General features: G+C 36.1%; 1 protein-coding gene across 1 annotated transcript; it reads left to right on the top strand.

Annotated features, from left to right (window-relative positions):
- Nucleotides 1-41,369: 41,369 nt before the first annotated feature.
- LOC140170345 (uncharacterized) lies at nt 41,370-119,755 on the top strand. Its single transcript, XM_072193712.1, has 12 exons — nt 41,370-41,748; nt 52,481-52,495; nt 70,640-70,767; nt 72,297-72,475; nt 82,139-82,250; nt 85,605-85,793; nt 87,947-88,153; nt 93,024-93,380; nt 97,827-98,249; nt 115,444-115,794; nt 116,274-116,687; nt 119,456-119,755. Exons 4-12 carry the CDS (start codon nt 72,350-72,352, stop codon nt 119,536-119,538), a joined length of 2,262 nt encoding a protein of 753 aa, XP_072049813.1. The 5' UTR covers nt 41,370-41,748; nt 52,481-52,495; nt 70,640-70,767; nt 72,297-72,349; the 3' UTR covers nt 119,539-119,755.
- The last annotated feature ends 24,424 nt before the right edge of the window (nt 119,756-144,179 follow it).

The raw sequence follows: 144,179 nt of genomic DNA, 5'->3' as shown, positions 1-144,179 counted from the left end.
TCTCCTTTGTTCAACATAGTGCTGGGCACTACTTTTTCAATCGCTTTTTGCCGAATTTTTCATTTCAAAAATACCTTTTTAATGCCTTCAATCATTCACTTTTAAGCAATTTATACGTTATTTAAACTTTTTTGCACTTTCATTGGGATCGCTGAATGGGCCTTCAATAAACTAACTGTTTTGACTAAGAAGTAAATCAAAGATTGTTGTTCTTTTCTTTATACAGGTAATCCTTGTGTGAACTTTCTAGGATCGATTCCTTGTCTGGATTGTACAGAACACGACATACCTACTCTATACAGTTATACAAATAATGAAATTAGCGAGTGTTTGATGCACTACTATATTGGCCATTCGACTACTGGTATCTCAGTTTCATCACAATCATTGTCTGCCACTGCCACTGTGATGATAAATGGCAATCCTTGCACTTACTGTGTTACAACTATTCTTGGTAAATAATTTCAAAGTTGTAAGCTGTGGTAGCTCCGTATTATACAAGATGTAGCAATTCGCTGTAGAAATGACGTCATAATCGGTTTAACTACCATAGCAATAGATTAATACAATTTTTGACTATATCACCCTGCACTACAAGCAGATTGCACTTATCACCTGTGTATGTCTGCAATCATAGATTGAATACAATACCGCTCTTTTCAAAGATACTAATCTTACAGGTGCGAGTAATCAGCATGGTATGGTTCAATGCATAGGTACTGCGTGAACACTGTAGTGAAGGGTGATATAGTGAAAGATTGTATTCACCTATTGCTATAGTAGCCTTACGTCACCTCTACAGCGAATTTGGCGTAGAAGTGATGATGTAACATGATTAATTACCATAGCAATATGTTAATTTTGTTTTTAAATATATCGCACTCAAGTAACCATCATCATTCTGATCACTCGCACCCCTGTGAGATTAGTATCTTTGAATAGAGCGGTATTGTATTCAATCTATGATTGCATTATATAGTAGGTGATGAAAGCAACCTGCTTGTAGTGCAGGGCGATATATTCAACAATTGTTCTAACCTAGTTAATCCTGTTACACACTACGAGAAGAACAATTCGAGGTATATTACAGCATTATAGAACAGATATTAACTTTCGGCCCCATTATGACCCCGGCCCTCGTGAGAAGTATAGAGGGCACAGGAAAAATGGAACAAATTCTAGTGTTATCATTTGAGGTGTAAAGATGCCAAAAAACATTAGTTCCGCTGTAGGAAAACTAACTCAAAATCACCCAATAGCGCCCTGTTAGGCCTACTATGATTTTTCACACAGTCATGTAAGTAAGAAGAATTTCGGCTTTACTGATACCAAACTTTTTTATTTTGAGGCACTCTCAGAAATACATAAAAGTGCCATTACTTTTTGATTATTTACACAGGACACACTAAATTATTATATGCCTACATTTGCTAGAGCCAATGAATCTAAATAAGCACAGATTTGGTGAAAAAACATCACACTTTTGGAGAAAATCTTTAAAAAAATACATTTTGGTACATTTTCTGTGACAACATAAGGCAAAATTTACCATTCAAAAATTAGATTTTGTATTTTTATTCTCAATCTTGAGACTATACATTTCCGGGAATGTTTTTGTTATTGTTATTATTATTATTATTATTATTATTATTATTATTATTATTATTATTATTATTATTATTATTATTATTATTATTATTATTATTATTATTATTATTATTATTATTATTATTATTATTATTATTATTATTATTATTATTATTATTATTATTATTATTATTATTATTATTATTATTATTATTATTATTATTATTATTATTATTATATTATTATTATTACTACTACTACTATTTTGTTGATACCGGGCTTAATTTCTGCAATATTTACCAAATAAGGCAACAAGATGATGGGCATGTACGATTTATCCCCGTGCACACCCACACCAACTTTTTTAGGGTCCTTAAAACATTCCGGATGTTAACATTGAAAAAAAAAACCCGATGCTCTCGAGATATTCAAGATGGCTGCCAAGATGGCCGCCAAAAATGGTCGAATTTCAAAAAAGTCACATATCAGCCAAAAATATGACAAATAAAATAAATTAGCCATTAGCAATTATTTTCGGACATTTTTCATTTGTTGCTGTACATCAAATTTACGATGGCCGCCAAAAGAGATCAAAATTTGACAAATTTCTATTGCCTTACGTATTGGATAAACGTTCAGATAAAATGATCAGATAGTGTTTCTGATCATTGCAAAATCATTTGTGGGATTCCTAGCTTGTTAGTATACGTCAAACTCAAGATGGAAGCCAAAATGGCCGTCAAACGTCAAAAGTGGTTGCTAGAAATTTTCGAGAAGGTCATAGATCATTACCGTAAAAACATATGAATTGCTCATAAGAGAATATCAGTTTTACCCTCAAGAATATTTCTTCCCGTTTAGAGTTTATTTTCACTTCTATGCTTCGACATGGCATCCAATGTGGCCAGCTGGGGCTATAAAACTGCAACATATCCCTATCACATCATTACATGTTTTAAGGGGGTACTACACCCATTGCATTTTTTTACATTTTGTGAAGAAATGAGAAAAAGAAATTGGACAAAGTGTTATGCAAAATGAAGGGGCAAATCTTCTCGTTCAATTGGTAGCATAAGTATCAATGACACGTACATGCTTAAAAAAAAAAAAAAAAAGTGGTACATCACTGATGTTTTAAATTCACTTCATTTTGGAAAGCTTACTATCAACGGATTTCGTTAAAATTTTGGATATGTGTTGCTAACACATTAGGGAAATAATGTTGATATGTAAAATGGGAATAATTGGTCCCTGATTTCTTTTATGACTTCATGAACTTGGTGTTCCACAACTATCAAAGAACGAACCGGTTAAAATGCTTCTATTTTCAATGTTGAGCTATATTTTGTATTTTGAACTTGCGACACTATGTCACTGAAACTTAATTAAGCCATAGGTAACAGGTTACCACAACCACACTACAGCAATGTCTTTTTTGGCACCTATACCACCATATTAGGTAGTTTTCCGTAAGCTTCATTTTTGTGATTTTGGTAACTATTTTATATTTATTTGCCCAATCCATCTCAACTAGGCAATCTAAATTGTACTCACCATTTACATCACAAGGTACTTTAGTTAGTATAGTGCCTTAGGGTCGAAATCGTTACACGAGTGACAAAAGTGCCAAATTTGGTACACAGGTTTGTATGACCCTGAAGTTCATGAAAAGAAGCGGCTCCAAAAATATGGACTTTATTTTGGCCTTTTTGGGCTAAAAAACCCAATTTTTGGTCAAAAATACAACTTTTTTGATATTAATGTATCTAACCTATAGTCTAGGGGTGGGCACTGACCCAAATTTTTTTCAGGAAGCAGTTTTTCTATGGCCAAATTTCATCAGGAAAAAGAATCTGTCAAAAAAATTTTCACCAGATGAAGTCTTCGGTCGGGTTTTGGCGAAAATTCAAAATGGCCGCCAAAATAGGTGTTTTTTAGGGATTTTACCACTATTAGTATAGTTTTAGTCCAAAAGCACCAAGTAATATGTCTTTCTATATGTTTTTGAGGCCGCTTATTCCATATCTGCCATTAATATAATGGCCATATGAATATCTAGATGGCTAAAATTCAAAATGGCCGCCAAAATAGGTGTTTTTTCAAGATTTTGCCACTTTTTGTATAGGTTTAGGCCAAAATCACCAAGTAATATGTCTTCCTATTTGTTTTTGAGGCTGCTAATTCCAAATCTTACATTTCTATAATGGCCAAATGAATATTAGGTTAGATAATGGTAACAATTCAAAATGGCCGCCAAAATCACTTTTTAAAAAAAAGACTTTCTGCGGACAGTGAGCCATTTATATTGATATATTGAGTAATGTGTCTTTTTAGGTGTTTTCATTTCGCGACTATGAATCTCTACTCTAGTAAAAGGGCATTTCGTGATCCACAGCCTCATCCCCCACTTTTCTCAAAAAAAGTTGAGATTTTTATATCACTGGAAACCTCTGGCTACATAATGTTTATGTACAAAATATTTCTTGCAGATTAATTCGTTTAGCAAAGATATCGTGAAATTTGAATTTCGTTCTGGTAATCTAAGAAATGGATCCTTTGTGATCGGTAGAATGATATTTCAGTGTCTAAGGGCTAAAGAAGACAATGAACAATAGAAGCAAATGGTGCCAGCCAAATTGAGGCAAGTGAAATGACAGAGGACTGGATCAAGAAGAGTGTCTGATGACAACATAATCTCTGGGCAAAAGAATCCTCGCTGACTATGACCAATTCAAATCTCTAATCAAAAATCTGAAGATTGGTTTGATAAAGTCAGGCAATTCAATTGGGATATGAACGAAAATACTTAGGACATACATGCAAAAACAGATACCTACTAAAAGAAACAGAAGCAGAATTTGATGTCAAAAATGACTATAGAGGACGAAATCTACATGGAAAATTGCATCGGGGAATACTTTTTACAAAGCTACTTTCAATGCTACTGTTTCCAACTCATGGATCCGAAAGAATAAACAAGGAGCATCCAAAACCGAATCGGCTGAAAGGGCTAGAGAAAAATGTGAGAATCGGAAAGAGAGAGACAGAGAGAGAGGAAGGTGTTGTTAAGAGACTGCAGATGTAAGCCTTGAATTTTCGATAAAGTGTCACTTGGAAAATCAACATTTTCTTGTTCCCAACTCCTGACCAAAGACAATGTTTACTGTGTGAAATATGATGCCTGCTAGATCATCCAGACTGACTTCATAGTCTGGTAGGCATGACCATCTATCTGGATTTGATTTACCATTTGAAGTTAACAGAGCTTGGAGTACTTAATGGCATGCTTCTTGTAGTCTAATTGCTAGTGTATAGGCATTCAAAGTGCTCAACTCTGACAAAATATTGAAGTCAGGGTATACCAACTTGTTTATTGGATTCAAGGCATCCTGCATCTGCAGGCTCTTAGCAACACTTTCTTCTTGAATCAGTCCTCTGTTAGTTCACTTGTCACAATTTGGCTGACATTATTTGCGAATATTGCATGGCTACTGTATCTTTGACACTGAAATATCACTCTACCGAACAAATTCAAGCATCCATTTCTTAAATTAGCGATAGACTTGAACTTGCATTCCTCATTGTAGGGCTGATCTACCCGCTGACCCAGCAAGACTTTAGCAATATTGTGGCTTCGTGTTTGTTTTTGAGCTGCTATGGTTAACCTGAAATTACACAATTGACATACAGTTGTGCGTACTAAAAAAACCTTGGTGCAGTACATTTGTCATAATGGTGGCTCTTGTACCATTATGAATATATTATCAGATATTGCCACAATGATTAATCAAATTTGATTATTATCGAGTAGAGATTCATGGTCTGCGACATGAAAACACCTAAAAGACACATTTTATTACTCAATATGGGTCCCTGTCAGCAAATTCTTTAAAAAAAGGTGATCTTGGCGGCCATTTTAAATTTTTGCCATATTTTGATCTAGATATTCATATGACCATTATATTAATGGCAGATATGGAATCAGCGGCGTCAAAAACATATAGAAAGACATATTACTTGGTGCTTTTGGCCTAAAACTATACAAAAAGTGGTATAATCTTGAAAAACACCTATTTTGGCGGCCATTTTGAATTTTAGCCATCTAGATATTCATATGGCCATTATATTAATGGCAGATTTGGAATCAGCGTCCTCAAAGACATATATAAAGACATATTACTTGGTGCATTTGGCCTAAAACTATACAGAAAGTGGCAAAATCTTGAAAAAACACCTATTTTGGCGGCCATTTTGAATTTTCGCCAAAACCCGACCTAAGACTTCATCTGGTGAAATATCTTTTGACAGATTCTTTTTCCTGATACAATTTGGCCATAGAAAAACTGGTTCCTGTGTAAGTTTGCAGAAAAAGTCCTTGTCAAATACATTAATATCAAAAAGATGTATTTTTGACCAAAAATTGGGGTTTTTAGGCCAAAAATGGCCAAAATGAGGTCCATATTTTTGGAGCCGCTTATTTTCTTAAACTTTAGGGTCATACAAACCTGTGTACCAAATTTGACACTTTTGTCACTCGTGTAACGATTTTCGCCTTATTTGACCTTAAGGCACTAAGTATACCCACCTCATACATTTCCATTATATGTGACTGGACGCGGCGAATCAGCCGTAAAGTCGGCCCAGGTCAATTTTGTTTTATTTCGTGTTTAGAAAATATATACCATAAGCTTTAAAATGGTATATCATTTGACTTCAAACGATATCCAAAAGCGGCGTTATGATTTGTTGAACTCTGTTCCTTCGACAAAATTGTATTTTTTATCGGTTCTACGTGTGTCTCTTTTTCTACATTTCTGGTAATAAATATCCAACAGTCATAGTTGGCGGTCATTTCAAATCATCCCCAAGTCAACGAGGATCAGAAATATCCTCTCATTGTTCATTGTTGATTATACATACCTAGACAAAATATAATGCTTTGTTATCTACCACTTGAACAGGATTTAGCCAAAGCAAACAAAGACAAGAACTATTCTATAGAAATAGGTAGAAGCTTATTATCCTCTTCAGCAGTAGTATTATTGATTGATTTAAACAGCGTTTGATAAGATACTTGTCGCAACGAATTGATACACCTATGAATACGACCTTCACATACATTTTACACTTTAACTCAGAATACAATTTGCCGAGTTTACGGCTGATTCGCCGCGTCCACTCACATATATCCAGTAACAGACAAAATATCAAAATTGATGCCTCATTATGACATGTATGATATCACAGACTATCACATGTATTCAAAATTGATGCCTGAATTTGACCTGAACCAATTGACCTATAACCTGACCTTTGATGACCTTATAGCCTTTTTTAATCTCTTTTCATAACAACACATTATAGAAGATACATACATTGAGTAGTATTAAATTGTCTATGTGGAAGAGATTAGGCCTATTTAATTTATTCAGTGTTATAATCAGTGAGTACATTTCTATAGATAGTATAACAAAGGATTTAATGTATTCTATTCATGTATTCTACTTGGACATGTTCAATAGAATAAATTATGGTTTGTTATGAAACACACATCTCAGTTACCAGGATACAGTAAACAAAAAAATATATATGGCTAAAATGATTTTCTAAAATGGTTTAAAACCACTTTGTATGTAGAGATATTTTATAAGTTCAGGACATGAGATGATGAACATATTAATATACTTCATAAATTTGCAACAACAAAAAAGAAGATGGGTACTGATGAAAATCAGGGTATTATATCGCCTTAACCTGTGAGATATATACTCTTAAGGCGTGGGGTATTAGCGACCTTGAAGTACAGGTATCTGGAGAAGGGAGGCAACGAGTTACCCCAAATCACAGCGACAGGTAGTGACTCGGCCGCCGAGTGTTAATATATATTTATTTTGGAAGGTTCGTGTTTGTTTTAAATTTTGGGGCGTTTTTCCAAAATTTGATATTTTTGGTGATATTTCAAAAAAGCGACATGCCAAAGACAAATCTTGTTTGCACATACTTTGTTATTGCTAATACAACTCTTTTCAGCATACCTACGTTACAATTCGTTTTGGTGATTTAGTAATATTATAAATTTTGTGACTGCATTGTGGCGTTTTCGATGCGATTTTAGGCTTACCGTGATTTAACGTTGATATCTGGTCTTGCTCCTTTTATAATTTCACTTTGATCGTCGGCTTTTGTAAATAACAGAATGTAAATTGGCTCTGAATAAGTATCGTAGTCCTCTTGGTGGGTTTTTTTCATGATATATTTAGTTTGTATTTGCATGTAACAACCCAAAACCGACCTCTGATTTCAGAGTTGAAGGCTGTTTTTGGAATGTCCGTGCAGTGGCGTAACTTTGGTTCAGGGTGCCCGGGGGCGAAAGTAGATCGGTGCCCCTAACCAATGAAGTGCATGGTGCAAAGCCCCCCCCAACCCGGACAAAAAAATGAAAGAGAAAAGTGCTCTTCCGACAAAAATTGAAAGAGAAAATCGGGAACGCAAAGGAAAAGAAAAGGGACAAGAAGCCCGTTTTCCACCAAAATTCATCCCGATCGTGGGCCAAAATAGTGCAAAATACAAAAGATTTGCGCGCTGCTCGCGCGCACAATGTCCCTATTATACTTTGATCAGCTCGTAATAGGCGGGGCTTGTTAGGCTTTTACCACTACGCCAAAAGTAGACCCACGTTAAGAGAGCCATTATTTGACCTGTCCGGCCTATATTTTGTGTGTTAAAGAAAGTAGACAAAGTATAGGATTTGCATAAGTAATTTGTGATGCTTCTGGAGAGGTGTGACAAAACAATTCTCAAAGTAAAATATTTTGATATTAATCCGCGATGTTATAAGGCCCGCCGATCAGGAGCTGATCAAAGTATAAGCCCTTTCCACCCAGATCATGGGCCCAAATAGCGTAAAATACAAACATTTTGCTCGCTACGCCCGCACATTGTCTCAATAAAGCCTTTTTGGGAAGATCAAAGACTTAAATGTACATACTCTCTCTAAGAAAACCGGTATATGTGTAATTCCCTCTGAAAATACCGGGTCAAAATTATGCAAGCGCAAAATTGCTTTCGTTTTTGCCCTCAAATATTCCCCCCCCCCCCCCACCCGACCAAGAAAGCTTGCTATATATGCCCTTGATTGAGAGCCATATATACCTACCGAATAACTTTTAAAAAAATAGTGTTTCCGATCAAATTAATTTCATCTTTCAATGAACTTCATGCTAACAAAAAATGTTTTCATCTTCTCCAATGGCTTTACTTTTCAAGATTAATCACTAGCTGCAGTGACGTAGCTAGAGGTTGTGGCGCCCGGGAGCAAGAGTACAAAATACCCCTTCTTCCTAAAACAATTGCGCGCGTGCGCGCGAAATGTCAGGCTTAAATACCACTAATTTGGTATAATCAAGTTGAATTTCGGTCTTTCAAATGACAAGTTAAGTTGCACCGCGCGCGAAGCGCGCGAAAATTTTGTGTTGAGGGGGCACCCAAATGAAGATTAATTCTCTCCATGGTAGGTAAAGGTGTCCACTTCGTTCCTATAACAAAGTATTATCGTGTCGAAATGCATGTGTATCCAGGCCTGGCCAGGGTGCCCCTTAGCCCGGGTGCCCGGGGGCGCGGCCCCCCAGAGCCCATAGGAGTTACGCCACTGTGTCCGTGAACTCAAACAAGTGCACGAGTGGCGACTATGGTTTTATACTTCCCGTATTGATGATTGCGTCTACGCCTAACAATATACTTCTTTTTATATGTTGACTGTAGCTGGTATATCACTGGTATACAAAGAATTGGTTACATGTCAATGACCATTAACTTCAGGGATAGACCCTTCGATTATTTATGCGCCTTTCTATCATGCAGTATCTTTACCCGCAGACATGTGCCCGTGTCATGTGACAATATTGCGTAACGTTAAAGGTTAATACATTTCTTTGACTTCGAAGAAACTCTGTGATTCTATGGCCTAGCGGTCTAAGGCGTTGAGGTTTCTAAGTTGTTATTCTTGGCGTCGCTTGTTCGAAACCGTGCGTCTGTTACTTTTCTTATGCTGCTTTATTTTTCCAACGTTAGGGCCTAGAAAAACTTATTTATAATTTCTTTTTGTATTATTTGTTTGTTTATTTATTTGTTTATTTATTTATTTATTTATTTATTTATTTATTTATTTATTTTATTTATTTATTTAATGACGTTTTGGGGCTCGAGAGAACGGACACATTTATTTATTTATTTATTTATTTATTTATTTATTTATTTATTTATTTATTTATTTATTTATTTATTTATTTATTTATTTATTTATTTATTTATTTTTCGATTGATTATTTGATGATTGAGTGAGCAGATTTATCGATTGCTACTTTAGTTGTGGGATTTCTATTTGATTTTGAATGACATCGTACATTAGTATTGATTTTTTCCGTTAAGCATTATCAAGAATTAATATCACAGGTTTTAGGGTAGATAGAAAGTTGGCTTATTCAGAACCTGAAGGTGCCGGGCTCGATTCGCACCTATGCCTATTTTTTTAAAGACTTGGAAAATTTCTGCAGTAAGTTTATTTGGCGCGCGATCTCAGTTATTCATTTTCTGGTGGCTGTGCCTCTTACAGACACCCTCCCTCTGGAATCCAAACCACGGTTCGCTCATTACACCTCCCTTAATAGTCTTATATATTTCAGGCCCAGTTCTACTCAGAGTGACAAATCCTACGAAACCATGCAAACTAAACGCACAGGTTCGAGTCCCTCGGACCTTAGACCAGCAACAAAGAGACAAGAACTGTGAATTCTTGAACAAATTCATCAGGACTGTTCATAGTAGAATTGTTAGTTGTGATTTCTTACGACTAGTCCAATAAAATATCCACTTACTTGCAGACGTTTCGGAAACTGTCAGGAAACTGACAGTTTCCGTAAGAAATCACAACTAACAAGAACTGTGAATATACTTATAGTGCCCGTTTCTATTCATCGTTATGTATTCTTCTCCCGTGCATTATTTTCGCGAACTACTTCGCGTGCAGGTTTATATAAACCTGCACGCTAAACAATACATTATCTAAAACCCGCACGCTAAACAATAGATTTTAGATAATACGTGCACACTCAAATACTAGAAATACTACTTTCACTATATAACTTATATGTGATGCGATCAAGCCAAATCAGTCGGAACTCGGAAATATTGATTGTGAGATATAGCCAAACAAAGGAAATTTTTCCTTTTGTTTCCTATTGTTTTGGAAACTCTTTAATTGCTCATATCTTTGGAACTGGTTGTTCAATTTCAATGGAGTTTTCTGCAAAATGCAGCTTTGTAAATGCGTTTTACTATCATATAAGAAACTGAAAATTAAATTTTTCCGAGTTCCGACTGATTTTGCTTGATCGCATCACATATAACCATGTTCGATATATATACCACCAAAAAAGTACGAGTATACATTCTGTGGTGTTAATAGTTATAGGGTATGGTATTTTTTCATGCGCACTTTGTAAATCATAGGTTACAAACTGTTCTATTTTGCAACTCTCATTGCCATAAATTATGATTAATAAACTCAAATAAATCAAATATCAAATGAAAATAATCCAGCTTCTATTAATTAAAAAGGGCTAAAAACAGGTGGACCATAATTATACAAGATGACACCATTACAAAATATTCAGCATTTTACAAATGAATTACATGTAGGCCTATATCTAAGATAACATAAACAGGCCCAGGAAACACACGCTAGCGCATAATATCATGATCATGCTTTATAATACTGAACAAATTCAAAAATTCCACTGTCGTGTGTTTTAACAATATTAGTCGATTTTAAAGTTCAAATTGTAGAACTATAAAGTCCAGTTGATATTGATATATAAGTTTATTCTCTCATCTCCATTCACCGTAGTACTACATGTAGTGGGACGTCAAAATCGATTGTTTCTAGGTCAACTGCTTCAGTGCTCGCTGTGTTCGGAACCACGATATTAAATGATCACAACATAAAGTCAATTGGTTACAAACCATGCGTGAATAAGTTACTAAAGTATGACGTATGGCGCAATCGATACCATTGATAGCTAACTTCTACAGTGATTGATTTTCTTGACCAGTTACTAGTAAATGCTACCTGGTCAATGACCTGACGGTGTTTTTAAAATTTAAGATATTTTACCTAATATTCAAACTAATATAATGAATGCAGCCATTAATATTGCCTATTAATTTTAATACACTCAAAGTATATGACGGATAATGTACTCGTGCAAATGCATTCGTCAAGATAATCGCACTTGCCATGGAGTTATTGCATTTAGCTCTCGAGCCTATCGGCTCTCGAGCTAAATGCAATAACTCCACAGCGCGTGCGATTATCTTGACTAATGCATTGCACTCAGTTCATTATCCTTATCATAATTCATGCACCCAATATCAATGAAGGCACTTTTACATTTTTCGGTGATTTAACAAATCCTGGAAGCGGCCACGGTAGCTCCTTATGTCTGAAACAGGACTCATGTGCGTCTATATACTGCCTGCCCACTTTGGATGATACTTTGCTTCACGTGCAAACAAATCTTATTCCCTGATTCTCCGTAATAGCAAATCCTGACTGCCATCATGATTGTTCTGTTCAGGTGCCTGCAGAAGATGTTGCCGACCATCTTTCTCAAATGATATGGTACTCCTTGTTGTGTCAGCCCCACCTTTCTTAAAGGAGTATTTCGTGATCCTAGCATCCTCTTTTTATCAGTGGCGTAACTCCTATGGGCTCTGGGGGCCGCGCCCCGGGCCCCCGGGCTAAGGGGCACCCTGGCCAGGCCTGGATACACATGCATTTCGACACGATAATACTTTGTTATAGGAACGAAGTGGACACCTTTACCTACCATGGAGAGAATTAATCTTCATTTGGGTGCCCCCCTCAACACAAAATTTTCGCGCGCGGTGCACCTTAACTTGTCATTTGAAAGACCGAAATTCAACTTGATTATACCAAATTAGTGGTATTTAAGCCTGACATTTCGCGTGCCCGCGCGCAATTGTTTTAGGAAGAAGGGGTATTTTGTACTCTTTGCTCCCGGGCGCCACAACCTCTAGCTACGTCACTGCAGCTAGTGATAAATCTTGAAAAGTAAAGCCATTGGAGGAGATGAAAACATTTTTTTGTTAACATGAAGTTCATTGAAAGATGAAATTAATTTGATCGGAAACACTACTTTTTTAAAAGTTATTCGGTAGGTATACATGGCTTTCAATCAAGGGCATATATAGCAAGCTTTCTTGGTCGGGGTGGGATAATATTTGAGGGCAAAAACGAAAGCAATTTTGCGCTTGCATAATTTTGACCCGGTATTTTCAGAGGAATTACACATATACCGGTTTTCTTAGAGAGAGTATGTACATTTATGTCTAAGAAAAAAAAAAAAAGGCTTTATTGAGACAATGTGCGGGCGTAGCGAGCAAAATGTTTGTATTTTACGCTATTTGGGCCCATGATCTGGGTGGAAAGGGCTTGTACTTTGATCAGCTCCTAATCGGCGGGCCTTATAACATCGCGGATTAATATCAAAATATTTTACTTTGAGAATTGTTTTGTCACACCTCTCCAGAAGCATCACAAATTACTAATGCAAGTCCTATACTTTGTCTACTTTCTTTAACACACAAAATATAGGCCGGACAGGTCAAATAATGGCTCTCTTAACGTGGGCCTACTTTTGGCGTAGTGGTAAAAGCCTAACAAGTCCCGCCTATTACGAGCTGATCAAAGTATAATAGGGACATTGTGCGAGCGAGCAGCGCGCAAATCTTTGTATTTTGCACTATTTTGGCCCATGATCAGGATGAATTTTGGTGGAAAACGGGCTTCTTGTCCCTTTTCTTTTCCTTTGCGTTCCCGATTTTCTCTTTCAATTTTTGTCGGAAGAGCACTTTTCTCTTTCATTTTTTGTCCGGGTTGGGGGAGGGGCTTTGCACCATGCACACCATTGGTTAGGGGCACCCGATCTACTTTCGCCCCCGGGCACCCTGAACCAAAGTTACGCCACTGCTTTTTATGACATTGGATGCCATGTTGAAGTATAGAAGTGAAAATTAATTCTAAATGGGAAGAAATTCTTAAGGGTAGAATACCGGTGTATGAACCTGTTCTGTCACATGACATCGGGTGCTTGTATATCATGTAAGAACTCAGATCAATAAACCAATAGCTACCAATCCCCATCAGTTTGATAAAGACAAAGATATGGAGTCTTCGTGTCGAAAGCTCATGTATAAGTGAACAAAATAGTTGTGTATCGGTTTAAACTCTATCAATAATACTCTTTTTGCTTAATTTATAAATACGCTCGTAATTATTACTCATAAATAAATATTATGTTTATCGTAATCATTTTAATGATCTATGACCTTCTCGAAATTTTGCCACTTCTAGCAACCACTTTTGGCGGCCATTTTGGCTTCCATCTTGAGTTTGATGTACACTAGTAACCTAGGAATCCCACAAATGATTTTGCAAAGATCAGAAACATCTGTTCATTTTATCTGAACGTTTATCCAATACGTAAGGCAATATAGAAATTTGGCAAATTTGGCCTGTTTTGATGGCCTTTTTGTTCTCCGTCTTGAATTTGAGATGTAAAACAGCAAATTAAAAATCCAAGAAATTTATGCTTTTATGGTATATTTCGGCTGATATATGACTTGCATCGAGGGTTTTTCACTGTTAACGTTCGGAATGTTTTTAGGAAGGCTTCTGAAAAATTTGGTATGGTTAAGTACTGTGGGGGTGCACGGGGGTAAATCGTACATGCCCAACTGGTTTTTAAAATTCAATATGCAGATAATCGTCCATGAAGCTATTGATTTGAAAAGTGTAAAACAGAGAAAATATGTTTATTAATGCTGTATAAATATTTTATAATTATATTGGACAGTCTTTTGGCAGGGTTGTAATACCAGAAGAAAGCGACAGGCAGGAGACATCGATGAAATAAACGGATGCCCAAATCTAGGAAGCACAACCTGCAGTGTCAGTGAAGATACTGATGTAGCCGTGTTCAGAATTGTGAAAACTGGATTAAATAATGTTCCAATCCGTAAGTACTCAGAACGCTATATCACCCTCTATTGTTATGCACAGTGGCGTATTGGTTGGTAGCGCCCGGGGCAAGAAACAAAATTGGCGCCCCTACCCCCCCCCACCCGAGAATATCTTAGACGCGGGTGTGTGGGAATGGCATCTTTTTAAGTGAGGGAGATTTGGCGCCCCTCCCATGTGGTAGCGCCCGGGGCACGTTGCACCCCTTTCCCCTCTAGTTACGCCACTGGTTATGCATAGTTTTACTATAGACGAATCCAACGAGCCAAGTCATGGTCAGGATTTGGTCGGCCATCTTTGGTTTCCCGCCAGCACCAACCTGGGGTTTTGAGCGCCCGATTGTGCAAATAAAAGCCGCCTAACACCTAGAGAAGATGCAAAGACGAGGAGGGTTAATAGTATACAAATATTGACTGCTATGAGGGGCATGGTTAAAATTATAGGCCCAAGGTGATCTCAAAACCATGACTATGCCCCGAGGAGTAGCCGAGGGGCATAGTCATGGTTTTGAGATCACCGCGGGCCAATAATTTTAACCATGCCCCGAATAAAAAGCAGTCAATATTTGTTTTATATACCAAATCTTAAGATTCTTGTCCTCTGTTTGGTTAAAAGCATCGATTTTGGGAAGAGAAATTAATAGTTTCAATGCGAACGGCACACAGATTACAATCTGCGATTTCTGCGTAATTATAACGCGTGAAAACATTAACGCGTGCGTAATATCATTTTACGCTGGGAAAAACGCGCAGTTTGATCGTGACGCACGTGACCGGTCCATAGTTCATTTCCATGGACCGGTCCATAGTTCATTTTGCGGGCATAGTTAATTCAATGACTGCACTTTCAACCAATCAGATGACAGGAATCTATATATGAGGTATATAAAATAATATATACAATAGAGGTAATCCTGTCGCATCTATTACATAGTCCTTTTGTTCATCCATTTGTACATCTATGAATAGATGCGACGGGATTACCTGCGGAATTATCTCTATTGTATTATTTTATTAACCCTCCTCGACCTTCCGTATGTGTAAGGGGCTTTTATTTGCACAACTGTTGGAACTGTATTGTGTTGTTAAATCATTCTTTTGTCTACCTGTGTTTTCGCGGAATGTGTAAAACGGGTGATGGAATGCAGTTTAAAATTTCCGCCAAGGCCGAATCATTTCACATTTTGGATGCATTGTAGCTGACGGGGACCCAACTAAAGGCTGCTAGTCAGGTGTAGAAATGCGTGTATTTGGATTCGTCTATAAGTCGATCGATACAAATCAGCACAATTCCGAGATACATCTTTTTGCGTTGAAATTAATTTTCTTGGTCAAATAAAAACACATCTTTTTTTCAATGTCGGATAAAAACATGGTGCTTGGATAAAACATTTTTTTTAAATCCTGGTGTTAAAATTAGGCATGAAATTGTGTATCTTAATGTAAGATTGTTGATTTTTATATGCATCAATTTCACCCGTGAGCTTTTTGTTAATAATAATAATAATAATAATAATAATAATAATAATAATAATAATGAATAAAATTACTTGAAAATTATAATTATTTTTTAAATTATATTTCAGATGTAAATATAAGTTCATTAGACGGGACTGCCGAAGCTGGGTTAGATTTCCAGGCTGTTGATACGGTTGTTACATTTCCAACGTGGGCATCTCCAGCCGATGACTGCGTGGTCCTGGATATTGAAGTCCGTATACTATTTGGACAACTCGACTGAAGACAATGAGTTATTCTACCTAACACAGTCTGTTCCCGACCAAACTGCGGCAATCAATGGACCAACACAACTAGAAATAGTTGTTGTTGACGGTAAGATGTGATGATTTGACGGTATTACGGACCTGCATTCAATGAAATTAATGTTGGCACACTCTGGCATAATAAATAATAATCTCCCCCAATTCAATATTGATGAAAGCAATTTTGACATTGGGTTCTCCAGTCTCCCCAACATTGGTTGAGTGGGAATATGGAAGGAAAGGGGAAGGGGAAAGGTTTGTACTTCTTATTAAACATAGTTATACTAATATAATTTCACTGAACTCTCAGAGCAAATACTACAGTTGCAAATACTGTTAAAGTGTGCCAACTATTTTTTTCTTTGATTGTGGCTTTAATATTTAACTTTTAAACTTTGTATTGAGCATTTTGTTTGGGTCTGGTCCCATCAGGACCCAAGTGTGTGTCCTCGGACCGACTGGTTAAACAAGAAACAAATTAACGGTCATTACAGGCCCGGGTCCGCCACAGCTATAAAATATCGTCTTCGGACCTGCTGATATTTTGCAACTTTTAATAACATGATATATACAGGGTGTCCCAAAAGTCCCTTTGCCATTTGAAAAATGCTACATCTTTTCTATGATATAATCTTATGAACATGATGAACTTGACCAGTTTCTTGTCAATGTTAGATGCAATTCATCCATAAGCATAAGTAAACTTCACAGCCGTATCAGTTTGTAAGCGCTCTTTAGCAAAGTCATAGTTCATTGAATTTACAACCGAATGACAAAACAGGCGAAATCAGTAAATTTTTGCACAAGATTTGCAATTTAAAGAGAATTGGCCATTGCTCATTCTAATGTAGCTAGTTTATGGCCAATATAAGTGTGCTCTTTCATTTAATGACATAAAATTTGAAAAAAAAAATATTGTAAGGAACACTTGAGGTTTTGACTTTTAAAACCTACATGTTGGTCAAAAAATGTGCTTGGATAGGTAGTTTTCAACAGATTTACCACATTCGCCTTGCTATAACATTGAATTGCGTTATCTGTTGACCTAATGTAAAAAAAGAGTTTTTAGGGCGCAGTGTTAGCCTAGCTTTCGTTCGATACAAAAAAAATTCTGATTGGATGAAGGGAACACTTGAGGTGTTGGCAAAAACCAACCACAATTGTCTATTTTCCACTAGATCTCACACAGCTCTTATGATGCTATGCACTCAACGACTAGACTCGCTGTGCTGGAAATATCTATTTACTCGGGTGTATCGACCCCGGGGTATCGACCTCGCGTAGATGCATTTATAAGAGAATCGTTTCTGTAGTCAAACCTTTTCATATGATGCCATATGCACGTTTTTACTGGTTCCCTCTAAAACATAATCGCACATGCACTTTGGCCTACTATCGCTCTCTTCCCTTGGCGCCATTTAAAAAAAAAAATTATGTTAGGGTTTATATAGGTCTAGGCCCTACTTCTAGAATATCGCGTATGGACTGGCAGGGCAGCTTTCCATTGCATCGAAAACAGATCTTTAAAGGGAAAATACATCATATGCTGAGTAAAATGGAATCATTTACTTTGATTATTATAGATGATTTTTTATTTTCCTTAGCATACATGTAAAATAAAATTTCGTAAAATATGCATGCTTAATGCAGTACCAAAACTTTGAAGTGTATACAGAATGTGGGTCCGACATGAAAGCCTGCAGAGCCTCTGCCATCGAAGCATATACAGTCATTAGTGTTATCCCTGAATGTTAACAGTGCATGAAAAAAATTAAATAATCTATACTAATAAAATAATGAGCTCTGTCTGTCTGTCTATCCGGCTATGCGTTTCGCCGCGCTTCGACGCATCGTTCCGATATTTCGGATATAGATAGGTATCGGGCATTCCACGTTTATGTGGTAGTTTTAAAGGTCATCGGAGGTCAAGGTCAAAGGTCAAAATTTCAAACTTTGTTCGATCGGGCCCAAACTTGGTGGGTGGGATCCTTGATACGAGGCGAATATATGCCCAAAATAAAATCGAGGTCAAGCGAGGTCAAAGGTCATTACGGAGGGGTCAAATTTCAAACATTGTCCGATCGGGCTCAAACTTGGTGGGTGGGATCCTTGATATGAGGGGAATACATGCCAGAGATACAATTGAGGTCAACCGAGGTCAAATGTCATTACGGAGGGGTCAAATTTCCAACTTTGTCCGATCGGGCCCAAACTTGGTGGGTGGAATCCTTGATACGAGGGGAATACATGCCCAAAATAAAATTGAGGTCAACCAAGGTCAAAGGTCATCACAGAGGGTTCAAATTTCAATTGTCCGATCGGGGTCAAACTTGGTGAGTGTAATCCTTTATATGAGGGGAATACGTAAAACTTAAAATCGAGGTCATCCAAGGTCAAAGGTCATCCAGGAGCTACATTTTAAACATCGTCTGATTTGGCTTAAACTTGGTGAAAGTAATTCTCCATGGGAGCACTATCACGGCTACAGGTGCTCTTACAGCTACAGGTACACTAGTAATAACAAAAACTTGAGCCACCCTATATGGCTATGTATATGTTTAGGTTCGTGTAACAAAATAAGAAAAACCTTTCGTACCATAGCGAAAAATAAGGCGCCCAAACGATCGCCGATCGCAACCTAAACCAGTGGTCTACTACTATACCAATGTCAAGGATAAGTCACGTGGCCACGTAGACAAGTTGCCTTGTCTCAACAAAGGCCGATACTTTTATTAAACTCTGGATAAAACAATATTACTGATAGGGGCCTACTATTATGTTATATAATACCACCTTTTAAATTGGTTAGTGTTTTAGTTGACGAAGATAATTGTTCTGCTGGTTAATGTTGAAAGTGCAATTTTTTCTGTACAAAAACAACAACATTTTGTACAATTTGATTTGAAAAGGACAACTTAGGGTATACAGTCATAATCTTTATCTCTTTATTATTTGGATTGAAAAGTGCTTTACATGAACATTTTGTTAGCTAAAGTTCATGTATACACAATATTAAATCAGTCTATACCTATGTAGAATTAAAAATAATGCATCCAAATACACGGTCATTATAAAGTAATAATGAAGAAGAATAAATTTTGATAAAGCATGGGAAATGTTGAAATTTTATTCAACACTTGAATAACTGAAAATCAATTTTTTTAGCAAACCTTGTAATTTGCCAATGTAATTTTGTATTCTCATTGTATCTCTCTCATTTGTCTTTCTCACTCTATCTTGGTAGATGGCACCCATAGGTGCTTTTACTACCGCAGCAACCAACCACATTTTCGACATTATTCGCAAAAGGTTGCCAAAACATTTTCATATAATAATAATATTCAAAAACATTTCTAGAAAACCTATTACAAAATATTCTAACATAGTTTGTTGGCGAAATATTTGGCAAAAAATGTTTGCACAAAATATTTTACAATAACATTTTGACAACATTTGAAAAATGTTGTTGTGTATTTTTATAACGTTTTAAAACGTCGTGTCCTTAATACAACCCAATAGTTAATGTTATTTAAACGTTTCATCAAAGCCAAACCCCATATAACTCGTTTAAAACGTTTTAAAAACGTTTTGTGTTTGTTGGGTATGGTTTTCACAAGAGCTCACCATCCATTCCTATCTCTAGCCATGTATGTACGTGGCAACTGCCATTATTATACTTCCTCGTGTCTCTGCCTTTACGCCATCTGTTCTGTTCATGTTGTTGTTGGACGCCCTCTATCTCCTATGCTACCTTCTACCGATCCCTGAATAATATGCATTTCGGTGCCTGACCTATCACGTCGAAACACGGCAGCTGTCAGAAACCCTCATTATTTTAAAGATAATGGAGAAGATAGGTATGAAGAATAAGGAAATTGAACCTTATTTATCACATAAAATTACCATTCTACATGCGACAATGAGGTGTCATGGTGATGCAATCCATTTTTGACGACAACTGCCGTGTTTTGATATGACGGGTCACCATATTGTTCGGTCTATTGCCATTTGGTCTAATACCGTTTCGTCTAATTCCCGTTTAGTCTATATTCAATTGGTCTATTACCAGAAAGGCTAATTGCCACTTAGTCTAATAATCATAATATAGTCTAATGTCCATTTAGTCTAATATTGTTTGGTCTAATAACCGGTATGTCTACTAACCATATAGTCTAATAACCATTTGGTCTAATATTTCTTTAACGGTTAGGTAGTACTCGTATGGTCTAATAACCAGTTCGTCTAATACCATTTCGTGTATTAATAAACCAAATGCTTGTAAGACCAAATGGTGTGTAGACCAATGGGTATTAGACCAAGTGGTTATTAGATCTATTGGTTATAGACCAAATGAGTATTAGACTAAATGGTTGTTAGACTAAATGGTTTTAGACTTATTGGTTATCGGACCAAATGGTTAAAGGACCAAATGATTATTGGACGTAGTGAATATAGACCTAATGGGTTTAGACGAAATGGATGTAGACGAAATGAATATTAGACCAAATGGTATTAGACCAAATGGCAAATCCCCTATTGTTCTAATTCCTCATGACCAAAATACTGAAGCTTTCTAGCTCTGATGCCATCTCTCAGTACCAGTGCAGAGCCAGTTTTCTCCAAAACCATTGTCAAGAGTTCTCTTGTCAGGATACTCTCATCAGAAGTCGACTGAAACAGCGCATTTTAAATGCATTGATTCATTCTTGATTGGTACCCATTGCCCCCAAATCACATCCGTATATAGCAATGTTGAAAGCTGTTCCGGTGGACAGACCTCTAGACCTACTCTTCCAGATGTTGAGCATATTTTGAATTATTCTACTTGATGTCGCTAAATCTATAGCCTACATTTGATGTCAGTGGTGATTTTACTTTTGGTATGGAGCGACCCCAAGTAGTCACAATTTCTGCGCCTATAATATATCTTCTGATCATCCAAACAGAACTCATCCCCACTGCTCTCTCTATGAAGAACCATTATCGTGGATTTCTTGGTGTTAAGAAGCAGTCCTTACTTGTCACTAGCTTACTTAACAGCTCTTAACACAAATCAGCCACATAATATGAGTGTAGTATCGTCCGAGATTCGTGATTCTCATTCCTCCAAAACTAACTCTTCTATCAAAAATCTTTCATGACTTCTTCTGAGTATATATTGCAGTGGCGTACCGTGGCCGCCCCAACCCCGGGGGCTGAAGAAAATTCAATTTTGCCGCCCCTTCCTCAAAATCCCGAAAAGGTTGACCCAATTTTTTTCTCGGTCGTTTGAAAAAGTGAAGAGTAAAAAAAAAAAAAAAAAAAAGGTTTCAGGCGCAAGCGCCCTAAAAGCAGCGCATTTTGATGCATAGTACCATTTTTTCATATTTTATGCTTTATCAAATTTTGCCGCCCTTTTTTATTTACTAATTCTTTTTGCCGCCCCTTCGTTTTTGCCGCCCCTGTTTTTGCTTGTTTGTTTCTGCTTCCGCCGCCCCTTCATTTTGGCCGCCCCCTGCTTTTACCCCGGGGGGCTGGCGCCCCCAAAGCCCCCCCCCCAAATACGCGCATGTATTGAAAAGACTAGGCGATAGTATAAACCCCGACGAAGACCTATTCCTGTTTCAAAACATTCTGTGTTGCCACCGCTTGTCCGTACTGATGAGATTCCTGGTCCTCATATAGCTTGCTGACCAGATCAATTTTTTTTACAAATTCGGCTAAAATACATTGAAAAGCAGAGTCAAATTCAAATAGACCCAATGGGCTAGCCTGCAAGAGTCAGAAGCATCAAGCCACTGTCACCAAGAAGTATGACTCCTCCAACCCATTAAGGCAATTACAAAAGCTACTTCTGTCAAGTTTACAATTTCTTTAAAGCAAACTTGATGAGGAATTCAAATATGCCATTGGTTCTTGTGCTTTGAAACTTATACTGAAAACCCATTAAATGCATGGTTTTCCACACTTCATACATTGACCTTATTCCTAAATTTACTTGATAGATGTAGAAAATATTGAAGGGTTTTGTAAACAGTCTATTTACTTCTTAAATACATTGTTATCAATTATTAAGCAATAATTTGGACACCTATAAATCTATTTAAAAATATAGTGGTGATGAGATCACTTAACATGCCCATTTACATAAATTGCCACACTTCTATACTAAAAACCCACTCAAATAGATTAAATTCCCACGCTTAAAAAAACAACTGTCATGCTTTCCGTTGTTGTTACACGAAAACCTTTTAGCTATTATTTACTTCTAAAATGCATTGTTATCAATTATTGAGCAATAAATAGGACTATAAACCTGTAAAAATTAAGTGATGATGAGAGCACTAAACCTGCCCATTTACATTGCCACACTTAGATATACTAAAACCCCACTTTTATACCCCAAAACAATGTCCATTATTTCCGTTGTAACATGGAAAACCTTTTAGCTCGAATTTTGTTCTTTAAAAATAACGATGTATATATCGTTGTAATGCCGCTAAAGGCGTCACGTCCATTAAATACTACAAACGCCATTCATCAATTGTTTATAAACATGTTTACACGTTTGTTTCTTTACGTGTCAAATTTGTAAAAACGTTTAAACATTGTGGATGTATAGATAACGATCATTGGTGTTGTTAAACGTTTTGTTTTAAAGGCACCATATCAGTCATCCCAAGCGAAAGCGTAAGATGCTGTCTTCAGTAGATAGCACTATATCAGATGGCTAGCAGGGAGTTCAATTCACGATACGATGCTATCTTCAGTAGACAGCACTATATCAGATGGCTATCAGGGAGTTCAATTCATGATAAGATGCTATCTTCAGTAGATAACACTATATCTGATGGGTAGCAGGGAGTTCAATTCATGATAAGATGCTATCTTCAGTAGATAACACTATATCAGATAGCTAGCAGGGAGTTCAATTCATGATAAGATGCTATCTTTAGTAGATAACACTATATCTGATGGCTAGCAGGGAGTTCAATTCATGATAAGATGCTGTCTTCAGTAGATAGCTCTATGTCAGTTGGATATCAACAAGTTCAATTCATGATAAGATGCTATCTTCAGTAGATAACACTATATCAGATGGCTAGCAGGGAGTTCAATTCATGATAAGATGCTGTCTTCAGTAGATAGCTCTATGTCAGTTGGATATCAACAAGTTCAATTCATGATACGATGCTATCTTCAGTAGATAACACTATATCAGATGGCTAGCAGGGAGTTCAATTCATGATAAGATGCTGTCTTCAGTAGATAGCTCTATGTCAGTTGGATATCAACAAGTTCAATTCATGATATGATGCTATCTTCAGTAGATAACACTATATCAGATGGCTAGCAGAGACTTCAATTCGTGATAAGATGCTATCTTCAGTAGATAACACTATATCAGATGGCTAGCAGGGAGTTCAATTCATGATAAGATGCTGTCTTCAGTAGATAGCTCTATGTCAGTTGGATATCAACAAGTTCAATTCATGATACGATGCTATCTTCAGTAGATAACACTATATCAGATGGCTAGCAGGGAGTTCAATTCATGATAAGAGATGCTGTCTTCAGTAGATAGCTCTATGTCAGTTGGATATCAACAAGTTCAATTCATGATACGATGCTATCTTCAGTAGATAACACTATATCAGATGGCTAGCAGGGAGTTCAATTCATGATAAGATGCTGTCTTCAGTAGATAACACTATGTCAGTTGGATATCAACAAGTTCAATTCATGATACGATGCTATCTTCAGTAGATAACACTATATCAGATGGCTAGCAGGGAGTTCAATTCATGATAAGATGCTATCTTCAGTAGATAACACTCTATCAGATGGCTAGCAGGGAGTTCAATTCATGATAAGATCCTATCTTCAGTAGATAACACTATATCTGATGGCTAGCAGGAGTTCAATTCATGATAGGATGCTGTCTTCAGTAGACAGCACTATATCTAATGGCTAGCAGGGAGTTCAATTCATAATAAGATGCTATCTTCAGTAGATAACACTATATCAGATGGCTAGCAGGTAGTTCAATTCATGATACGATGCTATCTTCAGTAGATAACACTATATCAGATGGCTAGCAGGGAGTTCAATTCATGATAAGATACTATCTTCAGTAGATAACACTATATCAGATGGGTAGCAGGGAGTTCAATTCGTGATAAGATGCTATCTTCAGTAGATAACACTATATCAGATGGGTAGCAGAGAGTTCAATTCGTGATAAGATGCTATCTTCAGTAGATAACACTATATCAGGTGGCTAGCAGGGAGTTCAATTCATGATAAGATGCTGTCTTCAGTAGATAACACTATATCAGATGGGTAGCAGGGAGTTCAAGTCGTGATAAGATGCTATCTTCAGTAGATAACACTATATCAGATGGCTAGCAGGGAGTTCAATTCATGATAAGATGCTGTCTTCAGTAGATAACACTATGTCAGTTGGATATCAACAAGTTCAATTCATGATACGATGCTATCTTCAGTAGATAACACTATATCAGATGGCTAGCAGGGAGTTCAATTCATGATACGATGCTATCTTCAGTAGATAACACTATATCAGATGGCTAGCAGGGAGTTCAATTCATGATAAGATGCTGTCTTCAGTAGATAACACTATGTCAGTTGGATATCAACAAGTTCAATTCATGATACGATGCTATCTTCAGTAGATAACACTATATCAGATGGCTAGCAGGGAGTTCAATTCATGATAAGATGCTATCTTCAGTAGATAACACTCTATCAGATGGCTAGCAGGGAGTTCAATTCATGATAAGATCCTATCTTCAGTAGATAACACTCTATCAGATGGCTAGCAGGGAGTTCAATTCATGATAAGATGCTATCTTCAGTAGATAACACTCTATCAGATGGCTAGCAGGGAGTTCAATTCATGATAAGATCCTATCTTCAGTAGATAACACTATATCTGATGGCTAGCAGGGAGTTCAATTCATGATAGGATGCTGTCTTCAGTAGACAGCACTATATCTGATGGCTAGCAGGGAGTTCAATTCATAATAAGATGCTATCCTCAGTAGATAACACTATATCAGATGGCTAGCAGGTAGTTCAATTCATGATACGATGCTATCTTCAGTAGATAACACTATATCAGATGGCTAGCAGGGAGTTAAATTCATGATAAGATACTATCTTCAGTAGATAACACTATATCAGATGGGTAGCAGGGAGTTCAATTCGTGATAAGATGCTATCTTCAGTAGATAACACTATATCAGATGGCTAGCAGGGAGTTCAATTCATGATAAGATGCTGTCTTCAGTAGATAGCTCTATGTCAGTTGGATATCAACAAGTTCAATTCATGATATGATGCTATCTTCAGTAGATAACACTATATCAGATGGCTAGCAGAGACTTCAATTCGTGATAAGATGCTATCTTCAGTAGATAACACTATATCAGATGGCTAGCAGGGAGTTCAATTCATGATAAGATGCTGTCTTCAGTAGATAGCTCTATGTCAGTTGGATATCAACAAGTTCAATTCATGATACGATGCTATCTTCAGTAGATAACACTATATCAGATGGCTAGCAGGGAGTTCAATTCATGATAAGATGCTGTCTTCAGTAGATAGCTCTATGTCAGTTGGATATCAACAAGTTCAATTCATGATACGATGCTATCTTCAGTAGATAACACTATATCAGATGGCTAGCAGGGAGTTCAATTCATGATAAGATGCTGTCTTCAGTAGATAACACTATGTCAGTTGGATATCAACAAGTTCAATTCATGATACGATGCTATCTTCAGTAGATAACACTATATCAGATGGCTAGCAGGGAGTTCAATTCATGATAAGATGCTATCTTCAGTAGATAACACTCTATCAGATGGCTAGCAGGGAGTTCAATTCATGATAAGATCCTATCTTCAGTAGATAACACTATATCTGATGGCTAGCAGGGAGTTCAATTCATGATAGGATGCTGTCTTCAGTAGACAGCACTATATCTGATGGCTAGCAGGGAGTTCAATTCATAATAAGATGCTATCTTCAGTAGATAACACTATATCAGATGGCTAGCAGGTAGTTCAATTCATGATACGATGCTATCTTCAGTAGATAACACTATATCAGATGGCTAGCAGGGAGTTCAATTCATGATAAGATACTATCTTCAGTAGATAACACTATATCAGATGGGTAGCAGGGAGTTCAATTCGTGATAAGATGCTATCTTCAGTAGATAACACTATATCAGATGGGTAGCAGAGAGTTCAATTCGTGATAAGATGCTATCTTCAGTAGATAACACTATATCAGTGGCTAGCAGGGAGTTCAATTCATGATAAGATGCTGTCTTCAGTAGATAACACTATATCAGATGGCTAGCAGGGAGTTCAATTCATGATAAGATGCTATCTTCAGTAGATAACACTATATCAGATGGGTAGCAGGGAGTTTAAGTCGTGATAAGATGCTATCTTCAGTAGATAACACTATATCAGATGGCTAGCAGGGAGTTCAATTCATGATAAGATACTATCTTCAGTAGATAACACTATATCAGATGGGTAGCAGGGAGTTCAATTCGTGATAAGATGCTATCTTCAGTAGATAACACTATATCAGATGGGTAGCAGAGAGTTCAATTCGTGATAAGATGCTATCTTCAGTAGATAACACTATATCAGGTGGCTAGCAGGGAGTTCAATTCATGATAGGATGCTGTCTTCAGTAGACAGCACTATATCTGATGGCTAGCAGGGAGTTCAATTCATAATAAGATGCTATCTTCAGTAGATAACACTATATCAGATGGCTAGCAGGTAGTTCAATTCATGATACGATGCTATCTTCAGTAGATAACACTATATCAGATGGCTAGCAGGGAGTTCAATTCATGATAAGATACTATCTTCAGTAGATAACACTATATCAGATGGGTAGCAGGGAGTTCAATTCGTGATAAGATGCTATCTTCAGTAGATAACACTATATCAGATGGCTAGCAGGGAGTTCAATTCATGATAAGATGCTGTCTTCAGTAGATAGCTCTATGTCAGTTGGATATCAACAAGTTCAATTCATGATATGATGCTATCTTCAGTAGATAACACTATATCAGATGGCTAGCAGAGACTTCAATTCGTGATAAGATGCTATCTTCAGTAGATAACACTATATCAGATGGCTAGCAGGGAGTTCAATTCATGATAAGATGCTGTCTTCAGTAGATAGCTCTATGTCAGTTGGATATCAACAAGTTCAATTCATGATACGATGCTATCTTCAGTAGATAACACTATATCAGATGGCTAGCAGGGAGTTCAATTCATGATAAGATGCTGTCTTCAGTAGATAGCTCTATGTCAGTTGGATATCAACAAGTTCAATTCATGATACGATGCTATCTTCAGTAGATAACACTATATCAGATGGCTAGCAGGGTGTTCAATTCATGATAAGATGCTGTCTTCAGTAGATAACACTATGTCTGTTGGATATCAACAAGTTCAATTCATGATACGATGCTATCTTCAGTAGATAACACTATATCAGATGGCTAGCAGGGAGTTCAATTCATGATAAGATGCTATCTTCAGTAGATAACACTCTATCAGATGGCTAGCAGGGAGTTCAATTCATGATAAGATCCTATCTTCAGTAGATAACACTATATCTGATGGCTAGCAGGAGTTCAATTCATGATAGGATGCTGTCTTCAGTAGACAGCACTATATCTAATGGCTAGCAGGGAGTTCAATTCATAATAAGATGCTATCTTCAGTAGATAACACTATATCAGATGGCTAGCAGGTAGTTCAATTCATGATACGATGCTATCTTCAGTAGATAACACTATATCAGATGGCTAGCAGGGAGTTCAATTCATGATAAGATACTATCTTCAGTAGATAACACTATATCAGATGGGTAGCAGGAGTTCAATTCGTGATAAGATGCTATCTTCAGTAGATAACACTATATCAGATGGGTAGCAGAGAGTTCAATTCGTGATAAGATGCTATCTTCAGTAGATAACACTATATCAGGTGGCTAGCAGGGAGTTCAATTCATGATAAGATGCTGTCTTCAGTAGATAACACTATATCAGATGGGTAGCAGGGAGTTCAAGTCGTGATAAGATGCTATCTTCAGTAGATAACACTATATCAGATGGCTAGCAGGGAGTTCAATTCATGATAAGATGCTGTCTTCAGTAGATAACACTATGTCAGTTGGATATCAACAAGTTCAATTCATGATACGATGCTATCTTCAGTAGATAACACTATATCAGATGGCTAGCAGGGAGTTCAATTCATGATACGATGCTATCTTCAGTAGATAACACTATATCAGATGGCTAGCAGGGAGTTCAATTCATGATAAGATGCTGTCTTCAGTAGATAACACTATGTCAGTTGGATATCAACAAGTTCAATTCATGATACGATGCTATCTTCAGTAGATAACACTATATCAGATGGCTAGCAGGGAGTTCAATTCATGATAAGATGCTATCTTCAGTAGATAACACTCTATCAGATGGCTAGCAGGGAGTTCAATTCATGATAAGATCCTATCTTCAGTAGATAACACTCTATCAGATGGCTAGCAGGAGTTCAATTCATGATAAGATGCTATCTTCAGTAGATAACACTCTATCAGATGGCTAGCAGGGAGTTCAATTCATGATAAGATCCTATCTTCAGTAGATAACACTATATCTGATGGCTAGCAGGAGTTCAATTCATGATAGGATGCTGTCTTCAGTAGACAGCACTATATCTGATGGCTAGCAGGGAGTTCAATTCATAATAAGATGCTATCCTCAGTAGATAACACTATATCAGATGGCTAGCAGGTAGTTCAATTCATGATACGATGCTATCTTCAGTAGATAACACTATATCAGATGGCTAGCAGGGAGTTCAATTCATGATAAGATACTATCTTCAGTAGATAACACTATATCAGATGGGTAGCAGGGAGTTCAATTCGTGATAAGATGCTATCTTCAGTAGATAACACTATATCAGATGGCTAGCAGGGAGTTCAATTCATGATAAGATGCTGTCTTCAGTAGATAGCTCTATGTCAGTTGGATATCAACAAGTTCAATTCATGATATGATGCTATCTTCAGTAGATAACACTATATCAGATGGCTAGCAGAGACTTCAATTCGTGATAAGATGCTATCTTCAGTAGATAACACTATATCAGATGGCTAGCAGGGAGTTCAATTCATGATAAGATGCTGTCTTCAGTAGATAGCTCTATGTCAGTTGGATATCAACAAGTTCAATTCATGATAAGATGCTATCTTCAGTAGATAACACTATATCAGATGGCTAGCAGGGAGTTCAATTCATGATAAGATGCTGTCTTCAGTAGATAGCTCTATGTCAGTTGGATATCAACAAGTTCAATTCATGATACGATGCTATCTTCAGTAGATAACACTATATCAGATGGCTAGCAGGGAGTTCAATTCATGATAAGATGCTGTCTTCAGTAGATAGCTCTATGTCAGTTGGATATCAACAAGTTCAATTCATGATATGATGCTATCTTCAGTATATAACACTATATCAGATGGCTAGCAGAGACTTCAATTCGTGATAAGATGCTATCTTCAGTAGATAACACTATATCAGATGGCTAGCAGGGAGTTCAATTCATGATAAGATGCTGTCTTCAGTAGATAGCTCTATGTCAGTTGGATATCAACAAGTTCAATTCATGATACGATGCTATCTTCAGTAGATAACACTATATCAGATGGCTAGCAGGGAGTTCAATTCATGATAAGATGCTGTCTTCAGTAGATAGCTCTATGTCAGTTGGATATCAACAAGTTCAATTCATGATACGATGCTATCTTCAGTAGATAACACTATATCAGATGGCTAGCAGGGAGTTCAATTCATGATAAGATGCTGTCTTCAGTAGATAACACTATGTCAGTTGGATATCAACAAGTTCAATTCATGATACGATGCTATCTTCAGTAGATAACACTATATCAGATGGCTAGCAGGGAGTTCAATTCATGATAAGATGCTATCTTCAGTAGATAACACTCTATCAGATGGCTAGCAGGAGTTCAATTCATGATAAGATCCTATCTTCAGTAGATAACACTATATCTGATGGCTAGCAGGGAGTTCAATTCATGATAGGATGCTGTCTTCAGTAGACAGCACTATATCTAATGGCTAGCAGGGAGTTCAATTCATAATAAGATGCTATCTTCAGTAGATAACACTATATCAGATGGCTAGCAGGTAGTTCAATTCATGATACGATGCTATCTTCAGTAGATAACACTATATCAGATGGCTAGCAGGGAGTTCAATTCATGATAAGATACTATCTTCAGTAGATAACACTATATCAGATGGGTAGCAGGGAGTTCAATTCGTGATAAGATGCTATCTTCAGTAGATAACACTATATCAGATGGGTAGCAGAGAGTTCAATTCGTGATAAGATGCTATCTTCAGTAGATAACACTATATCAGGTGGCTAGCGGGGAGTTCAATTCATGATAAGATGCTGTCTTCAGTAGATAACACTATATCAGATGGGTAGCAGGGAGTTCAAGTCGTGATAAGATGCTATCTTCAGTAGATAACACTATATCAGATGGCTAGCAGGGAGTTCAATTCATGATAAGATGCTGTCTTCAGTAGATAACACTATGTCAGTTGGATATCAACAAGTTCAATTCATGATACGATGCTATCTTCAGTAGATAACACTATATCAGATGGCTAGCAGGGAGTTCAATTCATGATACGATGCTATCTTCAGTAGATAACACTATATCAGATGGCTAGCAGGGAGTTCAATTCATGATAAGATGCTGTCTTCAGTAGATAACACTATGTCAGTTGGATATCAACAAGTTCAATTCATGATACGATGCTATCTTCAGTAGATAACACTATATCAGATGGCTAGCAGGGAGTTCAATTCATGATAAGATGCTATCTTCAGTAGATAACACTCTATCAGATGGCTAGCAGGGAGTTCAATTCATGATAAGATCCTATCTTCAGTAGATAACACTCTATCAGATGGCTAGCAGGGAGTTCAATTCATGATAAGATGCTATCTTCAGTAGATAACACTCTATCAGATGGCTAGCAGGGAGTTCAATTCATGATAAGATCCTATCTTCAGTAGATAACACTATATCTGATGGCTAGCAGGAGTTCAATTCATGATAGGATGCTGTCTTCAGTAGACAGCACTATATCTGATGGCTAGCAGGGAGTTCAATTCATAATAAGATGCTATCCTCAGTAGATAACACTATATCAGATGGCTAGCAGGTAGTTCAATTCATGATACGATGCTATCTTCAGTAGATAACACTATATCAGATGGCTAGCAGGGAGTTAAATTCATGATAAGATACTATCTTCAGTAGATAACACTATATCAGATGGGTAGCAGGGAGTTCAATTCGTGATAAGATGCTATCTTCAGTAGATAACACTATATCAGATGGCTAGCAGGGAGTTCAATTCATGATAAGATGCTGTCTTCAGTAGATAGCTCTATGTCAGTTGGATATCAACAAGTTCAATTCATGATATGATGCTATCTTCAGTAGATAACACTATATCAGATGGCTAGCAGAGACTTCAATTCGTGATAAGATGCTATCTTCAGTAGATAACACTATATCAGATGGCTAGCAGGGAGTTCAATTCATGATAAGATGCTGTCTTCAGTAGATAGCTCTATGTCAGTTGGATATCAACAAGTTCAATTCATGATACGATGCTATCTTCAGTAGATAACACTATATCAGATGGCTAGCAGGGAGTTCAATTCATGATAAGATGCTGTCTTCAGTAGATAGCTCTATGTCAGTTGGATATCAACAAGTTCAATTCATGATACGATGCTATCTTCAGTAGATAACACTATATCAGATGGCTAGCAGGGAGTTCAATTCATGATAAGATGCTGTCTTCAGTAGATAACACTATGTCAGTTGGATATCAACAAGTTCAATTCATGATACGATGCTATCTTCAGTAGATAACACTATATCAGATGGCTAGCAGGGAGTTCAATTCATGATAAGATGCTATCTTCAGTAGATAACACTCTATCAGATGGCTAGCAGGGAGTTCAATTCATGATAAGATCCTATCTTCAGTAGATAACACTATATCTGATGGCTAGCAGGCGTTCAATTCATGATAGGATGCTGTCTTCAGTAGACAGCACTATATCTGATGGCTAGCAGGGAGTTCAATTCATAATAAGATGCTATCTTCAGTAGATAACACTATATCAGATGGCTAGCAGGTAGTTCAATTCATGATACGATGCTATCTTCAGTAGATAACACTATATCAGATGGCTAGCAGGGAGTTCAATTCATGATAAGATACTATCTTCAGTAGATAACACTATATCAGATGGGTAGCAGAGAATTCGTGATAAGATGCTATCTTCAGTAGATAACACTATATCAGATGGGTAGCAGAGAGTTCAATTCGTGATAAGATGCTATCTTCAGTAGATAACACTATATCAGTGGCTAGCAGGGAGTTCAATTCATGATAAGATGCTGTCTTCAGTAGATAACACTATATCAGATGGCTAGCAGGGAGTTCAATTCATGATAAGATGCTATCTTCAGTAGATAACACTATATCAGATGGGTAGCAGGGAGTTTAAGTCGTGATAAGATGCTATCTTCAGTAGATAACACTATATCAGATGGCTAGCAGGGAGTTCAATTCATGATAAGATACTATCTTCAGTAGATAACACTATATCAGATGGGTAGCAGGGAGTTCAATTCGTGATAAGATGCTATCTTCAGTAGATAACACTATATCAGATGGGTAGCAGAGAGTTCAATTCGTGATAAGATGCTATCTTCAGTAGATAACACTATATCAGGTGGCTAGCAGGGAGTTCAATTCATGATAGGATGCTGTCTTCAGTAGACAGCACTATATCTGATGGCTAGCAGGGAGTTCAATTCATAATAAGATGCTATCTTCAGTAGATAACACTATATCAGATGGCTAGCAGGTAGTTCAATTCATGATACGATGCTATCTTCAGTAGATAACACTATATCAGATGGCTAGCAGGGAGTTCAATTCATGATAAGATACTATCTTCAGTAGATAACACTATATCAGATGGGTAGCAGGGAGTTCAATTCGTGATAAGATGCTATCTTCAGTAGATAACACTATATCAGATGGCTAGCAGGGAGTTCAATTCATGATAAGATGCTGTCTTCAGTAGATAGCTCTATGTCAGTTGGATATCAACAAGTTCAATTCATGATATGATGCTATCTTCAGTAGATAACACTATATCAGATGGCTAGCAGAGACTTCAATTCGTGATAAGATGCTATCTTCAGTAGATAACACTATATCAGATGGCTAGCAGGGAGTTCAATTCATGATAAGATGCTGTCTTCAGTAGATAGCTCTATGTCAGTTGGATATCAACAAGTTCAATTCATGATACGATGCTATCTTCAGTAGATAACACTATATCAGATGGCTAGCAGGGAGTTCAATTCATGATAAGATGCTGTCTTCAGTAGATAGCTCTATGTCAGTTGGATATCAACAAGTTCAATTCATGATACGATGCTATCTTCAGTAGATAACACTATATCAGATGGCTAGCAGGGTGTTCAATTCATGATAAGATGCTGTCTTCAGTAGATAACACTATGTCTGTTGGATATCAACAAGTTCAATTCATGATACGATGCTATCTTCAGTAGATAACACTATATCAGATGGCTAGCAGGGAGTTCAATTCATGATAAGATGCTATCTTCAGTAGATAACACTCTATCAGATGGCTAGCAGGGAGTTCAATTCATGATAAGATCCTATCTTCAGTAGATAACACTATATCTGATGGCTAGCAGGGAGTTCAATTCATGATAGGATGCTGTCTTCAGTAGACAGCACTATATCTGATGGCTAGCAGGGAGTTCAATTCATAATAAGATGCTATTTTCAGTAGATAACACTATATCAGATGGCTAGCAGGTAGTTCAATTCATGATACGATGCTATCTTCAGTAGATAACACTATATCAGATGGCTAGCAGGGAGTTCAATTCATGATAAGATACTATCTTCAGTAGATAACACTATATCAGATGGGTAGCAGGAGTTCAATTCGTGATAAGATGCTATCTTCAGTAGATAACACTATATCAGATGGGTAGCAGAGAGTTCAATTCGTGATAAGATGCTATCTTCAGTAGATAACACTATATCAGGTGGCTAGCAGGGAGTTCAATTCATGATAAGATGCTGTCTTCAGTAGATAACACTATATCAGATGGGTAGCAGGGAGTTCAAGTCGTGATAAGATGCTATCTTCAGTAGATAACACTATATCAGATGGCTAGCAGGGAGTTCAATTCATGATAAGATGCTGTCTTCAGTAGATAACACTATGTCAGTTAGATATCAACAAGTTCAATTCATGATACGATGCTATCTTCAGTAGATAACACTATATCAGATGGCTAGCAGGAGTTCAATTCATGATACGATGCTATCTTCAGTAGATAACACTATATCAGATGGCTAGGAGGAGTTCAATTCATGATAAGATGCTGTCTTCAGTAGATAACACTATGTCAGTTGGATATCAACAAGTTCAATTCATGATACGATGCTATCTTCAGTAGATAACACTATATCAGATGGCTAGCAGGGAGTTCAATTCATGATAAGATGCTGTCTTCAGTAGATAACACTATATCAGATGGGTAGCAGGGAGTTCAAGTCGTGATAAGATGCTATCTTCAGTAGATAACACTATATCAGATGGGTAGCAGGAGTTCAATTCATGATAAGATGCTGTCTTCAGTAGATAACACTATGTCAGTTAGATATCAACAAGTTCAATTCATGATACGATGCTATCTTCAGTAGATAACACTATATCAGATGGCTAGCAGGGAGTTCAATTCATGATACGATGCTATCTTCAGTAGATAACACTATATCAGATGGCTAGCAGGGAGTTCAATTCATGATAAGATGCTGTCTTCAGTAGATAACACTATGTCAGTTGGATATCAACAAGTTCAATTCATGATACGATGCTATCTTCAGTAGATAACACTATATCAGATGGCTAGCAGGGAGTTCAATTCATGATAAGATGCTATCTTCAGTAGATAACACTCTATCAGATGGCTAGCAGGGAGTTCAATTCATGATAAGATCCTATCTTCAGTAGATAACACTATATCTGATGGCTAGCAGGGAGTTCAATTCATGATAGGATGCTGTCTTCAGTAGACAGCACTATATCTGATGGCTAGCAGGGAGTTCAATTCATAATAAGATGCTATCTTCAGTAGATAACACTATATCAGATGGCTAGCAGGGAGTTCAATTCATGATAAGATACTATCTTCAGTAGATAACACTATATCAGATGGGTAGCAGGGAGTTCAATTCGTGATAAGATGCTATCTTCAGTAGATAACACTATATCAGATGGCTAGCAGCGAGTTCAATTCATGATAAGATGCTGTCTTCAGTAGATAACACTATATCAGATGGGTAGCAGGGAGTTCAAGTCGTGATAAGATGCTATCTTCAGTAGATAACACTATATCAGATGGCTAGCAGGGAGTTCAATTCATGATAAGATGCTATCTTCAGTAGATAACACTATATCAGATGGGTAGCAGGGAGTTTAAGTCGTGATAAGATGCTATCTTCAGTAGATAACACTATATCAGATGGCTAGCAGGGAGTTCAATTCATGATAAGATGCTATCTTCAGTAGATAACACTATATCTGATGGCTAGCAGGGAGTTCAATTCATGATAGGATGCTGTCTTCAGTAGACAGCACTATATCTGATGGCTAGCAGGGAGTTCAATTCATAATAGGATGCTATCTTCAGTAGATAACACTATATCAGATGGCTAGCAGGTAGTTCAATTCATGATACGATGCTATCTTCAGTAGATAACACTATATCAGATGGCTAGCAGGGAGTTCAATTCATGATAAGATGCTATCTTCAGTAGATAACACTATATCAGATGGGTAGCAGAGAGTTCAATTCGTGATAAGATGCTATCTTCAGTAGATAACACTATATCAGATGGCTAGCAGGGAGTTCAATTCATGATAAGATGCTGTCTTCAGTAGATAACACTATATCAGATGGGTAGCAGGGAGTTCAAGTCGTGATAAGATGCTATCTTCAGTAGATAACACTATATCAGATGGCTAGCATGGAGTTCAATTCATGATAAGATGCTATCTTCAGTAGATAACACTATATCAGATGGGTAGCAGGGAGTTCAATTCGTCATAAGATGCTATCTTCAGTAGATAACACTATATCAGATGGCTAGCAGGGAGTTCAATTCATGATAAGATGATATCTTCAGTAGATAGCACTGTATCAGATGGCTACCAGGGAGTTCAATTCATGATAAGATGCTGTCTTCAGTAGATAACACTATATCAGATGGCTAGCAGGGAGTTCAATTCATGATAAGATGCTATCTTCAGTAGATAACACTATATCAGATGGCTAGCAGGGAGTTCAATTCATGATAAGATGCTGTCTTCAGTAGATAACACTATATCAGATGGCTAGCAGGGAGTTCAATTCATGATAAGATGCTATCTTCAGTAGATAGCACTATATCAGATGGCTAGCAGGGAGTTCAATTCATGATAAGCTGCTATCTTCAGTAGATAACACTATATCAGATGGCTAGCAGGGAGTTCAATTCATGATCAGATGCTATCTTCAGTAGATAACACTATGCCAGATGGCTAGCAGGGAGTTCAATTCATGATAAGATGCTGTCTTCAGTAGATAACACTATATCAGATGGCTAGCAGGGAGTTCAATTCATGATAAGATGCTGTCTTCAGTAGATAGCTCTATGTCAGTTGGATATCAACAAGTTCAATTCATGATAAGATGCTATCTTCAGTAGATAACACTATATCAGATGGCTAGCAGGAAGTTCAATTCATGATAAGATGCTATCTTCAGTAGGTAGCACTATGTCTGTAGGATATCAGCAATTTCAATCCATAATACGATGCTATCTTCAGTAGATAGCACTACATCAGGTGGCTAGCAGGGAGTTTAATTCATGATACATTCTCTGCTAAAACCTATAGCGCATAAAGTCTCGTAGCACTATGACCCGAATCACTATATATGCTATAAACAGTATAGAAAATAACGTTATTAATATTATTTTGATTTTCTACTGTATGTGGGTAATTACGCAGCCATTCAAACATTTTGGAGCCCAAACTTTAAGGACATATTGGGCAGTCAATGACATTGGGCGTCTTCTTTCAAGCCAAGGCAACCATCGTGAATTCGTAAATTAATGGTTCAACAGGTATAAGCAAGGTCAAAAATTTGACATCTTTTCTTTTATTGAAACGTTTTCAATGGGAAATAATTTTCAACAATAACTGGTGTATACACCTGATTGCGCGTAAGTTGACCTTGCTAGTTTTAATGTAATAGATATAGTGAGTGAAAGATTCACTTAAAATGCCTAAATATTACATGAAACATTTGAGCAATAACCACTTATAGATATACTATAGTATTTGTACTCTGTATTTTAAATGCGTTTTTATGAAGATTTTAAAAACGTCATTGAAAATTAACAATATTTTAATAAATTAATAAAAATGTATGTATTTTCTCACAAGGATTGATTAAGCGATGATACACGACACATATTATGTGAATTTATATAATGTCATGATGTTGTGAGAAATCATATACCACAACAAGGCATACGGCAACAAGGTCAATTTGTATAAGGCCGTATAAAAAGTAATGATATACAACACATATTATGTGAATTTATATAATACCATGATGTTGTGAGAAATCATATACCACAACAAGGCATACGGCAACAAGGTCAATTTGTATAAGGCCGTATAAAAAGTAATGTTTTGGTTCTCGTCCAGAAGATTTTCATGAACTGATGAGGGGAAGGTTTTTCCAATGTAAAATTAGCATTGTTAGTAGATTTTGGTCTTTTCCAACAGTGCTCGAGGAAAGGAGGAGGCCCTTTTTCGATTTTTTTTTCAAATGTTACATTCTGGAAGTGATCTTTGTTCTCAAATTAACTTATTTATATGAATAAAGTTTTCATAAACAATTCCAAAATCTAAAAAGTTTGGAAAAATCTAAAAAAAAAAAAAAAAAAAAAAAATCCCAGAAATTGAGGAGGGAGGGGACGAGAACTAAAACATTAATTTTTTTCGGTCTAATGTATTTCATATACAAACACAAACAAACTAACTAACAAACAATTGAATTTGGCGCATATTATCTGCACAATGAGTACTACAAACAAGGTAGAAAATAAGTGAGTGAATAAAATAAAGATGAACCTCAGTTGTACTTCATGAGCATAATTTGCTATTGGTCTTCTAGAAAACAACTTGGTTTCTATTTTTGTAATGCTGAGATGTTATTGATATTTATTCTAAAACAGGCTACAGTTATAAAACAGAAATGTAATATATCTGGTATCATTTCGTTTATTTAATTTCAATAAGTAAATCATGAATACAAAAACGTACATTAATTACGCATCACATTGAACTAATCACTATTCTCTATATTTACGTCATTATGTCATTACCATTCAAATTAACAAAATTTAGAAATGATTATCAAACCTTTATTACAAATTATTTTAAAGCGAGTAAAATGTCAACTTTTCCATTAACAATAATACACCACAAAGCACCCTATATTCAACTTTCTCTAGGTCGAATCTATTCACCCAAATCCAATTTTTAACTGTTTTATGTTAAATCAGTCGGCATAACTAAACATACAATGGGAACGCATATATCGTGACCTTAACGTTCATAACAAGGTAAATAAAGATATAGCACTGACATGGAACCAAATCTGATATTATTTGCGTTATTTACTGTCTGTTTGTCAATAGCCTAGTGTAATATTTGCTATTTTTTACCTACCGAAATAACGCTTGTACTTTCCGAATACTGCCCCTGTCTAGTTTTCATATCCATAATACTGTTATGTGTCGAGTATTTTAAAAACGCCAAGTTTTAACTGTTTTTTAATATACATTTACATATTTAGTCGCTATTTGAAGTTTTATGGTGCTTCAAATATATTATATAAGATTAGTTGTTAAATGAAACATGTTTTACTTCAACTTGCACATAGCACATATTCATATTTTGTTACTTTTGACATACATAATAGGTACTTTAATAAATTATCATTAATTATCTAAAAATCATCATTAATTTGTTCGACTTGAAAAAAAGTGTGAAATTAAAAACTAATTTTATATAACTGTTCAGCAGTGCATTTGATTATTGTTTGGTTAAACTTAGCAGTTGGTGTTTTTTTGTTCCATGCACACGTATAATATACCTGCTTCAAGTATTTTTGGTACTGCTATATAACATTGCGGAGACATCGCATATTCGTTTAACATGTATTAATTTTGGGTTTTTTTATTCAATATTATTTCAATTCATTTTTTAACATCTAACTAATGTTTGTCGATGACGGAAAATAAATTATATTTAATATCGAATATGGTAGATGTCAAATGAATTGCAACAATCATCTGTTTTCTTTATTGTGTAGTTGTTAGGGTAAAATATCCCTAAATGGTAAACCATAATATTTGTAACTTTAGAAAAGATTAGTCGAATACACCAGCACTAACAAAAGCACATCGTGTTCTTTAATCACACAATTTAAAGAATAAAACGCATTTTCTTTTTGTTACATTTGGGCAAATAAAAAGAAAATACTCTCATCTCCATTATGTTGTGCATTTAAAAATACCGAAAAAAAACCCACAGTTTTCATGCAAGTAGTTCCCCATGAGAATTCTTTTATAAAAATAATGAAAAAATATATTAAAATAGCTCATGTTTTATGTTCATGGTGTTTGAAAGTTGATATTTTGATACACACTAAAACAAACAGACAAACAAACAAAATAAATAACAGACAAACTAAAATGTAAAGTCAACCTTCAACCGCCAGGTAGTTTGAAGATTTAACCAAAATAAAACACTTGGTATTGCTATTCTGCAGAATGAATTAAATATTATATTATTATATTTCAACCAAAGCTCAAACCAGGACCACAAATCCACATTGTATTTAACTATTCATTAGTTGACAACGAATAGGTTCAACTTGTGCACTATCAACTACCTTGTCTAAACTTTTTATCCTTAAGAAGGAACAGTAACATGAAAAATAAAAATGATCAAAGATATACCAAAAAGTTGAATGTTATGGTCATAACTGAATTTCCATGCGAAATACACCCAAATGAGTACAAACATGCGTAGTATTGGTTCAGTGGTTCCATAGACACCTTGAGTTGACTTTAAATTGTTTTATTTTTTGTATGATGAAGCATATTACCTGTACACTCTAACCTAACCTGGAAAAACAGTGACATTTTACACAACAAAAGACGTCGGTCTTGAAGTTGACTGAACAGGGACAATGCTAAACGACCTGGACCACCTCGGGTAAGGGCGGCACGCCCTATCAATACCATATATTCTATATATTGGTTCGTATAGATATGGCAGATACCATTTTGTTATTAGGTATAATTGAAACTTCGAAATGAACTTATGTTCTAAAAAAATGTTATTTTCAAATATAGGAGTAAAATTTTAAGTTTGATTCGATTAAAGTGGTAAGGTACAACATTGGACGTAGTTTGCATTTAATAGTTCAAGTTGATTTACTACAAATATTTTTTTTAAATTTAAAATACGATACATTTTGCACCCCTTTTGAAAAATAGTACCTGTCTTTCCTTAATGAAAAAAATAATATCTGAACCAGGTAAGAGATAGAGCCCATGGGTACGTAAGGTGCGGCTTATTGGCAGCCATGTAACCTGTGAAATATTCAACTCCAAAAAAGCATCAAAATCAGCCGTTTTCACTGGGTTCTACGCACCAATATCACGCTTGTGGGTCTGTTTTCTTCAATTAGAAAACGTACATGATGAATTTTACCACCTGGAGTGTGTAAAAAGAACAAAATCAGTGGAATAGTTGGAAAGCGAACAAGTTTGTGTGTTGGTTTAGCCCGTCGGAGTGTTCCAGCGACTCCAAGACAGGGTTTTTTGATCTTTGGCTGGATTACATATTGGAATATTGGACTTAACTTAACATGGCGAATTATGAGATATTATCGTGCGTGGTTCTTGTAACCATTGCTTTATTAGGTAGGTTATCATATCTTAAAATTATGTTATGTAAAATATATATGAGAAAACATCGATTTATTAAGTCATTCTTATGTACCGAATGGTGTGCCATTCTGGATTTTACGTCATAACTGTTCATATCTTCTCAAGAAAAAATACTCATTAAAGTAGAAAATTGTAAAATAGTGCGTTGATGTGATTTAAAGAGTTTTCTGTTTTTCGAATCAAACCCGATCTCTTACAATTAAAAATATGCTTTAACATGACTTAAGACGCCATTTTGGGGTACTTAAATGCACTCCATAAAACTCTATTTTATTACTTAAACCTAAATCTTAGACCGAATACACATTTTGTTAGTTGTTCTAGTAGAGAATGTGGTAAAATAAGTAAAATATACCTACTGTGCATGTCTCATAAAATGAATTTTTTAAAAATGGTATTAATTTTGACATTTTAAATGCTCATGGTATTTACCATGGTGCGCGTTTAGATTACATTTCCCAATTCAAGATGAAATATTTTTGTTGAAACTTACACTTATTAATGTTTCAGAAGACCGTTCCTTTATTTATCGGTTTATTTTCTCAGAGCGTTATTTCTAGGAAACTTTGATCAGTTTATAAGACAAGACCAGCTTTGGTACAGGTTGGTATGCCGCCATTTTGTTCATAATAATTTAGAACAATATGTCCGGAAAAGCGTCAAGATAAGTGTAAAAATAGGTTCAAATGCAATTCAAAATCACGTCATATAAAAATAATGGGGTTCTGCTTAATGTTTTGAAAGCATAATGTTCTTGTTTCAAAGTACAGGCTTTCGACACAGACCACTTTAAAGGGACTGTATTGTGATATATCCGGTATAAAGTTCTACGATCACTATTTTATACAAGCAATTCTTCTATCCAAAACGTTCCAGATGATAGTCAAGGCACTTTGTCTCCAGAAACTATAAAAATATCTTTGAGATATTCGAATGACAAAAGTTTATTACCATGCAATAATTATTATCAGCAATTTATATACTTATACTAGACTAATAGGTATAGTAATGCACTAATTTATAGGATAAAAAGTTTTGCAGCGTTTATTTAAACTGTTTCTTTTATCCTTCCTTCTCCTTCATCTTGGTTTTTTCTTCTTCTTCTTCTTCTTCTTCTTCTTCTTCTTCTTCTTCTTCTTCTTCTTCTTCTTCTTCTTCTTCTTCTTCTTCTTCTTCTTCTTCTTCTTCTTCTTCTTCTTCTTCTTCTTCTTCTTCTTCTTCTTCTTCTTCTTCTTCTTCTTCTTCTTCTTCTTCTTCTTCTTCTTCTTCTTCTTCTTCTTCTTCTTCTTCTTCTTCTTCTTCTTCTTCTTGCCAAATTATAAGGGACATATTGGATACATCAAGATAAAAATGCTGTCATAAAATCACAGTTAAAACACACCAGCTGAATATGAACATAATGAGATGCACTAAGTAGATGAGTCCTTCTTAGTTTTCTTCCACCTCACCAACTGATTCTTTCTGTTTGCCGTCACATGTTTTATTTAACTTTTCAATGTAAACAACAAAACAACAAGGACAAAATACAAAACAAAGCAAAACAGATGAAACAAATCAAAAACAAGGCTCGCACTCACGCGCTCACTCAGAAAATGCCTTCACATATTTTATTTAACTTTTCAATGTAAACAACAAAACAACAAGGACAAAATACAAACAAAGCAAAACAGACGAAACAAATCAAAAACAAGGCTCGCACTCACGCGCTCACTCAGAAAATGCCTTCACATATTTTATTTAACTTTTCAATGTAAACAACAAAACAAAAAAGGACAAAATAACGCAAACAAAGCAAAACAGACGAAACAAATAAAAAAACAAGGATCGCACTCACGTGCTCACTCAGAAAATGCCTTCACATGTTTTATTTAACTTTTCAATGTAAACAACAAAACAAAAAAGGACAAAATAACACAACAAAGCAAAACAGACGAAACAAATAAAAAACAAGGCTCGCACTCACGCGCTCACTCAGAAAATGCCTTCACATGTTTTATTTAACTTTTGAATGTAAACAACAAAACAACAAGGACAAAATACAAACAAAGCAAAACAGACGAAACAAATAAAAAACAAGGCTCGCACTCACGCGCTCACTCAGAAAATGCCTTCACATGTTTTATTTAACTTTTCAATGTAAACAACAAAACAAAAAAGGACAAAATAACACAAACAAAGCAAAACAGACGAAACAAATAAAAAACAAGGCTCGCACTCACGCGCTCACCGTCAGAAAATGCCTTCACATGTTTTATTTAACTTTTCAATGTAGACAACAAAACAAAAAAGGACAAAACACAAACCAAGCAAAACAGACGAAACAAATAAAAAACAAGGCTCGCACTCACGCGCTCACTCAGAAAATGCCTTCACATGTTTTATTTAACTTTTCAATTTAACAACAAAACAAAAAAGGACAAAACACAAACAAAGCAAAACAGACGAAACAAATAAAAAACAAGGCTCGCACTAACACGATCACTCAGAAAATGTCTTCAAATGTTTAAACAACAAAACAAGAAAGGACAAAACACAAACAAAGCAAAATAGACGAAAAATCAAAAACAAGGCTCGCACTCACGCGCTCACTCAGAAAATGCCTTCATATTATGTTCTAATTAACTTTTAATGTAAACAACAAAACAAAAAAGGACAAAACACAAACAAAGAAAAACAGATGAAAAATCAAAAACAAACTTGGCACTCACGCGCTCACTCAGAAAATGCCTTCATATTATGTTTTATTTAACTTTTTAATTTAAACAACCAAACAAAAAAGGACAAAACACAAACAACGAAAAACAGATGAAAAATCAAAAACAAAGCTCGCATTCACACGCTTACTCAGAAAAGAAAAATCTTTCTTTCTTTCTTTCTTCCTATAAATCTATATTTTACTCCATGTGAGAATCTTGGTCAAACAAGAACTAAACTTTCATTTAAAGGCCTATATCGACTACTGCAACTTTTTCTACATCTTCTTTCTTTCTTTCTTTCTTTCTTTCTTTCTTTCTTTCTTTCTGTCTTTCTTTTTTCTTTCTTTCTTTCTTTCTTTCTTTCTTTCTTTTCTTTCTTTCTTTCTTTCTTTCTTTCTTTCTTTCTTTCTTTCTTTCTTTCTTTCTTTCTTTCTTTCTGTATGTATGTAAATATATATTTTACTCCATGTGAGAATATTGATCAAACAAGAACTGAACTTTCATTTAAAGCGATTCAAAAAACATAAAAACCATACAATGAATATACCAGTTAATTTGCCATTTGCTCAACTTTCAACAACATTCAGTTGTAATGACAATCTGACGAAATTTTCCTTTTCTTTTAAAGAATAGAATGCAGCATGACTTAGCGGTGTTTGCACTCAAATATTGAGATAAATAAAGCTGACACACAAGAGGAACTGTATGGGTTCTATAAAAGAAATCCCAATTTTCGCCCCATATGCATGCTTTTTCTTAGGAGGAGGACACGCCAAAAACTTTCGTCTATATAATATTATTAGCCTTACCTCAAGAACCACTAGATCTATGGAAATATAAGATAAAAAAAACACACAAAAAAACAACAAAAAAACAAAACAAGCAAATACAATAATTCGGGTTTTTAAAAAAAAATGTAGACGTTTAGAATCGGCTCTTTTCTATGATATTTTCATTTGCAGCATTCCTGATATAATTTCGTAGAAAAAGCACCACAAACACGAATTTACTTCTTTTTTAGGGTGATTCAAAAAGAAGTAAACCCAGGTTTGTGGTGCTTTTTCTCCCAAACTGAGCATTTTACCCACATTTGACCTCACAGATATGTTCATCAAAGTCGTTGTCATTCTAAATACTTTTATATACTTTAGACTAACAATTTAGAAGTTGTGAGGCCCAAAAGTGTCCTAGGGTTAAGACTACCCTAAAATGGCTAAAACTAGACAAATGTGGCTCCTGCCGAGGGCTGCTTGAATTCTAGTCATTGAAAACCACAAAAAGTGGTATTGCCCCTAATTTCGTCCTTCATTTGGCATAAAAAGAGGAGTAATGTGATGAAAAATCATTCCAAAGGGGTCTTGAAGAACACGTGTTGATTACCATTTTTTGTTGAACCAGGGCCGGGAAAATATGAAACATATTATGATAGGTGATTTAAATGTACCCAACACAAATAAAAATGTTTTAAAACGTTTTTAGTAGGGACGTCCTTTTGAGGAGAGTGAGAGCAATCGCTCTCTACTCTCTCCTTAAATCTGATATGGGAGAGTGATTTTAGCTCTCCTTAATAGCTGACCATTCTCTCCTTACATTCTATTGTAAATGCTCTAAACAGCTCTCTTTGAAGGCTCCAGAAGAGCTATTTAATGCTCTCCTGCAAATTCCAAAAGACAGTCCCAGTTTTAGCACGTTTTTATAACATTTAAATATTGCATCATAAAATGATCATAAAAACGTTAAAAACATTTTATATAACAAAACATGGTTTTCATAATATTGATAAAATTTGATTGCAAAATATTTGTTCACAACATTTGGTCAATATTTACACTAGTTGCAAAGTTTGAGGCAACATTAATTTTGAATGTTTTTAATTATGTTAACCCAGCATAAATTTACAAATTTTAGTTGGCCTTTTGTGTGCTCATTAATTTGAACATATTTTGAACGTGTTGCATTTGCTTGGTAATTTCGTTGTTGTATAAATTACGGTCATGGTTAATTGGTTCGAGACATTGAAATCTGTACACCCCTATGGAAGACATGAACTTAATCTTCCACACAGGGAGTGCAAGTTACAAATGATGTTACCTGAATGGATGACTCCACCCCCTGTGTGAGAGATTAATATCATGACTTCTGTAGGGGTTGTATCACACTGGGGTTGTATTATTTCAACTGGAATCGCTTAAGGGTACTACACCCCGTGCCAATTTTTGTGCCTATTTTGCATTTTTCTCAAAATTATAGCGCATTGGGGACAAGTAAGATATGTATATTATAGGGCAAGGACTACAACTACTGCACTGGAAATTTTATTTCAGCACAGACAACAGTTGTGGAGTTACAGTCAAAAATGAGGGAAAACCAATATTTGGTCAATAAATCAATAACTAATTGCTTTGAGTTGCTGAATTTTCAGTACAGTAGTTGTATAGTCCTTGCCCCTATAATATATATCTTACTTATCACCAATGTGCTATATTTTTTGAGAAAAATGCAAAAATAGGCACAAAATTGGCACGGGGTGTAGTATCCCCTTAATGTCATGATTAGTTCGAGACATAAGTATACACCCCATATCATTTGCAGGTTTAATGATGTTCTATCATGCATGCATAAACTTGACACGGCAACACTGCCAAGCTTTGATTCTATTATGAAAAACTGTTCAGTGTATATCGGGTCTGTATACAGAAATACAAGCAAGCAAACAAAACGATTTAATTTTAACAACAGGTTAAGGGCGAGGGGCCCGGGCGAGGGGTTCATGCAGTTAAAGAAAAGTGGTTTGTTCCAGATCAGTCAGCAGTTTTCGTCTATATAAGTATTTACATTGTAAATACACGAAGATGTATTGCTAAAAGAATCTATATGTGTACAATAACTAGTTCTCAAAATTAGTAAAAAAAAACTGCAAGAAAAAAACCTTTTTGAGATTCGGGCAAAACTTTCAAATTTGATAGTTCATAATAGTAAGACACAATCCCTAGCAAACACAAACGTTTTACGGAAAACGTTTAAAATCTCGGGTTATAGAAAGGGTATAAAGTTTTGACAAATTTAGAAAACATATATTCTATAACATATAATGTTATTAAGGGATCTGGAATGAGCGTTTTGAGCGTTTCGACAGTATTTTTTGTGGGACATGAGAGCACATAAGAATAATGTCTTTCTGATATCAAATAATTTTCATCTTTTGAAATTCACGATATAATACAAATTTTCTGACAAATTATTAAAATTTGATATTTTTCACATTTTTGATATATAACAGTCCTCAAAGTAAATTTTACAAATCTAATGATATATTCTTAAAGTATGTGTAGCTGGGAGGAAAAGCCGACGATCAATTGAAAATGTTGACCTTTCATATTGAAGATATGGATTTTTTTCCCAAAAAGACCTAATTTTTGTTGGTGTTTTGGGAAAAAAATCCATATCTTCAATACGAAAGGTCAAACTTTTCAATTGATCGTCGGCTTTTCATTCCACCTACATACACTTTAAGTATAAATCATCAGATTTATAAAGTTTACTTCGAGTACTGTTAAATATCAAAAATATCAATTTTTAATCATTTGCCATAAAATGTGTATTACATTGCTAATTTCAAAACATCAAAATTATTTGATATCAGAAGGACATTCTTCGTATTCAGAATGCAATTCGATATGTCTGATGTGCTCTAATGTCCCACAATAAATACTGTCCAAACGTTCATGCCCCAGCCCTTAAGAGTTAACAAAATCTGCAAGAATGTTTGCCAGAAAATATTTTGCGTGCAATATCATTTTGCCAACATTTTTAACCGTTGTTGTTGTGTTTTTTCACATTTAAATGTTATTAAAACGCTTTGACCAAAACCAAAACACGTTTATAACACGTTTATAATATTTAAAAACATTTTTGTTTTTAAAGGGTCCGATCGGGGTCAACACGGTATTTCATATGCAAATGCTCTTACCGACTTTTGTGGCATTTCTTCTTTAAAAAATTGTTGTAACAAGAGCTTTTCAGGCCTCACCTTAAATATAACCTATTCTGAAAAAAAGAAGAAGACAAATCAGTTCAAATCCATGCCCAGCAAATTTGACCGAATCTGCACGCTTCAGTAATCTGCATATGCACTGCGTAGGCCTATTGCACCGATGGTTTTAGTTTGTCAGGAACTTCAACAATTGCAATTGGTACGGTAACTCGTATTATGTGTACAATCTTTGTATCGGCTACTGTGCATAAATTTAGGCTATAGTGCCCAGACTTCATCACGAATAAATCAATCTTTTTGGTGAAATAGAAATCCCAATCGCATGTACCGGATTTCTGTATCATTTCCATTGGTTAACCGACGTTATAATGATTTGTTGCACCAGGAAAGTTGAGTTTCTCAATTTTCCTGGTTGCAAGATCAGCCGTGGTTATTTCAATTCTGGAAGTTTTTTAAGCTTTCAAAATAATAACATTTTGTTTTTGCCTGACTATCTTGACTATTTAATATCTGGAAACAGCAATCTAAAAGTAAAATCTAAAAAAAATCTAAAAGTAAAATCTAAAAAAATCTAAAAGTAAAATCTAAAAGAAAATCTTGACATACACCATTTTAATAACGTCTTTAAACCACCGTCTTCCAAAGGATGCCAGCGAACAGTATATTAGGGATCAAACATCATCAGCTTTCAAATATCATTCGAATAACAGCAACAACAAAACATCATAGCCGTTTTCGCCAAACGTTTGACAAACATTTAGCGATCAAAACGTTTGCCAAACGTTTGCGGGCGTTTACGAAAATGTTTGACAAACGTTTGTGCTCGGCAATTGTTTGACAAACGTTTGGCGAAAACGGCTGTGATATATCTCTCCAAAATGGCTGCCCGTGCCGTTACAATTTCTACTGGTACCGTTCCGGAACGGTTGGTTCAATTGCATCAGGAGAGACCGTTGCATATAAGGTTTATTGGGACATGCACAGTATTATAATTTATTATCAGGTGTGGGAATTTAAGTCAGGGTGTACGATTAGGCAACCTTTGGGGTGAGATTTTTGTTGAGATCCGATAGGGATTATTATAAAGTTGCTCCCATATTTCAAATTCTTTGAAGAAAAATATGTAAGTGGTATTGAGCGTTTTGCTTTAGGAGCAGTTCAATAAATATGAGCCCCACCCCCACTAGAGGGTAATTGTTTAGGTCGAAAGGGGGACTTTTTGGCATACTTTTCGAAAATGTTAAATTCATAATAATTATTTTATCTAGCCCCTTATCTTTGCCCCTTATATTTATGCGTTAGTTCGTTTTTTTAAATTCCATTGCATAGGCCTAAATCACTAAAACCAATGATATGAAAAAAATTGCTTTTCAAATAATGTGCCTTACTTACTTTCACAGAACGGGTTATCGCACTATGGGCTCATCAATAGAGCCAGTAAATCTGAGGGACTTAGCAATAATTGTGACATAGTAACGAAAGGAGACGCTTTTGGAAAGGCTCGTAAATTGAGAAATAGCAAAAAAATCTGCCCTGGTGAAATTTTTCACAATTTGAGTTTGTTGCAAATTTGTGGTTAATAATGTTTAAAATATTGTCTGATAGTTTCAGTCTGGAATATAACTGGCATCTTGTATTTTTTTCAGACATTTTCAAGGTCATTCCTACTCTCAACATTGTCAATAGTATTAATTTTTTAAAGGCCGATATCTCAGTTTCCAATTTTATAATACCATAACTTACGAACTCAATATCTTCGCTTAGGAATGTCCGATTGGGGAAAACGGCGTTGTGGAGCAAAATATCTCTATAAAGATATGTAATACACTCAAAATTAATAACCTGCCCAAAAGTGTCTCTTTTTGATACACCACGTCACAATTATGAGATTCGAAAACAGAAAGCGAATAGCCTTTTCGAAGTATGGCGTACACAAAAGGAGGGCAGTCTTCAATATGGGTAAAACCCGGCAAATTCAAAAAGACTTTACCCACTTCGCGCGTGCAGCGTCATCCTATTGTGTCCGCCATATCTCGAAAAGGTTAATTGCGTTATTATGACAAATGTAACTGCGTACTCATTGGTAGCGTATAGCGTATTCATCTATAGTGTATCTTTTAGTTCTGTTTTTTTTTTTGTTGTTGTCATCGTCGTTGTCCTCTTTGTGTTTTAACACCCCGAAACATACATACATTTTATCCTCTTCCCAGGGCTCATAGTTATAATTATTGCACAGACCTTAATAGTTTAATCATCCTATCATCTGATAAGGCCAAAATATAGTTTGTCTCAAAGTTTGTGAAGATTTTAAAATCCAATGCGGGTGCGATTTGTTTCCTGTGTTTTGTTTGTTTTTTTTTTTTTCTGACCCAAACTCAGCTAAAATATAAGCTTGATATGCTCGGACCTTCCAAAAGTTACATTAGGGCCTATATAGCCTACATTTTATTTAAATATTTTCACTAATTTAATCGCACAATTCTACCAACAAATGCTTTTAAGAACTTTTGCCTAAGCTGCAGTCATCATTTCATCCTCAGCATGCAAGTAGTCCAGTGGCGTGCCGTGGCAGCTCCTACCCGGGGCTGCAGAAAAGGTACATTTTGCCGCCCCTTCATCAACAGCCCGAAAAGTGAAGAGCAAAGAAAAAAGAAAAGAAAAAAGGAGTATAGGCGTTGGCGACTTAAAAGCAATTAATAATTATTTTAGGCCTAGTTCCAATTTTTTAAACACTTTTCCATCATTTTTACACCCTTTTTTTAATTATTCTTTTTGCCGCCCCTTCTTCTTTCGCCGCCCATTCTTTTTGGCCGCCTCCTACTTTTATCCGGGGAACTCGCCCCCCCCCAAAAAAAATACTCGTGTATATTTGGCATCTTTCCCATAATCCTTTGTGTTCCTCCCTTTTATCACTGATTTTGTAGGCCTATGTGATACCCTCACTTGTCAATTCAATGACCCGATCGACAGCGTCATCCCCATATTTCTTCATAAAACTGAGATTTTGGTATCATTGAAAGAAGAAAACTCATCTCATTACCCTAGACTCTCAAGTAAAATTTAACGCCCACGATATGTTTCGATCAGATTGTGTGAACAAATACATGGTGAATTGTGGTAACCACAACCGGAAGTATGTATATAGGCATTGTTAAACACGTTTATGCTTCTCATATCAAAATCTCTAAAGTAATTAATACATGTACAACTCAAAATTTGGAAGCATATTGTTTTATAAATTATAGACCCGCCCTCGGATCTGTGGATAAGGACTGTAATGTAGACTATACCATTATTAATCAATCGAAGCAATATAAATTTTCGCGTTTAATTAAACGAGTAGATTAATTCAGTCATCGTCTGCATACATGTGCTCCAGGCGCATTGGGGCCCGGCATTGGGGTTGAGAGGAAGGCCGTGATTTAGCTCTGAGTATTTCGGATTTTGGAGAGAACTGAGGGAGTCACATCACTTAAGGCTGTGAGACAGACTGACTAAATGTTTTAAAGGTTGGCCTCAATGTAAGAAAGAAAAGAGAACTTGAAAAATCTTACATCGCCCGCCCTTTAAAGACAATACTTCAAATTCTCACCTAAAGTTGTAGAATATTATAGTTCATGAATCACTGTGTCTGTCTGTTTCATGTCCTGTTGTCTATGTTTTCATTTCCAGTTTGTTCTTCCCTTGTTTGGCCTATACTAATATAATTGTCATCCTTGTATCAAAAGTGCTGTGATGTCATCTTGTGTTTGTCGTTTTCCGTTTAAATTATGATCGCTACCGTCCATCGGCTTCTTGACGTCTCTTCTGGTGTAATCCGACACTCGTCTGCATGTCCTTCCATTTCTGTCCGTTGTCATATCCTATATATTTGCGTGTCTGTGCCCCTCTAGCTCTACGACTATTCTATTTCATTGTTTTACCCATCAGGCCGTCTTATACGTTTAGGTTATCGTAAGATATGCAAGATTTTTATGCTCTATTTTGTTTGTCTGTTTGATTTTCTTAAACACAGTTCCGTCGATACACGGTAAGTAGTTGTACTAAGATGCAGCATGCTGTGCATCTGGTGTGGTGGTTATTTTGCATGAGGCATGAAAAATATATTAAAGGGAATGTGGTACAGTATTGCATGAATAATGGGAAAGTAGAGTTGCATGTGTCTACTTTGATGTAAAAAATACTAAATAAGCTAATGATAACCACAAACTTGTGAGCTGGGGAAGGGAGTAATTTTTTCGAGCGCACGCATTGCGGTGTGATTATCAGACTCTTGATCTTCCCAACATTACAAACAACGAGCACCCGGTAATAGTTGTGCCAAACAGTTGGCAAACACACAAAATTTGCAATGCACAATTATGAAACATTAACATGATCGTCATCCACGGCGTTGTCTTTTTAAAGATATTTTTGTTTGTAATGTCAAGCATATCTAGGCATTAGAAGCTGAAATCTAGGAGATAACGCTGATGATCGGCCAGGCGTAAGTGACCTGGCGATGCATGGTGGTCGCCATATAGGTGGTCGGGCATTTTTACAGGACAGGCAAGTGATTACCTTGATCTGCCTCGCCTTTACCAGATGAGCCACGAGGAGAGGGGAATTAAGATTTTGTTGGTTCTGCGGGGAACTGAACCGGGACCTCTCGCACCAAAGGCAAAGACCTTAACCATTGTGCCACGCTGTTGCATACCCTCCCATCGGTACCTGCAATTACCCCAGATGGAGACTGATTAGCAGGAATAGCAGTAAGCTATTCCAGTTGAAATACATAAACCCTATGATGGAAGACATCTTACCTTAGTGTAAATTTCATGAGGGTTACCTGGGTAACGCCATTTGAAATTTACACCCTTGTGTGGGATATTATATGGTCATATCTTCCATAGGGGTGTATTGATTTCAACTGGAATATCCTAATTTTACGTTGCGCAACCCGATGACAATGCCTCATTTCAAATGTTTAGTTTTAGTTTTGGTTTTGGTCACGTGGTTTCCTATTGTCCTGCCTAACCACTTGAATCATAAGATATCGAACTCATTCTTTCTACCCTTTGTTAAAAACTGAACATTTGTGTCAGTCAGTTTCGGTTTTGGTTTCAGTTTCTTATAAGTGGTGTGAAGAAAGAAATTATTCGGTTTGAAGTTACCTACTCTAAGTATACAAAAGAAATGTTTAAATTTCGCAGTGCAATATTCACGAAGAGAGAAATCGAGCATGGTAATCTACATTGAAAGACGTGGTTTACAAAATCGAATAAGCCTAGGCTATTTCACCTGTGAAAAAATATAGACCATCGAAATATTTGCATTCGACATTACAAAAGGGCCACTATTGTAATTGTATAGGTGCTATAAACAAAATCGATTCATGTCCTTAATCCCATGTACCAGAATCGATGGAAGGCCATTATATGACCTCTAATAACCTAATGACTTTTACTGAAGCAATTTTTACTGCAAAAAGCAGAAGATAGAGGGGAGAAGATATTGTGTGGTGTGTGTGGGGGGGGGCAAGGGGTATGGGCCGGGAGAAAGAGAAACAGATGGGAGAGAGCATTGGAAGTGAAAGAGAAGGGGAGGAGAGCTCGAGATGAAGATATCGAATGTAGGGGAGGAGAAGGGGGAGAAGGAGTCACTTAGGGAAGAGGTGGTTATATAGGGAGGGCGCCCCCTCTTAAAGAGGTATGGGTTGTGCTTCCCGGGGATAATAAACTAATTCATAATCAAATCATCTCCATGCATCGTTTATGTTTCATACAAACAAACAAAGCCCCACCCCACCCCATCCTTCAATATACGCGCATGTATATGATTTCTAGGCATAGAACTCGTGAGTGTAATGCCACATTCGACAGAGAGCATCAACTGTCGTCCGCAGGATAGATTTCCGATATCAATCATGATAATAATTATGTTAGCACAATAGGCTATTGTATACTTCTGGTTATATACCCTATACTGTGTCCTCCCAGCATAATAGTGTTATGATTGCAGACCAGATCTGCTCTACTTTTTAATCCCTTGATTTTTGGTTTCTGAACAAAAGAGAAACCAAAACTAAAGATTTGAAATGAGGGAATTATTCGTCGCCAGCGAAGTGGTTACATAACTCCCTGGTAACTGGATCACGCACCTTTTGGAATTGGTAGTACATGCCATAGACTTTGTGTTGCGATCATTTCGATCGTGGTGCAGAACTCAAAAGCGTGATCCAGTTGACATAGTGATAATCGGATTACACGTAACACTTCGCTGGCGAATTGTTCTATGGGTGTTACGAAATAAGATTCTGAGGATGTAAAATAATTGACACTCCTGGGCAATTAATTCGAGATATCAAGGTCAACTTCATACAGGGGGACAAAATTTTAAAAAACTGGTCCAATTTTGTTGAAACCTAGGCCCTATATGCCATTACTCCTCTCGTCAATAAGGATTCAGAAAAAAAATGTCGAGAAAACGAAATTTTTTCCAATTTTGATGAAAATGGTCTCAAATTGTTCTTTTTGAGATAACTCCAATAAAGAATAGTTTGAACCACCGAGAATGACTTCTTACCTGTAACACAGCAAAATAGGTAACTGAGTCCTATTGATGCCGACCTACCGGTATTGCCATGAACGAGTCCTTACATGTATTTATTCATTATTAGCATGAGATAACAGTACCACAAATTTGAGACCATTTTCATCAAAATTGGAGCATTTTATCTATTTTAACCCATGTGGATCTTCAAATTCAACCGTTGACCTTTTGGCTTATAACTCCGGAACCAAAAGTCGGAAGTAGGTCAAACTATTATTTTCTGAATGATCATAGAACATTTTGGTATATGGGTTTGGAAAAAAATGAGCAGTTTTGTATTTTGACCCTTGTATAAACTTTGACCTTGGATGGAACTCTTGAATTGCCCATGGGTGACAATTCTACACCCCGATAATCTAATTTTGTACCACTTATAGAATAATAATCGGCAAAGAAAAACACTTAAACTGACAAAACCATAACCTGATAAAACAATAGTTTAAACTTTACGGCCGGACAAACCATTAATGTTATAGCTCCAAATGAATACACTTAATTTATGTTATCCCTATACCAAACCATGGGAGGGCGCATGTGTTAAATACTTTTGGGACTGACGTGTCTTCCCGACATGTTTTAGTATAATTATTAATCCTGCGAAGGGTGCATGTTGGTGTTGACTATGAAATTGTTATATATTGTTAATATAAATTATTGTTAATATACAAAAATACATTTTCAATATTGGAGAATTTTTCTTAACGATCGTGATGATCGGATAAACATGGTCATGGTGATGGTGCTTGCATGCTAATGCTTTGAAATAAGGCCCCAAAAAATGTTTGCTTGCCCTCCACCAACCGACCCAAAATTGGCTAAAATCAGAGTGGGCCCTTTTTATTATTTATTATTATTTTATTATTATTATTATTATTATTATTATTTTTTTTTTTTTTAGTTTATAATTTTGATGTTTTTTATATTCTTATTCTTGCGCTGCTAGCAAGTTGGAAATATACGGCCCCTTTTTACGATGATAGTAGGCCTATGTACTACTTAGCTCTTCCATGCGCTACATAATTATATCTGATGATGATAGCGATACCGCAAATACCGCCTACATGTAGTTTGAATCTTTTGGAACTAAAAAAGGCAGGACTACTGACTGAACTTGTGTTAGTGACTACACTCTCTACATTGAGTACATTCAGTACAAAACAAATTAAAATGTTAAGGTTTGTTTGACTTTAAGGGCTCGGATAGTGATGTTTCCACATATTTTTGTTGCACCTGAGAGCACATCAGACATATCGAATTGCATTTTGAAAACAAGGAATATCAAATAATTTTGATGTTTTGATATTTGCGATATGATACACATTGTATGATGACAAATGAAAATGATTAAAAATTGGTATAGATTTTCCCCCAAAGTACCGACAAAAAAGTTGGGGTTTTATTTTTTCCAGTAGAACATATTGAAAAAGCTGGGCCAGTAAATTTATTGCAGGGCCACTAGATTTGCCATTTCACTGGCCCGGAGGGCCAGTAGAAAACTGAAACCTAAGTCTGTCCCTGCCAATGTCTATTGCTTAGTCCTTTAGGCAGGGCTGTCAACTTTTTGGAATTGCTTGGCGTGAGACAGAAGCGTACCGGGATATCGGATTTGCTGACTCCAATGTTCATTTTGTACCATGATTATTTGAGCCACGGTGCTCGAGAATGTGAAAAGCGGGGTGGGGTGGGGGTGGGGTGGGGGGGGGGGGGGGTAGGAACAACAAATTATTCATGATGCGTGAGATTTTACTCATTTTTCAGCTTTTTGCGTGAGATTTACTACCTGAGCGTGAGATTATACTACCTTGGCGTGAGACCGTGACCCAATGCGTGAGACTCACGGCCAATGCGTGAGAGTTGACAGCCCTGCCTTTAGGCCTACAGTAGTGTGTCATTAAAAAAAGGAAAATTCTTTTTTTCCGACCTACCGACCCACCCCAAAAATCCCACTGGAGGAAAGCAAGCAAACATTTTTTTTTGCCTACATGTAAATGATGTAATTGCATGAAAGCGTGTACCGGTATTTTGTTTTAATTTTATACGGAAATAAGAAATAAATAAAGAAACGAATGAAAAAATAATAGTAGGCCTAATATAAATAATAATAATAATAATAATAATAATAATAATAATAATAATAATAATAATAATAATAATAATAATAATAATAATAACTAGTGGCAAATGGTGGTCATAGACCACAAACCTAGCTGGGGCATGTTGGTGTTGTGGAGGTATTTGACCCCTACAAAATGTTCCAAAAATGCTCCCCTGGTCATGGGGTTTGTTTTCACCGAGTTTGAGTCCCGTACTCCTAACAGATGTCCAAAAAATTCAATTATAAGAGTTGACCCCAGATGACCTTTGACCTGACCTATGCATGATGTTCCATAATGTTCCCCTGGTCTTGAGGTTTGAGTGTCACCATGTTTGAGCCCCGTACCTCTTACAGATATCCAGAAAATGAAATTCTACGATTTGACCCCAGATGACCTTTGACATGACCCTTGCACAGTGTTCCAAAATATTCCCCAGGTCAGTAAGTTTGTTGTTGTGGAGTTTGAGCCCCGTACCCCTAACAGATGTCCAGAAAATGCATTTAGAAAATTTGACCTCTACATGACCTTTGACCTGACCCCTGCAAAATGTTCCCCTGGTGATGAGATTTGTTGTCACTGAGTTTGAGCCCCATACCCCTTGCAGATATCCAGAAAATGAAGTTATAAAGATTTGACCCCAGATAACCTTTGACCTGACCCCTGCAAAGTGTTCCAACATGTTCCCCTGATCATTAAGTTTGTTGTCACCAAGTTTGAGCCCTGTACCCCTTACAGATGTCCAGGAAATGCGTTTCTAAAATTTGACCCCTGCATGACCTTTGACCTGACCCCCGCAAAATGTTCCCCTGGTCATGAGATTTATTGTATCGAGTTTGAGCCCCATACTCCTTACAGATGTCCAGATAATGCAATTGTAAGATTTTACCCCCTTAATGACCTTTGACCCCAATTCTGTGTGCAAGGTATGGGCACTGGGTAAAGCCGATGCACATGTGTAAGTGACGTCATTGTGCTATGTAATATGTGGCAGAAGAAGCATTTTGAAGATATTTGGTTATATACCGAAAATGCCCCTTTAATGACCTTTGATTCCAATTCTGTTTGCACCATATGGGCACTGGATATAGGCGATACATATGTGCAAGTTACGTAATTGTAGGGTGTAACATGTAGGAGGAGAAGCATTTTGAAGTTTGTTGCCAGAAGAAGAAGAAGAAGAAGAAGAAAGAAAGAAGAATCGGAGAGCATTACAGTACCTAGCTGGGGGTGTAAACCCCCCCAGCTAGGTAATAATAATAATAATAATAATAATTGAAATTTACAATCTACAGTCACTGACTAACTCAGTTCGGGGGCACTGCTAATTCAAAGACGTCTCTGATATCAAAGACGGGTCAGTGATTTCACATACGGGGGTCTGTGATATCACATACGTCGTGCTTTTTTTACATTTTGGCGCTAGATGCAGCACATCGGAACGAGGTGACTGTATCGGAATATGCTTTCCTATGTTTAGCAAATATCTGCCTGTGCAAATATCATATCCATCTGTGCAAATTCTGACAAATGGTCCCAGAAAACATTTAGGGGAAAGTGGGGTAATCCCGGGCATCTTTCGTTAAGGCTACACAGGTACAAGATTAAATAAAGTTCATCAGTGAAAATCATATCAATGCAAAGTAGGAGTAATGTTCTAACTAGTAACCAGTTTTTAATAACTCAACATCTATAGTTAATAAGTTATAATTAAAAACAAAATGGAAAAAAATGATGGGGTAATGCCGGACACGGGGTAATCCCGGACACATGATTGTTGCTAAGAGGGAAAGTGGAGTAGGATGATAATCCCCTGAATGTATTAGGTACTTCTGTTACCTCAAGCAGTACAACTATGGGGGCTGTTGTTGTTGTCTATATTCTCGAAATAACAAGTGTCCGGCATTACCCCATCTGTATAGAGACGCACGTGTGTCCGGGATTACCCTCACGGTCTCGATTTATTTTTTCAGTGCTTGTTCTACTAATCCATTTTAAGATACCAGAATTCATACATCCAGCTAACAATCAAGTATCAAACATAATTTTCATCCATACTTAATCTATGTCCCTTGTCGCATTAACTGTCACCCAGCTAATAAATCACTTTTCAGATAAAAAGTCAAAAATGACAATTTCTGTTTTTTCGTAATTTTCACAAAGAAAGGCAAATCCCAAAGCGCTGGTAGTAGTACACGTGAGGTACATCTTGAGGTAGCTAATACCCTAAGGTAGTAAAATAGTGCCACCCTTCTCCGTTTAGCTGCAATCGACGTGTCCGGGATTCCCCACAGTCCGGCATTACCCCACTTTCCCCTAGATTGGCAAAATCGAGCCATTTATGGCCCAAATCCAACGTTTTGAAGTAACAAAAATCCCAAGTCATGGGGAGTGAATATTTTGGCAAGGCAAAAAAGGAGGGAAGAATGAATTTTTGGCCAGTCAACGAGGGGGGAGGGGAGCGATTTTTGGCACGCATTGTGGCGGCACCTTTTCAAAAATATATTCAAAATGACTTGAAAAATGGTAGGCCCTACGGAAACGTTCAGTTCAGTTCGTGGCTTGACTCTTGCACACGTGCATGGGATGAATTCGGAGAAATATGGACACTAGTTGTATTTTATTGATAGGGGTAGGGTTAGGCCTATGTTATGATTAGGTGGCTCAAAGATCAACAAATTACGGTAAACCAGGCGCGTGCCCACTGCCCAGGGAGTAGGGCTTTGGGGCATGCAGCCCCGGGTCTTAAAGAAATGAGGGAGACAGAGAGAGAAAGAGAGAAGGGAGAGGGAGGGAGCGGAAGGGAGTGACAGAGCAGTGGCATAGCCAGGCCCGTTTTTTTGGGGGGCGCTGATTTTGAACAAGTGGTTCTTTTTTTTTTCCAGGGGGCGATTTTGTAAAAAGTGGACCTTCTTCACAAAATTTGGACCTTTTTTTGACTAAAAAAGCATAAAAAACATATTTTTTTGCTCGCTACGGTCGCAAATTAGGATTTTTTGGGACTTTTGCCCGCCCCACTCTGCGTACGGGCCTGGGCATAGCCAGTGGGGCAGTATAGTGCCCCCTAAACAATTGAAGGGCGGAAAAGATAATTGGTGGATGTTACAATCTAAGTGCGGATAGGTCTGCGCCTGAGGTTCGGCTGCAACTGGCCTAGATGATGCGATCTGATTGTGATGATTCACCATGGCAGCGAAATTACAGCGCTTTGAATCCTTCAAGATCTAGCTGGAAAAAGGCGCTATATAAATCCGAAATTTATTTTATTTTATTTTATTAAAAGGGAGGGAAAAGGAAAAGGTCTACTTTTTCGGTCTGATTTCCCAAAAATTGAAAGAAATATCCCGACAACTGAAAACATATAATAAAATAACTGCCAATACCGGGACGAAAATGTTACAAAAATCAGGACAAAATATTAGCAAAACTGGGTTGAAAATTTTGTTTTGCCACAGCCACGCAGGCTCATTTCAATATCCGGGGATTTTTAAACAAACAAGGGGGGGAATGGGAAAGAAAACAAGAAAAAAAAAACAAGGAGAAACGAGGAAGAGTACGTTCTGAGTGAGTCATTGCGCATCATAATTATGTTCATGCTTGAAATTTGTGACACGGTAGTCGCATCCACTGGAAATCCGTTCTAAAATACATATCATGCATTATCATGACATGGTTATATGGCCTATAGGCTATGCTTAATCATGCTGGTCGGAAAAATAAGTTAATACAAAATGATGCACCAATTGGCTTTTAGTTTGAGGATAATATCTCCCTCACAAGTTATGCCCAAAATAATACGAATAATAAGTGTAAACTTTTACACCAAATGACTTTATTGTGCCTTTCATAACTTTTTAAAATAATCCTCCAACTTCTGAGGGAGCACATCTCCCTCAGGCACCCTTCTCCGTGAAAAAAGAAAAGGGCTAACTTGCAAGTATCCATATAGGCCTAATTGAGCAGGTTCACATACCCATGCAGAAGTCAGGTCCGCAGGAAATTTGTTAGGAATTATAGGCCTATCTTTCATAGATATAATGACTATAGGCCTATTGTAGCACATCCCCTCAAGCACCCCTTGCGTCAAAACAGAAAAGCCTAAACTTAGGCTGAATTGGAGGAATTGTTGAGCACGAGTGTTCATATAGGCCTAGGCCTAAAACTAAAATTCGCGGCTCAGTTGGAAATCTGTAAAAAAATATATGCTCCGCAAATAACCAATAAACATGTTACACCAAAAGGCTCCATTGGGGCTTTCACATTGAAAAAATTACTAATTCCGAGGGGTAAGGGCACATCGCCCCTCAGACACCCCTAGCGGGGCTGCCGCGCCGATGTTCATCCTTTTGAAATTTGCAGTTCAGCCCCCCTACGGTCCCGGATTCTGGAAACGCCTAGTAATTCTAGTAATAACGATGATAATAATTTTCAGAAATAAAAATGTTTTAATGAAACAGTGACAAAAAATGTTTCTAGTTTCGTCTTGGTATTGGTTGAAATTATTTCCATGAGTCGGGCCTGAACAATTAATTTTCTACTCCCCCTATAATGTTCCAGTTCAAGTATGTGAGTAGGCTACTCTATGAAATATTAATGTAAAAGTTTGGTGCATTCATCACCACGTGTTGAGTTTTGATGTGTCCGGAGAATTGAAAGTCTGCAAAATGTCGTCGAGGGAGCAAAGTTATTCTGCAGCATTTAAGCTCAAAGTTATGAAAAAGAGCAACAATTGTTTTTAGCATTCTCCGATTTCTCACGTCCACTAGAAAGAGTGTATCCCGAGCCCGATTTAATTCATAAATTGGATAGTAAAATTAGCAGGAGCTAGCAGGCACTTGGACTAGCTACAACCCTGATCTGCACGCTGATTAGGCCTACTCGCAAAATTATTCCCGTTGCGCCAGTTCATGTTCACAATATCGTTTGCGGCTGGGTTTTGAGACTAGGGAGTATGTGATTTATGAGACGTCTTTGAATTATGATACTGTCAGGTGACTCGGTACTGAAGAGTCTTTGATATCAGAGACGTCTTTGAATTAGCAGTGCCCCCGAACTGAACTGGGCAGCGTGTGCAGAACAACAAAAAGTTAACATTTATTACTGGAGTCAATATCTCATCACACGAACACACGTTGTGCGAATGAAAAGTTATAAACTTATAAACCAATCAAGTAGGTCGTTACATTAATGCCCCCAGCATACTTTCCTCCCGCTTGCCGCTGCGGCAAGCGGCAGGGCGTTTCAACCAATGACAAGCCTTGATTGTGTCCGTTTGTCTGCAATGCGCGTGCGCCACGCCGCCGCTCAGCGGCAAGCGGCAGGGTAGTATGAAACCAGCTTAACGCTCGTTGGTGACCTCTAAAGTAAAACTTTACAAATTGTAAGTAGTACGCTAAATGAGAGCAGCAGGAGAGCGTCAAAAGAGCTATGCTAGATGACCATTGATCGATTGATCTCGACATTATCGATCCGATCCGGTGCAATGCACCGCATATGAAGCATGGGAAGTGTAATTCTGGTAATTGCGACCGGTCGTACCGAGGTTTTAATCATGCTAATTTTATCTTGTTTGGGGAAGCAAAATGTGACGAATAGGCATGATGCAGGTGTTAATTTGTGTGCGGGAGTTGGTCTTTTCTTGTTTTCTCCATCAGTGACAGTGGTGCGTAAAACTTTCAGCAGATTAGCTCACACAAACCAGATTTTAAGCTTATTCACGAATTTATAAATCGGGAAGTCGGCTCCTCTACCTCTACGACGTAAATCATGAAATATTTGGTAAGGTCCATATAGGCTAATACTATAGTGGGAATTCCAATTGAATGAACGCAGCTTTCAATAGCGTGACGAATTTTTGCGTACACTGCGCGATGTACGCCAGCGTGTGCGACTGTTTGATCGAGAAATCCATCTACTATCCACGACAACACGATTGTTACTGTGCTGTGTGAATCACAAGCTATCGGTTGTTCATACGAAAGTTAGAAATTTTCGAACAAGCGACTGTGCGTGAGTAACGAGGAAGTGAATCCAACCATGCCAACAACGCACTCGTGATTGGATAGCATTGTATCCAAGGTCGTGCGTTCGCATTGTAGTTTGAAATACGCAATATACGATCGCGGTTGTATCGAGTGCAGCTGTTAAAAGCTGCGTTCATTCAATTGGAATTCTTACTATAGTCCGAGGTGACGCCAGTGCAGTGGGACAACGGAACCGGTACGTGACAAGGCGGTAGAGGAAACACATAGAGCGTGTTTATAGTGGTGTACGGTATTTATACGGTATCCTTAAACGGATATGGGATTAGGGTAGAATGTGACTTATCCGTTATCTCGGCTGTTTATAGTGGCAATCAATAGCGCTATTCTGAATCCGAGGTGATTGAACTCAGCGTGTTTGAGGTCACCGCAATGCAATGTGGGAGACACAAATATGGAGCCAGTTTCAAATAGTTTGCCGTCGAAACGATACTGGCCATTTGTTAAAACATTACTGCTACAGTACCGTACAATATTTTTAGGTGATGTGTTATTGCAGTGACAAATTTGAGCTCGCAGAGTTATATTACCTGCTCCACTTCCTTGAATAACGGTATTGTTAATCCCTGTCTGTTTATAGTGGCCGTATACGGAATGAATATACTGCAATATCCATCGATATCGAAGGATATCAGTTCCGTATAATATGTGCGGCAAATAGCGCTATTGGTCTGTTTATAGTGGCGACCAATACCGTATAAGATGTACTTATACCCTAAAATACCGGATAATCTGGCTCACTATAAACAGGCTCCTAGTCGCACTTGTTCTCGCTGGGATAGAGGGATTATAAATTCCCAATCACTCTATATTGATGTTTAGATTGCCTGACCGACAACTAATCAATAGATCGGCAATCGACGACCGTGACGTCATTGACTTATAATACAGTGACTTGCCGCGCTGTCTTGATGGCTTTACACATGCGTAGTGTTTAACTTTATTATTTTGATAGTATGTACTTTATTTTAAAAACACTTCATTATTTTTATATAAACTGAGTAGAGAGTACCTATAAATCATAATTGATATTAATTATTATTTATAGGCCTAAAAAAACGTTTGTTTGGCGTATTAAACATGAAAAAAAAAATAGTAGGGATTTTATTATTTTTTTTAGTATACCGGTATCCAAGGGCATTCTTTGTGATAAAAAGTTACCAGTGCAACTTTTAAAGCTGTAAATTGCGTCTGATAAAAACCTTGGATCTTTTCTTTTTTTTTCTCTCATTTTTTAAAATTAAATTTTTCTTCTTTTTTTTTTCTTCATTTTTATTTTCGTTTTTTGCAAAAAAAAAAAAAAAGGAGACAAAGTCTAGGGTCGGGCCTAATTTTAGGGTAGGTCCTCTTATTTCTAACGTTGATGCTCATATACATTCATACTACTTGTCATCATAGGCCGGGGTCATAGCACATCGTCAGTGCATGCTAGGGTGATTCAGAAATACAAAAGTTTTTATTTTTTGGTGGGCCAACATCTAATTTTGTTCATTTTGGTGTAAAAATGCATTATGCAAAATTTCATAAAATTTAAATCAACTTTGGAGGGTGCGCCCGGGCTTTGAAGTTTTGTATGCAAAGTCAATAGGGTTTTGGTGCAAAATTTTTCTCCAACAGTTTTTTCACACAGAGACTCAACTTATGTAGATGAATTTCTCAGGTGTGTTAGATACACATGTATCCTATGTAAACCCATCGGAAATTTGAATCACCAAGTTCAAGATTGTCTATAATAATGAAAAAAGTACATTCACTGAAGAGGGAGTGAATCCTCTCAGTAGCACTGCTGATAGTTCAACTTCTTGTTGTAATAATTAATGCAAAGGCAGATGAATAAACTCATGTATATTAACAAAGGCATATCCACTATCTATTACAGGATGTATATAACCTAATTATCTAGTACGGTAGTATGAAAGAAGAAGACCTCCCACCACCAGACATCAAGTTGATATTGCAGGCTCCCATAATGCTTTCCTGCATAATGCTAGGATTTACCAGTGTCTTTCTGGCCATTGTGACAATTATAAATAGAGCCACTTAACCATTCAACTCAATAGATACAATGCACCATGAGGAGAGATGGGCATTTTGTATTCTCTATATTTTATTTTATTTATTTATTTATTGGAACATACACTTTTGTATCAGTGGCACACGCCTAACCAGCAAAAACAACAAATTACAAAAAAAGTACCATTTTCAGCCTAATATTGGAAAAAATGACAAAAACATGCTATTTTAGTCCATATGTGAATTTGAAAGGGCCATAGATCAAAAACCATAGGTCACAGACATTCACCATCATTAACTTTTTTGTTCAGAATAACTAGAGGTTGATATAATGACATATTTTTTTAAATCAAGAAAATATATATTTATTTTTTCCCATGCAAAAATTACATTTTTAGGTCAAAAATGGCCAAAATAGCACAAAAATATGATTTTTGCCATTTTTGTTATATTTTAGAGTTGTGCTGTGACATTTTTATTCACCAGTGTTGGAAATCCATGTGACATGTAACATCTACAATAGAAATGAAATGTCTACTCAATTTATTTTTAAAGTTACAGCTATTTTAATATTTGACATAGTCTGAAAGCGTGTAAAAAAACAAAAAAAATGAAGTCCCCTTTTAGTCAGGAAGCCATATGGAAGGGAGAAAATAAATCATTGAACTTTTTAACAATAATTTATTATCTTCTTGATAATACAATAAGAAAATACTGCTTGATGATTTAGTTCTTTTAAGCACAGTAAGAAATACTTTTGCAGGAGTAGCGCCTTAAAAGGATTACATGTAGTACCAGTTTCTCTTGCGAGAAATACTTCTGTAGGAGCAGTGCCTAAATAGGAGTAGTACTAGTTGTTTCTCTTATGTGAGAAGGAAGGTTCCTTTAAGTACAGTAGAAATTGTGATTTAAGTCCCTGAAAGTCCAGTAACATTCTATGATTCTATCATTTTCATTTATGATCGTTAAACTTACAAGGTTGGTTATGTTACGAGTCTATAGAAAATCCTCTTTTTTCTGATATTTTCAGGGGGGTGGGCACCGCCCATCTGCCCCCACCCCCCAGCAGCTACGCCACTGGTCTTAAACAAAGTTATATTCACCGTACTTTCTGTCTAGTAGAAATCAAAACCAAAACTGCTGTTAAAATTTTGTACACAGACAGACAGAATTGATTTTATGAGGCTTGAAACTTTCAGATTTATGTTAGGATTTTGTGATAGTTTACTATGAAATTTATATCAGCCTTCCGAGTCAGTGGTGCAATAAAATTTGCGTATCGCATAGTGTCTTTAACATACCCGGATGATTTTAATTTAAACATGAGCGGATGTGCGTGAGCACACATTTGGCTTATCGGCATCTCTGAGCTTGGTCAAATAAGTCAAATTTAATTTATTTTTACCTTGAATTCAGTGAGTGCGATAAAAACAGAGCTGTAATGTGATGCGTTCAAGCAAAATCAGTCGGAACTCGGCAATTACTAGTTTTGAGATATGGGCCATATAATGTGTGTATAGGGGTGCAAAAATCAAAATTAATTTTTTTGCAAAAATGGAAGGGAAAAACATTCTTCTTTCACATGAAAATATTTTTTGGATGAAATCCGAAGGGAAAATGTTAAAGTGACTTTTTTTACCCCCATCCAACAGACACAGAACTTTTCTAGCTCCTCTTTTGATGTTCACTGATGTATGTAGAGTGCGACCTTTAACACACAAAATTGGGAAGGCTATTTAGCATAACAAAAGGTTACTTCCCGATAGGTGCACAAGTTCTGTGTGACATGGAAATATGTTATTTGCATAGTATTAGTAAAATTTATTAAATCCTTAAAATGACTCAATTAAAGTACTCTAACTTTAAAGTTGATTTTCTCTGTTTCTTTCTTTTTAATGCACCAGTGTTCAAATTGTTGTAACTTTGTAACCAAAGGTTGTACTGACATAGGGTTTTCACTAGTAGAGCTTTGAATACGGTATGCTGAAAATGAAAATGCAAGTCCCAAAATTGACCTGGGCCTACTTCAGACTGATTTTGCTTAATAGCATCACATATCATACAGCTCTGTGGATAAAAATAATATTGAATGGCATTTTTTCCTGTGATGCAAGAATACATTACATTCAATACAATATATATATTCTTGTCCAATATATTCTTGTATCATATTCAAATCCTTTCAAAATTATATAATTCCTTTATCAATAAATTATATACTTTATTTATTATACATGTAGTACCGGTAATAGTATACAAATATTGACTGCTATGAAGGGCATGGTTAAAATTATAGGCCAAATGTGATGGCCATGTGTTTTGAACTCGCCACCCAAAAAAAGGTGGTGGTGTTACATATTTCCAAATTCTGTTTTATTCAATATATGATATCTCCGTCAAACAAAAGTATTGTCATGGAATTGGTTTCATTTAAGAGCTAAATAAAGGCTCTGTCAGACCTGTAAATATTAAGATCTTGGCATTTAAAATGGCGACAATATTCTTTTAGAATTCAGTATGGTCAGGGTGGTGGAGGGGGGAGGCGGTACACACAAACTCTATGGGAGCGAAATGCTTATCGTGTTAAACAGTGTCCGAAATAAGGAAAATATGGAGGTTGTCCCGAGGACAACTAAAGCATAAATTCTGCTTGTCCTCAAAACATTTTGGTTGTCCCCAAATTGTGTCATATTTAAGAGGTAAAATATAGTGGTTGTCCAGAGGATAAGTACATATATCTCAATATGGTTGTCCCCAGTGATTTTTGGACAAGGATAAGTGCTTATTTCGGACACTGGTGTTAAACATGTGCAACTTTGCTCCTGTAGGGCTACAAACATGATTTTGGTCTAATTATTTTACAGATGAACAATTCTGTTAATTGTTTTTAATCATTTTGAACTCTTTATGATTAGTTTAGTCTATAAAATACAAACTTTTACATACTAAACTACCCGTTTTCATATCAAACACTGTAGTAATTATAAGTAATGCGGACGTCTCCAAAATCTATAAGTTGCTGTAAAATTTTTATTACTATATCCTATCAATTTTTAATCATAATAGTCAAAGTATACATTTTCTGAGAGGAAATTCGATGAGGAATCTAAATCGTTCAAAATATGTTGAATTATAAAAAAATTCTAACATAATTTGGGACACCCTGTATTCCGAGATTACCAAACAGCTGTGATTTTTTTTCTTCCAAAGTCAGTAGGCTCCCCCTATCCTGTAACCAAATAAATGTTGTTTACTTTCAATTTATTACTGGAAGTTAGTAACATGCAATGCATAAAAGTAACCCTCTTTTTTTCTGGAATTTTTTTTTATTCCACCATGTATAACTTCAAGGTCACCCTGTACAATGAGTTGAAATGTGCATAGTTAAATTGCTTATATCTTCAGCTTTCCAAAAATGTATACTTTTGCTAGTTTAGGGTTGATAACTGTGGAGATATTCTAATTTGAAACTTGATGGGTGTAAAAATTCATGATGTTTGTGATGTAACGCTGAAGGTGGCGAGTTCAGAACACATGGCCTGATCTCAAAACCGTGCTATGACCCGAGGCGCATATCATGGTTTTGAGATCACCGCGGGGGTGTAATTTTAACCATGACCTGAATAAAGCAGTCAATATTTATTTTATATCCCGAATAAAGTCGATTTTTGTCATGATTGGTTTTAAAGTAGGCCTAGGGATGACCAATGAACCATCAACTTGATTAGAACACTCCCATAGACATGCAGGGAGCTCAATTGTGCACTGCTTGCACAGACATTTCTAAATTGATCCCATTCTTTTATTTTTCAATATTTTTCTGTAAAAATTGGGGAAGTTAATGCCAATTATATTTTGTAACTATCTTGCAAATTACAGCAACATAACTTATTTCATGTTCCTGTAAGTGCGAGTCAAAATTGGTCCATCGCCACAGTGCGCTTAATTGCCAGTGGCTGAGTTCAGCACTGCTCAAGAATGGCACAAAATATTCATGTCAATAATTTCAGGTAAAAAACGTGGCCTACTGAGCTGTAATTTGGCAGAGTTGCCAGTAATACCTCTATCATACCCTCTGTAAAAGGTTAAAAAATTGAACAAGTAGATCTCGAGTTACAAATTAAATCACCAACTTCCCTTTGGAATTTCCATACTCCTTTCGAATCATGCTAAGAAGACACCTTTCTGAACATAAATGTGAAGTTTCGTGCCCATTCGATGTATTTTGCACCTGATTTCAACCCTAAACGTTTTCTTATATTTAGGCCTATACCATATACAACTTGCTGCTGGCTATACGTTGTTTAGAACTTTCAAAAGAAGTACCTGAATGTGCAACCATAACTGTTTCAAAATAGCCCGCGAAAGTCATGCAGGTAACTCCGAGGTCATGTATTGAAATGTTTTGAATGAGGAATACTACCAGCACCTTTTGTTAGAAGTCACACATGAGCATGATGAGTGAAGTGGATAACCTCTATTGTTGTGAATGCGTCAATGACCTTCAATGACACTTAAGATTTAATTTGCATACACCTACTAATTGGTCATATTAAACCCAATAACATTGAAATTTTTGGTTGTGAAAAAAAGAAGTTTACCTGGACTTTGATTTTGCAATTTTGATTTTGTGCCATATCGGCCATCTTGGATGATTTTTGGCAAAATGTTCCCTAAATGCATGATTTCAATGCCTCGGTTTGAAAAAATAATCTATGCCATTGACTAGTAAAGTGCCATTTCATAAGAAACCCTTTGATACTTTCACAATATGCTTGTTTCATGTTTGCATATATGTTAAAATAAAGAAATATGTAAAGGTAAATATATGCTTATGCCAATTTTGCTCCCATTGCTATTTTTGGACCTTGTCATTTTATTTCGTTCCAATGACAGGTCAGAATGGGAAACTTTGAAAATTCATAATTCGAAAGGTTTTTGACCGATTTTGACAATTTAACCACCAAAATACTTCTATTGATGAGTTCTATCCAGAAAACAATCTTTTGTAGCAATAGGGGCAACATGAAATTTTGATGGTTATCCCTATTTAAAGGCATACATTGGAATAACAGATGTGGAAATAGGAGTATAAACTGACCAGTAGATACAAGTTGTAGTCCTACTGACTTCCAATGTATGCCTTTAAGAGGCCTATTGCTCTTTTAAAGGCATCATTGTTTTCTGGCTGATGCTAAAAACTGAACTTGGATCACTCCACAATCACGTGCAATGCGTTTTACAACTTGTTTTATATCGAAACAAGGATAATTGGGAAATTTCAACTACTGAACTTCATTGTTCTAGGTACAGATACAGGTATACATATAATATCATGTCTAATAAAAGGTGGTGGTATACTAGTCACCCTACCCTTTAGCCATACAGCTAATCATGTCATTTGTTAATTTATATTAATTTTTTTTAAATCAACAGCACAAGCTCCATCGGCACAGTATGTTGGAACTATAAATGATGACGAGGTAATTGCTTCTTGTAGGATACCTCTACCAAATACTAACCCTGATGAACAGGCAATTATCGATCTATTTGATCACATAGAGGTATGTACAATGAGAACTCAGGCCTTTTTTGTGTGTTGTCATCTGCAACCGACCCTAATTTTGACATTTAAACAGTGGCGGCACCAGGAATTTTTTTTTTTTTTTTTTTGGGGGGGCATTGAGGGGCAAAATGAATTTCGGGGGGGGCAAAATTGCAGCAAAATATAGAAATTTTCGTAATTTTGGGTTTTTACAGGGGGGTGGGGCAACAGGGGTGCAAGATTTCTGACTAGGGGGATATTTACCCACTCATGCCCCCCCCTGGCGCCTCCACTGCATTTAAAAGAAAGTTTGTTGACTGTGCAGAAAAATTCCAGGGATTATCAGTGATTCACAGAACTACCTGTACCTAACATTCATCCAAAAGGTGTTTGCTGCCGTAGTGCACGTTAGTAACCATTGGCTGGTTTAAGCCTGGGCTCATACACCTGTTCCGAATTTTCTAACGTGCACAAACAAAGGATATCTGATAAAGACAAGATCTGACATCAAAGTGTATACTTAGTACAAGTTAGTACCTTCAGCTCCATACTATACTTTTATTATCTATGGCGCAAGTGATGCTATGGACGAATCCAAATTCACGCATTCCTACACCTCAATGGCAGCCATAGCTGGGTCCCCGGCGAGTCTGTCCCACCTTAATGTGAAATGACACGGACTTGGCAGGGATTTTAAACTGCATTCCATCACCCGTGTTATATGTAGACAATAGAATGATGAAACTTTATACAACACAATTCAATATAACATCGATTTTTAAAGGGCTTTAATCCATCCAAGTTTGGTGCGGCGGGGACCCAGTAATGGCCGAATGAATTCCAACCATGACATGGCTCTTTGGACTCGTCTATACCCGTGCCACGCTAGCATTTACAATTGCCAATAAAGGGCCTTGGATTCATTGAAGCTCAATCAGGTCACTCAATTCTGCAAAAATCAATTGATTCTTCCAAATGATGAGAATTCCATGCGACCAGGGGTTCTAGATGCTTTCTGGTGCAATCTGAGCCTTATTTGGAGCTTCTTTTTCATAAAATTTATGACCAATATTTTCAGAATATCAGGCCTTGAAAATGACCAAAAAAATTCCGAAAATGACAAAAATGTTAATTTTTCCTTCTGGGTAAGAATTTTTTCTTGCATGCAACAAACTTTTTTTCTTGCAGGTTAGAATATAAAGGCAAGTAAATAAAGGAATTAAAGAAAATATCGGTTAAAGGTGGGGTTTGCTTGGGCCTTTTGCTGAATGTACTTTCAAAATAGCCAATATTTTAGGTGGAAATACATGTAAGCTTAATTTTGCAATTATGTTTGATATCCCCAATCCCCATTATCCATGCTTTCCGTTTCCTACTCCAATTCTGTGATATTTTGTTTTGTTTTTCAGTAATTTAATAGAAAACTTGCCACTTTTCACTGTACCTTCCAGCAGATTTGTTTTAGGAACTGTTAAATCTTGTAAAAGACAAAATGAGAATTGATATTTTATATTGCTAACTGTAACAAATGGTTCACTTTTTACACAGGTATTCAGGGATGGTAAAGCAGTGCGACTTACAATGCAGGAACAGCAGACCAGATGTATATAAAAGACGAAGGAGTGGATGTAAACACCCTTCCTGCACCCTTACCTTTTGTTAACCCTTTTACTTCAACTAAATATGAGATTGCTGTTGATTTCGTCCAACTGACAATTTCAATAACGGTATGTGAAGGACTTTTATTATGTGACTATCCACCACAACTGAGCCCGGATGTCGCCAGTGCCACTATTGAGATATGCTCCATTGAACTTAACAATAAACAATAGGAAACAAAGGATTTATTGACTGTTTTATTGATTTTTCACTACTTAAATGTCAAGTACTATAGACATGATATACATCATTTTAAAGCTATAAATTGGTTGAATATCTCAAAAATGATGATTGGCGACTTCAGGGCTCAGTTGTGCTGGATGGTCACATATTATACTTGGTTGGGTCATTAAAGGGGTATTTTGTGATCCACAGCTTCATCCACCCACTTTTCTCAAATAAAAAGGTTGAGATTTTTATAGCACTGGGAACCTCAGGCTACATAATGTTTATATGCAAAAAATTTCTTGCAGATTAATTTGTTTAGCAAAAATATCCTCAAATTTGTATTACGTTCTGGTTAAGGGCTCAGGTATAAACGTTTGGACAGTATTTTTTGTGGGACATGAGAGCACATCAGACATATCAAATTGATTTCTGAATACGAGGAATGTCCTGATATCAAATAATTTTGATATTTTGAAATTAGCGATATAATATAAATTTTATGACAAATTTTAAAATTTGATATTTTTAAACTTTTTGATTACCCATTCAGTGATCCCAGTGCAAGTCTGAAAAAATTAAAATTGTTTATAAATTGCTTAAAAGTGAAGGATAAGTCATTAAAATTGTCATTTGGTATTTTTGAAATGAAACGTTTAGCAAAAAACGAAGAAAATGGCAGTATTGACAAAGTTGAAGTCCCACTCAAATACATGTAGCTAATTTATATACTGACAGTATATAAATTACAGATTACATGTAAATGCCTAATTTAGTCTTAAATACATGGCTTTCAGCTGAACCACTAGCAGGCTATGTTAGCACATCTATGACAATGACGAAGGTACCAAAATCTGAATTTAGATGATTTTTACGATCGTCCGAATGAGCAAATCACTGAATAACAGTCCTCGAAGTAAACTTTCTAAATCTAATGGTATGTACTTAAAGTGTGTGTATTAATAGCTGGGATGAAAAGCTGACGATCAATTGAAAATTTTGACCTTTCATATTGTAGATAACAATTTTTTACTAAAAAGACCTAATTTTATTTTGGTATTTTTGGAAAAAAAATCCATGAGATTTAATGTCAGGTTGAGTTAAAGCCCATCGCCGAAGTTCGGCAGACTTAGCAGGCCATAAATATTGTGTTGGGACTTGATTGAACATGAAATCAGACAATGTATAGAAAATGGATTTATATCATGCACTTTAAAATATTCAACTTGAAACAGGTCATTGTCACACAACATATGATCAATTACAATTCACCAGCGAAGTGGTTACATAACTCCTTGGCAACTGGATCACGCACCTTTTGGAATTGGTAGTACATGCCATAGACTTTTTGTTGCGATCATTTCTATCGTGGTGCAGAACTCAAAAGCGAGATCCAGTTGACATAGTGAAATAGTGATAATCGGATTACACGTAACACTTCGCTGGCGAATAGGATTGTCTCTGTGGCTAAAACATATGCAGTCACCACAAACATCACCCAATATCGACCATTAATAATCCTTAATCCACTACCCTTACACAATTCCAATAAAAGTTTACCATGAGCATCTGTGTCTTTAGGGTCAATATTTCCTCTCTGAATAGGTGTATCAATCAGGGTTCGGTTTTTGCCGGCAGAAACCTGTTTTTGCCGGAAAAGGGCCTATTTTTGCCAGTTTTTGCCTGGTTTAAACCGGCAAAAACTGGCAAAACTCATATTTAATCACTAAAATATTAAAAAAGTAACACAGAAAGCTCATAAACAGTAACATAAAACTTTTGATGACTCATTCAATAATTTTTTTGTCTCATCATGTCCTTAAAATAAAAAAGTTTTGAATTTGATTTTTGCCACATTTCGGTCAAATGCACTTGAACAATGAAAACGCAGGCCTTTAATTTCTTAATATATGTTACTTGTAATTTACAAATCTGGCCTTGGAAATAATTTATGTAACTTAATAATTTGTTTTGAGATGAAAAAACTGAACTATAAATCACTTTTTTAGTTTTTGCCATTTTTGCCGGCAAAAACTGGCAAAAACTGTTTTTGCCAAGCGGTTTTAACCGCGGTTAAAACCGCAGTTTTTTCCACCTGCGGCAAAAACCTGCGAACCCTGGTATCAATGGTGTAAGTATAGAAAATACATTTAGCAAATTGAATCAAATTGAATATACACCTGTTGTTCATGAATGAAATAAGGAAAATATCTACAGACTGGTGCCGTATTCCATGAAGCCGAACAAACAGGGGGTAACGATTTTATCCTTTAGTGAACATGAATTCTATTATCTTCTGACTTTGTAAACGTTGCTGAAAAGTAGGCCAGTTTTTTCCTTGCTTCATAATGCTATGCCATGTGTGAAGTTTGTGCGCGAGTATTAGGATATCGCGCTAGTCATGTTACGCAGATATGTGCATGTTACAGGTAATATGGGAAATATTATCTGCCTGTATATTTAGAGAATAAACGATAGGAATTTTTATTTTGCCTATCCTCTACCGTGTGATAGACGACGGGACTTCTGAAACGGTACTGAAAGGGTGAGAAAAAGAGCTAAAAATGCACTTTGGAAATATAGCTTTTTTGGGGAAACTTGTTTATAAAGCTTTCTATCCTAGTTTTTAAGGTTACACGAAGAAAGCGTATAAAAAGCGTATAAAAGGCGTATAAAGTTGTTCTCTAAAACCGCGTTTTCTCAGCAATCAAATATCGCAGTGAGTCAAATGTTGGTGCATGGATGTATCTTTACATTATTTTTGTGTGTTTATACAAATTTTTAGAATCCGTTTGAAAATCCTTCGTTTAAATCATTTTTACGCACCATGTTCACAAGATCAAAAACGCGTTCCATGCAGTTTTTTTCAAATTTTCGCTCCGTATAAAACCACGTCGAGTGATTGTTTTCTCCTTTTTTGTATTGTACTACAATCGACCAAATAAATAATGTTGCCATGGGGAAGAACCAATTACAGTACCGATTAAATTTTATTAGCCCGTTTTTGGGAACAATTTTCGAGAATCTTGTACCACAAAACACTGTTATGTAACATTATCGATATCTGGATTGTGGAACGTTAATTTTGATTGTTCTGCCTACATTATTTCTCAAAAGTCTGTCGCTTACTTTACCATTTGAATTTCACTCCAAATTTAAGCCACTTTTGCAAAAAACGAGGTTTTTCGCCATCGATACCTCCGACATTTACAACGGTAATGAGCTTGTTTATCATAAGAGCCTGTTATGCACTATTCCATTATAGTCAGTTTGAGATCAATCATTCACATGTCTCTTCAGTGGCTCAATCGGTTAGCGCGCCGGATCACGTTAGACTTTATAATACTATACTTTTGAGCTGGAAAATTTGGTACGTGTTCGAGTCCCTACGTGGTCCATTTTTATTATTTTATTTTTCTCTCACTTTTTCCTTTTTCTTGTTCGTTTCTTTCTTTCTGACTGCAGCGATTGATTGTTTTTGCCTGTTTTTTCCCCATTATATAATTCAGGAATTTTTAGGCTATAGGCCTACTAGTCTAATAGCCTAAGGCGCGGCCTATGAATATATTTTTACAAATTAGATTAATAACAAAATATTGGTTGTTGGTTTTGTTATTGTTGTTGTAGTTATTGTTGTAGGCCTATATATTGCATAATCAGGGTATAAATAGGCCTAGTATTATAGCCTACTATAGGAAGCATTGATTTATTTCACGACAGATATCATCCAGGATCATTTTTAAAATTGAAAATTTAGAAAATCCAAAGGAAAATTGCCGAAAACGCATGCCCACAATCAAACCCCCCATCAGTCCATATGGTCCTATCATGGTCGCCCCTCCTTATACCTGCAACAATAGGATGACTCACGAGCAGCGGTTTGTCCGTGGCCCTAGTTCAGATTGATACACTATATTGAAGCGCGTGAGTTCATTCTTTTCTGCATGGCTGTTTCCATTATTAACTTACGCCCCTCTGGAATCAAGCCTTGAAAATCAATTGTATTTAACCTTAATGTGTTTTCTATTAAAGTAGTAACTGCTTCCCATTGCACCCAGTCTTACATATTTTTAGTGATACATATTTCATAAAATACCCTCATCATCTATATCTGACTGGTACAAAAATAGTAAAAATGTTCAAGACAAATGGTGATGAAATTAACATTGTTCGTAGAGTCTCTTGGGATGCAAATGCTTCCGTAGGCATTTGAGGTCACAACGTTCCTTATTCAGTGAATATTATAAACTGTCTTTGCTGGAAAATTATCCATAAATGAGATAAAGTCATCATACCTGAAGGTGTAGAACTAGAGCGATTACCGCACCATAGCTGAACCATGGACTTTTGGCAGTATATTGTGGTAGATGTGAGATGTGGGAAGGAGGTATACCTTCTTGGGATTTCGAGATATAAAAAGGACCCAAAATAGGAATATTGACCTGTGTCTTATGAGGAGTGCCCCCCCCACATCTCACATCTACTACAATATACTGCCAAAAGTCCATGGTTCAGCTATGGTGCGGTAATCGCTCTTCGATGGCGTGCGTTCGGATCCCACCACTGCCATCATGTTGGGAAGTTGGTTGGTAGGGTAGCGTGGTTAGTTACACATTTAACACATCCAAGCTTCACACATTTTGTATTTCTACATCTACTGGTTTATTCTAGTAGTTATAGTGTCAATACAATAAGTTATATATCGCTATCTAGAAGCGGAGCTTGACCATTTCTTCTTCTGTTCAACATCACGAGTCTAACTAAATCAAATCATATGATTTTCTTCATATACATACAATATTGGAATTAAGATATCACATAGGATAATAAGTATTGTCCAATTGGAAGCTTCCTAGTGTGATTGTACCAAAGTATTCTAACCAATCACAAGCTTCCAGGTACAATGTAGGCTTAACATAAGAGTCAGTCTCAGGACTAGCAGGATCTAGATTACCAACGAAGTGGGTGGGTCCCTAGAGATGATCTGAATCTTGGAAAAGGGATGGTTTGGCCAAGGTATGATAACTAATTAATAATATTGTGACATGTAATTTCCTTGGTCAAACCACATTGAAATGGGTTTATAATTATTTAGCTGACCATTACTTATAGGCATATATCAAACTGTGGTCATCAAGGAATTTTATCTGTCTTATAAAATGTGTGGAGTTTCACTTACTCACACCAGGATTTTAACTTTGCATTTAAAGAGTTAAACCTTCAACTTTCTCTTTATACACTCTCATGATCCACTTCATGCATATTATTTACTATATATCTCACAACAAAATATTCAGAAAGTTGGACATATTGGGCAGGGTTGGCGCGATTTAAATAAATCGATTTAAATCAAATGATTTTTTTTTTAAATCACTGATTTAAAACAACTTGTTCAATTTTTTCCTTTTGTGATAAATTTAAGTTAATTTCTTCCTTTAAATGACTGTTTTACTTAATTTGTAATGCTTATCTACACCTTTTGGGTACAATTAAATACCTCTATGATGTAATTTTATCTATTGCTAAAAAATCATTTTCAAGGTGCAGAATTCAACAGGTTTTCCCATGATTTTACCAAATTTTTCTGTGAAATTTTCACATCTGAAAATGCGTTTTGACTTGTTGTAAATACATGATAGGATTGTGCATATGTCTAGCATTCCACTGGTCTCTTTTGACTTTATCATGGGGTATAGTAATTCTTGGAATAAAACATTTAAAAAAAAATCAATTTAAAAGGGCATTTCGTGATCCACAGCATCATCCCCCCACTTTTCTCAAAAAAAGTTGAGATTTTTATATCACTGGAAACCTCTTGCTACATACTGTTTATGTACAAAATATTTCTTGCAGATTAATTCGTTTAGCAAAGATATCGTGAAATTTGAATTTCGTTCTGGTGCACCAGAACGAAATTACAACACATTGTCTATGGAGCAGTGCAATATACATAATCATGCATAACTCGCAAACGCACGATCGGAAGCAACTGAAATGTTGGGAATAAGCTTTTTTCGTGGATATCTACTGAAATATGTCATAAAAAGAAGATGCTAGGATCACGAAATACTCCTTTAAATAAAAAAAATCTGATTTAAATCAATAAATCAATTTTTTTAATTTTTTTAATAAAAAAATTGCCAACCCTGATATTGGGAATAAACTGGAGTTGGAGTGATGTGTGGTATGAAGGACTTTTAAGTAATGTTAGAAAACTTGTTTGAACCCAAGAAAGGAATTGAAAGAACACAAAAATCAACCTTGATTTTTAAAAGTTTAAAAGTCAGTTTCAGATCTGGTGTCTTAAATTGTGCATTGTGTGCTCTCACTCAAAATACATGGTGCCTCTTGGACAAAAACTGAAATTTCAGTTGACCTTGTGTTGGACCCCAGATGTCATCATTTGAGGTCATGCTGACTTACAATTTGCAGTAACGATGTTGGCTAAACAATGTGCGCATCGGCGTGGACGTCAAAATGATGTCATCTGGGGTCTAACCACAAGGAATTATGGGATATACGAAACTTAAGAGAGAAACAGAATGGTGGCTCTTTTCCTCATTGTGTAATCTCTCAGTGCGCGCATCGATGACCGATCATCGCTGGGCAATGGAGCAGTACAACGGTATCGCTGCATAGGAGTTTGTCTGAAAACGAGGACGTGCACACAAGATTTTTAGCTCAATTGCAAGCAATTGGAGCTATTGTCATAGACCAGATTTGTCTCGGTTTTGTACTTTCTCTTGCTACATCGTTTGAGTAATGGAGCTGGTAATTTGAGGTGGCGATCTTTGCATGATCGTTCATGATTGTTACTTATTTAGCTAGGAAAATTCCGACAGGAAGTGTGATTTTTGATCTGGCAATTCCCTTGCGTTTTGTAAAAGACATGTTTGCTTTTCAGTGTTGCCTTGCCGCGCCGATACTGACATTCGGCAAGATATATTGCACCAATTTGTGCTCATGCTGTCTATACTTCTGTGCACGAGCCATGAGCAAGCAGTGTCTTATATATTATCAAATCCTTCCAATTATTGCATATTCAGAACTATTCTAGCAAAACTTTGTTTATATCATTGGCACTGAGGTCTGACCTCGAATCATGATTAGCTGAAAAGATAGCAGCCATTATGTAAACAAAGCTAGATATGATTCCCAGCTCTGCCTATTTTTTCAAGGCTGAGAAAAAAAGAAATTTCTGGACTGCAAAGCGATTTGGCGGCGCGATCTGAGCTGGTCCTGGCTGTGTCTGTTACAGGCACACTCCCTCTGGAATCCAAACCAGCTTCACGCTCATTACACCTCCCTTAAATGGGGCTTTAAAATGGTGGAGCTTTTCCTACCGACAGTTCCTTAAAAATGACTGTCAGATGGCGGAGCTCTGTCAAATTCTCTTCAGGAAAGCTGTTTTTCAAATAGCTCTACCTCATACTTCCAATTCCAATTTTTATTCATTGTTTCTACAGGTAAATTCACAGTCCATAATAATAATACTGAAACAATGGTAACCGACAATAAGTTGTGATATTATGCACCTATACCATGAAGCCAATAACATACCGTACTGACGCGAGTATATAGCCCCACCTTCGAGTAATGTCCCATCCCCAATTTTTTTTCCAGTTTTGGAGAGTGTCCCTGGACTGGACCTAGAGCTAAATGCTAGGATCAATCATGGTTGACTTCCAAAAAAAAAAAAAAATTGTAGGCCTATGTGTTTTGAATAAATTTGTACTCATATGTCATACTCTATTAATGATTTCAAAATGCATCGAATTTGTATCCATTTTGAAATCATTAATAGAGCCAAGCTGGGTAAGTCCCTTGTGATGTAATCAGTGTAAACAAACCCCAGAAACAAACTGAGTGAGTTGCTGAATATTATAGGAAGCCACAAAAGTTTCACAAAAGTGAAATCCGGGAGTAAATTGAGCAATAAATGTTAAGATTTCTTGGGATTTCAACATTCTCATAATTCACAAAAATATACCCTATTTTTTAATTGCGAGTGCACCGTCATCAAAAACAACACAAACATTTTCTGTTTGCGAACTTAGTTTAACCCCTTTTTCACGAAATTGGGAGCGATCATGCGTACACATAGTCCATGTTAAGTGATAACACCGGGATGCCAATTATCATGAAATATTTATCAGCTATGTCACGAGCGAGCCATGTTTTGCCCTAAACATGCTCTACTACATCCCTTGCTTTTAACAATTTAAAATCATTACATCTCCCTCTGGTAAAGGATCCTACTGCTGGCAATATGCATGAGGTTTCCAAAATTTGGAATAGATAATAAACTGGGCCAGGGCAACACTTGTAAATTATATATTAAATATTGTAAATATATTAGGTATCCCGGCCAGAAATTCCAACCCGGGGAACCTTGGGGACGGGCGGGTACTGGAGAGCCCGCCTGCATATCCTAGCATCAACATGTGTTACATGTATTACAGGTTTAGAGGGCAGAATATACATTTTTTAATGGTGACCAGCGTGAAGTAAATGAAAGAAAGCGACATGTACAGGGTTAGCTAATGTGTGGTCGACACTGCATGATCACAGTACAAACTTGATATGCTGCCTTCTGGAGCTAAAGTGCTGATCCCTAATATACTAATTCATGCGCAACATGAATTAACAAGAGACAAATCCAGATTCAGCTGTCTGTCAAACTCAAAACAATATGCTTCATCAGCAATATTAATATCTTTGGTCAATATTTTCTCCACTATTAAAAAAAAGCATGCTACTATTTTTATGTCATTACAATATGTGACGTGTCATGTCAAAAGGAGACACTTTTGGGCAGGATCGTAAATGGAGAAATAGCCAAAAATCTGCCCGGGGGTGATTTTTTCACAATTTGTGTTTGTTGCGAATTTGTGATGCTTTTTATGTTAAAAATATTGCCTGATTGTTTCAGCCCGGAATATAACTGGCATTTTGTATTTTTGAGACATTTTTCAAGGTAATTCCTACTCTCAACATTGTCAATAATATTTTTAAAGGCTGATATCTCAATTTCCAATTTTATAATACTATAACTTGCGAACTCAATATCTTCGCTTAGGAATGTCCGATTTCATTGGGGAAAGCGGTGTTGTGGAGCAAAATATCTGTATATTTAAAATATGTAAAAACCTCAAAATTGATAACCTGCCCAAAAGTGTCTCCTTTTGACATGACACGTCCACAGAATTAGAGAAGGAGAACCGGGACTCCCTATACCGCCACGTACAATCGCGCCGTCAGCTATGGGGACAAAATTGGGGGTATTCGGGTCCTTGCCGACGGTGCGTGTAGACGAACAAAAACAATTACGCGTCTCATCTGAAGCGTTGTCGTACTGCGCGTGCTGGTCGCATCAAGTGCGTCTCTCAAATCGCCCATCATCCATGTCGCTTGCATGACAACGAATGCCTCGAGCGCATTCCGAAGGAAACCGAATACCCCCAATTTTTGCCCCATGCCTGTATCAAGATGGCGGTCGAGTCCTGGTTCTCTGGTTTTAATTCTGTGGACACGTCACATATGTTTGAGACTTTTTCCTTTCACAGATCAAGAATTTGGATCTAACTGACCATGCTAGTTACTGGTGTCTATTTCAAGATAACGTGGGTGGAACTAATCAAGGTGAAGAAATGGACAGAGTGGATGTCTGCATTACGAGTAAGTTTCTTCTTCTTCTTCTTCTTCTTCTTCCTTATAAGTGCCTCCCTCATATGTATGAGTATTATCGCACTGCGTACAGACAAGCTGTACTTATTTTTTACTCTGGAACCTAGAGTAGATGAGTGTATTTTGAAGTACAGTCAACATGACCGGGATGATCCCCTGCTCTTTTCGAATAGCCTGTGGACGTTCTTTAACGTGCACACTACATTAATGTGAGAAAATATGCATGTACACGGGACCGACAGCTTAAAGTGCCCTCCGAAGCACTAAGCAAGTAGAGTGAAGTGTCTTGCTCAAGGACACAAAGAGCCTGACCTGGGATTCGAACCCTTGACCCTTGGGTTCACAGTCCTATGCATTAACCGCTAGGCCACGCTCTCCTTGCATGATTTTGTGGTGAAGTTGGATGCTTTGTAGAAAATGTTTAAATTACTGCGGAGGGGACTCAAGCCCCATTCAGGGGGCTCAGATGAAATTTGTTATGACATTTTATTGTTATTAAAATGTTTCTTTAAATTGTGAATAATTTTGTCAATAAAACCTCTGCATAAGACATTTTTTCATTGATGTCAGTGTGTACTGTTTTATTGGTAAGTGGAGCATTTTGAAGATGTTTATAATGTTGTAATGAATAAAATGAATAAAATGAATAAATATATTATAATTCTCAAAATACAGGTAAAGTAACATAAGCATCATTTCTTCCACTTATCGTATTACTCTCTAATAAATGCCCCTTTCCCAGCCATTTTTTCCAACCAAACTGCTCCATAAATGCCGAAAATACCATTCGGTATCAAAAATTTCGAAACATGCAATCGCTGAGTTCATGATATCCATACATGTGCGAGCATCCATTATATTGTTAGGCCTAATATAAATGTGCGTTTCAGGAATGCCGGCCGTCCGTAATAAAAACCGCCAACCGCACAAATTTTATCAGTATTCTGAATTTTTTTGGTTTTTTTAATTTAAAATTACTTTGCCAAACAACCAATTGCAAAAAACCAAACTATATTGGGAGTTCCAAAATAAGTCAACAATAGATGAAATCAAGGCTGAATCCTTTTAAAACAATTTTGAATTATATAAGAAAAGTGGACACAAAATTCAAATAGTTGACGCACAATTTTCACCAATCAATCCGTACTTTATTGTTTTAAAATTATAGTGAATGGAAACAGTCCCAGTATTCATAACGGTAACACACCATTTGTTACGGTCAGCCATAACACATAAGAGAATTCAAAATGAGGCTGAGGTCAAACTAGGGTCAAATCTGGAAATGTTATGGTTAACGGCAACAAATATTTGTTATGGATATCCGTAACACAATAAAAGTGTTACTGCCAACCGTAACATTTTACATAAGAAAGGTAAAAACACTCCACAGTCGGCAGTATAAAACGTCCCCATTGTTAAATAAATGCCCCCCCCCCAACAAAATCTATATGAATAAATACTTCGACAAATACCCTAATATCTTATGTCAATTCAATTAAGATATTTTGATTCCTTCATTACTAAACCAGTCAAATTAAAGCTGAAGGACAATATGGGTGAATCCCCATCAACCCATTTTACTCCCCTATCCAGCTAAATAAAGCTGTGGCCTTGTACATAACCTCCAGTTTATCACTAGTAGTATATCTCTTCACCAGAATCCAACTTATCACTCTAAAGGTGCATATAAATACGGACTTATTTATCAGAATGGGTCAAAAAATCAGAGATTGGTAATATGTTACGGTTAGTCATAACAGAGATGTGATTTGTTATGGCTGACGGTAACAAACTAATGTGTTTACCGTTACGAGTACTGGGACAGACTGGTTATATCCTGTGGTGAATTCAATGCATACATGTATAATGAACCATTAAGCCAAAAGAAATATTGTGCTTGCCCTCCAGTGGGATTTTTTGAGGTGGGTCGGTAGGTCGGAAAAATATATATATTTTTTTAATGACTCGCTATACTGTATTATGTGCCTCGGCAATGAGCAATGGACATGTGGAAAGATAATTCAATACTTCAGAACGTCGAATAAGGCTAAAAAATAAATTGTTTGCTTGTCCATCTCTAGATTACTTTCATAAGTTGGGTTGGTTGGGAAAGTTTTTTTTAATCTTTTTTTCCCCCAAGTACCAAAAGTATAATGTGAAGTACTTGTGTGTATATAAAACACTCACTGGCCACATGATTTCCACCATAGACAAATTCAAGGAATGACATACACATATCTGGCAGAGTTAATCTACTGCATTTTTAAGTTTAACAAGTTGTGTAGATACTAAAGATTTAGATGATAATACAAAACCCTCAGCCAGGTTCAACTGGACAGGGGAGAAACATGCAACAAATGATACTTTACAACATGTATTTTATATCTTCAGTTTCTCAGACATAAAGTTCACGACATTTTCAGGAAAATTGTGAAAAAAACAACCTTTTTTAAAAGTTCTATGGTCAGGACTGCCAAGATAGTCAGTCGGACGAGGACAAGCAAACAACTTTAGTTTGTGCATAAACATGACACACCATAGAAATGGATTAGGGTGACTGAATACTTACGGCATATAAGATGCAAAGTTTATTGGAAACATTGATGCAGGAATGTACATCAGTTATGAAATGTTATGAATTTACAGTAATGATTTACTTCTTAAAGCAAATGTTGTTGGCCAAATTTAGCTTTGAAATGAAATTTACACACAGAAAAGTAATAAAAAACCATTAAAATTATGAATTACAAAATAATATTTTTTTTAAAGGCCTACCCTGATTTTGGCCAATTTTTGGCTGGTCAGTGGAGGGCAAGCAAACAATTTTGTTTTAAATTATGAGGGATGAAATAGTTTTGTTACTGGTTCAGGGAAAAAAATAGTACAGATCGAGGAGACATACATGTAGGCGTATATCCCAGCCTATATTCCCAGGGAATTATGGGGGGTGAATCCCTCAAATATTTTGATAAGTGGGGATGATCCCCAATGTTGATACCTGTATGTGGGTTCTTGACCAAATTGATTTCATATTTGGCCATTTTACCCTAAAATGACCACTTTTGTGCTCTTCATGCAAATTTATTCCACTTTAGCACCATATATTTTAACCACAAGTTAAAAGGTCAATTTTTCGAAAGAAACAATATTTCTCAAATGCACAGCCATGTTAAGGTGGATAAAGTATAGCTTGGATCTTCACTTCACAGTTTCATGGACTATTTTTGAATTATTTGATTTGCGGTATCGTGATTAGATATAATGTGTAGAAAAGATATTTGGGCTATTTGGGTTCACAGTGTGCTGTAACTATAAATTTAACAAAAACTTTTTTTTTTATTTTAGATCCTGCTACTCTTACTCTAACCAATAATTTAGCTGGAGCTCCTACGACAGATCATGATGATCCAATTGTGGATACAGATGCAGTATCAGGACATCCAATCACGTTTACTTGTACAGCTACAGATGCGTTACCACAAGCAAGCTTTAAATGGTTTATTGGCACTACTGAGGTTTTTGATGCTAATGCAGGTTTGTAGTACAAGTACCAATAATGTTTTAAAGAAATTAGCAAACTTAGTGCCATACATGCCGGGCCATCAGATAAGATTTTAATTTTTATAAATGTACTTGTATTTCACATAATTTTGGAGAACTATTCAACATCAATAAGGTATCAGCCATAATTACATATAAAGGGAATTTTGAAATGTAGTGACTCAAACCCAACTAACAATAAACAAAATCTGGAAAAAGGGGATTCTCTGATTTGAGCGACCCATAACCAACCCAATTTCACAGTGAACACATGACCTCTGAACATAAATGGCAATTTTAAGTGAAATGAATACTTCAAATTATAAGGTGTCCCATAAAAAGTTACATGTAGGAAATTAACCGCATTTTACGATGGTACGACAAAACACTGTATTTTATTAGATACTGGTATTATTTATTTATCCTTGTTACTCTGTGTTTTAAAAGTAACTTAAAGCCATATTATAACATTTGCTGAGGAAGACGCCCTCACTGAATTTTTAAAATTCCTTTTTTACACGATTAAATTGTACTTTATTAAACCAATATACCCTGCAAAAATCAAGACTCTAGGTGCTGTAGTTTTGTCAAAATCCGAGATTTTGAATAAAACGCCGGATCGGCGCTTTATTATTACGATGGAATTATTAGTCGAACGCATACACAATGTTCATAACACACAGTACGTTACACGGCGTCTTGGGCGTGATGATATACACAACAAAGGGTCGTATTCACAACATGAGCGAAGGGTGGTGCGTATTGGTGACATGTGCGCTGGTAGTAAATTCCAATTTTCTTTGCTTTGCTGTAGTTGTTCGGCTCAAAAATAAAAGGGGATATATCTGACAGTAAAAGCTAACATTTTATGGCAAATAAATGCTAATCTATTTTGTTTGAAAATGTTATAATATGGCTTTAACTTAAATGTCGCTTCTAAAATAAATATAGTTTATATATTTTTGTTAATTTATTTTGTTTTCCTGATGATTTATAAAATTAAGTGAATGAAAAGGAATTTTTATATGAGTTATATAAAACAAATATTGAATGTTTTTATGTGTTCAATGGTAAGAATATTTTCATTCGGTGAAATATGAACTGTTCCGTTCAACTCGGCAAAAATGCATTGAATGGAACGATACACTTAACTAAATAAAAATATTTTTACCATTGTACTTATAAACATTCAGGTCCGTATGCACAAAAGAGTTAGACCGGGTCTAAAGTTAGTCCTTGTCTAAGTGGAAATTAGTTCCATCAGGAATGGTCCTTTACCATTATTTCCCGTAGTAGCTATAAAATTCTAAAGATTTTAATGAAAAGTTCAAAATTGATACAAAATAACTTCAGCAAAGGTAACGGAAAATGTCGTTTTTCCTGAGACTAAATTCCACTTAGACCAGGTCTAACTTTAGACCCGTTCTAACTCTTTTGTGCATACAGACCTCAATATTTGTATACTGATCAAAATATAGGGAACACTTCCCAGAATCCCTGTCCCACAGTGAAATACCAATAAATAACATATAACATATAGCTTTAAATGCTACAGATGTAGTAGAGGTATTCTTTTTTGTGATGTCAGCTGCAGGGCTCTGTATGCCTTTGACCATATTAAATGATATAGATGTGATTGCTGACGTGATATCAAAGCCTAAATTTGCTATAATAAAAATACAAAAATATAAAAATTCTTGATCATGAGAGCACATATTTACTGTATACACTGCATCAAGCATACTTTTCGTTGAATAACACAATCACAATATAACCTTGACCTAGCTCAGGGACAGCCATATTCAAAGACTGTGATTGGTCAGTTTTCAAACAGTCACATTTACTCCGTAGCCGTAACATATGTTGAATTGTATGCTAATTAAATGCAGATATGTATACATATTGAGCGAGTTCAGATCATCAAGACTTAAATATTTTATACAGGGGCGGATCCAGGAATTTTCAATAGAGGGGGCGCCGAGCCACCACCGCCGCTGCTGTGGCTCGGTGTTCACACAAAGTCAGGCGCCGCTCTGCAAAAATACACAAGAGTCAGACGCCGATATACTCATGTTGGTTCACATAATTGTTTGGTCAAGAAGTGTGACATTTATTTAAAAAGAAACTATTCAATATTTATTTAATAGGTATAGCGATAACGACAAACCATGGTGCAGCAGCCTTCGATTCAACTGTTGACTCAACAAGTACACTGACATTCACACCTCAACTTAATGATGGTACAGGGGTAGTAGCCTTTGATGACAGTCTTATAAAATGTGAGATATCTCAAGAGTTTACAGCATCACCCGCGCCGTTAACTCAAGATAGTGTCCAACGATTGAATGTCCTTGGTATGTATATATTTGTAATCATCATGTTATCATGCAAGAAAGTTGTGTGTATAAATGAAATAGGTTTATAGTGCATGATTGCGCTAAGGGGTGATTTTTAAGTTATATTTTTGAGGTCATTTGCATATTTGGCTTTAACGCAATCACCGATCCACTTCAAACTTGGTACGGTGATAGGATATGGTGGCCTGATGTGCTGAATAGTTTTGTGTCAATTTATTTGCATATTTATGAATATTAATGAGCTCATTTGCATATTTTGCCTTCATTTCCATTAATCCACTCTCCAGCTTAAATGCAATCACCACTCAACTTCAAACTCGGTATTGTGATAGTATATGGTAGCCTCATGTGGTGTATAGTTTTGTGGGGGCCACCTTAATTACGAACCGCGTAATTCTAGTTAAGTTAGCATCCAGTTTTCCTTTCAGATTCAGATTCAGATTAAATTTATTTCAATTCGTGGCCCGGAGGCCGAATTACATGAAATATTACAATTATAATGACATAAAAAACATAAAAAATTACATTGAAAAACACAATAAGATTATTAAAAGAAATTAATTGCACTTACTGAAGCACTTGAATACATCAAACACATATTAAATTTACATTGAATTATAAATCAAAATTTACAAAACTCACATATATCCACACGGCCCTGCAAACACTCCAAATATAAACTCACCCCTGTGCATACATAGACTCACCCCCCACATACACCTCTCACATTACCGCACAACCCATCGTATTTCTACAACGCTCATTATACTCTCACATTCAGATTATCAGCCCTCACACACAAATAAACACAGGCATTAAGAACTTCATTCAATGAAGTTACATTCAATTCAATGAAAAACATTGAAGTGGAACCAATGTGTTTTTCTAGATAAAACTAGAATTGGCACCATTTTTTCTATACCCCCTATGATTCCCACGAGGGATCGAAGGTCATAATATAATCAAATTTAATATTTATTCGATCATGTTATGATATATCTCAAATTGTTCCTCTCACTGCTAGGAATAAAAAAAAACAATTATCTTCTTTCACTAGGGTGCTTAGTATTCAAACTAAAATAACCAATGCAGCAATAAATTACCTATTGTTTTATTATAAATGATGCACTCATAAAGTACATGATGGATAATTACTTCGCACAAGTGCATTCGTCAAGATAATCGCACTTTACCATTGAGTTATTACATTTAGCTCTTGAGCCTACAGTAACTCCACGTTCTAATTCTCTATTTTAGTGCCCGTTGGCAAGTCCCCATATCCCAGTTCAGTTGAGTTCAGTTCAGTTTTATTTTCATCTCAACACACATACACATAAATAACATGATATAGAAAGAAACATTTTGTAATAAATTAGTAACAATGCAATGCCAAATAATTACAATTGAGATACCAATATTAATATTACAAAATAAATAAGGTGGTATGAGAGATGTGGATGCCACAGAAACGCAAACGTGTAGAGTTGTGGCACCCATTTGATGGTTACAGACAAGTCTATAGCTTAAATACAAAATTCAATATTTATAAGGTTACAAATTCTATGAATGCCATAGACAGACAACATAAAGTCCGAAAAATCAATGAAGCATTAAATGCGAACTAAAGCAGCGCATGTAAATCCATCATGCAGGAGAAAGCACTTTAAACATCATCATGTAAATATCCATTGATGAGGTTTTGAGTTCAATCCCATTGAGTGCTGGTTGGCCAACTCAAGTGTAGTGACAATACTGCATGGTGATCAGTGAATTATCCTTGTCATTATAAGTGCAATTGCACATATCGTCAGCCTGCTACGCTAATTGCCCAAGTCATTTTTTGTAATTTTGAGAAAAACAAACAAAATGCAAAAGTGCAATTGCAAATACCGTATTTCGTCAAATAGTCGCCCCCCCCCCCTCAAATAAACGCCCCCACCACTTTTTTCAACCAAGATGTTTAAAAAATGCCGATATTTCCATGCTATCTTGTGTAGTAAGCTTACCAAGTTGCTCACATGGTCGATAATATCATCACTTTTGGCGAAAATCTCGATTGAAACCGGAAGTGAAGCAGAAGTCAGTGTTTCTAGTTCATAGATCGTCATTTTAGCGTGAATTTTAAGTTTACCTAATGATTTTAACAGGAATTATCGTTCTAAAATTGACCTTGAATAAACGCCTCCTCTTGGGAAAATGTAACGCCCCCGGGGGCGTTTATTTGACGAAATACGGTATTGATGGAAGGAATTAGGATAACAAGAACTATCATTCAATAAGTTAACACAATCAAACTTAACTACCCTCACACAAACACCCCCACCCCTGTTGCACACCCCCCACCACTCCACCCCCACACACACCCACCTATTTGTAAATATACGTTCAAACGAGGACCTCGACTTAACGAGGATCTAACCAAGGACTCACACACCTGTTTTTAATCGACACACCGTGGACCTCACACAGACACACCAGACAACTTACTATCCAACTGTGACCTGTCCTATACCTCCTATGGGGGACCTATCTTATATGCTATCTTATAGGTGACATCCCGCTATCTCTAAGGTTCGCTATCTCTAAGGTTCGCTATCTCTAAGGTTCGCTATCACTAACATGTAAAGTCTATGGAGATCAGAATCCCGCTATCTCTAATAGAGAAAAGGGTTTGCTATACCTAAAAAAGGTCCGCTACTTCTAAGGTTCGATATCACTAATTTAGAATAAGGTTCGCTAGTTCTAAGGTTCGATATCACTAATTTTAAATAAGGTTCACTATCACTAGTTTAAAATAAGGTTCGCTATCACTAATTTTGAATAAGGTCCGCTATCACTAATTTATTGAAGGTTCGCTATCTCTACGGTTCGCTATCACTAATTGCAATTGAAGTTCGCTTTACCTAAGGTTCGCTATCACTAATTTTGTTTAGGGTTCGCTATCCTAATTAATTAAGGTTCGCTATCTCTAAGGGTCGCTATCACTAATTTTGATTAGGGTCGCGCTAATATCCTAAGGTTCGTTATCACTAATCTTAAATAAGGTCCACTATCTCTAATTTTAAATAAGGTCCGCTATCTCTAATTTTAAAAAAAGGTCCGCTATCTCTAATTTCAAATAAGGTCCACTAGCTATACCCTATTTAAAATTAGAGATAGCGAACCTTATTTAAAATTAGAGATAGAACCTTATTTAAAATTAGAGATAGCGAACCTTATTATAAATTAGAGATAGCGAACCTTGTTTGAAATTAGAGATAGCGAACCTTATTTGAAATTAGTGATAGTGATAGTAGAGATAGCGAACCTTAGAGATAGCGAACCTTAGAGATAGCGGACCTTATTTGAAATTAGAGAGATAGCGAACCTTAGGGATACCGGGATTGTTGAAATTAGAGATAGCGGACCTTATTTGAAATTTGATACCGAACCTTAGAGATAGCGAACCTTATAGCGGACCTTAAATTAGTGATAGCGGACCTTATTTAAAATTAGTGATAACGAACCTTAGGGATAGCGAACCTTAGAGATAGCGGTCCTTAGAGATAGCGAACCGTAACCATCTTATATGCGTATTTGCATCATGTACGTCATCCTGGTCATAGTTTCAAACCGAGGACGTCCTCGTTTGGAAGTGTGTCCTCGTTTTATGGTGTGTATCCATATGTAGGTCCTTGTTTGGAGGCATTTACAAATGCACCCCCACACCCCCACATACAACAAACAACTCGCTAGCATTCTTCTGTCCCACACACTTCATGCACACACCATCCAAATCAAGTGCAACCCTACTTAAAAATGTATACCTCCAAACAAGGACCTCATTCTGCATATGATTTAATACTATCTAACCGAGCACTCGCACACCTGTTCTTAATTGAATAACCTGCATGGACCTCACACACACACACACACCAGACCACTTACTATCCGACCGTGGCCCGTCCTATACCCCCTATAGGTGGACCCATTTTAAATGCATTTTTACGTTGTTTGGGATGTCCTGATTATATCCAGCAGATCGAGGACATCCACTGTCGGAGGCGTGTCCTCGTTTGTCATGTGTGTCTCCATATGTAGCTCCATATATTGGAGTTATTTGCAAATCCAACAAAGTGTATACAAACTCAAATACAACATCGCCATTATGTATGATGTATTTTTCTTAGGTCCCAAACTTAGGAATGCTTTTGGCATCAATTTTTATTCACAGTGCTCCCAATGTTCAGGTGAAGGGAGGCCTTTAAAAAAATCACCTTACTTTTTTTCATAGAACATGAGTTTACGCTATTTTCTATGGGGTTTATGTACATTTTTCACTACCAAAAGCGGGGGGCTGAAAATAATTTTAGGTCCGAAGGGGGGGCCATGAAATAATATGTGATTTTTTCTTTATGCATCAGCCCACCTTTAAAGTGTTTGTCAATGGTCCCTTGATAATAATAAAACCATTAAAACAAAGAAACATTATACCAAATCTGATTCGGGTCCTGCCCCTATAATAGAACTATGTTCTTAAAAGATGCTGAATGGTTGTATTATGGTATTGTATCTTCATTGTGGTTATCAATTATCTGTAAAATGTACTGGGGCTTGTGGATTTATCGTAGCACACTATCTGTATCAATAACCTTTTTTTTACAGATTACTGTGAGCGTTTAAGATGTTACGATGCAGGGCTATTTGGGAGCCACATTATTTTAGAAAATCCATCTAGATACATAAAACTAAGCGATGCAACTTTCTTACACTCCTGTGGCAATTTGCCAAAGGCTAGCAATTACACATACGTTTGAAAACCCTATTGTTTTGCCTCAAACTTACATGCAAAGCCTCTCATGAATAGTTATCTGTCTTCTATTTGCAGTACGCCCTACAATCTGCTATTTTGTAGTTAACAATGCGCCCGCTACTAGTCCAGTTGACGTTATACGTGATGCTTCTGTCACTCTTACTGCTTTTGTCGAAAACCACCGAGATGCGTCATCCATCACATTTAGTACAACAGTACAACCCTCTCCTGCTGATAATCTAGTCATTGGAACTGGTGACTCTGCTGCTGATGGTGTACAAATACTACTAGTTGATGCATTTAGAGACTACACTTTCACAGTTCGTGATTCAAACGATGGTAATACCTTGGCATTCACTGCCGACAATAATGCTTTAAACCTCGCAGGAGATCCTGCGCTCTCTCCTTGTGAGATAGAGTTTAATGTAGTAGGTAAGTTGATGTTTTTGAAAGAATTTATCTATTTTTAGTTCAGTAAATAAATTGAGGAATTATTTAAAAAAATTCACAGTGAAAGAATTTGAAAGGGATTGATTGCAATTGTATGTAACTATATATATTCTGGGATTGATTGTTAACTTTTGTAGAAAGATCCATAAAGTATGTCAGGATGAATGAGGTAGAACCAAAAGGAGTACCGACTCCGCCATGTTTGTGTGCCACAAACTTCTATATTGTATGTGTGTAACGTATTGTGCCAAAAAGGCACACTAAGCGCTGTTTGCACAACATTTTATAATGCTCAAGCTTAAAGAAGCACATTATTATTAGATTTCTGGCTGTTGCTGAAAAAACACATGGGTACACTATTTGCCCTCTGAGCGACAAACCATTATGGCGGATATATAGGGTGCAAAACTTAGAAGTTCCCCCTAATGCTTTTTGAAAGAAATTGAAAACTATTGAACAAAATGTAAAATTGTAAACAGTTATGAGTAACCTTAGAAGAAAGCAAACACGTAGAAGAATAATTATAATGTCGTAAAAGAATATTTATTACACAAATTTTCGGGCCTCGCCCTTCGTCAGGTGACAATAGTGGTGTTGTGAGGCCTACACGAGAGAAACATTTAAAACATGATTAAAACGCGAGCGCAGGTGAATGGTGGGAGCGACACGCATAAGCGACACATGAGCGACAAGCGAGCAAGCGAGCAAGCGGGTAGAGCGTATACAAATCCAATTCTATGAGTAACCTTATTTGTTTTACAGATCTGGACCAATTTGTAGTGTCACACATCATTGCGTTCGGTCACAATGATTCATTATGTTAAAAAAGAGGCAGTTTGAAAAGTTGCACCTTGGTCCATAGGAGTCAATTTTCAAACAATACAGTATGTCAGGTCTGTTCATGTGTTTGTAATGGAAATAAAACTTAAAGTTTAGATGTTCAGTAGGTAATGTGTCCTCCTACACTGTTAACAAGTGCATTACAACGTCGGTGCATGCTGTTTATTAAAGTACGGATCCGTTGCTGGTTTCAGCCAAATTCACCATTGACATGTCCTGACGAACAGACGTTACACGTCCACGAGGTGCTCTCGGCTGATTTTTCACTTTTCCTTTCACCTGAAATTTTGTTCTCAATTTTCGAATCGCATTGGGCGCAACCCCCATACGACCAGCAATTTCTTTCACTGGTACATTTTCATCCAGCAAACCTATTGGTCGACCATGAAGGAAATTGGACAAGCGGTGGCATTTTAAAATTACTTTTCACATGTGATGAACTACTGGCGATGTATGGTCTATTCTCACTGCAGTACATATCCCGCCCAACTCAGCCATTTTTTTGATTAAATAGAAAAGAATTAAACACCTGCTTTGCTTTTGAAAAAGAAAAAAAAAAAAACAAAAGATTTTCTTTAACAAACATTCCTGGCCTATTGTATTGTTTTTTAGAGTTAATTGCCTCCTATGGACTCAGATGTAACTTTTAACACTGTTAAAAACGGTCTCTTTTGTTTACATAATGAACCATTGTGACCAAACGCGATGACGTGGGACGCTATAATTTGGACCATATGTGTAGAACTTGTGGACCCTATACCACATTACACCAGTTGGTAACTCAAAATGTCTAGATTTGGAAAAATCATCCTTATAACTTGGTTGAAATGGGAATTTCATTCAAGGTATAAAGATGAGAATGAGGAATTAGGTTTGGCTGGCAAAAATATTCCAAATAAGGCCCAAAATAAGCTCACTATGAATACACTTCAGTGTTTGATTAGTCAATATAATCACAATAGGAAGAGATACTTGACTCAAGAGAGCAGCCTAGTAAAGTGGATGGAGTCAATTTGGCTTTTTTTTTTGGTCTTAATTTGAGCTCATTTTGGAGTAGTTCAGCTTGTTTGGTCTTATTTTTGAGTATTTTGATCCTGCCTTTGAGTATTTTTTATCATCAGTCAATGCTTAGTTCCCCAGTCAAACTGGAAGATTAAGAGAAGGATGATTTTTCCAATTCAAGACATTATATTTGTATAGTGTCAGTGCAACCCGCAATTTGGTAGCCCAATTGGGCAACTTTGAAGATTTTTCCCGCGACTTTTGACAATTTCCTGTCCCATAGAAACCAATGGATAAGAAAAAATTGGGGTGACTTTTCAACATTGGCTCCCGCGACTTCCAATAGTTTCCTGCCCCATAGAAACCAATGGTAAAGAGAAAAATTTTGCAACTTTTCAATTATTTGACCCGCGATTTGGACTGAAATCTTTTGGCAACCCTGAGTGTCACACAGGCCTATGTTAAGTCGGTACACAAGTCATTGACATGTTTGGATATTAAAAATTGCTATAAGCCGATGAAGTTAATTCTTTCAGCAACTGGGAGATTTTTGTGAATTGATTGACTATATTGCTAGGTGGAAGGCAAAGAACATCCTACTTGTCTTATGTGCAAAAACTGTTGGGGGACTCGGACAACTTTTTACTGCCATTAGCACTTTGGCTTCAAATCGTAGTACATGGAGAAACTTTGTAGTCACCTGCTTCACAGCCGAATGAAATGAATTGCTAGGTGTTACTTCTTTCCAGATTATTATGCCAGTGCAGTAATGATTGTAAAAAGGAACAGAAAGTATGTTTATTTATAACAGCAGCTGTTTGTTGACTTGCGTACATTTATTTCACTACGGTATTCATTGCAGAGATATAATCCCGAGGTCTTGCGCCATGAGTTGGGACACCTTTCGGTAACACATGGAAATTTTGAAAATTACAATGGCTTTCATCTTGCAGCTAAGTAACACCTTACTTGATGAAGCTTGTTTTCCTGAGCATTTTGACACCTTTTTAATGAAAATCGGCCAAGAAATGAGCTGGTGCTGGCCGAAATACCATTTTCAGGAAGGGGAGGGGGGTCTGAAAAAATATATATTTGTAATAAAATGATGTTAATTTGTTATTTTAAAGCTTTTTATTTCATTTTGGTGTCTATATATATGCATTTGGGGTCTGTTAATCGATAAATAGTGATTTCATGACACATGGGCCTTCCCGTTTCTTTAAAATAAACTTTTAAATGTGTGAAAATGGCTCCCTAGCCACCGGCTCCCTAGCCACCCCCTCAATCACCAATTTATTTATTAATTAATCACAATTAAAACTGAAATAATATTAACCTTTTTTATTTGTTGGTATGGAAAGAGTATTAATTACACTTTGAAATGACACCAAATTTATCACTGTATGACAAGTATTATGGAAAATGTGACATCATAAACATCACTGAAAGTGGAAAAGTGTTACTCCCCCTCCAAATTAGGTGTCCCAACTCGTGGCGCGTGACCAAGACTAACAGCAATTTCCGGAATTCCGGAAATGGGGCCAAAAAAAAAAAAAATTCAATTACATTTCCGGAATTGGATGATGATAATTTGTCATAAAGAGAGCAAAAAAAATTTTTTGTGAGGTTGGTTAACCCCCGACAGGTGCTCTGCCGCATGGACCCCTGTTGCACACCTCGCCGTGGCTCGCATGATTTTCAGGAAGTGAATCATTACCTCTTGCATCTCTGTCATTGTTCATCAAAATCTTACCCACTATGCACTGAATATTCATGAGATCTGAAACTGACTTTATTATATGAAAAAGATACATTGTGCTATCATAAATAAATCCAATATCATTGGTAGTTTTATGCTCCCACCGGAGGAGGCATTATGTTTCTTGGTTGTACGTCAGTCAGTTTGTGGATCCTCTCTCTTACTCCCCATATAACTCTATATTGTGACTCTCTTAATCACACTTTTTTGGTTTATTTGTTTACCTGGTATTTGTGACCCATCACATCGAAAGACTCATCACATGCCAGACTAAAGGACTGCTTTTAAGCTTTAAAATGACACCTCATCCATTGATGTCGCATGTAGAATGTTGATTTTATGGGACAAATAGAATTCAAATTCCTTATTATTTCCTTTATTTTTCGGGCACATTTTCTTTATTATCTTTAAATGTGGGTTTCCGACAACTGCCGTGTTTCGATGTGATGGGTCACATTTGTTTATTTTTAGAATTTTTTTTTGTTTTTGCCTCTTTAAAGAACATTTCATAACAAAAGCAAAAGCAAAACCCTGTAAAAAAGACCCAGTGCATTGGGTTTGAGAAACCCTCTTTTGTTTTGACTTATACATTCAGAGGAATTATTTATAGATAACATACATTCTTAACATACATTCTTATTTACAATAGTTATACATGTAAGTCAAGTAAAATGCTATTGCCTATGTCTATGTCTATGGCTCAATTACTCGATTGCAGTGGGTCTGAAACCTTAAGTTGGCTTACGACTCAAAATTTTTAAGATTATCTGCTATATTTGTAATCTGCTATTGTAAACCCCTTTGATGTTATTTTGTCTCTTTAACAGATGGGCCAACCTCATCAATAGATTACAATGATCCTGTAACTGGTGTCGCGAATGGGCCAATTGACACAATACACACTGACTGCGCTACTAACAAGATTGAATTTCTTCAGGGAGCAGACTTGACTATTACATGTAGTAGCTTGGATGTAAATCCTGCTGCTACCATTACAGTTTATCAAGGTGATGGACCCGCGAATGGAGTTGGTGATGGTGGTACAAATGGCGATTTTCTGCTTGCAACAAGTGGTGCAGGTGACCAGACAGCTATTGGAGGTGGCTCATTTAACACTGTGTTTGCCTATACCCTCGTCGCTGGCAGTGGCACTAATCAATTTGATATAAATGATGATGGAGATGTAATAACATGCTGTGCTACAAACAGTGTTGGTGTAACCTACTCGAGTGCTTGTCTGGAAGTCCTAGGTAAGTTTTCTTAACTCACATGATTTCCTATTAAAATTGTTCTGTTTGATTGTTACATCTAGCTGTTTCATATTGATTTGATATAAAAATGATTTTTGTTGAATTGATATCTATTTTGAATAACATTGTCAGGCATGTCTGCTTTTCTGGATGTCTTATACATGTAATACTAATGGTTGATGGCATGTATTGAATGCTTTGTTTTGCAGGTTGCACCGTTTTTGAAGATGTGATTCTCTCAATCAATTGGAATAAAAAAAAGATAAATGATGGCCATTTTAAATTAGCAAGCTGGCTGGTGTAATGGGCGATTCCAGCTGAAATGCAAACACCCCTAGATGGAAAACATGACCTCAATCTTCCACACAGGGGGTGTAGATTTCAAATGGAGTCATCCATTTTAGGAATCCCATTCACACTCCCTGTGTGGGCTATGTCTTCTGGTCATGTCTTCCATAGGGGGTTATGGATTTCAACTGGAATAGCCCATTTGATTTACATCAACAGCTCTGCAACCAAGACAGTTTGTTTTTTTGTTTGTTTTGTATTTAATTCTTTGTTTTATTTTTCTGTATATATTTTGAATGCATGTACTCAATCTGATCCACTCAGATCAAAGTCAGAAATTTAAAAAAAATTGAGTTAATTACCATTACTAACTTACTCAGTGTGTTGATGTTGAAATCTCGACTCAAATTCTCTGGCATACTTGGTTGCAAAGTTATGAACTTTTTATACATCTATTTTATTAAGGCCATCTTAATTAAATGCTGTGTCTCAAAGCTTGTGAGAAATTGAAAACCTAATGCGGAATTTGGTGTTTTTACTGGTTTTTTTTTAATTTTAATTTTTTTTATGTGTCAGTACAAGATTTCGGACAAACATTTTGTGCAAAAAATATCCAATGTTGCAAATGTTGGAATAGCAGACAAAAAAGTCACTGCTACAAACTATTGTTCTTCTCTTTTATTATTTTTGTGTCCAAAGTTTGCGAAAAAATCGAAAACTTGAAATCAAATCTGAATTTTGAGTTTTGTTTTTAGCCTTTTTGTAAAAAATAATAAAAGAGATAAAAAAAAGAAATTCCTTGATTTTCAAAGAGGACTACATACGATTTACTAGCAGCGCAGCAACTTTGAGACACAGGATTTAATTAAGATGCCCTAATGGTTTTTTTTTTTGCTCGGTTTGCTCCATGCAGAGGTGTAAGTCTTTCGGAAATTCCCTGAATTCCGGAAATGTGGCCAAAATTAAAAAAATTCCGGAAAAGTAAAAAAAAAAAAATTCATTCCAACCATACCATTTTTTAAAGAAATTTTTATTTAAATATTTTTTTTTTACATTTCGGGATTGGATGATGATAATTTTTTGAGGGGATGATACCCTGCAGCCTATTCCCCGGACAAGCCCTGTGCACTTCCGGAAATTTGGCGAGGTGCTCGCCTTTGGCTTGCATGTTTTTCAGGGAGTGAATCGTTACCTCGCTTACACCTCTGGCTCCATGTGTCTGCTTAAATATCTCGGTTTCATTATTGCCGACTTTTTTCTGATTGGATCAGATATTGTCACATATGATTATGTTTTTTTAAAAACCATTTTCATTTTGTTTTCAGTGTAGCAGGGATTTCCACTAATGTTTAAATTTCTTTGAACCAGATCACTAACTTTTCAGTTTGGACCATTTATAGGATTTCTGTAATAACATATCCAACAGAATGATTGCAGAAATGTATTTTGTTAACTGTCTTATTAGTTTAGTGAAAGTTTGTAATATTCTGTGTTGTAACTGTGATTTTAGCATTCAATTGTTTTAGATTTGCTTTGTATTGTTTATAGTATTTGTTTTAACCATCTATTGTTGTCACCTCCCCAGATCTTTACCTTGAAATATTCATTCCAACCATATTTTAGACACCACAAAATACGGCCAACATTGAATTTGTACCCTTTAATTTCCACATCATAGTCCTTATTTGCAAACTTGTGAGTCTTGTGACTATAACCCATTTCCGCATCATCTGCCCGTAATCGTAATCGTTCATCACAATCTCTTCAATCATCAACCAAAGAAGGGATGCCCCTCCCCCCATTCCCGCACCGACTCACACCTGTAATCGTTCATCACAATCTCTTCAATCATCAACCAAAGAAGGGATACCCCTCCCCATTCCTGCATTGACTCACCCCTGTAATCGTTCATCACAATCTCTTCCATCATAAACCAAAGAAGGGATACCCCTCCCCCCATTCCCGCATCGACTCACCCCTGTAATCGTTCATCACCATCTCTTCCATCATAAACCAAAGAAGGATACCCCTCCCCATTCCGCATCGACTCACCCCTGTAATCGTTCATCACCATCTCTTCGATCCTCAACCAAAGAAGGGATGCCCTCATTCCCGCATCGACTCACCCCTGTAATCGTTCATCACAATCTCTTCCATCATAAACCAAAGAAGGGATACCCCTCCTCCCATTCCCGCATCGACTCGTCCCTGTAATCGTTCATCACCATCTCTTCCATCATAAACCAAAGAAGGGATACCCCCTCATCACATCGCATCAATCTCATCTCATCTCATCATAACACTCGGATCTTGACAGATCGTGTCGGCTGATTTGATGCGTTTTCCTAAACGGTAAGTGTTCTGTTCCCAGTTTACTTTACAAATACCATTATATATACATTACTTACATAAATAGTTTTGTTCAAACAAAATGGTTCTGTATATATTGAGAAGTTTTCTTGTAAAGAATTGGTTTTGAGTAGTCACATTTCATCCCCTTTCCAAAGAGGAGTCAAATACCATTTCATACATCAAATTCTGTAGAAAATATCAACATTTACATATAACTTTAATAAATTGGATGCATGTGGTTGATTTAATATCTAATAGTGATTGAGATACATGATCTTCAAGTGCTAGAAGTGCAGTGTTTGTACATTTGGATTATATGAATGCCATCTTTTATTTATTTTTGGGTGTCATGTAAATTAAGAAAGTAGTTTTTTACATAAAATATATATTTGAATGAAGAGATTTTAAACACTTAGTTGAATTCTAAGGTCAAGTCCTTGCAATATGTGGTGTACAATGTATGTATGTACGAGTATGTGTGTGTTGATGCTATGCCTTTTTTGTGAATTTCAAGTGAGGATATAGCCTACCTATTTAAATCTTCAAGAGCCATTTGTGCCCTTACGGTGTGAAGTCAAGGGCTCTCAATCACTCAAATTTTGAAGACCTAAACTGAAAGTTAGAACTTACTTTTGATTCAGATTATAAGCAAAATGTCAAAGCAGATTCAAGGCAATTTTTTTGAAAAAACTCTGACTTTTAGAGTACAAGGCTTTGGTGCCTGCATCTTTCAATAGGCTTTTATAGGTTAGCCTGTACTCCCCATTCCAGAAAAATACAGCACTAATTTTTTGGGATAAAAAAAATATTATCCTGTTTTGCCATATGAAACATAGCTAAATCCTAATCCTTTAGTTAGTCCTAACTGGCAATTCGCTTGAATAGTCATTACATCATCACCTTGGATAAAGACATCCTTGCATACAATTTGAAGTGTTTTGGTTCAAGCACCTCTCAAGGACAGTCCCCTGTGTACCATGTTTACACAGTATGCCTAATTGGAATTTTGGAAACCAACCAGTTGGTAAAAAGAATATGATAATTTCTGACAAAACTTCACATTTTTAAGACATGTAAGCAGGATATTATCATTTATTTTACTAATTATTATAACTGGACAAACTTTTAGCTCTTAAAACTGTCTAGTTTTTGAGATAATGTCATTTAGGTGGATGTAAACTTCTTTTGATCAACACAAAGTCAATAGGAACCATGCATGACTGGGAACATGTCCTTGAACCAAAGTAGGCATACAGGCTGTATTATGACATCACACTATTCCAGCGAATAAAAGTAACATTTTGATATTTAGCCAATTTTTGGAAATAAGGGCCAAAAACATGTGTTTTTAGGGTGTTTTTCGTATGCTGTGACAATCAAGCTCAAAGACTTGTACTAAGACTAATTTCAGTTTATGCATTCTAATTTTTGGAAAAGATATGTTTCATATTTATAACCCATTATTTAATTATAGTACCGGGTAACACAAAAAAGTGGGAATTAGAGCAAAATTGCAGCATCTACTCAAGATTTTGAATGCTTAGACTTGTTCCAAGTCTTTGATTTTTGTGACTCGATTGTCAGAAAACATGACAAAATGCATGTTTTTGGCTCTTTTTTCAAGAAATTGGCCAAATATCAAAATTTTTCTTTTATTGCCAGTTAGGACTAACTAAAGGATTAGGATTTAGCTATGTTTTATTTTGCAGAACTTGATCATATTTTTTTAATCCCAAAAAAATTAGTGCTGTATTTATCTGGAATGGGGAGTAGTGATTCGCATGGGCATACAAGGGTAATTAAGGCCTCAAGACGGCTTAATAACAAATTAAACTGCTGTTTAAAGCAAGATTTTTCGTTCACTACTTCCCAAAAATGTTTTACTTTTAGAGATCCCAAGTTTTCTGATTCTAGACAATTTGCAATTCAAGAAGATCCTCTTTGTGTCATTACTCCCCAGACAGAAAAAAAATAACAGTTTGGGCCAAAATTACACAATTATGCGCATATTTTTTATAAGGTTTTCACCCTCTCTGAATTCAATGTGGCTCGCCCCCCACTGATTTTGCATTCAGAAGGATCCAGTGTTTGAGATCATTGGATACTTATGCATGCCAAATCTGTGTTGCCCATGGGGCCGGACGATAAGTGAGGGTGCGTTAGTGAACTCAAAAATAACGCAAAATACATGCGGCGCACACACAAAGGGAGTTGGCGGCGTAAGCGCTAGCTGACAAGTTAAGAGCTACGTGTAAGCTCAGATGAGCAATGTCATGTCCCACCGCTGTACTAGCGTCAGCTGAATTCAAACACATACCGGAACATACAATCTATGTTTTTAATAATCTATATCTTCTACAGGACTCCTCTGCTGGCATCCTCAGCATGTGTCAGATAAAGCAAATATACACCCCATGTTATGTATGAATTCCAATAATTTCTGGAGAAAAGAGACATAGATCCTCATTTGATGTGTGTTTGAATGTATGTAAGGTGGTAGGGGTGACATGTGTATGTGTGGCAGTTTTAGCACAAGGCCTATCATGCATAGGCCTGAGTAAATGAAACAACACATGTATTCAAGGTCTTTGACAATGATGATTCAAATTAGATAGAGCAATAGTATTTTTTAAATTTATTAAAGGAATTTGGGCAGTAATTAGATAGAGCAAGAGTAGTTTTTTAAATTTATTAAAGGAATTTGGGCAGTATATATATAATCATGCAATTAAAGAACCTTTTATCAAACGTACTGGATTTAAAAGTTTTGTTTGAAAATTTCTTCAGTATAATAAGTGGAAAAAACTTCATTTTGTGTGTTTTCATGCACATACTAATGAATTTGACAGAAGTCTAAACATTTTTATATTTTGAGTACACATATTGCACACTAAAAGTATCCATACACTAGAAACAAAAGCCATTTCTTAAAGACGCTAAAAATAAATTGTATAATTATACAAATTTGAATGACATAAGGTAGAGTTTCAAAAGTGACAAATTTGGATATTTCCTCCTTGAAGGTGAGGTCCGCTGCCTTTCTTACAGCCTCATTGGGCTATTCCAGTTGAAATCTACACTACCCCTGTGGAAGATTTTGGAAATATCTTCCACAGGGGGAGTATGTTTGACAAATGTAATTGGTCAGAGTTAATCATTTTGAAACCTATACTCACCCTGTAGTATGGCCTTACCTATATCTTTCACAACTGGAGTGAGTATTGCAAATGGAAGTTACCAAATTGTCAATTCTATACAAAACTCATACTCCCTCTGTGGCAGACTTTAGTTAAATCTTCCACAGGGGTAGTGTGGATTTTAAATGGAACAGCCTCATTCCAGCTTGACAGATGAATGCTCACTCCTCTCTATGTGTTCAATATTTGTGTGCTTCGAAGGGAAAAGTCAATGTAAAGTTTTGTCACTTTTGAAAAGCTCTATTTTTTATTCAAATTTCTATAAGTTAGGGAAATAAAGTTGTATTGTGCCAAATGAGATACCAATATATGCAGAATAAAATTCTCCATCTACATGTGTCAACTATAGTTTATTTTTAATGTCTTTAAGAAATGGCTTTATTGTTTTATATTCGGATACAGTTTGTGCACAGTATATTTTATTTATACACTAAAATATTTTCCAACAAACTTTGAATTTAGAGTTTTGTATTTTTAAATAAATAAATGATTAGTGCTGTAATTTTCTGGGATGGGGATCACAGAAGTAAAAATAATTTAGTTCTTTATTTTGCACCACATATCAGAATAGTGAATAAATGTATGGATTAATAAGAGAAATTTTAGTCTACAATCATTTTTAAATACTCCAATATCTTTTGTTCTTAAGTTAGTTTTCTAAAAGTTAGTTTCATAGGTTTATAAAATAGCTAGTTTTATAATCCTTGTGAAGATTATTCATGCATTAGTTTGAAAACATCTTTTGAAATTCAAGTTTTGCCAAACCTATAGGTGTACAGGGTGTCCCATAAAAAATTACCGGATGAATGAATTGGTACACAAGTCGAGAAATAGGCATCAGAATCCAAAAATCTAAAAATCAGTGTGTAGCTCATTTTATTTTGCATCTTATACATTAATTTTACTGGAATCGATTGACTCATTGCGAAGAAATGAGCGATTACATAACGCATGCATCAATTCACTTCATTCCAAGTTTGAAAGAAAGATCATTCAACACATTGCGCACTAGTGGTTAACTGTCAATGACTTTATATCTGTTTCTGTTTCTTGCAAAACATTTAATTTGGTTTTGTTCAAATTTGAAAACCTGCACGAAATTGAAAACAAAATCTTGCATGTAATATGATGCTCGGTACTTTTCTTCGTTAATGTTGATATAAATGTTGCATAAAGAATTATTGCATAAAGAATTTCAGCTGGCTTAAAAAATTTCTCACACACATTAATGTTTTTGGAATATTTCCAAGAAATTGTAATGCAAAGTTTAAATCTTTTAAAACATTAATGTTGCATGGTATCAAAAATCACACGTAAATCTGTAAGCACTTGATCATTGTCATTCTTGGCTCAAATGTTCTTTGGAAAGTTAAAATTTGCACAAGAATTAAAGCTGGGAATTAGCTTCCAATTGCAGAAATCAAGGTTTTCTCGGACACACTGTTGTTCATCTTCAGTGAAAACATGAATAACATAACACCGTCGGATTATAAAATAGATAATGAGGACTAAATTTGATGAGATACACAAACTTTAGAAAGAGGTGAGCCAGTATTAAAAAAGCACCTGTTGATCAAACTTGGAATGAACTGATTGATACATGCATTATGTGATCGTTAATTTCTTTGCAACCAGTCGACCAAATCAAATAAAATTTTCGTATGTGATGCACAATGAAAAAGGCTATGCGCTACATTTTAAATTGTTTGTCTCTGATGTCTATTTCTCGACTTGCGTTCAATTTTATTCACTCGGTAATTATTTCTGGGACACCCTGTATACATGTAATAATGATTTTTAATGTTTGTTTAAAAAATTCTGTTTTAAATGTGGAATGAATAATCTGACTACCTGATGTGTTTAATTAGAATTAAGTTAATTGCAATTACATAGCACAGCACTGGCAAGCTGCATATATGCACTGCACTGCACTCTTCTGTATTATATACAATTGTACCTCATAAATATTCATGAGCAAATCATGCCACTTTATTGTTCAATCGCAAACGACACAACTTATTTCACTGTGGGATCGTTTTCTCTAATGTACATGACAACCTCATCCCCATAGCTAAAGTTTGGTGTAATAAAACAGTTTAGGGAGAGTGAGTTAGCCCAGCGGTTGTTCCCTCACCTTGCACCACTGAGGACCCGCCCGGTCAAGCCCCCGCCGTGTCTAAGGACTGTATGTCCACTTGGTTTATCCCGGTTGCATGCTCGCTCTTGTAGGTTTCCTGCGGGTCTCCGGTTTCCTCCTGCTTTTAAAAATCAGTGATTAGTTGTTTGGCTATCAAAAACTTCCTTCACCCAATGGAATTTGGGGAGCTGCACAGATAATTGGTGGATGTTATACGGCCCATACACGTTCAATTTTATTGGGCAATATCAAAGACTCTAGATACAAGATCTACCACTGTGCCTATTAACGATCATGTGAACAATACACATTGGTAGATTTTGTATTATAGGGTCTTTGATATTGTCCATTGCGGATAGGTTTGCGCCAGGTTCGGCAGCAACTGGCCTAGTTGATGCGAGCTGATTATGATGATTCACCATGGCAGCGAAATTACAGCGCTTTGGATCCTCCAAGATCTGGAAAAAGGCGCTAGATAAATCTGAAATTAATTTTTTATTTATTTAAAAACAAATACTACATGGTTTATATTGAGGAAATAGAGCAACTATTTTCCCTCAGTACTGGCTATGGGCATACCGCCCCTCACACTCCGGGGTCAGGTAATAGGCCCGTAGCCAGTACTGGCTATAAACATACCGCCCCTCACACTCGGGGTCAGGTAATAGGCCCGTAGCCAGTACTGGCTATGGGCATACCGCCCTCACACTCGGGGTCAGGTAATAGGCCCGTAGCCAGTACTGGCTATGGGCATACCGCCCTCACACTCCGGGGTCAGGTAATAGGCCCGTAGCCAGTACTGGCTATGGGCATACCGCCTCACACTCGGGGTCAGGTAATAGGCCCGTAGCCAGTACTGGCTATGGGCATACCGCCCCTCACACTCCGGGGTCAGGTAATAGGCCCGTAGCCAGTACTGGCTATGGGCATACCGCCCCTCACACTCCGGGGTCAGGTAATAGGCCCGTAGCCAGTACTGGCTATGGGCATGCCGCCCCTCACGCTCCGGGGTCAGGTAATAGGCCCGTAGCCAGTACTGGCTATGGGCATACCGCCCTCACACTCCGGGGTCAGGTAATAGGCCCGTAGCCAGTACTGGCTATGGGCATACCGCCCTCACACTCGGGGTCAGGTAATAGGCCCGTAGCCAGTACTGGCTATGGGCATACCGCCTCACACTCCGGGGTCAGGTAATAGGCCGTAGCCAGTACTGGCTATGGGCATACCGCCCTCACACTCGGGGTCAGGTAATAGGCCCGTAGCCAGTACTGGCTATGGGCATACCGCCCCCCACACCCCGGGGCCAGGTAATAGGCCCGTAGCCAGTACTGGCTATGGGCATACCGCCCCTCACACTCCGGGGTCAGGTAATAGGCCCGTAGCCAGTACTGAGGGTAAAATAGTAGGCAGTATTTCCCCTCTAACCATGTAGTATTTGTATAATACTTCAATCATAGAGGAAAAGAGGGCAATTAACTATTTTTGCCAAGGTACTAGCTGCGGGCCTATCACCTTGGGTGATATACCCGTAGCCAGTACTGAGGGAAAATAGGGTTTGCCCTATTTGCAGATATAAACCATGTAGTATTTGTGTTATTAAACCAAACTTTGGCTATGGGGATCATGATGTTGTCATGTAATCTAGGGGAAACTACTAAAATATCTCATCATTTATTTGCAATTGACCAATACAGCAGCATGATTTTGTCATGAGGTGTAATAAAATAATTTATTCTTTTTTTTCCCATTCATTGGTATGAGGATTACTAACACCTAATATTAGCATGACTAAATGGGCTGATTCAATATGGTTGTTCATAAAAATACAAAGTTGCAAAGAAAAGAAAAATTAACGGGATGCAGCTAACCTTATAAATTCCAAGTCGTAATTGTTACTCATGAACATATTGGATGGCTGTACTATAGATTTTTTTGACATAAAATTTTTGTCTGCCAATTTGTTTTGAGTTTTTTTGTTAATCCCAGTTCATATTTGAAATAATGCATGCGATGACCAGCTCCCCAAAACAGGGAACAGTAGGCCAAGTAAAATTTTTTTAGAAAAATTGTTTTATTTCTCATAATTGAATCAGCACTCATATCAAATAAAACCGTGGCAAATTGTATCATGTATTCCAAAGTCTTATGTGCTAAAAGACAAATTTGGTGTCAATTTTAAAGCTTTTTTATGGTATACATGAGTGAACAAAGAAAATTGAGTACATTTTTGGATCATGTTTGCTGCTAGAGAGACTTATTATTTATTACGGAGTGTTGTGAGAAATAAATGATCACCACTGGGTTCTTGATTCAAGTTTTCTTTAAATTAGTTAATGAAAATCAATGGTTTGACCTTTGATCCAGTTGTAGGACCAGATATGGTTATCCAATATATTTGAGAGTTCTTGTTTTAAACATTAAATTTCTTTGTCTTTGTATGTTTGTGAACAAAGTGATTGACCTGTTTTGTAGTATTACATGTAATTGTGTAGTGTGTTGTTTTAAATGAAATCATAGTTTCTATCACAATTGATAATAGTTCTCATCAAAATAGATTTCTTGGTGGTTTTTAATTTCTCTATGACTGCTACCACTACTCATATCCACCACTACTACTAGAATTACTAGAATTACTAGAATTATATTATATTAGTTTAGTGGAACATAAAATTGTCACCACCTTAAAGTGATTATAATGTGTAATAAGATTTATGAAAAAATATAGTTACTGATGAATAGGACTAGGCCTATATTAAAATGCCTTTCATTTTGGGCTTATTTTTCTTCATTTATTCTCTCTTCTTTCCTTCTATTTTCTTTGGTATTGTTGTTTCTTTTCTCGTTCTCTTTCTTTTCTTTTCTTTCTATTTATTTTTTCTTTATTTCTATTTCTTTCTTTCTTTCTTTCTTTCTTTTTCCTTTTTTCTTTTCTTTCTTTTCTTTTCTGTTCTTTTCATTTTTTTTTTCTTTCTTTCTTTCTTTCTTTCTTTCTTTCTTTCTTTCCTTCCTTCCTTCCTTCCTTTCTTTCTTTCTTTCTTTCTTTCTTTCTTTCTTTCTTTCTTTCTTTCTTTCTTTCTTTCTTTCTTTCTTTTCTTCCTTTCTTTCTTTCTTTCTTTCTTTCTTTCTTTCTTTCTTTCTTTCTTTCTTTCTTTCTTTCTTTCTTTCTTTCTTTCTTTCTTTCTTTCTTTCCTTCCTTGTGTAATAAGATTTATGAAAAAATATAGTTACTGATGAATAGGACTAGGCCTATATTAAAATGCCTTTCTTTTTGGGCTTATTTTTCTTCATTTATTCTCTCTTCTTTCCTTCTATTTTCTTTGGTATTGTTGTTTCTTTTCTCGTTCTCTTTTCGTTCTCTTTCTTTTCTTTTCTTTTCTTTCTATTTATTTTTTCTTTCTTTCTATTTCTTTCTTTCTTTCTTTCTTTCTTTCTTTCTTTCTTTCTTTCTTTCTTTCTTTTTCCTTTTTTCTTTTCTTTCTTTTCTTTTCTGTTCTTTTCATTTTTTTTTTCTTTCTTTCTTTCTTTCTTTCTTTCTTTCTTTCTTTCTTTCTTTCTTTCTTTCTTTCTTTCTTTCTTTCCTTTTCCTTTCTTTCTTTCTTTCTTTCTTTCTTTTTTCTTTCTTTCTTTCTTTCTTTCTTTCTTTCTTTCTTTCTTTCTTTCTTTCTTTCTTTCTTTCTTTCTTTCTTTCTTTCTTTCCTTCCTTTTCTGTCTTTTCTCCCACGCGTTTTTGATAAGTCAAGTTCATAGCAAGTTATATAACATTATACACAATAGTCCACAATTTAGCACTTTAAAATAATTTCCTTCATTATTATCTGTGTATAGTTTTCATTTTCAGAAATATTCAATATCTTTAATGTCATGAATATATACATTCATCATCAACTTTCTTACCAATTATTATATTGTTATAGTCCCAATATGGTTTACACTTATCATATATTATATTCATTTTAATTATCATGATCATAAATCATTGGTAAATGAAATAACTAATTAAAATTACTTCTCACTGGAAATCAGAGATTCATCATTCTCAATACAAGGGTCTCATCATTTATATTATCATTTCAAACATGTTTTCTCCCTAAGTGGTAGGACATGGAAACTGAAATTACAACACACAAGGAAATAAGAGTGAAAAAAAACCTTATAATCTTTAATTGGCCTCTTTTAAAGAGCAAGACAGACAAAAATCTAGCGCTGAAACATTCGCTTAAAAAGGGTACTGTAAGATGATGATTAGTTTGATTACATAGGAGACACCACATTTAAATTTGTTGTTATCAATATAAGCAAATGACTTTCATCATGCTCTCTCCTATCATAAACTACACTTGCCCTTTTCATTCCATATACTTTTCCCATATGCAACACATTGCCAACCTGTTATCTGTCTTCTACCCATGTCTGTATTTTGCCCATATCAGTCTTCTGCCCATATCCATCTTCTGCCTAGATGTCTGTCTTCTGCCTAGATGTCTGTCTTCTGCCTAGATGTCTGTCTTCTGCCTATATGTCTGTTTTCTGCCTATGTCTGTCTTCTGCCCATGTCAGACTTCTGCCTACATTTACATGTCTGTTTTCTGCCCATGTCTGTCTTCCGCCCATGCATGACTTCTATCCATGTCTTTGTCTGTATTACCAAAGCCTTTGCTTATGCAGAGCGTTTCTAAAATCTTTCTAGTGTTTAGAATGTGATGTACATACAGTTTGTTTTTATTATTGATATTCCACAGAATTTGGGATATTCCAGTTGAAGCAGGAGACATGACCTTAATCTCTCACACATTAAATGTGAATTTCAAAAGGGGTTTCCAGAATGGATGACTCCATTTGAAATCTACACTCCCTGTGTGGAAGATTAAGGTCATGTCTACCATAGGGGTGTATGGATTTCAACTGGAATAGCCTGTTTTATGTTATCCACAGGTTTTATGTTATCTATGTTGTCCAAATTTGTGTTGTATTTTGGTGTGCCGTCTCAAAAATGTTTTAATTTTTATTTGGTACATGTATATGTCAGATAACAAGAAATTGTGGATTGTTAAGGTTCTGCACTGGATGAAATGCACCTGTCGGAGTTGTCTTTGTGGCACCAAGAAGGATATTAATATGTATGTTGTATTCAGTGAACCCGCTTTTCTGACCACTCTTAACCAACTTGCACTTAAAGTAAAAAATTGGGTTATTCCAGTTGAAATCCATGCTCCCTTTATATGGAAGACATGATCATCCTGAAAAGGAGGGTAGAGATTTTAAATGGAGTTGCACAGATAATCAACTTTTGAAAAGCACCCTAAGCAAGGATTTAACCCTTGGCTAAAACGATACCCTAAACAGGTAACCCCATTTGAAAAGGGGAAAGTGCTCTGATGCTTCTTGCTTATACTATAGGCACCTTTTCAAAATTCCCAAGTTGCAATTGGTCAGTTGTAGACTCTTTAGGGTCAGAAAGGCGTGTTACTGAGAATTATTTTGGTACGCAACATATGAGTGGATTTGCTGGCTGGCTACCTGTATGTGACATCACCTGTTTTTGTATTTTATCTATGCATATTTCTTGCCTATTTCTTTTGCAATGCAATGTAATATGCAGTTTATATTACTAATTTGAAGTTCTTGTTATCAGTGGCGAAAGCGTCATAGGGGCACGGAGGGGGCAATCGATCTGATATTTTTAAAAATCCCATAGGAAAATTGCCGAAAAATGGCTTGTGCCCCCCAATCAGATCCGGTGTCCCCCCAATCATGGTCGGTGCCCCCCAATGTGATGACCCACGCTACGCAACTGCTTGTTATATTTATTATATAGCATCTGTTTTTCCTTTATAAGTGATAATGATGAGGGGTGTACCTTTGTCATTTGAATTGGGGCAGGTACAATGACAAAGACCATTTGGAGTTTACCATTTCCCAGACCAACAAAAAGTGTATGCATTTGACATGGCCAGGTCCCAACTGCCGTTTTGACCTGTCGGACTGGTAAAAATATTGATGGCCATCAAGAAATGAATGGGTGGCAGAAGTAATTTTTTGATGTGTAAATTAATGTTATATAACAAATTACTGATTGAGCAGCCCCGGGGGCAGCCATGGCCGCCCTGCCACCTTGGGCTGGTTTCTACTACCCTGCTCACTTGCTATCAGCCTGTACGTGGGCGTGTAATTTTGTACCAAACGAACAATTCATTTGGCTGTCAGTCTGGTGGTAATGAGTGGTACATCCTTGATCATTATTCTTATTAATGTTTGTTATCCCTGTATTCAGTTTTGATGTAACCATGTATTATTTTGGTGCAGTATTAAAAAAAGCTACTTTTGTCGTGGACTATTAATGAAATGGGGAATATTTCTTGTCACTTGAAGTCATTCGGTGGCATATTTACGTATACTCAAAGACAATTAAAAAAACTAGGTTGCGTCTGACGTCATCTGTCAATCAAACTCGGGCATGGTTTGTTTACAAGTGTTGGTGATGATTGAGCATGCCTTTATGGTTAATTTTCAAATCTTCAAATATACAAGTTGTCTCAAAAGTTAGGTCTTAGTAATAATTAGAAACCTTTTTCCTGAAGGCACCCTGTTAACGATGCCTAGAAAAGTTCCTTTTTGCCTTGTAAAATTGCCATATTTTTCACCATTTCCTGCGATTCCTTTTATTCGATTGGCACCATATAAATCAACTATTTTTTCACGGGACTTCTAAACCAATCGTCGTGGAGAGTTTGATTGACAGTGACCACTCAGACGATGTGATGAACAACAGTGAAATATGATTGAATCCCTAAGTGAGCGCCTGCATGTAACTGGTTCCCTGTATTATCTTCTAGCATGCAATCTTGCTCGTTTACGTTGTGAACCACTCTCCGCATATATAGCACTGCCAATAGACAACTGCGCCATTATAGTGGTAGCACTTGCTGATATGTTCACTATTTTTTCTCATAAGTTTCTATCTGCTAATTATGTTATTGTACATAGCATATTGCTGCAGGCAACATTTTCGCAGTTTCATATTCTGATAAAAGCCTGCATAAATATTTATAATTAGCACTTTAATGCAAAAACTGCAATTAAGTTGGAAGTTGTTCATTAAGAATGTCAGTTATTAAAATCACTGAAAAATAATACTGGTAAAATATCATGCATATAGGTAGTATGGTATACTTTGATCAGCTCGTAATGGGCGGGCCTTATAACATCGCGGATGAATATCAAAATATTTTAAGTTGAGAATGTTCTTGTGACACATCTCGCCAGAAGCATCACAATTAAATTAATATTTCAAGTGTTATACTTTGTCTACTTTCTTTAACACACAAAATATAGACCAGACTGGGCAACAAATATCACATTTTAACATGGGTCTACTTTTGAATTCTACACCAAATTTTGGCCTAGAAAACATATTTTATGTTATATTTTATGCAACTTTATTTTTTTCTACTTTTGGCAGTCAAAACGGGGTAAGATCTCGAACCTTGTCCTATGTGGTTGCTTCACCAGCATACGGACAAATCTGCCACTGCAAAATCCAACATGACATTACTCTCAACTTGAGACAAACTATATAATTATTACAACTGTAGCCGTGTCCGATATGCCTTTAAACAAGGTTTCTTTTGACGAAAGAGACGAGAGACAGACATCCTCCAACAAACATTATTTGGAGTTTGAGCAACATACAGGCGGCTGTACAAACATGTATTATTGTAAGACCAATCTTTTGTGATGCTTTTGTGGAGGTATTTGGCTTTCGTCTAAAAAAAAAAAAAAACCTTGTTTAGAGGCATATATACTTGTAGACAGAATTTTATAGTATCTCTGGAAATGAAGACATAATTATTTAACACAATTTGACCCAACCAAGCCATAGGAGGTAATTTTGAATTACATGCTCAAAATCTCAATTTCAAAATTATAACCTTTGGCACAGTTGATCAGATTTTGTCACGTTATATGCTCGCTCTCATCACCTTCCCTCCAAAATATGTTGAGAATAAAAATACAATGAAATACACAACCCCAAGCGTAAGACTAAGAGACTATAATTATGTGGTACAATAAGTTGTATTATGTTTCATTATACGCAAACATTCCTGTAGACCACTTGGTCCTTATTATTTCTTTTTCAGCAATTATCAGTCTATTTTAAACCTTGGAATCATTGCATCTCGTCCGTTTCACATAACGATGTATCGTCTATGTAAATAGTGGTATGAGATGTGAAATGGATGACAATATTTTCTTCTTAAATATTTTCTTCTTGAATATTCACTATATTTTCATTGTCATGACTTTTTCATAGACAGATGGTTTTAAACCTTTTTGGAATTTAAGACTTCACTTTGTTGTGAATCTTGGATCAAATTGGAAATATTTTACAGTTACATGTATATTGTGAACAACTGAGACAAGGGTATTTTCGTTTCAGGTGAATAATATAAAAAATGGTTTGGTTGTGTTATGATCTTTATATAACGGAGCATTCTAAAAATATTTGTGTTTGCTGGGATGACACTTGAACTCCTCACTTGTCCTTCCCCCATGTAGTTTGATTTTAAAGTGTTATAAAATAATTTGCCAATTGGACACATTTATTTAAAAGATAAATAAATAATCTTATTTGTCTATGAAAATGTCATGACTATAATTATATGTGAAAAAAAAATGTACAATACTATTTTGGCTCACCTCAAGTTCTGTAGTACATAATGCCAATGTTTTTTAGCAGCTGATGTGCCTCAAGCTTGCTGAGAAACCGCGCCTTACGTGTTCATGTACGCTATGCACACGCAGCACAATTAACATTACATATGTACGTGCATGATTCAATACTGTGACTTACTCAACCTTTACAGTTTCAAATTCATTTCTTGGCCAAATGAAAAATTCAATCAATTATTTTCCTTCACCATTAATTGATATTCTATTACCCCCACGACCCATTATTCAAAATCGTGCACTGTGATTTGTTTAAACGGGTCACATGAAAGACCATTAATTAGCAATAAAGTGGCCAGGGTAACGAACTTTATGTTCTTCGCGCATCACAGTGCATTACACACCAGACAGCAAAAGTATACGCCATAGTCATGCGAGCGTGTGTAAAAGTCCAGCCTACATCACTACCGAACTTGAGGTGAATCAACTTTTAAGTATATTTTTTTCTGTCTTCCTGATCAAAATAATAATAAAAATCTTATTTTTGAAACAGTTCAACCTAGCGGCCTAATCTTATATGAAGGTCTAACGTCAGGAGATACTGCCGAGTCAACTGAAACACGCAATGAAGGTGAACCTATAGAATTCACCTGTGTGGCCGAGGATGCTAATCCTGCAGCTGGGATTTTCTGGAGATTACCCAGTAGAGGAGGTAGTGATCTGACGGAGGCATCTGAGACTCCGGTTCAACAAGGGAATGTGTTTGATACTACCAGTGTTCTTAGCTCGACAACATATTCTTATCAGGCTTCTGACTGTAACCAAGTACTAACCTGTACAACAGTGCACACAGAATCAGGGAATACAAATCCATTGAGTGACTCAGTTACCCTTGAAGTAGTAGGTAAGATGGGAATTTGTTGCTTGCAAATATGTTATAGGATGGAATAACCAGGAGCCAATAAGGGCACCCTATTCTTGAAATACCACTAATCAATTTAGATTTAATGAAGTTGAATTTCAGTCTTAAATTGATCTTTCAAATGACTATTTGTACTGAAATGTGTGTAAAGCGCGTGGAAATTTGGACTTTCATCGCTTGGAAAGGTGCAAGATCAATGCTGAATTGGTCAATTCGGCACCCCAAGGTGGAGCCCAGGGCACATGCCCCCACCTCCACCTCCAGGTTGAAAATGAAGCCATGCAAGAAATGATTTTAGTAGGATTTTAGTATCAACCAATCAGAAATGCTGTTATATGACTAGCGGGTTAAAAATGAATCAAACTCATCATACCATAGCATTAAGTCAAGTTGATATGCTACGAGTCAACCATCCTTAACATATATCTCTCAGTTCACCTTTTTAATTTCTTTCTTAACAGTGCCTCCAGACATGGTTACCTTAGAGATTGTGGCACCCCCTGTTAATGCAGATGATGGTCCAGCTTCATTGTCAGGTTCAACTGTAGCATTTACCAGTGATCAAGATGTTGGAAGTCAAACCATTTGTGTCATTCATGGTCGAGATTATCAGCTTACTGGAACAACTAACGAAGAGGATCCTGATGCTGACTTTACATGGGTGCGGAGAACAACTGCAGGTGTTTTGGAGGCTACCATACGGACTTACACTGCTCCTGATAATACAGTCACATGTTCCCTTCAATCCACTAGTGATACTTTGATACTCAATGACATTGATTGTGATACCTATGATGGCAAGAGGATATGTGTTGAAGCTGATAATGAGCACCCTGATGCTGCTGTGATGGATTGTGTGGATTTAGATGTTAAAGGTAATTAGGCCAAAAATTAGGCGTTTGTAAAATCGCACGATTTGATAAAAAAGAAATGCGGAAATTTTTTTATTTCAAAATTTTTTTTTTTTTTTATAGTTTTTCCCTAAAAATAGGCTAAAATCAGACTTTTTTCTCAAAATACCATGAAAAAAAGTCGTGAATAAAAAAAAATAAAAATCGCATTTCGCATTTGTTTTTAAATTTCGTGAGCTTTGAGACAAACTTTTTTTTTTTTTTGCCTTATGGCTATTTTGTAGGATGAGCTTCTTTATGATAGGAAAAGGGGTGCACTTCCCCATGAGAGGAAAATAAAGGGTAAGAGAAGAGGGGAGGAACCAAAGAGCAAAATTGCCCATGCGAAATCACTGTACAGCATCCTCAGCAGGCCAAGGGTAAAAATGCCTATCCATTGGCTTTCTCCATAAGAGGCAACCAGGACAAACCAAAGAGAAAAAAATGCCCATGTGAAATCACTGTACAGCATCCCCAGCAGGCATGGCACAGTGTCAACACCCTGTATTATAAATATTTTTTTCCATACAGCTCAATACTCCGTTGAACTCAATATTCTATTATTGACACAGATAAAGAAAGTTTACATATGCATTGTGTTATAGGACGTGCACCTGGAACTTAACTAAATGAGCTAAACGCGTTCCTTTATACCTATAATTGTCATTCTCAAAATTAAATATATCTCAATTTTTACATTGGATTTCAAATTTTGTACGTTAAAAATGCAGTAAAAGATATCCACAGCAAGCTGCAAGGCCCCGCTAATCAGTGTACTGCTTTTCGAGTGAGTGTACTGGAAACAAAACCCTGGTTGCGGGTTTGAACCCTGGCAGTGGTGCTATCATGCTGTACCCTTAGACACTCTTAACTGTTAGCTGTATTGTCTCCCTCCACCTGGGTGTATAAATGGGTACCAGCATATTATAGTGTTGGGAAGGTAAACCGACATGTTGTGTGGGAAGAGTGACACACCCATCAGAACAAGTTAATTTAGGGGAGCTTGGCCCAAATGCCAAGGAATAAGAGATGTGCACTTGGGCATGTGAGCATTGCTCTGACATGACATAACCTTTTTTTACATATTAAATGCAAGTAAACAAGGTTCGTGTGTAAACACAAAATTAATAATCATGTGACACAGGTGCATTTTGTGGCACATTATTTTGCGTCGCAGGTTGATATAAAATTGGATCGTTTGAGCCCATATTTATTGGTCGAGCTATGAGTTGAAATATTGGGGCAGAAAAGGTACTTTTTTATTTTTGCCCCCCCCCCCAAACCCCAACAACAACCATGTGTGCCAATGTCTGTCCCCTTCCCCTTGATTGTCTTTATTATATACATCTTTATCAACATTATGACCGTCCAATCAAGTGAGGACTTTCTGTTTTGGATATGTGTACATCCATATCAAAAGGATGGACTTGTTACAATACATTTTTCACATCTACTTCCAAATAAATACCAGTTGAATTAAAAAAAAAGGCATGTTACTATCATAGTTGTTTTAAAGTCAAGAACTTTTCTGCCTGTCATGCTGGAATTAGCCAAAGTCAAGAAATTGAGGCTCTGGTAGAACCATGCTGTGCAAAGTTTTACACTTGTAAACAGAACACAATGAAGTACTTGCTGCATATATTCATGAGGTATATACATGCAGAGAAGATTTATGGGTGATCCCATGATACCAGTGAAACATCCGGGTACATAAAAAAAAATATAAAAAAATAAATGTAGATATTATATAAATAACGCTTTATGCCGTAAACAGCCTCAAAGCGCTTTACATTTATTCCGCCGTCATTAGAATATGTCGGAACCACGTTTGCAGCCTACAAGTGGCGCGAGGGTCCATCAGTACAACGACTGTGACTACCCCTAACAGCTTCCCATTGCACCTGGGTGGGGTGAGGCAAAGCGCCTTGCCCAAGGCGCAACACGGTGGTGGGACGGGAATCAAACCCACGCACGCCAAGCAAGCTCTCAGATTATGAGTCCAAGGTCAGAACCACTGAGCCACCGTGCCCTCAATGAGCCACCGTGCCCTACATGAGAATCAATCTTCTAGAAATTTCAATTGAATGAATACAGCTGTCAAAAGCTTGATGATTCTCTGCGTACACTGTGTGATGAACGCCCGCATGTGCGTAACACGGAAGTGAATCCAACCTTGCAAGCCAACTCACTCATGATTGGTTAGTATTTTCATTATTGTATCCATGGTCGTGCATTCGCGTTGTACTTTGAAATACGTGACATACGAAATCGGTCGCATCGCGTACAGCTGTTGGCAGCTGTGTCCATTAAATTGAAATTTTTACTTTCAGTATACCGATTTCATGTACTTTCAGATTTTATTCCTCATTCAAATATGGGTCGATAGTAACAAAAAAGAGTTCATTTGAACAGGGTACCAATGTTCTTTTCAGGGATCATCTCAAAATGCTTATCAACCCAAGTTTTGGAAATATTTTGAGTGTTTGAAAAATCGCGTCTTTGGAACGGTAATCAACAGTGAGCAATTGTGTGAAACTCATCTGCGATTACTAGACTGGTTCTCAAGTACCTGGATGTTTCAGTTGTATCATGGGACTGCTTATAAATCTTCTCTGGTATACATGTATATGAATATTTCTTAAACTTATTATTATTTAAATTGTGTTGATAAGAATTCTGGTTGTTAAAACATTGATTCCATTGCATGCACCTAATCTAAGTTATTATTTTATTGTTTTTTTTTTATATAATAGCTGAAGTTCAGTCCGCAATATGGAAATCATTGTGTTTATGCTGGTGGTGTAGTGAACGCGTTGGCGGTGAGTACGCATACTGACAGCCGGAGTCGCCTACACTGTTGACTGTGTGGTAAGACGAGCCAAGCCAGACCCATCTATAGAGCTAGCACTGGGTGAAGATGATCTTAATGGGGGAACAGGGACAGCAACGTCTGATCCTAATAATAGTGATAACACTGCTGGTCCATATGCCAGTCTTCAATCAACAGGAAGAGATACTTTCACAGCTGATCTTGGTGATCACTGTAATGAGATGTTGACGTGCACATCAAGTAATGCTGGCAATGTGTTGCTGGGTACTGGTGCTGTAACGATACAAGTGCCTATACAGATAATTGGTGAGTACCTTGGGCAAGAAAAAAATATTTGGTTGTCCTACACCGGTGGCCGCTATAGTTATTCAAATCAGTTTTGACTGTACAAAAGAATACCGAGCCTAATTTTAGAATTTTTAACATCTCAAAAAGTGTTTTAAATAGTTTCTCTTCACTTCTAAACTATTTAAAAACACAAATGCAGTAGAGAAATATCCCAATACACACCTACACGTATTGACCTTTAAAACAAAAACCTATCTTCCACAGGGTGTATGAGGACAACCAACAATTATTTTTTGGCCTCATTTAGTATCTCAATTTTATGAAGTGTGTTATGAAGTGTGCTATATATATGTCTGTAATCACTGTGGACTATGATAGCGGTAGGAGGCCAGACTCAAAATCTGAAGGTTGCAGGTTCGAACCCGGCAGTGGTGCTATCATGCTGTACCCTTAGACACTCTTAACTGTTAGCTGTATTGTCTCCCTCCACCTGGGTGTATAAATGGGTACCAGCATACTATAGTGCTGGGAAGGTAAACCGACATGTTGTGTGGGAAGAGTGACACACCCATCAGAACAAGTTAATTTAGAGGAGCTTGGCCCAAATGCCAAGGAATAAGAGATGTGCACTTGGGCATGTGAGCATTGCTCTGACATGACATAACCTTTTTTTACATATTAAATGCAAGTAAACAAGGTTCGTGTGTAAACACAAAATTAATAATCATGTGACACAGGTGCATTTTGTGGCACATTATTTTGCGTCGCAGGTTGATATAAAATTGGATCGTTTGAGCCCATATTTATTGGTCGAGCTATGAGTTGAAATATTGGGGCAGAAAAGGTACTTTTTTATTTTTGCCCCCCCCCCCCAACCCCAACAACAACCATGTGTGCCAATGTCTGTCCCCTTCCCCTTAGAAACAAAATTCTGGTGTTACCACTGGTCATAGATTATATAGAATTCCATTTGCATTTTGATGAGCGACGCACAAACATGGAAGAGTCGGTACTCTTTGACTATACCTCCTTGATCAAAATAGAGCTAGAGACATCAAGGCAGAGTGCATGCTCATCGTTTAAACTATAATAATGAAATTTTTTAAATCTCAAAGCAGCCCTTGACCTGTTTCCCTTCCAACTGGGATGAGTTTCTCAGTTACCGCACTTTTGCCCACTTTGAATGTGGTTTTGTGCATGTATAGCCACATATGCATACATGTCTATGTGTAATATAGATGTGGAATCTAAGGGTTAAATTAGTATTTGTTATTGTTTTCTACCAACAGTACCACCATCAAGTGTACTCGTACCAGTGATCAGTATGGGTGGTACTGATTATACTAATATGCAGACAGTAAACCTTGATGAAGGAGTGTTATATACCTTCACGTGCACATCCGCAATGACAGACGAAACTGCAGACATCAGAATTAATAGAGTGGACAATGCTAACACAGGAAACAGCAATCAAATTGGTTCCGATATTGTTAATGACACCCCAAATTGCGCAGTGGCATCAAATACATTTGATGTGAATATAACGCCTACTTACGCAACATATCACAACTATAGGCTGGAATGTGAGACTTCTACTGATGCTGATAGTTCTTCAAGTTATATCATAATCACTGTTGATGGTAAGTCGTTCATATCATGTTTGGAATTTAATGTACTAGGAGTATAACTAGGCCTATAATTGGCTCATTTACTAAGGCTCTATTTAGCAATTTTCTGTACACAATATTTTGCAAACTGTACTACCAAATAATCAATTATAACAGGTTGATTTGATCATAATATATCATGTTTATTGCATAAAGATTTGTAGCCTACCCTGGAAGTGTAAATTGCTATCCTTGGTGTCTGGTGCGTGCGAAAAGTGCTGTACCATGCCGAATTTGTTGGCAGCCTTGTCATGCATTAAGATAAAACAATAAAGTAATAATTTTACTTGAGGAGAAATATTTCAGCTTCATGTAAAATGTCTCATTTTTAATGCACGGCTTAGTCTCTACCTCCATGTCAGCGGCACTAGCTTTGAAATACATCAGTTAAATTTGTGCTGCATTGGCTATTATAGTATGATTTCTTGCGTGTACATATGCGGCATGTTGAACACGCTCATAAAAGTATGTGCACACACCAAGTAACGCTAAGTTAATACAGAACACACTGAACTTCAAAGCTGGTGCCGATGACTGGAGGTATAGATATAGGAGGCTATATTACATCAGTGACACTAACAAACGTCCCAAAATCTGAATTTGGATGATTTTTACCATCCTCTGAATAAGGAAATGCTAAATGGGCCTTTAATTGAAAAGCTATTTCAGTAATTAATGGGCTGATTCAATTAAAATTGATACACTCCCTATGGAAGACAAGACCTTAATCTTTCACTCATGGAGTATGAATTTCAAATGGGACTCATAAATGGGGTACTCTTTGGATTTCAACTGAACAAGCCCAATACCAATAGAGCTAGTTGTAAAGAGTGATTTGGATGAATGAAAAAGTTTATGGCTGGTTAAAGCTCCTGTTTCTTTTTCACACCATACGGATGTATGTGCACAGTAGCGTACTCCAGGCTTTTAGTTTGAGGAAGCAAAGCCAAATTTTCGTCCCCATTTATAGTCATTTTAAGGACACTCTACTCTTTGGCATCCCCATTTTATCCCTTAAAAAATCCTCTGGGGGGTCTGGGCAATGCCATGGCTCCCCCTGGCTACGCCCCTGTGTGTGCATGATGCATGTTTGAATATGGATGCACATTTTGGTTTTGTCAAAGTGCTTATTTAAAAAAGACTCAACATGAACATTACATTGCATGGTTCATTATACCCATTGAATTATATAGAAGAATGATAATAACTATACATTTTCAAGTTTGTAGACTGCAAGGGGAAATTAACAAAGGAATATGAAAACATCAGCGGAAAGGAGAAACAGCAGCAGGAGAGGAAAGGATGCAAGTGGTGGTATAACATATCCAATAGATCACTTTTAAATAGTATGGATGACAAAAGTGGACTGTAAAAGAAAACTCAAGAAGGAAGTGGTTTCTTACGATGTGGTCAATGTCATGACATTTTTATCAATATATCCAGTTTAAAATCCACAAGTTGTGGACAAAATGGTCTTCCCTTTTTATGAATTTCTCACTAGAACATACATTTTGTAATACATGTAGAGGAGCCAGATTTATTGACTCTATAAATTTGTTCAGCTGAACATGGGTAGATGATGCAATGTTTCCATAGTCTGTACACTAATGATTATAAGGTAACCCCTAAGCACTACCTGCCGATCTTACATTGCCTCTGATTGGTCATTTACATGATATCTTCATTTTAATCACCAATCAGAATGGAGCTTTGCAAATAATTCACCCCAATTTTTTTGGGTGGTGTAATTATTCTAACAATGTTGTTGATTGGTCCAATTGATAATGAAAACTTCTTTTTGGCCAATCGGCAGGTAGTTCTCATGGGGTTAAATCTCATTCATGTCAAAAGTCATGTTCCATCTTTCTCTAAATGATCTTCAACAACTACTACAGTTCCAGAAAAATACTGCAATACAGCACTAATTTTTTGGGATAAGAAATATTATTCTGTTTTGCCACATGAAACAAAGCTAAATCCTAATCCTTTAGTTAGTCCTAATTGGCAATAAAAGTCAATTTTAATATTTGGTCATTTTTTGGAAATAAGGGCCAAAAACATACGTTTTTAGGGTCTTTATCGTATGCTGTGACAATCAAACCCAAAGATGTGAACTAAGACTAATTTCAGTTTATGCATACTTAATTTTGGAAAAGACATGTTTAATTTTTATAACCAATCATTTAATTATAGTAACACAAAAAAGTGAGAATTGGAGCAAAATTGTAGCATCTACTCAAGATTTTGAATGCTTAGACTTCTTCCAAGTCTTTCATTTTTGTGACTCGATTGTCAGAAATCATGACAAAAATGCATGTTTTTGGCTCTTTTTCAAGAAATTAGTAAAATAGTGAACTTTTTCTTTTATCTCCATTTAGTACTAAATTAATGACTAGGATTGAGCTATGTTTCATTGGTAATATTTTTTTAATCCCAAAAAATTAGTGCTGTATTTTTCTGGAATGGGGAGTGAAGTCAGTATGTTGTTCCATAAGTTGGCAACATGACCTTTTCCCCTCCCCATTTTGTGTAACATGCATACCTTATTGTGTAGGTCATGTGTCACCTTTAATATGCTGGACAGACTATAGTTTTTGTCTTGCAAGGTATCAGCAGATGAGACCAATCAAAAAAAAAAAAATTGGACACAAATTATTTTAATTTTGTTCTTTAGGTTTTGTTATTGTACAGTAACTTGCTTTGAAGAGTTGTAATATTAATAACATTAAGGATGCATACAGGATCATTTGCTGGGAAACTTTAAAACTTTTATAACTTAAATAAAGTAACAAACACAAGTGTATGAAACAGCCCTCGAATTAAGGATCTGAAGGGCACGGCAACTTTTTAGGGCAAGTTGATAATTGTCTTGGATTTTCATTGAAAAGGCAAGGCAGCACGGTAGTTTGTAATATTTCAAGAGGGCATCATGGCAACTGTTGAACATTTGAGAAGGGCACCAAGGCAATTTCTCAAAAGCGAATAAAACACACACAAACGGTCTGATAGATGAATTTATAATGAAGGGGCAGGGCTGGGGCACCGACGGTAACTTCATTAGAGGGCACAGCAAGTGACTGCCGTCGGTAAAATGACATAATTTGAGGACATTACGGCAGTGGGGATGGGCACCCACGGCATTATGCAATGGGTGCCGTGGGTTAATTCGAGGGCTGATATGAAAGTGTACATTTTTGGAAAAGAAATGATGAAAGGAATTCAACAGTTTCCCCGTATCTTCAAAATTTGAAATTTCTGAAAAGGTCCAAAAACTATTCATCCTTCCACTTTGTAATGATAAGAATAAAATTTTATTTTTCTGAAGTTAAAAATCTAGTTACTACTTTCTTCAACTTTTGAAATGTTACTTATTCTTCAAATTTTGCATAAAAAAAAAAAATGACCAATTATGGGGACATTTTTAGCCATAAAAAAATTAGGGCCGAGTTGAACAAAATGAGAGTAGAAACTAAACTTGTGTCTATATCAGGGGTGTGAGAGACCAGATTTTAATCTGTTTCCAGATCTTTTTTTCAACTTCCGGATTTTTTTTCTACACTTGTTGTGTACAAAAGTATGTATGGTTTAAATAATTTCAGATTTTTTTAGCTGTTCCAGACTCTCCGAAAACATATATTTTTTCAAAGGCACACTCTCAGGCCTGGTCTCTATAGATTTATAATCAGTAAATTTATATTGTTGGAAATGTATGCAGAATTAGTTTTGTGGAATTCTTTTCAGCATTTCCTTCATAAATATGCATACTTTCATACACACATATTTGTTACTTTTAAAGATATAGTGAAAATAAAGTAGAAACTTTGCGATCCTGCATGCATTCTTAATAGAGCGAGCCCTTTAATAAATTGTACCTATTCACTGAAATTTGTCATACAAGTTGATTAAATTTGCAAAGACACATCTTTGCCTTGTAAAATGGATTTAGTCTTTTACTGCTTAGTGCTAAAGTTTTCGTTTAAAAATGTTTCTTTGTTTATCATATTCAAACTAATTAGTGGCCTGGGTATGTAACAAAATCTTTTCAAGAGGGCGCTTTTTATGTACTGTTATAAGTAGAGTTCAGATACAAAAACCAATATGTGACACGATCAAGGGAAATGAGTCGGGTGTCGCTAATATTGATTTTGAGAGATTGGCAAAGAAAGTGTTTAAATTCTTTTGTTTTATATTGTTTTTAGCGATTGATAAATTGACATAACTTTGCAAAGAAAAGTTGTATTAACATGGGGTTTTCAGTTTCTGAAAGCTTTAAATGTCCTCTGTAGAGACAAATGTAAAACTCATTTTCGACCAGGGTCGACATGTGACTCATTCCCCTTGATCATGTCACATATATCCATTAATTGTTCTCAATTTGAGATATATGTAGGCAAAAATAGCTGATGAAATATAAAGAAAATAATGAAAACATATGTGCTACTTTTGGTCATAGTTTCCAAATTTATCTCTGACTTTTATTATAAGTAGGGTGTCAATTTAAAGCTAACATTATAAGGCAGATGTTGGTGGTTTTAACTCAAAAATGGTGTTTTAAAATGGTGTTTTGTTTTGTATCTGAAATCTTCATAATGTTCTGAATTAAAAGGACCATGGCAATTTGGATGCAAAACAATGATGTTATTCACAATGAAAAAAATGGGAACTAAACTATAGTCACAACCATTCTGAATGTGCATGTTGTGTTTATATTTTTTGTGATTGCATGCTTGCTAAAGAAAAGCATGTAATTGCATACTACATGTAGCTAAAATATATTAAAGGGACTGCTTTAAGGTGGTACTACACCCCTGATAAATTTTGTGACTAATTTTGCATTTTTCTCAAAAAATAACTGGTTCATGTTAAGAAATGAGGTACATTCTAGCGGTACCTCTTTTCTTATCATAAATAATGTACCGCTTGTCTTGAGTCTTTGAAATTCCATTGTAGTAACTGGATTCCTTGCCCCTATAATATACATAACTTTTGTTACCAGTGTGTTATTAATTTTTGAGAAAAATGCAAAAATAGTCACAAATTTATCAAAGGGTGTACCTTAAAGCAAGCTCAAGTTTACTCCACGGGACACTAATTAGGTAGAACACGATGCATGTATTTGATTACTCGGTCTGTATCTTTATGTTTATTAAAAAAGTATTCAACAATTGTTGTGTGTTTCATTTTAAAAGTAAATATATAAGTATAAGCCTTTAGGCTATTTGAAGGCTTTTTTTTGTGCTAATCTTTGTGTTATCAACCACCATTCTATGCATTTTATTGTCTTTTTCAGATTGTGTTTTAAAAATATAACCGATCACGTTATTTGCAATGTTTTATTTACTTATGTTTTATATTATGCTTGTATTGTTTAAAATTATGCTATTTATTTTTCTTGGCTATTTATATGTTGTGTAGATAATTTTGTATGGAATGAAATGTTATTTCATCAAGGGTGGTTTAATTGGTAATACTACCATCAATACCATATTTCATAATAATTATGCACTATATAATTTATGATGTGTGTGTATTGTGCACTCTTTCTGTTTCGCAGGTTTTTATATTATACATGTTTATACTTATCACTGTATAATGAAGACTTGTGGATGCAAGTTGGAAGTTAGCACAACTCTGCAAATATTAAGTCCTGCGACTTTTGTTTTAATTCTACTACTAAACTATACATGATGTGATATTGAAATTGCTGTTATGGTTATTGCTTTTCTTACAGTGCCCCCACAAGCTAACTCACTTACTATGTATGTTGGAGGTAATGACGGAACTCAGCCTACAGGAGCAGTAGCAGGTACTACTCATGAAATTGATGAAGGAGAGAACTTGATATTCACCTGCTGGGTTATGGATGCTAACCCTGCTGCAGCTATCACATGGGCCCTTCCTGGTGCAGCTCTAAATGACATGGACATTAATCCAACTGCAGTGAACAATCTGATTGACACCATCAGCACACTGGTACCTACTTACCATGTGGTTGTTGAAGGAAATTGCGGTGCTGATTTGGTCTGCACATCCAACCACCCAGAAACTGGGGATACACAGACGGATCAAACAGAGCTTCTGGTAGTAGGTAAGTTGCAGCCTATAATATAAACAGTTGTGCAGATATAGGTAGATCGTTTCTTTACATAAAAATAGCCACATCATCACAGATACTGATTATTAATTAGGGAAACCAACATTCTCAGGATATATGAGAGAAAGCAATAAAATATAGTCAAGCTATATAGGATGTGAAACATTAGATTAATCAGCCAAAATATTTTTATGGATTTGTGGGGATTACATAATCAGTTACATGTACAATTTAATTAGTTCAAGAACATTTTTTCATTACAAGTTTCCAATACTAAGAAAGTCCACATGCATGTAAAAAAAGGTGTCATCAAAAAAGCAATATAATTTATCTGATTGTGTTATATTCCAGTTGAAATCCATACACCTCTGAAACATGATTTTATTCTCCCACACAAAGGGGGGGGGGGGTGTATATTTCAATAAAGTTGCCCATTTATACATTGGTTTGCTTCAAGTTCAGTAGTGACATAAATACTTTCTCACAGTTGCTCTGCAGGCGTACTGTCTAATGCCCTTGTACGCTCTGTGTGATTAGCTTTATGTGTGCGATTTGATACTGCAACCAGCATAATACGCACATACGTCACTACTGAAGGTGAACCAAAGAATAAGCAACCCTATTTGAAATTAACATTCCCTGTGTAGGAGATTAATTGCCATGTCTTCCATAGAGGATGTATGGATTTCAATTGGACTAGCTCAATGTATTAAATATAAAGGTGCATGCAGCTTTATGTATACCTAATGATATTTTACAGTGCTCCAGATTTGCATGATTATTTGAAACTTAAAGGGGTACTACACCCCTGCCCAATTCTGTGCCTATTTTTGCATTTTTCTCAAAAATTATAGAGCATTGGTGACAAGTAATTATATATATTATAGGGGCAAGGACTACAACTACTGCACTGGAAATTTTATTTCAGCACAGACACCAGTTGTGGAGTTACAGTCAAAAATGAGGGAAAACCAATATTTGATCAATAAATCAATAACTACTTGCCTTGAGTTGCTATATTTTCAGTGCAGTAGTTGTAGTCCTTGCCCCTATAATAAACATATCTTACTTGTCACCAATGCGCTATAATTTTTGAGATAAATGCAAAAACAGGCACAAAATTGGCCAGGGGTGTAGTACCACCTTAAAAAAATGCCCTTTAAAAGATTAAATGGCTGAAAATACAGAAATTCATAAATGTATGCGCATAAACCATGCACAGTGCTCACAAAATATCTGGGGTTAAAGCCAGTTACTTGAAATCTGAAATTGTTTAATTTGATACGGTGTTTGAAAAAAAAAAAAAAAAAAAGAATTTTAATATAAAAGAAGAGAAAAGAAATGAAGACAAAACATATACTCATAGAAAGCAAACAGCAAAATAAAGTTGAATTTTATGTTATTTGCAACAGTTGCTCCTAATGGTGTGAACCTACAACTGTTGACTACAAGTACTGGCCCAGCTGCATTGGAAGGAGCTGAAGGAACAGATATAACAAATAATAACCAAGCTGTTGGAGAAGCTCAAACTGAAACAAAATTAGTCCTGATTTGTGGGCAGATGTATGACTTTCAATCTAGTACTACTAATGGAGTCACACCAGAGGCAGACTTTACGTGGGAAATACGGCAAAGTGTAGGCACTCCAGTGACACCTGAGTTTGATGATCCTGCTGGTACCCCAAACACAGTCACATGTAGTCCTGCTGCTACCACCAGTAATTTAGATGATTTCGTAGTACAATATAATGATGACAACGGCCAATTTCTTTGTGCTACTGCTGATAATAAGCATGTCGCTGATGGTCCTGTGAGAGAGTGTGTGTGTTTAGACGTCAATGGTAAGTGTAAAGTACAATGATAGTACTAATAGTAAATACCATATTCATTCCAATAAGCGCCCATGCCCAAATAAGCGCCCACCCAGGGTATATTCAATTTGCTAAAGGGTACCATTAATGTTGAAGTGACAGATAGATGTTGATACAGTGAAATAGCTGGAGGACTACACATCCTGTGTAAACTTGCAATACATTTTCTACATCAGAAAAGCTACTATAGAACGTCTCAGGACCCTTTTATAACGTACGTAAATTCATCCCTAATAAACGCCCCTCACGAAAAATTAGGTAAACCAGGTAAAAAATAAGCGCCCACCCAAAATGACTTTGTTAAGCGCCCTGGGTACTTATTGGAATGAATACGGTATGTAAATATGTATATGACCAGCTTTGAACCAATAATTGGTATAATAACCTAAAGCAAAAGTGAATTTGAGTACAATGTAAAAAAAACATGAAAAATTGCATGTTTTTGGTCCATTTTCCCTCAAATTGCAAAAATATTAAAATTTGACTTTTATTGCCAGTTAGGACTAACTAAAGGATTAGGATATAGCTATGTTTTATTTGGCAAAACAGGATCATATTTTTTTTAATCCAAAAAAATTAGTGTTGTGTTTTTCTGGAATAGGGAGTAGCTGCATCTTGTAATTTTAGTGCAGCCTTTGCACTAGCAAATATCTTGCTTTAGGCTGAAAAAAAGGTTTCTTTCCAGCCAGTAGCAGAATAGGTGAATATGTCAAATGTGTTTTTTTAATTGTTTTGTTTTTTATAGAGTCTGGATTTGTTATCCCTCGCTAGAAATATGTGACCTGCTCTGACGAAATCCGCCATAAGTCGCACTCAGTCATTTCGAGATACAGCGAGTCAAAGTTGGGAAAGGGGTGAAAAACCTTGCAAATTTCGTTTTTCAGTTTTTATTATTTTTTGATTCCTTAATATGTTTATTTTAACCTACCACTGAAAATAAATATTCTTTTATGTCTAAAGCACCCAAATCTAGCATTTTCTGAGCCAAACCAAGTCCTTTAACATGTCATTTTACAACTTTAAAGCCATTTTTCTTGCATTTGCCTTTTCTTTTTGTGTCGCTTCCCCATTCCTGTTGAAAGACCGTAGAATGAGGACCACATGTCCCAGAAACATAATTTTGGTATTAAATGAAAGCTGAAGACCTATACTAAATGATGACATCAAACACTCAATTTTCAAAATTAGTAACTACTTATGTCTGGTTTTGTCAGTTCCAAGTAGATGAACATAGAAGTTTTATGAAAATTATTATAGAATTCATATTACTTGTTTAAACAAAATGTATGACAAAAAAAATGTTGTCATAATGTCATTTATATTTTGCTAGAAAATATAATTTTTCTCAAATTAAAAAAAAATGAAAAACAGGAAAAGTGAACAAAAAAACAAGTGGACCGCCTGCGGCAACTTGTTTTTTTAAGCCTTGTATCGGATCATCACCACCAATTGTGGGAAAGGCCCCCCCCCATTTGATACACCTTTGACCTTCAGGTGATGCTAAATAATGTATGTACTGTGTCACAATAATGATACAATCAGGAGAAAAATAATGTTAAAAATAGTATGACCCCATTTCTTGTACTTTTACTGTAGATTGTTGGAAAACATTAATTGTTTCTCAACACAGTGCTTAATTACTCCATCTCATTTAATCATCTACATCCAAAGTTACAGCTATATAGGATAAATACCACTAATTGTCTATTACACAGTTTTCAATGGAAAAATGGAAAATTTTGTGCGGAATATTCTCATATTGAGAACTCTCACAGTTAAACGCCCTACCAGATGAAAGTAAATTATTTCGCCCAGTACTTTTAGTGGTATATAACTTATGAAAAGAGAGCTATTATTAGGCATTCAGTTAATTAATATTATATAGGGTGCACAACTTATAAGTTCCCCTACATATTTTTTAAAATAAATCGAAAACTATTTGACTAAATGCAAACCTGTAAAATCATATGTGTAGCCTTATTTGTTTTACACATGTGGACCAAATTTTAGCGTCACACGTCATTGCGTTCAGTCACAATGGTTCATTATGTAAAAAAAGGACACCGTTTTAAACAGTGTTAAAAGTTGCATCTGAGTCCATAGGACTCAATTCTCAAACAATACAGTAGGCCAGTGATATTCATGTGTTTGTAAAAGAAAACTTAATCTTTGGTATTCTTCTTCTTCTTCTTCTTGAAAAGCAAAGCAGGTGTTTTATTCTTTTTTTTTTAATGGTAAATGTCTGAGATGGAAGGGATATGTATTGCAGTGAGAACAGACCACATCGCCAGTAGTTCATCACATGTGAAAAGTCACATTTTAATAATGCCGCGTTTGTCCGAATTTCTTCAGCGGTAGAGCAATAGGTTTGTTGGATGAAAATGTACCGGTGAAAGAAATTGCTTGTCGTATGGGAGTTGCGCCTAATGCAATTCGAAAATTGAGAACAAAATTTCAGTTGACAGGAGAGGTGAAAAATCAGCCGAGAGCACCTTATCAATGAAAACACAACACTGCAAGAGATAACCCGAGCAATCCAACATGTATGGAGCAACATGGACCAGCAACGGGTCCGAATTTAATAAACAGCATGCGGCGACGTTGCAATGCACTTGTCAACAGTGCAGGAGGACACATCCCCTACTAAACATATCTAGACTTTATTACAAACACATGGACAGGCCTAACATACTGTATTGTTTGACAATTGACTCCTATGGACTCAGGTGCAACTTTTAAAACTCCCTCTTTTTTTACATAATGAACCATTGTGGCCAAACGCAATGATGTGTGACACTACAAATTGGCCCAGATTTGTAAAACAAATAAGGTTACTCATAGCTTTTTACAATTTTACATTTCGTTAAATAATTTTCGATTTATTTCAAAAAAGCATTAGGGGAACTTATAAGTTGTGCACTGTATACATACTGTTTTTATTGTTAATATGAAAACATTGCTGTTTTTATGATATTATGAAAGTTTTTTCAAATCTCAAAGTTTGAATTCTAAATATGATTACATATATTTAAATAATATATAAAAATGTATTAATTTTTATCTACGTAGCTTAACCCCATTATAGTATCTAAAATAGGATGAACATGAATTGAAGAAACAATAAGCAGTGGCATAGATTTCTTTTTGACATTGGGGGATGGGGTTGGAAAAAATCTTGAAGTATAGTGAATGCAGCACCTTTTGGTGACAGAATAAGTTTTTGGTACAAATGCTGAAACGCATCGAAAAATGTTGCTATTTTGAAGCTAAACTGATTAAATATGGTGCAACAGTGGAATAAATGCTTGCATGAAGCATGCGAAAATTTGCACTTTTGGGCTAAAATGGGCAAATATGAGGTTAATTTGGTCAGAAACCCATATTCAGGTGTCAACATAGGGGGAATGATTGTATGGACCATCCCCCTGGCAAAATATTGGGGGGATTTATCTCCCCATCCCCCCGGGATTTACACCTATGACAATAAGAAAGGTGTTTTTGGTGTAGAAAATGTGAAAACAAGGTGTGTCCTAGGGTGTAAAAACATCTTTCTTTCAATTTCCTTACACAAACAAACATTAAAAAAAAAAAATGAAAACCTTTTGTCTTTGAAGCTAATTGAATGCATTTAGAAATGTTCCATTTGGTCCATAATGTACATTTTATTAAACAAGAGACCATCTAGTAATGTTATGGATTATTGATATGAAAATCTGAAGTTAAATAATTTCACAAATCAAGTTGAGTATAATTTATACATCACTTATTATGATAAGGATAATGAACTGAGTGTAATGCATTCGTCAAGATAATCAAGACGCTGCCGTGGAGTTATTGCATTTAGCTCGAGAGCCGATAGGCTCAAGAGCTAATGCAATAACTCCATGGCAAGTGCAATTATCTTGACGAATGCATTTGCACGAGTACATATCCGTCATACACTTTGAGTGTAGGCCTATTAAAACAATAGGCAATATTAATTGCTGCATTCATTATATTAGTTTTAATATTAGGAAAATATCTTACATTTTAAAAACACCGTTAGGACATTGACCAGCTACGTAGCATTTAACTGGTAAAGAAAATCAATCCAATCAAGTTAGCTATCAATGGTATCGATTATGCCATATGTCATACTTTAGTAACTTATTCACGCATGGTTTGTAACCAATTGACTTTATGTTGTGATCATTTAGAGCACTGATTCACCTGGAAACGATCGATTTAGATGTCCGACTAGTACTACGGTGAATATCAACTGGACTTTATAGCTCTATAATTTGAACTTTAAAATCTACTTATATTAAAACACACGACATTGGGATTTAACAATTTGTTCAGTATTATCATAGGCCTTCAAACACATGTGTTTGAAGGCCTATGGTATTATAAAGCATGATCATGATATTATGCGCTAGTGTGTGTTTCCGGCCCGGCTATGTTATTTTAGATATAGGCCTACATGTATTTCATTTGTAAAATGCTGAACATTTTGCAATGGTGTCATCTTGTATAATTATGATCCACCTGTTTTTGGCCCTTTTTAATTAATAGAAGCTCGATTATTCTCATTTGATGTTTGATTTATTTGAGGTCATTAATCATAATTTATGACAATGATCTTTGCACGAGCGATTGCCCAATAGGGTGCAACTCTACTAGTCTTATTACAAGACTGCCCTACCCCAACCCTAAACCCTAACCCTAAACTCCAAACGAGGACTGGACTCAAGTCTAGCGAAGTTGCACCCTATTCGGTAATTGTACCTATTATAGAACACCGTTTGTAACTATACCATTTTAACACCACAGAATGTATATTCGTACTTTTTTGATGGTATATATATCGAACAGACAATTTTATAGTTATGTGACCTCTGTGTCGAAAAGCGCCACCTAACTCTACTAGGCCCTATATGGTTATGTGAAAGTAGTATTTCTAGTATTTGAGCGTGCACGTATTATCTAGAATCTATTGTTTAGCGTGCAGGTTTTAGATAATGCATTGTTTAGCGTGCAGGTTTATATAATTTGGGCTGTGAAGGGTAGTTCGCGAAAATAATGCACGGGAGAAGAATACATAACGATGAATAGAAACGGGCACTAGAAGTGTATGACAAAGGAATCACTTCTGGAGATATCATTTTTGTGACGCACCCTGTATTACCTGTCTTGTATGTGATGTAGTCAAAAGGAGTCAATGTTGAGCAAAATTGATTTCCAGTTTGGTTATTTTAGCCATTGTACCGACCTACAGTGACCAACAATCAAATTCATGAAATTGAACACTTTATTTATTCAACTGTTTCTTAGATTAAATTTAGGTCAAATTAGATGATTCATTTTGCTTGATATTACACCACAAATTTGGCTATTCCAGTTGACATCCATACACCCCCTATGGAAGACATGACCTTGATCTTCCCTACAGGGAGTGTGAATTTCAAATGGGGTTACCTGAATGAGTGACTCCATTTGAAATATCATTCACACCCACTTTGGGAAAGATTAATGTCTTCCATGGGGTGTATGGATTTCAACTGGAATAGCCCATTCAATGATGGTGTTTGATATTTGGATAGATGCTCGATTTCAATCCACTTTTTAAATACCATCTACAGTCAAACACTGAACAGTAGCCATATATAAACGCTAACCTTTAACAAAAACTTATCTAACTTTTCTACCACAGTTGAGGTTGATGATGCAAGCATGGAAATGACAGTGACACGTATGAGTGATAATACTGTGGTTAATTTAGCTGGTGGTGAGAACCTTGTTCATGGTGAGACTTACTATGTGGATTGTGTGGTTGAAGAAGCTACACCTCCTCCAACTATAGACATATTCCTTGGAGTAGATGATCTTGGAGCAACCACGCCAAGTCCAGCACAAACAGACCAAGCAGAAGGTACTGGGATTCCACGTGAACAGATTGTAACTTCAGCAAGGGCAACATTTACTGCAAATTATGCTACCCAATGCAATGATAATCTAGAATGTCGTGCTGTGAATTCTGCAAACACTTTGACAGGCTCTGGTACCCAAACAGTAACAGAAACAGCTGTAAAAGTATCAGGTAGGTATACCATAGAGTAAGGCCAACAAAAAAGAATTGTTTGCTTCGGCTCCACCGACCGACCCTAATCTGGAAAAAAAGTTTTTTTGTTTTACTGTACAAATGAATACCAACCCTAATTTTGGAAATTCCAGAAAGTTTTTTTTTCTTCCAACATTTTTGACATCCTGAAAAGTTTTTTCATAGTTTCTATACACTTCTAAACTGTTAATAACATGAATGAAGTGGTATACAGTAGAGAAATATTCAAATTCACAACTATTTAGGCTATTTATTAAGCTAATTAAAGGCATATACATGTAGTGATGTTTTGGCTATGACCTTTAAAAAAAAATCCTGACCGACCTACCCAATTCTGAAAAAGTTGTGTACAAGCAAACAGTCTTTTTTTGGCCTACTTCATGCACAAAAGAGTTACAGGGTAAATAAGAGATTTTCTTGTCACATTTTCACTCAGAACCCTAGTCAACGGATGGCTATTGTTGTACAAGGCTCACTCAGTCATTTAATGAGGCAATACAAACGATTGAGTTTGGTGTTTAAATAAGCAAAAGTTTGAGTTACACCTTTTCAATGTAAAATTCATTTTCTTGGCCAAATGAAAAGCAGTAATTTTCATTTTTTCAGTAAATACAGTAGAGAAATATTCAAATTCACAACTATTTGGGCTAGTTATTAAAGCTAATAAAAGGGATATAGTGATGTTTTGGCTATGACCTTTAAAAAAAGTATTTTAAAAAATCCCGACCGACCCAATTCTGAAAAGGTTGTGGAGTACAAGCAAACAGTCTTTTTTTTGGCCTACTTCATGCACAAAAGAGTTACAGGGTAAATACCATATTTTCTTGTCACATTTTCACTCAGAACCCTAGTCAACCAATGGCTATTGTTGTACAAGGCTCACTCAGTCATTTAATGAGGCAATACAAACGATCGAGTTTGGTGTTGAAATAAGCAAAAGTTTGAGTTACACCTTTTCAATGTAAAATTCATTTTCTTGGCCAAATGAAAAGCAGCAATTTTTTTGTTTTTCAGTAAATGTCAGTAAAACTACTGCACTGGAAATTTTATTTCAGCACAGACTACAGTTGTGGAGTTACAGTCAAAAATGAGGGAAACCCAACATTTGATCAATAAATCAATAACTACTTGCCTTGAGTTGCTGAATTTTCAGTGCAGTAGTTGTAGTCCTTGCCCCTATAATACACATATCTTACTTGTCACCAATGCGCTATAATTTTTTAGAAATATGCAAAAATAGGCACAAAATTGGCCAGGGGTGTAGTATGGACTCTAAGAACTTACTAGGAGAACCCAGCCAGCAGAGATAAAAAACATGATTATGAATCATCCAATGCAAAAGACAACAAAGGGATTATTGCTGTTTCTCTTTTACAATATTATGAGGTTTTACAGATTAAAAACAATTAAGCATCCTGCAACACAAACAAAGAAGACATGCAAAAATCATACAAAAAACTCACACACACTAAGAAGACAGACATATTATATACATGCCATGACAACATCTTCACTGAGATCAAATGAAAGCCTTTTGAAATGTTTGCCTAATTTATGCTTCTTTGCAGACATGTCATACTCGGTCTTAAATTTCAATCTTGTCAATTTTAGAAAAGAAGTAAAAATTCTAAGATTTGAACTTGAACTGATGCTACAGAATGAGAAAGGGGGGGGTGTTATTGTAACTTAATTTTGTTGACCCTTAATTGTTATTCCATTGACATACGTTGTTGTACTGGAATCATCAGAAATGCTACTTTCAGTTCTGTTGAAATCCAGATACATGTCATGGTATGTACTGTGTTTAGTAAGGGTGATTTGGCTTATAATGTATTTGAATTTATTTTATTTGCCCATTTCAGCTCCACCAACTGCACCTACCATTAGCCTTGAATTGACTGATACTACTGCTGACCAAGATGGGAATAATGCTGATGATTCTGCCATCCTGATCGAAGGCATGGCATATGAATTTACCTGCACGGTAACATCTGATCCTGAAGTGGATGTTGTATGGACCTTGGTTTCAACTGCTAATTCTAATGAGGTAGTGGAAACAGATGTAAATACAGGTGTAATAGACTGTACCTCAGATCCATACCCAGAGACATACCAATTGCCAGCTGATAGAGTGACATATGCAAATCTACAATGTGGCACCCTAACATGTTCAGCTGGAGGGGAATCACAAACAATGACTTTCCAGATTTGGAGTAAGTTTTGGTCATATCATTATCATTATTATTATTATCATCATTATCATCTTTATCATTATCATTATCATTATCATTATCATTATCATTATCATTATCATTATCATGATTCATTATCATTATCATTATCATTATCATTATCATGATTCATTATCATTATCATTATCATTATCATTATCATTATTATTATTTTTTTGAGGTCACAAGAAATTCTTAAGGAGGTCGCAGATCTTGACTAAAAACGGAAAAAAAAAATGAAAAAAAGATATAAAGCTACAATGCGTAATTTAAAAAAGAGGAACTTTGCACATATTGATCGATGCGAATTAATATGTGTATAATTAAATATGTGCAACAAACCCCAAAAAAAAAAAAAAACTAATGTTAAAAATAGTAGGACATCAATTCTTGTACTATTACTCACGATCGTTGGAAAGCGTAAGTAAAATCGACTCAAAAGAAAAAAAAAAGTGGGCCAAGTGAAAAATGATGTACTTACTGCAGTAAATATTTTGTACAGAAGAGCTCTCACAGAAAAAAAAAATGAGTAAATAAGTTGATGATGTCATGAATCGTGTTGTTTAGATAGTGAAATATATTAAAACTTCAGAGCATGATGCATCATTTTACACCAGTGCTTGGTAGACCTTCCAGAGGAAAAGTTTTTGAATGAATTTTTGAGAAATAAGCTTTATTTTATGTTTCAGGGTTTATTGATTTTATTCATTTCAAAAACAAATTAACAAATCAATTCAATCAACAACAAATCACAAAAAGGCAGCAAGAAATTGGTTATGCAAAGTTATGCAGTAAGCCTAAAAAAAATATAATAATAACAATAATAACAATAACAATAATAATAATAATAATAATAATAATAATAATAATAATAATAATAATAATAAAATTAAAAATATAAATATAAAAGTGTACAATATAGACATTACATCTTAAACAATAAAAGATAGATCAGGAATAATCTCCATTTACAAAAATGGCATGAGAGTTTGTTTTTCTCCTTGGCAGTGAAATAACTCTGTTTAAATAAAAGCTAGTGGGAGTTTTGTTTTGAAATTTACACATATACCTATACTGTATAGTGGGATATTTTCGCAGGGTTAATTTTTTCGTGATTTTATCAATTCTGGACAGTTTAGTGGGTGTTTAAATATTCAAACTTTGATTTTTATTAATATTTAATTTCTAGCATTATACAAAGTTTATCAGTTTTGCTTCCTTGCATTATAATTTGAACAAGGCAATGATTGTTATATATAGCCTATGACCATTTCAGTCATTTTGGCCATTTGTGTATTTTTCCTTCATTTTGTATGATTTTATATAGAATATACATGTATTTTTACAATAAAGATCCCACTAAATCTTCATGCTGAATAGTATTTTAATAAAAACAAAAATAACACTGTACTGAAATTGTTTTCAGCGATGTTTTGGTGCAGTTCATTAGTAGTGCAACAAGACACTGTAATATGTCAACCAGTAACCTCAAATAACCTAGGCCTAGGTGTTTAGTGTATTTTCAGTGAGCAGTGATCTGAATGGTGCAGTAATGTCCATAACAATAGTTACTATTTCAGTTGGGCTAAATAATAAACATATGACCAGCTCCAACAAAACCCGGAACAAGTCGCTAGACATGTATTTGAGGTATTTAAAGATGACATTCCCATAAAAGAAATGACATTTTGGAATTCTTAATTTCATGGTATTTGATTGTGGGACTAAATGGACTTTCAAATCGTTGAAAGTACTACTAAAAAGGTGTATTATTTAATGAATAAATAAATAAATAAATAAATAAATTTTTAATAAATAATAGTTGAACTATGATAAGGCAAAAAAAAAAAAAATTGTTGTGTTGCCCTCAACCGCCCGACCCTAAATCCTGAAAAATCAGAATTCGTTTTTTTTTTTTTTTTTGGAATGATGATTTTTACAGATTTGTTCAAAAAATCAATGTATTTCACTTAAATTTAATATTTTATTGAAAGACTAGTCTTTAATTGATGTCTAACAGGTATCCAGAAGTCAAAATTGACAAATGTCCCCTAATTGAAGAAGCATTATTTAATATTTAAGGGGATTTAAAAACCCTGAAGGTTTAAAAAAAAAAAAAAAAATTTTTTTTGGCCTAATCCCAATCCTGTGTAAGGCAGGAAACCAATTGGCTCATTATACTCAGAATAGCAATTTGGCCAAAATATCAAGGTATCATTTACAAAATTATCCATATCTTGAAAAGTATTTATGCTATTTATATAATTTTGGTGTCATTTTAAGGTTATTGTCTAGTGCTTACATTTTTATTCAAATCATGAAATGACAAAAATATGACTTAATTGTTCTTGGTTTTGTCAGAATGGGTCACATATATGACAGCTGATATTCAGAGGTTTTCAGTGTGCTTATACAACAGGTATTTTCATGTGCTACCTTCTGCTGTGTAATATCTCAATATCCTGAAATTTCAGTATGATTCAGTGTGATAGTTTGATCAGATATTGTGGTTAGAAATGACCATATTGATACAATATAGGATAGGCTAACACATTTCAACATTGAATAAGGCATGATGACAAAAGATATTTTAGCAATGACCATTTGCATTGTGTAGTTTATTGTGCTAATACAAATAAGATATTATTTTATTTTGGTGTGTATTCTTTTTGTTCTAGAACCACCCACATTAGCTCCAGGAGGGGCAGGTGTTGGAGGAGGGGATGGAATACAACTTAGAGTCTCAACGGATGGCGGAACTACCTGGTCTGCAGCATTAAACCATCTTCAAACCCTTGATCCGATTGCCAATACAAATTACCTTTTTGAATGTACAGTATTTGACATCACTACTGTAGATCCAACTCCAGCTGGTTTTCCTGCACAAGTTTGTCCTCCATCAAATATAAACACAGTTGTACAGGATATCGTTGACATTGACTTTATTAGTAACAAAGTTGATGGAAACCCTACCGGAATGGATGTCTTTTCGATGGGTGTATCTGGGGATGCAGAACCAACAACAGGTTCAGGTCCTGGCCCTTATGATCTAATCGATACATACATGTACCAAGTTTTAGGTAGTGATGCCTGTCCTTCAACAGTCACGTGTGCCGCTGCTTTTGATCCTACTATTGCTTTACATAGCGAGGATGCTAGCAGTCCATTTATTACTGTCAGAATAGCACGTACCGGTAGGTGTATAAATTCATTTTTATTTTACTGTTAGTCTTGGGGAACATACATGAAGAGATGCATTATGAGCAATTATGTTGTAACTCAATGTGGAGTTTTTATAGTTCTAGATTATTGGATTCATTTAGTGTATTAGGTTTGAAATGTTAACATTTTGCAAAAAAAAATGTTAACAGTTTGTAAACAAATTAGTTAGCGAAAACATTTTCCCCCAATTTTACCCTCCCCCAGAGCTCATAATTATTATTGTGGCTGTACGGCATCTTATCTAATTTTCAACAGAAAATTCCTAAGAACTGGTATAAATTTGAATCTCTGTTTCAGCAAACATGCTTTAAATTCTGGGTAATTTTGCTGAGACACAGCTGCTCATCCCCACCCAAATAAAATTTCCCAGGCAAAAAAAAAAATCACGGGTATCCCCAAAATTCGCTACTGGTTCCTATGCAAATCATGCCATGAACGTGACAAGATATTCTGATTCTTTTGTTTTCTACATGGCATGAACATCCTCTATCAAGGATTCATGGTGGTTAATTTTGAGTCCATTAAGATTGCCCTTGAATAAAGAATTAATGGGCATGGAAGTAGAGAGAATTTGACATTGACCAAGATTCATGCCATGATTTACCCATGAATAAGAAATTTATGGGCATGGAAGTAGAGAGAATTTGACATTGACCGTGATTCATGCCCCCATGAGTTACCCATGAACATGCCCTGAACATGTCAAGGCTGTGACTATACCCATGACAAAAAAAAGCATACAAGGGCATGAACAAGCCATCAAAAATTCCCAAATTCACAGCAATTCATGCCCGTTGCTAGCGAAAATAGGGCATGTTCTTGGCAAGATCTTGGCATGTTCATGGGCATAACTCATGCCAACATTTTTGCCTGGGTTGAGAACCCGGCCCCAAAATCATGGGTTTGTGATGCAAGGAAGAATGCACACCTTGATTTCGGATATTTTGTTTGATAAGTATTGTTATTGTGTATGTTTTATTATGGAAGTCCTGTAGTCTGAGAAAGAAATGCTACACATGCCATTGGGAATGAATATTTGGTGTTTAATTTAATGAACTCCAGGAGAGCATGGTTATCAGACTCCTGTACATAACTATATATAGGGGGAGGGGATAAAAAGTTATGCATGCTTTGTACCAATTGAAATTTGAAAAAATTATGGATGGCCCTTAACATTAACCCTCATCTTTTATGTTTGCTACATTATTCACCATGGAGTGAGCTCGAGAGTTTCTGAAAAAAATTGTTATAATAATATAGTAATTTTTATCAGGATAGCTACATGTATGAGGTTACATAAACCTCAGCAGGCCTATTAATTATTAGTTGTTTATTTTAAGGCTAACTTCTGTTAACATTTCAGCATAATAAGGGAAACCAAGGTGATAAGATGAAGAATTTCAATGGTGTCGAATTAATCACTAACTTGACAAATATTCCCAAAATGATAATTATTTGTTAATGCATTCAATTAATGAAATTCTTTATATTTGTAAACCATTTCAGTTGAACCAACCATTGTATCCCTTGTATTGAATCCAATTGCTGGCTTTCCTAACAATGATCAAGATGGGACTAACACTGATGCTACTGCCATCCTGATTGAAGGCTTGTCATACAACTTTGAGTGCACAGTAAATGCTGATCCTGAAGTAAACGTTGAATGGACTGTGAAGGATTCAACCGGCACTCCAATTCTGGCATACAGTGAGACAGACCCCAATAATGTATTAGACTGTGCCGCTGTCACAGATGACTACACAGAGACATATGAACTGACAGAAGTGACACATGCAGCTCTACAGTGTGGATCCATCTGCTGCAAAGCTGGAACGGAGACAGAAGAAATTACGTTCCAGATTTGGAGTAAGCTGACTGTTTAATATTTTTCTATAATGAAATCATTACAAATGTATTAGTTGGTAATATTTTTATTCACTTACTTGTTGGAAATATGTTTGTAGTTCAGAAGCTTAGGGACAAATAATGACTTTCATAGACATAAAACCCACATTCAAGGGTTTTATTTAAATTATTGAAATAAGGGGGAAATATTGATTGCATATAGTGCATAAAATATTGGAAATGTGGAATTTTACCTCATTGGACAGATATCAAAATGGTGGGCCTCAAGAATGGCTGCATACAGAATCAAACAATGTTTGGCATTTTTATCATGGATTTGTGCATATAGAGTTTTGGTGATTAATCGAAATCACAGAATGTTTTCAAGAAAAGCAATGTACTCCTTTGTCTCCATGAGATAAATGCAAATGATAGTGCATTTTGTCATTTATTTCATTGGTACAAAATGTAATTTGTTATCAGTGTGTAATGTGTGCACTTGATTTTGGCTTCAATCAAGTATACACATTTGAACATTTGTCCTGGGATGGCATTGGGGATACTCTGCCAGCTGGATAGCCTGAGCTGGATCCTAAAAGTGGCTCTGTCTGTGATGTGCAACTGTTGTGCCAAATAGAGTGAAAGCATATGACCTAGTAGACCACAACATCCTCATGAACAAGTTAATCTGTTACCTGGATTACCAGCTTTTTAGATGGTAGGGAACAATGTGTACGCTATCGCGGTCAAACTAGTGACTGGAAAAAGCTGAATGGTGGCGTGCCTCAGGGTACTCGCATTGGCCCACTCAGTTTCGTTGCAGTCATAAATGACACGGTCATTGATACCCCATTGGTAACATTGAAATACTTTGATGATCTATCAATTATAGAACCTAGATCATGTGCCCAAACTTCTGCACTGCAGGAACATCTTGACAATTTTGAGCAATGGGCTGTAAATAATAACATGCAATTAAACCCAAATAAGTGTGCTGCAATGAAAGTGTCTTTCATGAGGAAGCCCCTTGATGAGGCTCCTCTTACCATTTCTAATGTTCCCCTTCAAGTTAAGTTACTGGCATTGTGGTTAATTGCACAGATCAATTGACTACCAATATTTCAAGTAATTCTTGGCTTGGACAGAACACTCAGCACGCTTGTAGGTCTGCAACAAATACACAGGTGTATAAAGCTATCCAGAAGAATGCGCACTTAGTATATGCTTAGAGCCACATAATACATTGTATGCAACAGGTATGTTCCGCCTGGGCCAAGAATTTATTGAATTGTCTAGAGAATGTATGGTTACACCTGATCATTAATCAAG

The sequence above is a fragment of the Amphiura filiformis genome, chromosome 14 (assembly GCF_039555335.1).
Source record: "Amphiura filiformis chromosome 14, Afil_fr2py, whole genome shotgun sequence".
NCBI lineage: Eukaryota > Metazoa > Echinodermata > Ophiuroidea > Amphilepidida > Amphiuridae > Amphiura > Amphiura filiformis.
This window is presented reverse-complemented; position numbering and strand designations above follow the sequence as displayed.

Excerpts from the sequence above, each read along its gene's own strand:
- LOC140170345 (XM_072193712.1), top strand. The coding sequence starts at position 72,350 with ATGTATATAAAAGACGAAGGAGTGGATGTAAACACCCTTCCTGCACCC. Across the intron at positions 72,476-82,138 it reads AACTGACAATTTCAATAACG|ATCAAGAATTTGGATCTAAC; the intron begins GTATGTGAAGGA and ends TTCCTTTCACAG. Across the intron at positions 116,688-119,455 it reads TGTGGATTTAGATGTTAAAG|CTGAAGTTCAGTCCGCAATA; the intron begins GTAATTAGGCCA and ends TTTATATAATAG.